Source organism: Helianthus annuus, chromosome 8 (genome assembly GCF_002127325.2).
Source record: "Helianthus annuus cultivar XRQ/B chromosome 8, HanXRQr2.0-SUNRISE, whole genome shotgun sequence".
Lineage (NCBI taxonomy): Eukaryota > Viridiplantae > Streptophyta > Magnoliopsida > Asterales > Asteraceae > Helianthus > Helianthus annuus.
In genome coordinates this window covers 2,920,603-3,062,075 of record NC_035440.2, presented here as the reverse complement: position 1 = coordinate 3,062,075, position 141,473 = coordinate 2,920,603, and the positions used below count along the sequence as shown (strand labels likewise).

The following is a 141,473-nucleotide window of genomic DNA, read 5'->3' as shown; positions in this document are numbered from 1 at the left end:
TGATTGATATAGTTGACGAAAATACGCGCGTTGACGCGTATAGTAGAAAATCCTTGTATTATAATACGGGCGATTATTGAAGTTGACGTTACTAACTTTTGTGAATGTTTTAATCGAAGGACACTCGCGTTTGAAGACGACAAGAGTCAAACGAATTGTGGATATGATGATGGAACAGTCCGAAGTATGACAAGAGGAGCATGCTCACCGAGGACTAAATCGCGTAATGACCGCGAACAAGGTTAATGGCAAGGAACGCCCACCGGGGCAAACATTACCAGGTGCACATTTTAAATAATCGCACAAATAGTAATATGCAACAAATAAGTAGAAATTGAAAGTTGCATATGTAGATTAAAAACTTGGAAAAACTCGAATAGAAAATGTATTCGGGATATTGTTTCCAAGAGAAACAAATAGAGGCATTACTTACATAGGGCGTGATGTGAAAACTATAAAAAGGTCATGTGTGTCATGTGTTAATCGCTTACTCTGGCCAAGTAAGTAGTGGCATATGATACCATGAACTTCTTATGGCGGACACATTTACATCCGATGTAATAAGGGCGGGGTGAATGGGACTAACTTAAAAGTACCCAAATGAATCAAATGAGCAAAATATTTGATAATAATGTAAACGCACAGCCGGGTGACGGAAGCGTATTACATTAGGATGATGAGCCCGAGTGAAGGGACAAAGAAACAAGTAAATGACGCAAGCATGTAAAATGATTTAGACAAGTATTGGGAGGGAGTGTACTTACACTCGAACCCAGAAAACGCAAGCGTGTAAAATGATTTAGACAAGTATTGGGAGGGAGTGTACTTACACTCGAACCCAGAAAACGCAAACATGAAAATGATTTAGACAAGTATTGGGAGGGAGTGTACTTACACTCGAACCCGGAAAATGCAAATATGTCCCTTAACGGGTCGTTTTTGTAAAGCGTCAAACTCAAGGACAAAGTTGGAATCTAAAAATGAAACGACGTCTTAATGCATACCGGGAGGGTTGCAATAATAACGACTTCGGTAAAACACCCGGTTAATGGGTATGAATTAAACACATGTGTAAACCAAGAGACATGAACGAGGGTTGAAAATTCAAAAGATTTGGATTATGAATTATGATTATAAAATTTCGTAAAAGAAATTTTGAATAAATATGTTCAACTATTTTAAAGTTGAACGGGTCGAATATAATCTTATGCCGGACGACATGAGTAAACGCAAGCAGGATAATGGTAGCGTTAAAAACAAAAGAATAATGAGCCCGGTAATGAGACATAATCAAATATGAATGTATGTAAACAGGATAATGATGAGCATAAGATAAACCGATGCATAAATGACGTGAGAAGTCATAAAGTCGGAAAATTTGTTCGAAAGAAAATAATGTAGCCTTAGACTACGGTCAAGGTTAAACGAAATCCAAAAGTAAAGATGAATAATTCTAAACATAAAAGGGGTGCCTTAACGCTATATGCGTATATAAACGTATACACATTGAATAAAGACTCGAATAAAAGATGATTTACGGGATCATCATAACCTACGGATATTAATTAGTGTAAAGGTCTACGGGGCCAAAATGACCCACGGGTCATGAATTGAAGCAAAGGGATCATAAGGGTCTCGCCTTAAAGAGGTGAAAACATAAGGAAATAGCCTACGAGGTTAAGTGAAGGAACCTCCGGGTCAATAGTGTAAGGTGAGGGAATTTATTACGATTCCCTGCATAAAGTAAGAACGGAAAACAATAAATTATGAGTTGTCAATTTACTTGAGATGGATAATTGACAAAAGTTAAAAGGAAGATGCTAGATAAAAATAAAAAAATAATAAAAAAAACTCCGATTTTTGTAAGAAATGACGTTTTTACAAATATGAATTCAGATAGACGAATATGTAGTAAGCATGAAAGATATAAGTCTTGGTACGGATAAGTGCAAGACGATACATTCGAAAAGAAAGGCTGGAATAAACCTAAACATGACGTGACGCGATCACGGTCAAGAGAAGTAATGTGAAGTAATCATATTATGACCCGAGTGATGGGTACAAAGTAACTGGACTGATAAGTCTAGTTAGTGAGATCGGTTAAGGTCGAAACTCAAATTAAGAAATTGTTTAACACGTTATTCATTACGAAGAGTAATGTAGAATAAACATAAGTTATAAACCTATATGACTAAGTGGCCAACGTTTGGCGACTCGGTCAAGTAAACAACAAAGGTATATAGATACAAGAGATAAAGTGACGGCCCATGAGACCTCACTAACAGAAAATATTGATCACTTATTTCGAGGGATCATAAAGCTGTAAGTTCACGAACAAATAAATAGTTGCTAAAAGTGAAAGATTTCACTAAGGACCTTTAAACGGGTCAAAACGACGGATTCATAAATAATTTGATAGTATATGAAAGCGATGGATATTGCTAAGTTAACTAGACTAGTTGAAATAACGAGGTTACGTTATTTCAAGATTGCCACATGTAGTATGAGATACGTAGACAATTAGTAACCAAAAGGATATTGCCATACTTTTCTGGTAATACTAACTATTGGTCAAAGTAAAAGTAACGTTTAAAAGATTTCCCGGATCAAATGCATTGAGTTTAAACTCGATGAATTAAGCAAGAAAAGGTTTCGAGGACGAAACCTCTTTAAGGGGGGTAGACTTGTAACACCCCGAAAACAGGTTTGGTAATTAAACCCCGTTAATACTAAAGATGGGGAAAGTACCGTTCGCGGTAAAAGTAAACCGGAAAATATTAGGAATCAAGTGAATAATCATAATATTAATTAAAAGTGAATAAGAGCTTTTAAGGAAATAAGTTTATAAAAGGCCCGAGTTAACGGGACTTAAAAAAATAAAACGGGTTATAATTTCCCCGAACCCACCAAGTAACTAGGAATATCAACCTAGTTAAATATGTGCCTTAAAACAAAGAAGGAAACTTGGGAAATAACCCTTATTATAAAGCTACAAACTAGAAGGGCTAAAAAGGGAAGAATTGAAACTTGATTTATTAAAATTAAACACAACACACACACTAGGTGTGTGTGTGCGTGTTCTGGTCGACCAGGAGAAAGCACAGGAGAGCTCAAACCCTAACTTCAACAAATTGATCAAATTGAAGTCCAAATCAAGAGCCAAACCAATGCATGAACACAAATTCGTGATCACCAAGTCAAGGGGATCGTGAGGTATGTTGAATTTCTAACATTCGTGAAGTTATAAAAATTTGATAATCATCCTAATCGCGAATTAGGCATGAATTAGAGAAGCTATGGCTAGATAAGTGATGTATACTTGCTTAGGAACGAAACCCTGAGTGAAAATCATACCTAACATGCTATGAATTGAATGATTGAATGAATTCCCACACTAGGCTAAGTGGGTATTAGTCATAAGGTGGAATTGATGATATGATTATGATTAGAATCATCATGCATGTTAAGTAATCGGGAAATACTTGAACAAATTTCAAGTTTGAGTATTTGATCATAAGTGATAGTGGTAAAATTTGATGTTAATATTGGTAAAAATAACTAGTTATGAACTAGTTTGTAAATGTGTAAAAGTATGCCCACTAGGTGTTTGTTAAAATGCCTAAACGAAGCTAAAATGTTGAAATTCCATGTGAAGTGTGCATTTGGATATGTCGATAGATCAATTGACTTTTAGGAAGTCAAACTAACCAATGATTTAATCGAGTGATAAAGTCAACGTAAGACCCGTTAGATGGAGTAGTAATAATTGATAATGACTAATCTAACCATCTTATGAATTATGATGATAGTTTGACGCTTAACGAGCTAGGTGGAAGCTTGATGAGTGAGCGGGTCAAACGAATCAAGTGAGAAGAAAGGCGTATTCGGGATGCGAGGTAAGCTAAGCTTACGCCTTTTTTACTTTTATTACAAAATGCTATTTGTGAGCATGGAATACGTTTTATATTAAGTAAATGAAACATGATGTTCCGGCGCGATATAATGCTAGTCGGAACAAGCGAAAATGGTAGAAACAATAAATTATGGTAGAAAGAGGTAAAAATGGTGAAATGGTAATCCAGACATGGGTTAACGAATAGATAAAGGGATTTAAAACGACACCATTTGGCATAAGTCATAATGGGTCAAAATAATCAAGAAATAGATTTATAAGTAAATCGACCGTACGGTGTAAACCGGTACAAGTTATGTAGACGAGATGATAATAAATCCATCTCGCAAAAGTAAATGGTCATATAGACCGAACGGGTCAAAAGGTGAAAATATCACCCTTTGACAATATCGGCTAATGTTTTGTCGAGTTGTATGATTACATGAATAAATATCGATTGAATGTTGTCATCGCTATTACTTAGCGGCTACTAAGGCAAGGTATCAAAATGGGTCAATATATTGATTCGAGCCAGGTATGTATAATTGGTCAAATCACCATTAGAACTTGAAGTTTAATGAGGGCTAAACAAGTTAAAATGGACATTGGGTTATCTTTTAAGTAAACCGAATGGTTTAAGTTATTGTAATTGTGTTTTAAAAACATGATGGCTATTTTAACAAGATCCTAGTTTAAAAAGTGGAATTTTGGTCAATTGCGACATGAAAAGTCCTTTGTTGTAAAGAAAGGGTTTAAGATGACCAAAACGCCCTCGTAAGAAAAATCGAGTAAATAAACCTTAAGAGTCGTTAAAAACAAGTTATATGATCAAGCAAATACGTTGAATAAGTATAAAGAATGAAAAGGGTAAATCTTGGGTCAAATGACTCAATATGGGTCTTTGCCGTAAAATGATAGTCCGAGGGATGAAACTCGGAATATATGTATCTCCATATTAAATCCACCACAAATATAGTTGTGGTGGAAGACTACTTGGTAAGAAATATGGTAATATAAAGTTAGATACAAATGAAAGCGATTTTAGGCTCGAAAGTGCTTAAATACCCATAACGGGTCAAAATAAGCATACGAGCGTAAACGGGTTTAAATTGTGTAATAAACCTGTAATTAGAGCCTAAAATGGTAGATAACATTAATTTCAGGAAGTGTAAGTGATATAAGGATCAAACAAATACGTTTGTTTGATAAAATGCATAAACGGGTTAAAATTCGGTAAAAGGTAACGAGTCGAAGGCTTAGAAGTCTCAAAATTTATTATGTTGGATGTTGAAATTTTAACTTCTTATGATGGAGAATTAAATCACGATGACGTAGGAGGAAACGTGAGGTTAAACGGATAAACGGTTCGAAAGTTACGGTGGTTTTCGGACCAAAACTGAAAAATAGAATAGCCGGGCGCAGTGTGACCCACGGTTCAGACCGTAGGCCACAGACTGGAGGGGCTATTTGGTTGTTTTGGGCTGCAGCGTGACCCACGGTTCAGACCGTAGGCCACGGTCTGGAGGGGCTGATTGGTTATTGTGGGCTGCAGCGTGACCCACGGTTCAGACCATAGGCCACGGTCTGGAGGGGCTTTTGGTTGTTATTTTAATTGTTTGACTTATATGACTTGTTTAATCGTGTTATTTGACTACCAAAGCTAACTTTTAAGTTGGTTTTGGTCATGGGTATATGTCAAGGGATTCCCGGATGAAGTTCAAGCATGGACAAGAACCGAACACACGATCGAACAAAGCTTCCGCGTTAATCTAATATGTTTTGTTTTAAGTGAACTATGTAAAACACTTGGTACTATATTTGAATAGTTTTGACATGTAAGAATGTTAACTTGGAAAAGTTTTTGGAAAGTCGTATCTTAGTATAAAATGCGTGTTTTATTATTATAATCTTGATTCATTGAGACAGGTGTTACATCTGGAGAGAAATCTAGTCTAGATTCCCATATGAAGAAACGTGGATGTCGTGGTAAAAAAAAACGATAGAAGCGGGGATACCATAATAGGGTATGGTTGACCAACGTAACACGAGTAAACTGTCAACCGAGCAAAGCAAATGTGAGTTCACTACTTTTTACTTAAAGCATGCGTTCCCCGTGGTTGGGAAACGGAACAAAACAACTTTTCCTGGTTTGGAATTGCTTACTATCTCCTTGTGCGGGATGCGGTATTTCTATCTCCTTGTGTGGGATACGGGTAACAACACTATCCCCTGTGAGGGATACAAACCTACTTTTCTCCCCTTGTGCGGGACTCTTAGTTAATTACTGTTTATACGGAAATGCAACGAGCAACACTAAACGAAACTCTATCACTTAAGTCCCTACTACTAAATACCGATTAGTCACCGGGGCCAGGCGAACGGGTTATTAGTTGATAGCGCTATTTAGGTCTTACCAGCCTCACACCGTGCCCGTGTATGGGATCGGGAGTGAACTAATAGACTCTGGCAGTCCGTTAATGATGATAGAACATTGACAAACGGGGCACTTTACGGAAACGTACGGTCACATGAGTATTCGGTATTGAAAAAAAAACAGTTTAGTCGCTTACTTATGGGGTAGCTCCCCATGGCATGTATAAACGAGTAAATTAACTAGTTAAAACAAGTTTTTGGAACTAAAACTGGAAAACTGCAAACACGTGAACTCGTCAACGTTATGCTGACACTCTACTGCATGCTTTGCAGGTTGCTCGATACAGCTTTGGAGGGACGTTGCAATCGGATGGAGTGTGTGGTTCGTAAGTAACATGTTAATAAACTTGCGGTTTCAATTATGATGCGTTTCCTCCTCCTTTCCGCTGTGAACTTAAACTATGTTTTGAAAAATTTAAATTAGGTCACTAATTATGCTAATGTTTTTAACAACAACTAATCCGTTCAAAATAATTAGTGGCTAAGATCCTGGTTGTCACACGCCTCGCGGTAATACTCCGTATGTGGATTTTGAGGGTGTGACATGTGGTCTTTATGCTGTTTATCATCTGGGTATCATGGTTGTTTCTTTTACCGAAATAAACGGAGAGGAAGTCTAGATCTTCCATGATATCATACATACGTGTACATACTGCATACAACCTCAATAAGTGATCAACAATCACATGTCCACAAATAAGTGATAATATATCACATTTATCCGGGAGTCATCAACACCTTTTTAGTTGTTAATTCACTAAGCATATAAGACTAACATAGAAATGAAGTTCAATATGAAAGGATTAGACATAATAAAACACCAAAGAATTTTGTGCATGTTTTCTTTTTCCAAGGGCCAAATTGAAGCTATCAGTCTTTTCTAAGTTGCACGAATTTAAAAATTTATAAATTTTGTGCATATATAAGTTTGCTCGATTGTTGAAAATACTGCTTGTTTTTTTGTTGTTGCAGAATATGTCAACGGCTTGATGCATTATATTTACTAGGACTGGCATATCGTGTATACCCGTACACGATAAGACACGACACGATAAGACACGATACACGAAATCCCATACACGAACACGACACGATAACTTATCGTGTCCTTTTTTCCAAACACGAACACGAACACGACACGATATACACGAAAATTACCTGTTAATACCTGTTAAGACGACTGTTCGACTGTTATACACGAAAATTACCTGTTAATACCTGTTAACATGAACAAAAACACGAACACGACATGCTATCTAAGAGTTACAAAGGGAGTTTAAGGGTTTTATTTTTTTTAATTGAATGAGGAATGAAAATAGAAAGGAATTAAGGAACCCACACGCATATGGCTGATGAGTTTTATTTAATTTAATTTCTTATCGTGTACTAACGGGTATTAACAGGTAAACAGGTATCTAACCTGTTAATACACGAAAATTAACAGGTAATCTCGTGTCTACCTGTTTGGTACACGATACCTGTTAAGGCCATACACGATACCTGTTAACTTCGTGTAGGTTCGTGTCGTGTATTCGTGTATTCGTGTAAAATTGCCAGCCCTAATATTTACTAATTTGTACCAGTGTTATGTTGTACAAGCAGTGTATGTACCTATCAATCTTTCTACTACATATTACATTCATCTTTGCATAAACTAGTATACTAAGCTCTTAACAAAACTTAATAAGGGTGGCGGTTTCAAATCATTTACTAATGGGCTGATTCGGGTTGTGTTTTATCTGACATTAGTTGAAAAAGGAATCAAACGAGTTGAAAATCACCTAAAGAAGTTTATTCGTAAAGCACACAACCTTGTATATCAATTTCACTATTATTTTTTTTAATTATAATTAACTTAACATATTATAATAATTGAAAATCACCTAAATCATTTTGTATTTAATTGACTTGTTTTGACCCGTTACCCAATCAAACCATCTTACCACTTACCACTTACCACCTCTAGGTAGAGATGCACAAACCGGGGTGTTTTTTTGTAGAACCTAAAACCGGGTAGGAACCGGGTCTCGATCTGGTCAACAAAGTCAAGAACTCGGTAGCGTAGGAACCCGTTCCGGGTACGTTCGGGTTTTTGACCGGTTTGGCCGTTTCTTTGGGTTTTGGCCGGAACTGGGTCCGGTGGTTCCGGGTTGGGTCCGGTTCGGTTTCTTTTGTTACACCCGGGTCTGGAATTGGTATGTATCGGCTGGTCGGGTAGGGTATGAACTGGTTCCAGGTCGGGTATTTCGGGTTGGGTCTGGAACTGGGTTTCGTGTGCATCTCTACCTCTAGGTGATGTTAATATGTCTTTTGATTAATTTTAGTTTCTTTACAATTTTCAGGTGGTCATCGGGATCGCACTGTGTTGATCAGTTCCGGTAAATTGTGCACATGTAAATGAGTTTAAGCACTAATATTTTGTTGGAGCTAGTAGTGGTGTATATCTTGAAACTTCTAGATTAAATGCGTTTTTTGCACTTTTAAGTTAAAAATGTTTTTTTTTTTGCAAGTCAAACGAATCTTTGAAGATGATGTGGCTTACATAGTATTATATTACACATATGTTTGCTTCAGTGGTGGGTGTTTGTAAGTGCACTTCCTGTCGGGTAACTGTGCTTTATCAGTTCTAGTCTACGGTCAACAGACTCTAAGCCAAGTCAAGAATTCGGAAGCTTTATCAGTTCCGAGTTTAGGATGTTAAACTCGGAATATGTTGATTATTATTGTTGTCTGTTTGTTATGTATCCCGGACAATATGTTTTGTTCGGGTTTAGTCCCTAGTCTATATATATGTGTTGTATAGGGTAGATTAGGGTAACCCTTTAGAGCTTGGTGCATCTCTCACAAATCCCAGCAATTCTCCATCAGTGTGTGAATTCTAGAGAGAGAGGGAGACTATGTGTTAGTGAGAGAAAGTCGGTTTAGATCTTTGTGATCTAAACCAGCTTGTAGATGATGTATACTCTTTTGGTTTGTAATCTGTGTTGACTGATTCATTAATAAAGAGATTCATCTTCTACATCTTTCTATCTTGTTCATATTTTGATGTTTCGCATCTTGAATCATGTGTAATGTTGATGTTCGTCGTCGATCCGGTGCTTTAACAGTGGTATCAGAGCATGGTTACCGATTCGAAATGGTCTACCCGCCTTCCGAATCACCATTTCTCTTGATTTGATGTTTGTTTATTCCAAACATCTTGAAGACGTGAAGATTCTGCATTAAACTTGAAGAAAATGAAGCTGTTCGTCGGCTGTGATGGTTTTTCTTGTTGCAGTTCTAGGGTTTTGATCTGAAAAAGGCAATGTCCGAATTTATGTAAGTGTTTTACCTGTCCGAGTTAGTCTATCAACATCAAGTCAGGGTTTTCCTTCAGTGTTTTCCTTCAAGGTTTTTCCATTCAGTGTTTTTGCTTCAAGATTATTGATGAACTAGTGTGAAGTCACACTTGTGAGATATCTTGAAGCAATTTCCTCTTTGAGAGGTCAGGCCTTTGTGGTCAGGGCTTTGGAGGTCAGGGTTTTCCTTTTTAAGAGGTTTGAGTTTACATTCAGGGTTTACATCTTCAAGGCTTACATTAGAAAGTCAGGCTTTACTTTGAAAGATCAGAGTTTACAAGTATTCAAAGTTTTTTTTTGTGTATTCAGAGTTTTGCAAAAATTCATCAGAGTTTAGCACCTTCTATTTCTATTACAGAGTTTATTTGTCCGAGTTTTTGAGTTCTTTTCAGGAATCCATTCAGAGTTTGCAAATTAAAATTCTATCAGACTTTTAAAGACAATCCTTTAGTTCCGAGTTTAGTGTGAAATTCCATTATTCCGAGTTTACCAAGTGTTTTAGTTCAGAGTTTAGAAATCATATAGGTCCGAGTTTATCCCAGTCTGAGTTTTTTTGATTTCCTGAAACTGAAAGTGTCCGAGTTTTCTTGTTTTCCTGAAACGAGTTTCCTAAAATTAAGTCTGAGTTTCTATTTTCTAAAATTGCGTCCGAGTTTAATTTTATTTTAAAAGGATCCGACTTTTTTGTTGTTTGTTCAGAGGTCCGAGTTTATTCAAAGCTTTCAGAGTTTACTAAGTCTTCATTAGTTCCGAGTTTGCTACTTTTATATCTTTTCCGAATTTCAAGGTCAGAGTTTTGGTTTTGAGTTACGTCGTCCGATTGTCTCTTGTTCCGGATTTAAGATAAAAACAATTCCGAGTTTCTACATGTGTTTCCGGGTTTAGTTGTTTCCAAACAATCTTTTTATCTCCGGGCAGTTCTCCGAGTTTAGTTCGTTAGACACTTTTGTTCTCGGTTCTTGCTGATCCTCAGAGTTTTTTTTAACTCCGGGTTTCTATGTGTCTCTGGAGGTTTGAAACAAGTAGTTCGATTGTTCCGAGATTAGTCTTTCGGATAGCAGTCCTCTGGTTTCTTCAGAGTTTCCTTTATTTCCTTGCTTGTTTCGAATTCCTTTGTATTCTAAGTACTGCTCAATGATTTGATCCGAGGTTTCAAGAGCTTTCGGGTTTTACGGGTTCCGAATTTGCTAAGAACTCCAGGTTACCTAGGGTACCGGATTTTTAGCTAAATTTAGAAGTTTGTGTTGTTCGAAAGTTTCGAGTTGTGCATGTTCTGTGTTTTTCTAGTTATTCGGGTTACCTGGGGTACCGGATAATTAACTAAGAGTCAGAATTATGTGTAGTTTGGAAACTTGAAATCAGTTTCGGATTATTGAAAAGTTCTAGATACTTATGTTGTCCGGATCAAGTGAGGAGGTGAAGATAATAAGACTTGGTTGAACTTTTGTATAGTTTACAAAGGAAAAGGGGGAGTAAAAATTTTTGAAATTCCTATTTTCTTTGTAAATCAAAAGCTTGTGGTGCTACATCGAAACAAGTTCATGTTTTACTATCTTTGAGATTAACTTAGTGTTAATCTTACTGGTGGCGAAGTGTTTATAACATGAAGCAAGTTAGAGCTAGTGTATGATTGAGTTTTGTCAAGTTTGTTCGAGATTTAATCAAGTGTTGACGTGATGAAGCAAATTGTTCGTTTGGCAACTAGTTGAAGGTCAAGCCTTTATTGTATGCCGGTTAGAGTAGAGAAGATTAGTCTTCTTGGTACCTCTCCCAAGTTGGTGACTGATCAGATTTTCGAAATATGGGGTTCTTACATTGAGGGGGAGATCAGAGACGAAAGTCATCGGGTAATTGGTGGATTTGTGAAGATACGAGATTGGATCTTGAAGATTCAAGATGAAATGATTTTAGACACTCAGTTGTAGACTTTGATCAAGATGGTAGATGTACATTTTCGGAGTTTGGTTTGTTATTAATTTATCGAACCAAACTTCATGTCTTTTCGGAATTTGAAGTGTTTGATGTTAGGCATTGGAAATCCGACGTTTCGTTCTTCTACTGGTTAAGTTTGAAGATTAATGTATCGAGCGATGCTCTTACATATGGTTGTAGGTCGGTTCGCGTTAACTTGATTCGGGAGTAGTTTGAGGGGGAGGATCTACAATGTTTGATGTTGGATTCTTCACGTTTCTCAAAGCGGCCTTAAGTGATCGTCAACAAGTCTTTTATTAGAAGGGTTGAAGATCGTTATGCTCTATCAGAAAGATCAAGTCTCAGCAAAAGTTTAAAGCAGGCATGATATCATCAGTCAAGGGTGAGTCTGTAAGTGTAGTATCCGGTGACTGAAGATATCAATGTCAAATAGAACTAATAGCAACAGTTAAGGGGGAGTCTGTAAGTGCAGTTCCTATCGGGTAACTGTGCTTTATCAGTTCTGGTCTATGGTCAACAGAGTCTAAGCCAAGTCAAGAATTCGGAAGCTTTATCAGTTCCGAGTTTATGATGTTAAACTCGGAATATGTTGATTATTATTGTTGTCCGAATTATTTGTTATGTATCCCGGACAATATGTTTTGTCCGGGTTTAGTCCCTAGTCTATATATATGTGTTGTATAGGGTAGATTAGGGTAACCCTTTAGAGCTTGGTGCATCTCTCACAAATCCCAGCAATTCTCCATCAGTGTGTGAATTCTAGAGAGAGAGGGAGACTATGTGTTAGTGAGAGAAAGTCGGTTTAGATCTTTGTGATCTAAACCAACTTGTAGATGATGTATACTCTTTTGGTTTGTAATCTGTGTTGACTGATTCATTAATAAAGAGATTCATCTTCTACATCTTTCTATCTTGTTCATATTTTGATGTTTCGCATCTTGAATCAAGTGCAATGTTGATGTTCGTCATCGATCCGGTGCTTTAACAGTGTTAGTTGAGCCACACCTAGTTTAAGTTTACTTTGTATCTACTACATCAATGTAATCCTCCATATTTCGTTATCTACTACATCAATGTAATAACTAACTGATATATTTCAGGGTGCGTTTAGTTCACGGAATGTTTTGGAATTGGAATTGGAATTTGTATAGGAATTGGATTTAGAAATAATACAATTTGGAATTTAAACATTCCAATAGGAATTGGAAATTGTTGCAATTGGAATCTATCACCCCGACCACCACCACCCCCGGTTTGAGTCGTAACGGTGTGGGTCAAACTGGTGTGGAATCGAAATAGACGTGTTGGTCGAAGCGGTTCGGGTTGAAACGATGTGTGTCAAAACATAACGCAGCCAAATGGTTTGTGACAAAACGGTGGGGTCGAAACGGTTCATATCGAAACTGTACGGGTCTTAACGGTGCACGTCGAAATGGCGGGTCGAAATGGTTGGGGTTGAAACAGTGCGGGTTGGAACGGGGCAGGTCGGGCACGATGGATGGTGACGGGGTGGTAGATGCGACAACGTCAACCGGTCGAATATTCCAATTAATTTATCTTGAATTCCTTTAGTTAAAGAAATTTGAAGGAATTCATTACCAATTTCAATTCCTTTATCAACCAAACACATAAAGATTGAAATTGAGATTCAAATTCCAACAAATTTTGTGAATCAAACAACTTAAGAATTGAAATTCAGATTCCAATTTCATTCAATTCAATTGAATTCTGGCGAAACAAATGTACCTTTATAGATTTCAAGCCTCATCTCACTGGCTTATGTAGCTGACACACTTTATAGACAAGAGATACATGTATTTGCTATTAAAATATAGTAATTGATGTTTTTGTATGATAGTCAATACAATAAAAGTAAAACAACATAGAAAAATAGAAGGAAAAAAAGAGTGTGTGAATAACCAAGCTCATTTTGGCCCGTATAAAAATGCCGTTTCAACTCTAACTCATTTTGACCTGTCTTGTATCCTCCTCTATAAATAACATACCTTTGTTGCTTACACACACGATATATAAAGGGGAGCAATATTGAACAAATTATAGAATCTAAAGCCTTATGAGATAATAAAGAAAAATTATTACAACTTTTTTTGTAGATTGCAGTAATGTTGGAGAAGCAAAAGCAAACCGAAAATGGTAACAAAACGTGGACCTAATAATGTTGAAGCCGAGACCAAGTAATAGTTGTTGACGATGCTAGAAAGAAAATATTGGAGTTTACCTACAACATTCATGCCCGGGTCAACCATTAATAATCCCATGAAATCTGAATTTCAGAGGACTTTGAATCATATATGATCTCAAATGTCTTTCTATCTTTATATTCTTCATCCCAACACTCTAAGTGATTGATTGGGCATTCGTTTAAATCACCTATTGTTAATGCACTTTGGGTGATAAGTGCATGCCTTCTATTTTGTAGGGTCTTTATTGGATATGTATTGAAACTTAGTCCAAGTTTTAACCTTGGACATTTTGTCCAAGTTTTAGGCTAGACTTTTGTCAGAGTTTTTGTTTAGGACAAAATTCAGGGTTTTGTGTAGTTTGTTTTGTCCGGGCTTCTAGTTTGTCTTTGAAGTCCGGGGTTTTCCTTGTATATATACCTTTATGTGGAATAGACAAGGTGGTGATTCTGTGTGAAATTCTGTGCACCTTTCTAACCCTAATCATTGTGTGTGCTTTGTCTGGCGGCTACTGTGTGTGTGTGACGTCATTCATCTTCCTCATCAAGAGTACTCAGTCTATTATTGATTTCTCTCACAAATATTTGCATTCTAGTGTTTCATCTACAGTGGTTGATCATCAGGTGGATTCCGCACACTTGTTGGTTGCATTAGCTGAGTGAGATCTTGGATTAGGAGGCCTTACAAGTGGTATTAGAGCAGTGTGCTCATACTACTGTAGGTGTTTCTTAGTTTGAAGGTTTTGTGAGATAAGTTCAAACTTTGATAGGGTTTAGTGAGTGTTTAGTGAGTTTTTGTGCTTTATTCTTGATTCTTCATTCATTTCTAGTGATTTGGTTATGGATTTTGAGTAGTTTGGTGATTTTTAGTGTTGATCTTCATCGGGGTTTTTACAGGGGTTTTGGTTCTTGTTCATACAGTGTTGAAGGTTGAAAAAGATTCCTAAGTTTGATCCTTGGAAGCATTGTCCATGGTTTTAAATTATGTGTTTGTGTTTCTAGGGTATTGTTGAACCAGTGTGAAGTCACATTGGGGAGATAGTCCAGAGATTGGTTACTGGATCCGAGTTTGAGAAACCCTTACTTGTTCCGAGTCTCAGTTTGAGTATTAAGTTTCTTTGTGAGTCCGAGTTTAAGTTTATAGGTCTGTTCATCCGAGTTTCCTTCACACATTGAGTCCGAGTGTTTCTTTATTCCATTAGGTCCGAGTTTTCATCTTTTTTAAGTCCGAATTTAAGTATATCCGAGTTTTCTTCACCACATTGTGTCCGAGTTTTTAAAGTTTAGGTCCGATTTTCTATACATCCATTAGGTCCGAATTTTAAACATCCCATCTTAGTCCGAATTTAAAAAAAAAATCCACTACTGTCCGAGTTTAAAGTTCATTTCCTTTGGTCTGAGTTTAAGCGCTAGGTAGTCTGAGTTTCAATTGGTCCGAGTTTTAAATTCTCTGTGTGTGTGAGTTTAAATCTCTTATCCGAGTTTTAGTATTTAAATCTATTCCGAGTTTATTGTGTTATACAATTCTACTTGTCCGATTCTTAAAACTTTAGAGTTGTGTCCGAGGTTTGTGTTTCATTTCAGGTTTTGATCCGGGTTTTAAACTCTGGTTAATGCCTCAGACATTTCACTTCGTGTTTTCTCTCCGAGTTTGGACTTAGAAAACCTTTCCAGTGACACAGTTTCTTGCTTTGAAACCTACTGTTGTTTTCTGTTAAACTCACTGTTTCTTTCACAACTACCAAGTAATGGCAAACAACAATCTGACTGCAGTGGTGCAGAACCTCGAGCACAATGCTGAGGTAGGGAGTAACGACAAACCTCCTTTATTGATAAACGAGCTTGATTTTCCTGAGTGGAAGGAGTGTTTCGAAAGGTATGTAAGAGCGAAAGACATCAAAATCTGGTTATGTATCATTAAAGGATGTGGAGCTACTCCAGTATGTACGTTAACGATTGATACTTATTTGGCACTCACTGACGACCAGAAGAAATTTCATGATTGTGAAGAGAAAACTATGTCAATGATTACGATGGCTATGACACAATCTATACTTCATACTTTCCGTAAGAGAAGTAGCTCGAAGGAGTTGTGGGATAGTATGACAGAGCGCTATGAAGGAAATGCAATGTACAAGAAACGACGACTCGAACGTTTGGACTCAATTCGTTGTGTTTAAAGTGTTAAGAAATGAATCATTTGATGACACAGTGAACCGATTTTATCATCTGTTGGGGGAACTTGATAGAAGTCAAGAGGGTATCTACACTGAATTTGAGAAGGTTGAGAAGTTTCTGAATTGCCTTTCCAAAGAATGGAATATGTACACCGCGTTGATTAGAGAAGGTGTTCTCTACGAAGATCAAGCATCTGTTTTTGAGAAGATCCTAGATCCTCAGTTATATAAAGCTTCAAAACCGACGGATAAAGGTAGTAATGGTGGAGCCGGTGTTGCCCTATATTCAGAGAATGAAGTTCCTGCAAGTGAACACGCCTTTATAAGCAACAATGTCAGTTCAAGTGGAACATCCAATTCCAATCAAGGAATGTACTCTTCTAGTGGAGCTCAGAAATCTCAAGGAACAAGCTTGAACATTCCAAAGGTAGATGCAAGCTCTTTGAAGTTGATTGAAGAAAACATGAGTCTATTGGCATCCTTCATGACTAACGAGAACTTCTGTCTTGGAAAGCTCGTTGAACCGTCAAGTCTCGATGAGGACTTTGACTAGATAGACCAAGACGAAATGGAAGAACTTGATCTACAACTCAATATGGCACTTTTAGTACGTAGAGCGAAGAAATTTCTGTTGAGAACGGGTAGGAAGTTCATAGGAGGTCAGACAAAGACTAGAATGGGAGTCGACATGTCAAAGGTAAAATGTTACAACTGCGGCATCTACGGGCATTTCGCACGTGATTGTCGAAAGCCGAAAATGGAAAGAACTGACAGAGAAAGCAACTCTCGAGGAAACAATTCAAGACCTCACAACAATGCATAAACTGCTACCTCTAACTCAAGTACTCGTTCAAGTGGTTCTGAAAATCTTACACCGTCGACAAACAATGCTATGGTGGCTCAACCTCTACAAAGTGTGACTGAGCCTTACGACTGGGGTTGTGCGTTGGAAGACATTTCAGGAGCTATTGTGTCACAAGTATTTATAGCTGAAATTGTGAATAAAGAAGTATGTGAAGAGGTTGTCGAAGAGACTAGCATTGAGGAACTTGCGGTTGTAGCTGAGGTTTTTGGGGAAGAGTTGGATTCGGGCAATGTTGCTGAGAATGAAGATAACCCGAATGAAGAATCTGTTGAGAAGTCTAACAAAACAGAAGATGAAGAAAAAGGAGAATGCTTTGAGTTCAACTTCTCCACAGCTGAAATGCAGCAATTTGCGGATGCAGAAGCTAAAAGGTTGGAAGAAAACTCCGGAGAAAACGAAGCGTGTGCATTCATGGCTGGCATTGAGGTAAAATCATCTTATGTAAATAAGCGATGTGCTAGATGTGTTGAGTTTGTCACCAAGATTGATAGATATGCACTTCATAACACAAACTTAATTGCAGATTTAGAAAAATCCAGAGAACTCATTGCTGTTTTGTCTAATTCGGATAAAGAACACCGAATTAAGATAAAAGCGCTGAAAAATGATATCTCTGAATTTGAGAGACTTGTGGCTCAGGGAACTGTTAAAAATCAGGAATTAAGGTCTGAACTTGAAATGAACCAAAATTGTGTTTTGGAAAAGAACAAAATCATTTTGGAAAAAGATAATCTGATTTTAGATTTGCAACGAAAAATTGAAATGTTCGGGGATTCACCTGAAGTGATGAATTTCTGTATTAACAGCCAACGTCTCAAAGAATCTGAGGAAGAAATGTTCGGCATCGGTTATAAGAAAATGCCTCCACCTGTAAACCATAATTATACATCGATGCCAAGCATTGATCCTGAATTGGCAAATTTTGTGCCAAAGACCCCTCTGATGGTTGAACCGCAAAGTGAGTCAGAATCTGAGCCGGATGAGGCTTCTGACTCAGAACAGTCGAAGGTGAGTGAAGTTACAAAGAAAAACGAGCTAAATTTTGATAACATTGAGAATTTGATAAGTAATAAAATTTTGGAAATTTTTAATCAAGTTCAAAATGTGAAGTCAAAACCAAAGTCACGTGGGAAAACCAAAAAGCATTTAAAAAATATCCCTAAAACTGACTTTGTTAAAGGGGAAGATTTTATCAAAGAAGAAGAGAAAATCAAAACAGGTTCAAACTCTCAGTTTGTCAACCAAATTTTGAAAAATCCCTCTAACGCCTCATCATCTTCGACCAGTCATGAGGAACGTCCAAAGAATGCTGCAAAAGTTCGCAAATGTTATAAGTGTCGTGGGAAAGGACACTTAGCAGCAGATTGTCCAGGACACGGGTAAATCTCTTGTTGATCCTGATCAAAAGAAACCTTTTGTTGAAAAACAACGAAATGAAGCAGTTAATGTTGAAAAGAAAAACGGTAAAAATCAGAAGGTTGAGAAAAACAAAGTGATTAAACAAGAAGTAAAACCAGTTGTCAAAACAAATGTAAAATCACAACAAAATCAGGATCATGGGGAGAAACAGGTTGTTATTAACCGTGGGGTAGGATTGAAAAGTTCATCTCAAAGACATGATACTCGTGAGATAACCCCTCACAGACGACAAAACAATGTTACTTTCCAAGCACTTGAGAATGACCAACGTTCTGGAGGTTCGAACAACAACTATGTTAGACCTCATGCACAGAACAGATTCGTTAATGATCGAAATGCGTCACCCCCCCCCCCCCGATTTCCAAATCAAAGACCGCATTCGGATTATCATCTACGATCATTCTCAAGACACGATGTGTTCCTAGATTTGGTAGGAATTTTGAGCCACCCAGGAATCAAAATTACAGTTACCAAAACGATGGAAGCCGAGGTTATGGAAACTCTGGTTATACCAACAGATCGTCAACTCCGTATAATCCACAATTTGCGGGGAGTCATTCCAACAATTTCCGAAATGGAAATGGAGGACACAAAGGCAGTGATGGTTATTTCAAAGAGTTTTCTTATGTTGATGAATCGGGACGACCCAAGACCATCATTGCTTGGGTCCCACACTCTAACTAAATTTTCATGTTGGGGAGTGTAGGAGCAGCTGAAGAGGGCTATCTATATTTGGTATATCGATAGTGGCTGTTCCAGACACATGACAAGAAATAAAGAGTTATTGAACAAATTTAAACAAATTCGTGGTGGCTATGTGAACTTTGCCGGTGAGAAGGGTGGATACATCACCGGTGAAGGTTCAGTGTCAGATGGAAAAATTATGTTGCATAAAGTGAACTACGTTGAAGAATTGAAGCATAACTTGATGTCGGTTTCTCAAATCTGTGATAACAAGTACACGATGTTGTTCACTGATAAAGCTTGCTTCGTTTTGCGTCCGGGATTTGTTGTTCCTGAAGATTGGATCGTTATGAGGGCTCCAAGGGTGAATAACACATATGTCATGGACATGCGCCCGTTGGTTAACTCGTCTGCTCCAGTGACATGTCTACTTTCGAAGGCGACTGAAGATCAATCGTATCTTTGGCATAGGAGAATGGGCCACGTGCATCTGCGAAAAATGAACCAATTAGTGAAAAACAACTTAGTGTTGGGGGTTCCTTTACGTAGTTTCAATATGCACAACAAATGTGAATCATGTGAAAAAGGAAAAATCAAACGAAAGCCTCACGAACCGAAAACAGTTAACTCAATCCAAAAACCACTTGAATTGCTTCACATGTATCTTTTCGGCCCAATCCGTGTTGCTAGCATTGGTGGGATGTCTTATTGCCTAGTTGTCACTGACGATTTCTCACGATATTCATGGGTATTTTTAGTAAAAACAAAGGACCAAACTGCTGGTATTCTAAGAGACTTGTTCAAACAACTTGAGAAAAATTATTCACTTCCTATTAAGAAAATCCGTAGTGACAACGACACTGAGTTTAAAAATCATTATATGGATGAGTTATGTCGGGAAATGGGTATAGTTCATCAGTTCAGCGCTCCATATGTTCCTCAACAGAACGGAGTTGCAGAATGGAAGAATCGTACCCTGATTGAGGCGGCCCGCACTATGCTTTCTGATTCTAAATTGCCAATTTTCTTCTGGGCCGAGGCGGTAAACACTGCATGTTATGTGTTAAATCATGTGCTTACGGTCAAAAAGGAAGATAAAACGTGTTATGAATTGCTTGAAAACAGGAAACCGAACTTATCTAGTTTTCAACCTTTTGGGATTAAGTGTGTTATTAAACGCACCAAAGATACTCCTAAAATGGGGGAAGTTCGTGAAGTTGGGTTCTTTTTTGGGATATGCCAATGGAACTCCAAACAAACAATGGAGATCATGTTTGATATAACTCCTTTGAGTTTTGATCATCCACCATCCGAATTCGGTCCCAAAAGCGGTTATGATTATGATAAATTATTTGATTCATTTGATCTTCCTGATGTTTCAGAAGAAGATTCGGAGGTTGTATACACACATCTTGTGAACAAAGATGAAGTGGGTGCGAGCTGGAGAGCAAGTATTCCTACTAATGTGTCTTCAAATGTTCCAGTCGCTGATTCTTCGAGTGTAAATGAAGTTGTTGCTCAAACTACAAGTGGTGATATGTACGTTGACTTTTCAGCATATCCAAATGTTAATGCGTCTTCTGGAAACAATCAAGCTTCTAGTAGTACTGCAAATGTAGAGGGGGAGATTCGATCGAATTTGGGAAACAATCTTCAAGCTCCGGCAATTCCAGTTCCAAGAACAAATATTCATCATCCTGTTGATAATATTATTGGGAATCTAAATGCGGGAGTGCAAACGCGAAGGAATAATTCAGAGATGCAGTATCTGTTCTCTGCTATCAAGAAAGAAGAAATCTACAATAGCCTACATGAATGTTTTATCTCTCAAATAGAGCCGAAGAACTATCAAATGGCTCTGAAGGATAATTCTTGGTGTGAGGCGATGCAAGAAGAGTTAGCTCAGTTCGACAAGTAAAAGGTGTGGAATTTGGTCGATCTTCCAAAGGGCCAACATGCAATCAACACGAAATGGGTTTTCAAGTGCAAGAAAGACGATAAGGGTGTCGTCGTCAGAAACAAAGCACGGTTGGTTGTTCAAGGCTTCAATCAAGAGGAAGGGATTGATTATACAGAAGTTTATGCACTGGTGGTAAGACTGGAAGCTATTCGTTTGTTTCTAGCCTTTGCTGCACACATGCGTTTCAAAGTCTATCAGTTGGATGTGAAAAGCGCGTTCCTTTACGGGAAATTGCATGAAACTGTGTATGTATCTCAACCACCGGGTTTCGAAGCTCCAGGGTCAGAAAACAAAGTCTATTTGTTGGACAAGGCTCTCTATGGTCTCCATCAGGCTCCTCGGGCATGGTATGAGACTTTGTCAAAGCATCTATTAGAGCATGGGTTCTCGCATGGTGCGATTGACTCCACACTGTTCATTTTGAAGAAAGGGGGAGATTTTCTGATCGTGCAAATTTACGTTGATGACATAATTTTTGGTTCTTCAAATGAAGAATTGTGTCGTGAGTTCGAAGCGGTGATGAAGTCAAAATTTGAAATGAGCGTGATGGGCGAGTTATCGTTCTTTCTAGGTCTTCAAGCGAGTCAAGAAAAAACCGGGATGTACGTGCATCAGACGAAGTATGTCCACGAGATTCTCAAAAGATTTGGATTGGAAGATAGCTTATCCTATGACACGCCTCTCCCGAAAAATCATAAGCTTTCACCCGATAAGGAGAAAGATCCTGAAGTGGACCCTACTCTATATCGAGCAATGATAGGTTCACTAATGTATCTTACTGCTTCACGACCAGATATTATGTTTTCTGTTTGTTTGTGTGCTAGGTTTCAATCAACTCCGAAGGAGTCTCACTTGAAAGTAGTCAGGCGTATCTTCAGATATCTGAAAGGCGTATCTTCAGATATCTTCAGATATCGAGCAATGATAGGTTCACTAATGTATCTTACTGCTTCACGACCAGATATTATGTTTTCTGTTTGTTTGTGTGGTATCCAGCTGAAGGTGGTCTGGATTTGATGGCGTATGCTGACGCAGACTTCGGAGGGTGCCCGATGAATAGAAAGTCAACCTCTGGCGGCGCACAACTTCTTGGGAATCGTCTGGTCTCTTGGCAATGCAAAAATCAAGTTGCCGTTTCTCTATCCACGTGCGAGGTCGAGTACATTGCTGCATTAAGCTGTTGTGCTCAGGTCTTGTGGATTCAGCAGCAAATGAGGGACTACAGTTTGAATTTTACTCGAACTCCTATTCTTGTCGATAACAACTCTGCCATTTCCATAACTAACAATCCAGTCAATCACTCACGCACTAAGCACATAGATGTTAGGCATCATTTTATTCGCGACTGTGCTGAGAAGGGTTTAATAGAAGTGGTTAGGGTAGACACCTTGGATAATCTTGCCGACCTGTTTACAAAGACATTCGATCGGGCTAGATTTGAAAATCTGGTCCGAATGATTGGCATGATCAACCCAGAGTAAAATGCTTTTCTAAACTCGCATAGAAACTTTATTTTATATTTTCTGTACAGTTCTTACCGCTTTCGAAAAATTGAAAAACTCCAAATATATTTTACTTAGTTGTAGGATAAATTTCAGAAAAATAAAAAACATATGAAAAATTTAAAATGAAGTCGTGTTGAGATATAAGGGAAATGATAGTACATCGGTTAGTCATATCTGGTGCAGGACTGTGGTCATATATAAAATTAACCGTTTAACTGTGACAGCTTCATTAGACGTTGCTTCGGTAGGTTTTACGCGCCAATAAGAACCTGTTTTTGGTATATAAACATAATGAACTGCGTAACTTGTGTGGTACATCTCTCGGATATATGGTCTTGGTACCGTAATTTCGTTTGATAGATTGCCGAGGTTCTGAGATACGTGGTCTTTATGCTGTTTATCATCTGGATATCATGGTTGCTTCTTTCACCGAAAATTACGCAAGTCTAGATCTTCCATGATACCATACATACGTGTAAATATCCTTAATACATGATGCACTCGACCTCAATAAGTGATAAACAATCACATGTCCCACAAAATTAAGCGGGAGTCAAGTTCGTCTCTTTGTCTGTACGATGGTACTAACCTGTTCACGGACTTGCTCCTGTGCCCTCATGCATCTGAAAATCAAGTTCCTCATCAATAAGTGATTCTATCACAAAGGGCTTGCTTTCTAGACAAAATAAGTGAGTATCTCACATCAGTTTATACGTGAAAACAGATGATAAAGGGTATACTCACCAGTAAGATGATCTCTCGTGCATACCTTGATACGGGAGTATATTCTGGGGTGGGTAAACATAGTTACTGTCAGTGTCAGCTATTAATACACTTAATCACATATCTCGAAAACAGTGTTCGAAAGCGTGCTAAAACTTAAGTGGACCATAATACCGATGAACGTCTTGAACTGTCAATATCATTCTAAAAGATTAAGTATAAATGCTATGGTTCTTGTGTTGGATACTGACAGAAAAACCGATATGATTCCTTTGCTCCGACTTCACAAAAAGATAATTAACGTAAATACATTCTTAGGTTTAACCTCCATTTCAGTCAAAAATTGAAAACAACAAAAAGATTTTGCTTTCTTGCTTCTATGTGCGAGTTATCTTTCTTATGAGTACTCTGAGGGTTGTGAAAATTATTTAATAAGATATTAAAATTTCAGTAAGATAAAATAAGTCTTTCTTATGGAAAATCGGTCGTGTAAGATACATCTAAGTGTGTGTGGGAAACTTCGTCAGTTTAATGGGTTCGATAAAATTTGTTCCAAGCGGTAATATTTTTCCGTCTCGAGATGTTCATGTTTCTAAAGTGAAAGATTTGTTCTTTGAAAGCTTCACAAACTTTCATTTATGTCAAGTTGTTAAGTTGGAACAAGTTTAAGGGTTCAGTCCGAAATTAAACGAATCTTGGTCCGATGTTTTTTTTATTATTTTTATTATCTGGTCCGACTTTTAATCAACCCACCTTAGTCCGACTTTCAATCAAACCCCTCTTAGTCCGACTTTTAAATCAAACCCAACCGTGGTCCGATTTTTAATACCCAACCGATTTTTAATACCCATCCGATCTTTAATACCCAACCAATTCTAAACAATCCCTCAAACCTTTTCTTCCCTCATTCAACAAAAATCAAGAACAGGCTCTCTAGTTACACCTCTTCTTTTACTCTTTTCTTCTTACAAAATCCTTGTTTTGTGATTAAAACATCAAGTCTTCTTCAAGGTATGTGTTTCAACAATGATGACTTCTACATTGTCTCAATTTAGGTAAAGATTCTTGATTTCTAGGGCTTGGATTTGAACTTAGTGTTCATGCTTCTTGTTAACTTCTTGCTTGAATCTTTCTTTCTTACTGATTTATGATGATATTTGATGCTTTTGAACATCTTGAAGTTAGGGTTTTGTGAAAAATTTTTGGGGGTTTTGTGTTTGGCTTCAAGAACTTGGTGTTCTTGAGGTTTGGGGTTTTGAATTTTGAAGAAAATTGAATAATAGCGTTGTTTTTGAGTCTTGATTGGTTGAAATCTTATGTGAATGTGTTCTCGAATATGTTTGGTTAGGTAAAATTGTTGTTTGTTTGTGTGATGTTTTAGTGAAATTTTGTGATGTTCTGGGCGGGGATTCTTGGGTTTAAGGAAGAAGATGAAAGGAATTTGAATTATAACTGTTTGATCTTCATAAATGTTGTTAGTTCTTGTTGTTTGCGTTGTTTGAAACTGCGAGTGTTCAAGTCTCAAAGTTTCGAGTTTTTACCAATTCTCAACTCCGAGTTTTTGAGTGTCTCAAAGTTCCGAGTTTTCTATAAGATCTCGACTCCGAGTTTTTGAGTCTCTCACAGTTCCAAGTTTTTACTAGAGGGTCCGAGTTTTGTTAAAGGTCCTTTGTTCCGAGTTTGTTGTTGAAACTGTCCATAATTTCACTTCTGAGTTTTGTTCAAAAGTTTCACTTCCGAGTTTTGTTAAAAAGTTTCCGTCCGAGTTTTGGTAAAAAATTTCCGTCCGAGTTTTGGTAAAAAATTTTCAATTCGGAGTTTTAGTTACAGCAACAATAGTCTTCAGTTCCGAATTTTCAACAGTCCGAGTTTTGAACTGTGTGTGTGATGTTCCGAGTTTTCAATTCCAAGCTTTCAACAGTTCGGTGTTAAAACTGTTCAAAAGTTAAACAGTTCAATAGTTTCCGAGTTTCAATTGGTCAAAAGTTTGACTGTTCAAAAGTTACAAAATTTTCACCACTGTTCCGAGTTTTCAGCATTCCTCCGAGGATTGGACTTTGTGTTAAATTGTTCCGAGTTTTTGCCAACTGTGTGTGTTTAGATTTACAGTTTTTGATATTCCGAGTTTTTACAGTTTTGATGTTCCGAGTTTTTGCCAACTGATTCCGAGTTTTACAGTCCTTCACTTCTGCGTTTTTATAGTTTTTTTCAGTTCTGATTTGTTTCATTGTTGCCGAGTTTTAAGTCCGGGTTTAGTGTTAACAAGTCTGATGTTGAGTTTTAGTCAAATTTCCGAGTTTTAGCTACAGTTTTTAACATCAACAGATGTTCACCGCTTTTCAGTCCGAGTTTTGGTCTCTGCTCAGTTGTTCAAAATTGCTTAGTCTATGTGATAGTGCTTTGCCAAAGATTAAACATTAAAGTTTACTATGTGTAAACTGCATGTTGTTATTTCCTATCTATTCTGCGATTATAACTGATGCATGTTTTTCGTTTTTGGTTTGTTTTCCAACAGAGATGGCTGAACCACCTCGTCCTGTTCGCGAGTTTCATCGTAATCACAATCAAATTGCATTGCTAAACGAAAACGTTCGTGGTGGAGCCAAATATTCTGATATCATACGTTTTCTTCGAAATTCCAGAATTGTTTTCCCGATTTCAGAAAATATTCACCAAGTGCAAGAGTATATTGAGGATTTTTGGCGTACGGCTCAGATTGTTGATGATTCTATCGAAGCTACAATTCATGGAAGCCCTATTGTCATCACTGAAGCAATTATTCGTGCGGCTTTGCGGTTTGGTGACTTAGATTATGGAAACACGTGTTATGTAAAGCAAATTCATGAACATGGGGTTAGATCTTTCGGTTACGTGGGTTCTTTTACCAGGAAGGAGATCACCAAGGGTTTGATTATTAGACAGTGGAAATACTTCTTTCATGTATTAATGCAGTGTCTGTCTGCACGTAAATCGGGAACGGATACGATGGCTCATGATCTTCTTTCTGCAATGATTGGGTTAACTTACAACCAACCTTACAATTTCTCACTGATGATTCTCCAAGCTTACAAACATCAGATTGGTCTGAAGGCAAATGATAAGCGATTGATGATTCTGTATCCTCGTTTTCTTTCGCTTATTATTCGACACTTGTTGCCGAATCTTTCATTCGACGCATCTCTACCTGCCTACGCTCAAGCGCCCATGCCTACTCGTATTTTCACTGATTGTGCCAGGGTTAACGAGTCCAAAAGGACTGATGCTCGTCCTGTTACGACTCCTTTGCGTGGTGCTATTGTTCAAGTGAACTACAATCCGGAACATGATCCAAATTGGTTAAACATTAGGAGTGGTGTTGATCAAATCTATGTTGGAGGAATGCAAGCAGTTGATGATAATGTTCACGAGCCCGTGGTTTTTCAACCTCAGGTTGATCTTCAACAACCACCGGTTAATCCTCAGGAACCTGAACCCATTGAAGAACCGGTTATTGCTTATTGCTGAACCAATTGTGATGCTTCTATTCAAGAAACTGTGTTTGTTCAGGCTCCAGTTTCTACGTCTTCGGCAACAAGAGTTGCTGTAGAAACTGATGAGGTGATCTTAGAGCTTGATGCGGCTCTAGAAGCGGGTCCGTCTTCCCGTGCAGTTGAGAAAGGGAAGCGTCCTATGGAAGAAGTTTCTGTGGATGACATGCTCACTGAAAAACAATATCTCTTGCTAGTTATGAAGGACCTTCAATATCGTATTACACCTTCTGAAAGGGAAAAACTTGAGTTATTTCGAGCGAAGGTTGCTTCTTTCGGTCCCTCTTCCGACTGGAGTATACGCTTAGCTAGTTGGAATGATAGAGCGAACGATTTGGATTCAATCGTTTTTAGCTCGTCTTCTTCTGATGAAGATGATGAAGACCGTCGTCGTCCTGATACTAATATTGTCCGTGTGCTAGTTCCCCTCAAGACGTATAAGCGACGACGTGTTACTGTTTCGGATCTTCAGTCTTCGAGTCCAATAGTTGCTTTAGTTACGGTTACGTCAAGCTCTGCTCCATCAGATTCCAGAGGTCTTCTAAATTTGGAATTATCTGTAGCTCTCCCGTCATTATCTTCTTCACTTCCATTCACTTCCTTTGTGGAAGCTACCAGCATGACTACTTCTATTCAACCGGTAACGCCAATGATGTCTTCTCCGATTCCTGCAGTGCCACTATTTGGGTCGTTATCTTCTCCAATGGGTACGGGTAATTTGTTTGCCTTATCAGGAAGTTCTTCTTTGCCACCGCGACCTAGTGCTTTCACCGATATGCAAGCGCCAGAGACGCGGCAAGCACATCCGAAGGTCGCTTTCGGTCCAAGTCCGCCAGTGCGATCGAAGAAAGGATCTCTGCGTCCTCCAGATCTACCATCTTCAGGTCCTAGGCCATCCGGTGCACAACCGTCTGGTTCAAGACCTCCTGCTTCTAGATCTTCTACAGTTTCTGCGTCAAGACCATCAAGTTCGGGTCAAGATCAGAATTTTCAAGAGTTTGTTCATGGCAAATTTCAGGATGCAACCAAGGTCATGGTACAACATAAGAATCTGATCGCGAAGCAGCAGAAAGAAATTGTTTTCTTGAAGAAAGGGGATGCAGTTCGAGATCAGCAGATGGCACAACTCTTTCGTCTAACCAAAGACTAGAGTGTTCAGTTGGGTAAGTTCATAACACAAGATGCCTCGACTTCAGCCCGACAACAGACTTTGGCTAGTACCACGGATCGGCTTCTCAGGATTGTGACGGATCTCGTGTCACTCCTTTCTACTCAGGGGGAGACTTTGGATTTTCAGGTTCAGGCTAAATGTAAGATAGATGAGCTAAAGAAAATCAGAGACGATCTTGACAAGGACAAGGATCCCAACGCAGCGAAGCAGGGGGAGCAGTCAAGGAGCGCACGTACTCCTAAAGCTGCAACCTCAGCTCAAGTTGAGGGGGAGTCCTCGGGTGCAGCTGCAGGGGGAGATAAAGGTTCTGTGGATGCTGATACAGGTGCCCTATCTGATTCTGAATTGGATCCTGCTGCTGATTTGGTTTTAGGAGCTGGTGAAGTGGTTGAGGAACTGGTTGAAGACTGGCGAACTGATGATGAACTGGCTGGTAAGTTCAATTTCATTGAGACTGCGCAAGGGAAAAGGATCGAGTACGAGTCCCTACCGGTTAACAGTGATGTTATTAGAGGCTTTGTGTTTGGTAGTGAAATGCCTGAAGAAATCTTTAATCCTATTCGAATTCCCGAGGAAGTTAGTTTGGCAGCTCATAAATGGTTTAAAAACCTTCCCGATGAAACTCAAAGGAAGAGGTATATAAACACAAAAGGTGAGTATTCGGGTCAGATTCGAAGTTGGGATTTTGATGAGCAACACTGCTTGGTAATGATCAAAAGGACCGATGGGGTACCGTATTTCAAGCCAAGGTCCAAGTTCCTTCAGACTCTTCCAGCTCGTGATCTCCATCACATTGCTCAGCTGGATCTCAACAACCATACGAATGTTGCTAGCATCAGAGGATTAATTCCTCATCTCGTTGCTGAGAGTCGAGAAAGTAAATGGAAGATGTTCAAGCCAGCAGTTGGTCGAGGAGTTAAGTACTTAAATAAGTTTATTGGGAAGGAAGAATGGAAGATGGTCTATCCTCCAGCGAGATGCCTCCATAAAATTCCTATGCGCAAGTTTGATCTTGATAAATTTGACAACATAGGTTATTGGTATCTTAATGGCAAGACTGGGGAAGCGGTGATTACCGAGAAGATAGTGACTGTTGAGATTGCAAAAATTCTGGATCCGATTTGGCTTGTCAACCTAAGGGAAGCACATCTGAAGAAGCTTCGACGCCTGCCTCTGAAATACCTTGAAGAAGATCGTGTGCTAGCTGATCAGTTCATCAAGGTAGTTCAATTCTGTGCGAAGAATAAGGTATGGGCAGGAAGCAAGTACTCGAAGAAAGGATGAAGATCTCAAAGATCAATGAAGACCATGTACTGATCAAGGGGGAGTTTGTTAATTCACTTTGGGTGATAAGTGCATGCCTTCTATTTTGTAGGGTCTTTATTGGATATGTATTGAAACTTAGGCCAAGTTTTAACCTTGGACATTTTGTCCAAGTTCTAGGCTAGACTTTTGTCAGAGTTTTTGTTTAGGACAAAAGTCAGGGTTTTGTGTAGTTTGTTTTGTCCGGGCTTCTAGTTTGTCTTTGAAGTCCAGGGTTTGCCTTGTATATATACCTTTATGTGGAATAGACAAGGTGGCGATTCTGTGTGAAATTCCGTGCACCTTTCTAACCCTAATGATTGTGTGTGCTTTGTCTGGCGGCTACTGTGTGTGTGTGACGTCATTCATCTTCCTCATCAAGAATACTCAGTGTATTCTTGATTTCTCTCACAAATCTTTGCATTCTAGTGTTTCATCTACAGTGGTTGATCATCAGGTGGATTCCGCACACATGTTGGTTGCATTAACTGAGTGAGATCTTGGATTAGGAGGCCTTACACCTATTTTACTTTTACTACGAACAAGTTCCACATTAAGACCAATGTTATGAGTCTGAAATAAAATATTTTTAGTGTATGTTGAATTGAACCATGGGATGTGCCTCAATGAACTAAAGGGTACATAACCCACCCTTTTGTAGTTATGTGGTTCCCTACAATCTTTATCTGGTTCCCTACAATCTTTATCAAACTTCTCAGATTGATCCGTGGACATCTCCTGCTTAATAACTATGATATACTTCTGGTAACAATAACGAGTACATAATGATAATAAAAATCCACCAAAGTCAGTGTACCAATTGTGTGGAAGGTGCAATATGACAAATTTCATAAAAATGCTTGATGGTTCCACATAAGGTCTTACGACACTCATAAAGCGATCTTTAATTGCATTTCCATGCCACGTTTACATTCCAGTTATGATGGTCTCTATTATTATATGTTAAAAAAAGATTGAAATTCAAAAACAAGATAAAGAGTTATACCTCAAGCATAGAAAGTAGTACCCTGTTATTCACTCCCTCCCAAAGTGAGACTTTCCACAACCATTTATAATTTGATAAATCTTCCACACTTTCAAGCGAGTCACAACAATTTGCATAGAGAATAGCTATGCTTGATGGGAGGTCCGGCAATTCTACAAGGTTCACACACTTGGACAATTTGAGGAGCTTGAGACACGACATCTGAGAGAGGCCTGAAGGTAATCTTGAAAACTTATTACGACTTAGGTATAGAAGTTGTAGGTTTAATAACTCAAAAATATTAGATGGGATGTCTCCATCTCCCAAATTGCACCCGCTAAGATCCAGCTTCATTAAAGAACGTGGAAATTGAGGTAGCTTCCGGCTCATCATCGGCCGGCCATGATGAAAAGATTGTAAACCCAAACAACCATGGAGATTCAGGTCTTTCAAACTTTTTAAGAGAAGAAAGCTGCCCTCTATCCTTTTCAGTTTTTGACAACCATATAAAATAAAAGAAACAAGGTTCGTACAAAATCGTCCAACTGACGTTGGGATTATTTCTATATCAGTCAAACTCAAATCAAGGGTTACCAAGCTATCCATGTTCGACTTGATATCCGGAAACTGTTGAAGTTGTATGCAATAACTGAGATCAAGAGTCTCCAATTTCTTCATCTCTTTGATGGGTGGAAACCTTTTAAGTTTTTTACAATATCCCATGTCCACGTAAACAAGCCTTTTGTGATATCCAATTGATGGATCAATCTCTTTTAAACTATAACAACGTGATAAAATCAATCTCTCAAGACATGGAAGGCCATCAAAATCTGGTGTCTTGATTAGGTTTCCAGAGTCCCCAAGATTAAGAATTTTTAAATTTGGTAGATGGTGTTCTAAGACAAGTAGCAAAAGTCAAATAAATGAGTAAGTATACAACAATTTCCTTTCACATTGGCATACTTCTTGCCCATGGATCATGATTTATTCACAAATTTAAACTAGCATATGATATAACATCTTTATATCTTATAATAACAACCTCATGCATAGTAAATTCCACTTTGCTTAAAACATATCATATCATTTTTACATCATATCATCTAAAACTGGAAGCAGCCTCTCTATTCCTACGCGGTAGAGGTAAGGCTGTCTACATCTACCCTCCCCAGACCCTAACTTAGCTTTGCTATTGGTGGGATGTATTGAGTATGATGATGATCATCATCTAAAACTCTCATCAATCTTCGCCCAAAAATCTAGGGGTCAGAATAGTATATTATAGACAATTGGTTATATTAAATATATTTACTTATCATCAAAAGTTTATATAAAGCATTTGGCATGCGTATAATGTCGACTATAAAGGAAATCGAAACTAAGTTAATTTGTCCCTAATCTATAGAGAAAGTATGATATGTTCATTTTGTGATTCATTTCACAGTTTTATTGCATTGATTTGTGAAACAACAATACTCATCTACCTTATACCCATGCCAGAGTTCTTTTTGTTGACTCCCCATCAACTCTAGATAACCAAGCTCTTTTGGCTTAAAATTTGATGGGAATGAAGATGCTGGATAGTCATACAAACGAATCCACCGAAGTTTCTTCATGCTTGAAACAACATCAGATAGACCCGGATGATCAATAGTCCTATGGAAATTAGCTAATACTTCAGTTTCCTGTGGTAATTAACCAAATTGTGTCAGTAGCGTTATACACAAGTGTCACGTGACGAAGATATATATGAAATATTTAATTGTAAAGTTAATTCAACCATTGGCGGTGCATCTGCCCCCATATCATAGAGGTATGCTATGTCTTCCTCCTTCCAAATCCTGCTATGCTTTTCCGGACTTTTAGAGTGTTCCCCTCTAACAATGTAGTGAGCCATTTCTTCTATCAAGTCATGCATCTCAAATCTTCCATATGAATCAACTTTTATGAGAGACTTTTGAACCAACATCTGATCGAAGGATGATGTTTCGACCAGTCAGTCTGATCCTTCGACCTGCAGCCTGTGTTTTGGTATAAATACCAACACTTTGTCATTTGCAACATAAGAGTGAGAGCACAAGTGTGTGCTAGAGAGAGAATGGAGGTCTGGGACCTCACCGGGAGAAATCACCACTTGGTTTCTCCCCGGATGTATACTTCTTTGGTATTAGTTCGGTTGTCATGTAACCGGGCCGACTTGTAATGTTTACTACCGGATTAATACAAAGTTTGTTATGTTTATCCTCTCTTATCTCTTCCATCTATGAACATAAACAGAAAATCACGGTTTCGGTCCCGAAACCTGGACCTACAATTGGTATCAGAGCCATGGTGCCCGATTTAGTAAAACTAACCGTTTACTAAGTCACATGTGCTCTAGATCTGTGATTTTTGTGGGTTTTTGTTCAAGATGTAAAAAAAAAAAAGGTGAAAATGAGAAAAACCCAGATCTGGACCCGGATATCCAGATCTGTGCTAAACCGGGTGTTGGGTTTTATGTTTTTCTCCTAAATCTTCAAGTTTCCATCATCAAAAACTGTATACAAAGTGTTTTCGGTCAGATCTGCAGATGAACAGTCCTCCGTGTTCTTGATGTTCTTGACAGCTTCAAATTTCGAAAGATGCTGTTTGTCCTCGAAAGATTGAACAGTTTTTCGAAGGATGAAACAAAATTCAAAATTCAAATTTTCATGCTTCGAAATGTGCGAAAGTTGGTCACCTACCACATCAACTTTTCTGACACCTGTCGTACTTTCTGTCCTTGTGTCAGGACCATCGAAGGATAACTTTCGACCTCGAAAGATCATCCTTCGATCAAGGAGATTCGAAAGATGAACAGGTGTGCTCGAAAGATCATCAGTTCTTCGAAGGATCAAAAAGACTTCGAAGGATCAATTCTGAAGTGTACGAAGGATCAGCCATGTCCAACTTCGAAAGGTGTTCGAAAGATCTGTGACATGTGCTCGAAAGATGCTCGAAAGATATGTGACATGTGCTCGAAAGACTTCGAAAGATCATCTTTCGAAGCTGTCTTGGTGTTTATCTTTCGTTTGATGCAGGTGTTTCGAAGGATCCAGATGTTATGGAATTTTATGAACTCAGACAGTGTGTTGGGGTTAATCATTTAATTCACTTGGAGTCGGGTCGGGTGTTCGCAAGCATTATTCATACCGGGCTTCAAAGTTTCAACATCAAAATTCGTACGGGATTTGGGAACACGCGGGGTGATGCAGCATGATGAACACAAGAGATGATGAAGACTTGATGTTTGAAAATGTGGGGTAGTCACGGTTACCGATGCAATGACAAATATGGTAACGCGACTATTATGGGCCAAACACAACAGTTCCGCTTGGTGGAGGGAATTGGTGAATATTTGACGACAGTTTCTTTGAAGTGGAAAGAATCTGTTAAGGTTTAGAGATTTTGCCAAAGAAATGGGGGGATAAAAATTTTTTTTCATTTGTTGAATTTCTTCGGTAAAATTCTAAACGCAATCTCAGGTGGTAGAGTTTATGATCTTCTGGTGATTCAAACGGTTCAGCGTGGAATGTTTTGCACAGACACTTGAAGATCAAGACTTGATGCAGTTGTTTAAGAATGGAACCTTTATCATATGCCGGTTGGAGTTTTGGAAGATCAGCGGAAGATCGGTCAATTGATCCTTTTGAGGAAATTGCACAACACTCAACACGGATACGCGTACTTTGAGGGGGAAATCTTATACAATGAGCATCAGGATACTACTTACCTGGATCATCGGTCAAGGGGGAATTCGTCAACACAGAGAAGATGATTACTTGACTGAAGATCGATGATTGCAGTTGCATTTTCAGCATTCGACAGCAACGGACAAGGGGGAATTTGTTGATGCAGATTTTGTGTCCGATGCTTGTCGAATAGATTAGTTTTATTTTATGCTGAATTTGTAATAGTTAGTGAAACGGTCAAGCGAACGTGTATAGACCCGCTCGTTTGAAGTGGTCAAACGAGAGGGTTGTTGGTTTGACTGTGTGTGTGTGTTGCTAGACAAAGTTGCTGTGTTGTTATTGGTGTCGAAGGATAAGGCATCGAAGGATTATGAATATCCTTCGATGAGCTCGAAAGATACCCATCGAAGGATGGACCTCGAAGGATATCGAAGGATATCATTCGAGGTATGTGAGTGTCTTTCGAAGACTGTCTGATCGAAGGATGATGTTTCGACCAGTCAGTCTGATCCTTCGACCTGCAGTGTTTGTTTTGGTATAAATACCAACACTTTGTCATTTGCAACATAAGAGTGAGAGCACAAGTGTGTGCTAGAGAGAGAATGGAGGTCTGAGACCTCACCGGGAGAAATCACCACTTGGTTTCTCCCCGGATGTATACTTCTTTGGTATTAGTTCGGTTGTCATGTAACCGGGCCGACTTGTAATGTTTACTACCGGATTAATACAAAGTTTGTTATGTTTATCCTCTCTTATCTCTTCCATCTTTGAACATTATCATGAAAATCACGGTTTCGGTCCCGAAACCTGGACCTACAATTGGTATCAGAGCCATGGTGCCCGATTTAGTAAAACTAACCGTTTACTAAGTCACATGTGCTCTAGATCTGTGATTTTTGTGGGTTTTTGTTCAAGATGTAAAAAAAAAAAGGTGAAAATGAGAAAAACCCAGATCTGGACCCGGATATCCAGATCTGTGCTAAACCGGGTGTTGGGTTTTATGTTTTTCTCCTAAATCTTCAAGTTTCCATCATCAAAAACTGTATACAAAGTGTTTTCGGTCAGATCTGCAGATGAACAGTCCTCCGTGTTCTTGATGTTCTTGACAGCTTCAAATTTCGAAAGATGCTGTTTGTCCTCGAAAGATTGAACAGTTTTTCGAAGGATGAAACAAAATTCAAAATTCAAATTTTCATGCTTCGAAATGTGCGAAAGTTGGTCACCTACCACATCAACTTTTCTGACACCTGTCGTACTTTCTGTCCTTGTGTCAGGACCATCGAAGGATAACTTTCGACCTCGAAAGATCATCCTTCGATCAAGGAGATTCGAAAGATGAACAGGTGTGCTCGAAAGATCATCAGTTCTTCGAAGGATCAAAAAGACTTCGAAGGATCAATTCTGAAGTGTACGAAGGATCAGCCATGTCCAACTTCGAAAGGTGTTCGAAAGATCTGTGACATGTGCTCGAAAGATGCTCGAAAGATATGTGACATGTGCTCGAAAGACTTCGAAAGATCATCTTTCGAAGCTGTCTTGGTGTTTATCTTTCGTTTGATGCAGGTGTTTCGAAGGATCCAGATGTTGTGGAATTTTATGAACTCAGACAGTGTGTTGGGGTTAATCATTTAATTCACTTGGAGTCGGGTCGGGTGTTCGCAAGCATTATTCATACCGGGCTTCAAAGTTTCAACATCAAAATTCGTACGGGATTTGGGAACACGCGGGGTGATGCAGCATGATGAACACAAGAGATGATGAAGACTTGATGTTTGAAAATGTGGGGTAGTCACGGTTACCGATGCAATGACAAATATGGTAACGCGACTATTATGGGCCAAACACAACAGTTCCGCTTGGTGGAGGGAATTGGTGAATATTTGACGACAGTTTCTTTGAAGTGGAAAGAATCTGTTAAGGTTTAGAGATTTTGCCAAAGAAATGGGGGGATAAAAATTTTTTTTCATTTGTTGAATTTCTTCGGTAAAATTCTAAACGCAATCTCAGGTGGTAGAGTTTATGATCTTCTGGTGATTCAAACGGTTCAGCGTGGAATGTTTTGCACAGACACTTGAAGATCAAGACTTGATGCAGTTGTTTAAGAATGGAACCTTTATCATATGCCGGTTGGAGTTTTGGAAGATCAGCGGAAGATCGGTCAATTGATCCTTTTGAGGAAATTGCACAACACTCAACACGGATACGCGTACTTTGAGGGGGAAATCTTATACAATGAGCATCAGGATGCTACTTACCTGGATCATCGGTCAAGGGGGAATTTGTCTACACAGAGAAGATGAATACTTGGCTGAAGATTGATTGCAATTGCATTTTCAGCATTCGACAGCAACGGACAAGGGGGAATTTGTTGATGCAGATTTTGTGTCCGATGCTTGTCGAATAGATTAGTTATTATTTTATGCTGAATTTGTAATAGTTAGTGAAACGGTCAAACGAACGTGTATAGACCCGCTCGTTTGAAGTGGTCAAACGAGAGGGTTGTTGGTTTGACTGTGTGTGTGTGTTGCTAGACAAAGTTGCTGTGTTGTTATTGGTGTCGAAGGATAAGGCATCGAAGGATTATGAATATCCTTCGATGAGCTCGAAAGATACCCATCGAAGGATGGACCTCGAAGGATATCGAAGGATATCATTCGAGGTATGTGAGTATCTTTCGAAGACTGTCTGATCGAAGGATGATGTTTCGACCAGTCAGTCTGATCCTTCGACCTGCAGCCTGTGTTTTGGTATAAATACCAACACTTTGTCATTTGCAACATAAGAGTGAGAGCACAAGTGTGTGCTAGAGAGAGAATGGAGGTCTGAGACCTCACCGGGAGAAATCACCACTTGGTTTCTCCCCGGATGTATACTTCTTTGGTATTAGTTCGGTTGTCATGTAACCGGGCCGACTTGTAATGTTTACTACCGGATTAATACAAAGTTTGTTATGTTTATCCTCTCTTATCTCTTCCATCTATGAACATAAACAGAAAATCACGGTTTCGGTCCCGAAACCTGGACCTACAAACACCTTCACCCCTATACGAGGGTGTAAATTACAAGCATCAAGCACCATCATTGCCTTGTCTACCGGCTCACTCCTAAAAAACAAGCAATATCTAAGAATAATTTTTGATGGTCGGGTTCAAGTCCATCATAACTTATTTTGAGTCTTTCGATGACTTTAACATTTGGGATGCATTTTAACTTGGTCAATGCACTCTTCCACTCATCCTTGTTTTTGTCATATAGAAAAGAACCTAGAATTTCAAGTGCTAGTGGGAGCCCACTAGCATAAGAAACTACATCTTTTGAAAGCATCTCGTAATCTTCTATAAGTTTATCTTTCCCATATGCATGTTTGTTGAAGAGCTCCATAGCCTCGTCATGTGATAACAAACTCACTTCATATATCGTGTCTGCATGGCGGGTTAGCAAATGCTTATCCCTGGTTGTGATTATTATCCTGCTCCCCTCACCAAACCAAGCATGCGATCTGAATAACGCCTCTAGTTGCTTGAGGTCATGAACATCGTCAAGAACAACTAATACGCTTTTATTACGTAACCTTCTTTTATTAATGCTTCTTCCTTCTATCTCACTCCCTACCTTCACATCTGCTTTCAAAAATAAGTGAGATAATTTTTTCTTGTCGCTTTTCCAAACCATGCTTGTTTGACTCCTCACGGAAGAAGGCAGTGTGTTGGCCCTGGATCTTCACAACTGATATTGATTACAAGAAACAAGAACAAGAATACAATTGAAAAAACTAACCAGGACTTCTATATATCTGAATGATTGTATGTGTACAGAGATTTTCAAAAACAATTGAAAACTACAAGCCTATTTATATTACTTGAATAGATGCGAGTGAAAGACATGTCTCTTCGCGAAACATCGCGTCTTCTTGATCTTGTGATGGTGGCGACGATTGGAATAGCGTCCCATGGGATGTGTCGCTCCATCAATTTTGTAGGTTATAATCTTTGCTTTTGCCGCGTCTAGTCCTCGCACTTGTATACTATTCTATTTACAATATAAACTATCTATTAACTATTTACCGAACAAACTTCGAACTTAAGGATGTGTAGGGATTATAACTTCATTCACCCCCCTAATCACGAACATCCTTGAGTTGTTGTAGATCTTGAAGTACGAACAGTTTTATCTTCTCAAATCTCTCGGTATTTAACACTTCACATGTATCTTCTTATTCACAAACCTTGCTCCTCACGAACATTGCTTCACACAAACATTTTGCTTCACACTTGTCTTGACCGCACTTGATTTGTATCACACGAACCTTTTCTTATGTAGTTGTCTCAACACGAACTCCAACGGTCTTATTGACTTGCCCACTATCATACCACATGACTTGCATCCATCTTGCATAGATTTTGGATAATCTAACTCACTTAGATTTCTCTTGCGGCTGTATCACACAATAATCCTTCTTCTGACCCAGTCACATACGCGGGTCTTCTCCTTGATTTATCTTCTTCACGGTTGTCTCTCACAACGGGTTCTTCATCATTGATTGCTTCCCTCACGGATTCTTCGCTTTGATCCGATCCACTCACTGGACTGTTTTGTTATACCTTTCACAGGTTATCTCCGCATCACACGGTTCTTCCCCTTGATCATATCACACGACCAAGTTTCACGTTTCTATTTCTCTTCAGCGTCAAGGCAGATCAGAAGTGTCGGTTCATCATCATCTTCTTCTATTTCGACCAATAGTGTCTCACTTTCTTTGGTTTCAATAGATCTCAAAACCCACGATTACCCGAATCGTGTAACAATCAAACAAACAAACAATCTAATTCGCACTAAACCCCGGAATCAAACAAACCTTAGATTCCTAACCAACCCTTCGGTTCAACCGATTACCCTAGAACCGAAATCAAAAATTCTGAATTGAACTTGCGAATTGAAAAACAAAATTGAAACCTGATTGCGAATTCCCTGCGATGCCTTGCGATTCCCACGCCTAGAGCCTGATGCTCTGATACCAATTTGTTGGCCCGACACGGATCTTGATCTCTAGAACGTGATAAACAAACTTGTATAACTTGAATAATAATCGAAATACAATCCGAATGTATGTATATGTACAACTGATTTCGAATGAGTGTTGATGTACAAATGAAATCTATTGACCCCTATTTATAGTTTTCAACGGGTGCGACTAATAGACGTCTCTTCGTGAATAGACGTGTCCCTTGAATATGTGGATGAGATTGATTGTGAAGGGGTACGTTGATTTGTAGCCACAAACTTGAACCGGTGCCACCCTTTCCTTTTTTCCTTTGGCCGATCGGTTTGTGGTGTAGGAGAGACACACCCCTTCGATTTTAGGAGGGTAGTTACAATGTTTCCTTTTGACAACTTCAGACCTTGTACTTTGTAACCGCCATCTAAATAACTATTAACTATATACACAATAACCCTTGTACTTAAGGATGTGTAGAGATTAAGGATTTCACAGTGAGCTTCAAATCGGTGAGAGATTTCCGCATAAGCAGCAGATGCGAGAGTAGTCTTACCACCACCCCCTACTCCCCATATTCCAATAATGTGTACACCACCTGGCTCGATTTTCAACTTTGATTTCAGATCTTGTAAGCGTGTCTCTATTCCAATGAGGTCTTTATTGACGTTTGTACTTAGTGTAGGCAACCTACAAGAAATTGTACCAACAATTTCTTTGATACATTTTGCTTCATGACTGCACGATGGATAATAGAAATAATTAGAATTTAGAACATGCTCCCCAGTGGCGGGTATACCTTAGAACAAGGGGTGGCGGGGACTACCCCTTGACGCTCCATCGGTAGTGTATTTTTTTTTTAAAAATTTGACGTTTTTTTTTTCGATTTTGCTGCTCCTATAGATAGTTTTTATGAAACGTTGCCTCGATAATTATTTTCTAGATCTGCCACTAATGCTCCCGCTCCCTTAATGAAGTGAGGGTCTCGTTAATTCAGGAAGTACCAGTAACCACTACCAGCTTCAGTCTTTCAATGTTTATATTTATAAAACAGCTCCCAATCATGCAAGTTTTTATATTTTTATAAACTTGGCTCCGTAAATTAAACACTTTTTAACACTTCCTTTTGAGTCTTATAAACTACTTAACGCTTTAAATCTACTTAAAAATGCTAAAACTATATTATTACCATAGTAGCTATTTTTTTCGTAAACCTAACTTATTTGACCCTTTTTATTGTTATTTATCAAATTTTGTCCATTTGACTTGTCAACTGTGAAAACAAAACTTAAATCGACTCATTGTAAAATGCAGATATCTCAAGCAAAAAAAAAAATGTAAAAAAAAGAGAGAAGATTACCTGTTTTGAAAGTCATTGATGACCCATCCAGAAAGTTTGCTTGCCTTTTCTAGAGCTTGTCTCCATGATTCAACTTTGAGCTTATTATTCCGCACAGAATGTTTGTCAAATGCTTCTCCATATTTCCTCTTAAGTTTCCTCACATCAGAGGGATCAACGTGATAAAATATGGGCTCAACGATTTGCCCTCTCGTGTCCATGCACTCCATAATATGTGCAAGCTCAGTCAAGCACCAAGATGAATCCGCATAGTTTTTAGAGAATACAATAACGGCGATCCGTGATTCTTGGATAGCCTTCAAGAGTGCTGGAGCGATTGACTCAACCCGAGCAAGTGTTTGGTCATCCTTGTTACAAGAAAAAACCCTTATAGGGACGACACTTATAGGGACAACAAAAGTCCTCTCTATAGATCACCCTATAGAGACGACATGTCGATCACCCTATAGAGACGACATATCGTCTCTATAGGGTTTTTGTGCCTTTTAAGATAGGCTAACTTATAGAGACCACATATCCTCTCTATAAGGTGAAAATATTTTTTTTTCTTTTGCTTTTTTTTTGGTTGAACTGGAAACTTTAAAAAACATTTTAACTTATAGAGACGACATGTTGTCTCTGTAACTTTAAATATTTTTCTTTTAATTTAATTTTATTAATGATCAACATGTATGAAAATTAAAATAAAACTCAAAAATAAAATTTAACTTATAGAGACAACAAGTCGTCTCAAAAAAGTTTGACTAGTCAAAAAATTATTTAAATTTAGGAGGCAAAATTTCCATCCATACTAAATGTGTTGTGGAAAAAAAGTCTAACCTATAGAAAGGACATATCGTCTCTATAGGGGAACATAATTTTGTTTTGTTTTTTTAGTTTTGGTTAATAAATAATTTATTCTTGTTTTTTAACTAAAAAATACATATTTAACCCTATAGAGACGACATGTTATCTCTAAAAGGTTTGAAATAAAAAATTTAAAAAATAAATAAACTAACCTATAGAAAGGACATATCATCTCTAAAATGTTTGAAATAAAAATTTTAAAAAATAAATAAACCAACCTATAGAAAGGACATATCGTCTCTATAGTGAAACATAAATTTGTTTTGGTTTTTAATTTTGGTTAACAAATAATTAAAATATAAAAACGGTTATTCGCATATAGAGATGACATGTCGTCCCTATAAATCCAATTAAGTTTATTAATTTATTCTTGTTTTTAACTAAAAATATATATCTAAATCTATAGAGACGACATGTCGTCTCTAAAACGTTTGAAATAAAAATTATAAAAATAAATAAACTAACCTATAGAAAGGACATATTGCCTCTAAAATGTTTGAAATAATAAATTAAAAAAATAAATAAACTAATCTATAGAAAGGACATATTGTCTCTAAAATGTTTCACAGGCAAAAAAAGAATTCATTTAGGAGGTAAAATTTGTGACAACCCTCACTAAACCAGGTATCCGTACGACTTAATTAATTATTAATTGTTGCTTAATTACTGTGCTTAACTGGAATTACTGATGAACTGCTACTTGACTGTTGATACTTGAACATAACTGCATCATACTTTGATTTCCGTCACTACATTATTTACTTACTAAGCTTTAGTGACAAACATGATGCACAAAAGCACAGTAGCATTTGAACGGATAACCTATTGAACATGCTGACAAAGCCAGCATCAGGCAGACACTGCCTCTAAGGCCTGTATGAGCCAGAAATATTTTACTACACCCATAGTGTGTGTAGGGATACAAGGGTTGTAGAACTGCGTCTCTAGAAATAAGATATGATGATTGAATGTGCCTAAAACGTACTCTAAGCACAAAACACAGCACTTTATTTAACATACTAGCTTCTAGCTAACTAATAAAGTGCCAAAACATGAGGAAATATTCCTGACACTTTGCAGAATAAGATGTGTCACTAAAAATATTATTTACGACACTTTAAAGCTTACTTAAGCTCTTTAACGGATTTCTATCCAACCGAACAACCGGACTATACCCGGAACATAAAAATATTGCCAAAAATATTATTGGTCTTTTTCTGAGCCAGTTAGGGTCCCTGATTTCCCTAACACCCGCGTTAAAGCGCAACATGTAACTAACTAAGTTAACCCCCAATCTAACTTAGTTAATCTAACTAAACTCTAACTATACACTTGAAATCGAACCAAGACCCCCCCTCCCCCTTTTAGATCGGCCAACTAGAGGGGAACACAAGAGTACACCTTTGATTATTTTATTTGTGTGTTGTCTAGTATCTAGATGACATGTAATCCAATGGACGATGATCAAGAGTTTGCCTATAAATACCTTGCTTAAACACAAGAAATCATAACTCACCACACATCACAACCACACACTCTCTCCCTCTCCCCTAGCTCACAGCCGAGAGCACCCCACCCCCTCCATCATTTGTCGGCTCTTGATCTCTTCATTCCAAGAACATACAAGTGATAAGGGTCACGCATTAGGAGTCTTGGAGCAAACGGAAGTGGAAGAACCTCGTTATCTTGCTTTTATCCACCACCTTTTCGCCTAGAATCTTCCCTAGCCCCGAGCTAGAGGTATAACACTTAAAACTCATTCTCGAACTCATCTAAGGTGGTTAATAAGATTTGTAACGGTTATAATGCGGAAACTTATCTTTTGAAGCTTTAAAGTTTACTAAAACATGAAGATTGATGGTTAAAAGCTTAATACTTGTGTAAAAGTTGTAGTATTTGAAAGTGGTGATTATTGAGGCCCGATCTACGTTGTGGTAGCTCGGATCATCGTTTAACCCGACTTTGTTAAGATCATAGATCTTGACATAAGCTTGTTTCTATCGGTACAAGGGTTAAAAGGTGAAACTTGTAGGTCCCTTTTCTCGGAGGATCGAGAACAAACCTAAACCTTGTTATACTAACCCACTAGCGAGTGCGGAATCCAAGCTAGTAGGCAAACCGGGATGAAGCAAGAACAAACACAAGAACACACAAAGTTCACCGATTAACACCACTGTATTAATACGTATGAAGGTTTACGGTTACAAGCACAATGTTTACAAAACCAAAGATGTAAACTCTCAAGTGTGTGTGTGTGTGTTTCCAGCAGAATGCTCTCAACTCTCTATGTGTGCATCTATCTAACACTAACACACTGCATGGGTATTTATACCCATACATAGCAGTTCTGGTCGAAGGACTCGATAGATGGTCCGAAGGATCATCTATCGATTACAGGGAGCTCGAACGATCAGCATGGACATCGAAGGATCATCCTTCGATGTCTAATGGTTGAACTATGGTCGAACCATATCTTTCGAGCACCTCGAAGGATCAGTTGTATCCTTCGAGGCTATCCTTCGATCCAGACAACATCATGTTGTCCAAGTCAAACTAGGAGGATAGTTGACTTGGTCAACTTACAGACTGACTTTGGACATCGTTTACATACAGACCGAATACAGACAAAGTACAGACACAAGTGCACCAACAAACTCCCCCTTGGCTGTAGCTTTGTCTTTATCTTCTATAGTTGCAGACTCGTCTTGAACTTCGACGGTCTTTGGTCCTTGAGTTACCAAAACTCTGATGTCCTTTCAAGTCTTCAATGTCGGAGGATCTTCAAAGTCTTCACGTCTTGAAAGCAGAGAGTGTATCAACAAACTACCCGTATCATGTAGGAAGTGTGTTGACAAACTCCCCCTTAACATAAGCTCCCCCTTGAGTTATGCTCGTGAATGGACTTTATTTTTATGAAGTGAGATCCTAGTGGTGTTGAGGATGGTCAGCGGCTACTCGATCATCTTCATCAGTTGAGTGTCTTCATTCCAAAGCTTGTCATCGACCATGTTCTCCTAGCCTTTAGAATCTGCACATGCAAGAAATCTAAACGCGTAATGAGAACAACTGCTTGGAACATAGTATAAGCAAATGACACACGAATGACCATGTCACAATCAAACACCGTCCGACAGTTTGAAAGTTTAATAAATTTTTCAATTTTAGTCTTTAACTTTCAAAACATGCAAATTTCGACCGTTTATGAAGATTTAGTCAATTCGGTTTTCGTTCAGGTTTCAGGTAACGAAGACTCGAGCTCCAACATCGTACGATCGACAATAAAGTAGAAAGAAAATCTTTTTGGCTTTTATAAAGTTTATATTAAAACACACCTAAAATCTTTTTGGTATTTTTGAAAGAAAAAGACAACAATTTAAAATCCTTTGAGTGTTATCAAACGACATCACCGCTAATGTCGTGCTGATATGCACCAAACGACGAAACTGTTTAAAAGAAAAACAATAAAAGTTAAGCAGTAAATAAATAAATATATACAAACATTCTTTTTGCGAGTTTCGAGGGTAAGAGAATCATATCAGTGTACGGTCATGCCAAAACACTCTTGTTGTTCAGTTAGTTAACATTAAGATAAGCATCCTATAACAATTATCGGTATTGTTGTCCACTTAAGCTCAACTTATCAGATGTAATCATGGCGAGGGGATACGTTAAAGTATGATTTATACTTACCGACCGGTGTTCATCCACATCACGACACATTCCCGTATCAAGGTATGCACGAGAGTTCATCTTACCGGTGAGTATACCGATTATCATCTGTTTGACCGTATAAATTGTGAGATACTCACTTATTTTGATTTGAAAACAAGCCCTTTGTGATATAATCACTTATTGATGAGGAACTTGATTTTCGTATGCATGAGGGCACAGGTGCAAGTCCGTGAACAGGTCAGTACTTCCGTACAGCAGAGAGACGAACTTGACACCCGGATAAATGTGATATTTTATCACTTATTTGATTTGGACATGTGATTGTTTATCACTTATTGAGGTCGAATGCAGTATGTAAATATGTACACGTATGTATAGTATCATGGAAGATCTAGACTTGCGTCCCCGTTATTTTTCGGTAAAAGATACAACCATGATACCCAGATGATAAGCAGCATAAAGACCGAATATCTCAGAACCTCGGCAATCTATCAAACGAAATTTCGGTACTAAGACCATATGCCAATGAATGGTTCCCACCTGGTCTTCAGTCGATTAGGATTTATATCACCCTGCACACTTTAAAATGATTGTGAGCCTACCGATACATCTTATATAGAGCTGCTTATCGTTTTGCATTTAAGGTTTAAAGAGGTTTGGATAGACCACTGATGTACTATCACTTTCTCTTTTGCTCGCCAGGAAACTCATTTTTGTTTTTCTATTGTTTTTGTGTTTTTGAAATTTTTCGATGTTTTTGGATTTTCAGATTTTTGAATTTACTCCCCCTAAAATCAATAAACTAAGATAAATTTAAAAACACACAAAGATATTTACAAAAATGATTTTCCGATGTTGGTTTACTCTTGCTTGACCTTAATGCCATTTACCAATAATAAGAAGTCAAATCTAGATTTGTCAAAAGCTTTGGTAAATAAGTCGGCACGTTGGTCATCGGTGTGGACCTTAACAACATCGATTAGCCTTTTCTCAAAGCAATCACGTATGAAGTGATATTTGATTTCGATGTGTTTGGTCTTTGAATGCTGCACAGGATTTTTAGTGATATCCAAAGCAGCAGAATTATCAACGTATATAGGAGTAGTTAGGAATTCAAAACCGTAGTCCCGCAATTGTTGTTGGATCCAAAGAACTTGTGAGCAACAACTTGAGGCAGCAATGTATTCAGCTTCGCATGTTGATGTAGCGACACACGTCTGCTTCTTGCACTGCCATGTGACTAGGCGATTTCCTAAAAACTGACATCCAGCCGTTGTGGATTTTCCGTCGATTTTACATCCGCCAAAATCAGAATCACTGAATGCGACTAAGTCAAAGTTATTATCCCTAGGATACCACAGACCGGTGTCAGGGTAAGCCTTCAAATAACGAAAAATCCTTTTGACAGCTGCAAGATGTGAGGCCTTCGGATTAACTTGATATCTGGCAAGTAGGCACGTTGGGTACATTATATCTGGCCTTGATGCTGTGAGGTACATAAGGGATCCGATCATCGCGCGATAGTATGAAGGGCTAACAGGTTCACCCTTCAAGTCAGGAGTAATTCCGTGATTAGTTGGCAGTGGGGTACCAATGGGCGTTGCATCTGACATCTGGAACCGGCTCAAGATGTCTCCAACATATTCAGTCTGATGGATGAATATCCCAGACTCCGTTTGTTGCACTTGTAGGCCCAAGAAGAAATTCATTTCCCCCATAGCACTCATCTCGAACTTATCCTGCATAATTCGCTCGAAATTCCTACACAAAGCATCATTAGTAGAACCAAAAATAATATCATCAACATATACCTGAACCAGAAGAAGATCTCCATCTTGTTCTTTGATGAAGAGAGTACAATCGATAAGACCTCTTCGAAAACCGTTCTCCAGCAGATATGTAGATAAGGTTGCATACCAAGCTCGTGGCGCTTGATGAAGACCATAGAGAGCTTTGTTGAGCAACCAAACCCGATCGGGATGAACAGGATCTTCAAAACCTGGAGGCTGTTCGACATATACCTCTTCTTCAACCACACCATGTAAGAATGCACTTTTGACGTCCATCTGGTAAACCTTGAATCCTTTGAATGAGGCATAAGCCAGAAAGATCCGAATAGCTTCCAGACGTGCAACTGGTGCATAGACTTCGTTGTAGTCGATTCCCTCTATCTGACGAAAACCTTGAACGACTAAACGAGCTTTATTCCGAATAACCACTCCACGGTCGTCTTTCTTGCATTTGAAGACCCATCGAGTGCCAATCTTCTTGTAATTATCTTTGTGTGTTTTTAAATTTATCTTAGTTTCTTGCTCTGATACCACTTGTAGGTCCCTTTTCTCGGAGGATCGAGAACAAACCTAAACCTTGTTATACTAACCCACTAGCGAGTGCGGAATCCAAGCTAGTAGGCAAACCGGGATGAAGCAAGAACAAACACAAGAACACACAAAGTTCACCGATTAACACCACTGTATTAATACGTATGAAGGTTTACGGTTACAAGCACAATGTTTACAAAACCAAAGATGTAAACTCTCAAGTGTGTGTGTGTGTGTTTCCAGCAGAATGCTCTCAACTCTCTATGTGTGCATCTATCTAACACTAACACACTGCATGGGTATTTATACCCATACATAGCAGTTCTGGTCGAAGGACTCGATAGATGGTCCGAAGGATCATCTATCGATTACAGGGAGCTCGAACGATCAGCATGGACATCGAAGGATCATCCTTCGATGTCTAATGGTTGAACTATGGTCGAACCATATCTTTCGAGCACCTCGAAGGATCAGTTGTATCCTTCGAGGCTATCCTTCGATCCAGACAACATCATGTTGTCCAAGTCAAACTAGGAGGATAGTTGACTTGGTCAACTTACAGACTGACTTTGGACATCGTTTACATACAGACCGAATACAGACAAAGTACAGACACAAGTGCACCAACAAAACTCTACCACACGAAAAACATGAACTTGTGTAAAAGTGTTTTTACTTGTGAAATAGTATTTAAAACTAGCGGATCTACGTATGTACAAGTGGTATTTTCGTAGAACCAAGTGTCAAGAAAATCATGTTTTATAAAAGTCGGATGACACACTAACAAATATGATTTTACAAACCACAAGTGTATAAACACTTGGGAAATGAAAAGTTTCGACAAAATAACAATCTTTGGGAAAGATGACGGGAAGTTGTAAAGGATGATTTATGCTAAAAACGAGGTTTTTACGGAATTAAGCTACTTTATATAAAGATCCACCAAATATAATGGGATTTACACTATAGTTATCGGAAAAACCACAAGTTCATGTGAACATGCGATTTACATACTTGTCGACTAGTTTGATGTGTCGGAAATTGTTTGATTGTATCAAGAAGTTGTTGAAGTGATTTTGTAAAAGAAAATGATACGCTTGAAAGCGTGGCCACCTCCAGTTACAGGGGAAACTCTGGCGAAATTTTTCTAAAGCCTAACACTTAGAATTATTTACAAGTGTTAGAATTATTTTTGATATGATTTACAAATATATTTCGCCACGACTTATTTACTAATATTCGGAGGTGGGATTTTCACAAAACTAAACGTTTATTCGATAAATATATTTTTCACCACACTGTTTATGATTATTTTGTGAAAATATATAAATATTATTTTTAGAGTAAAAATAATATTTACAAACGTTGGCGAACCCAAAATAATACAAACGCTTACACGACAAACATATAAGTTACACCGGTAATTATTATTACCACTTAATCGTTAAAATGTAACTTACGCATTATACGGAAATATTCATGAACGCGTATTTTGTCAACGTATTATTTTTGGAAGTATTATGTGAAGAGAAAATATAATATTTTTGAGAAAAATATTTATATTTTGGAATGAGAAGTAAAAATATATTAAGTGGGACTTAATGAGACGATACAAATACACATGTATTAAATCCCCCATCCTTGGGAAGAAGATTAAACTACCAAGTACATACAAGATATAAACACGAAATAGTTGTCTAACTATTTCTCGAAAATCTAAACTATAAAGCTAAGGCACGGCCATCCGTCTAATAGAATTAGCACATGTAGGTCGTTGCACAGCTGCCTGACATTCGGAGTACTTGGTATAGCGACGCACTGACTGTGAGTTCATGTCCCCCTTTTCTCTTAACTGTTTTCAGTTTTCTAAACTGCGGGGGTGAAATACATGTTACTTTGATTATGAATACTTTATACATGGTATGGTTAGCGTAAGGAGGTTTACTACTTAGATCATGTGAGTGGGTAGGCGGAAACTTGAGGCCATTAATCCTCATGGTAGGACCGAGGGACAGGAGCGGTAGATCTATCTGGGTGTAGCGAGCCCAGCCCCAGGTCCAGCATAACGGACCTCGGGGTGACTTAGTGCCCGATGCATAAATCCGCTAGGTTTGAGTCTTCCTACTTGCACTTCACACATATCAATGGCCTTGCAAACCCTTGGTGATCTCTTTTTTTCCTTATTTGCTACATACTAGGGTTTTTGATAAATACAAAGGTTTATTACTCACTTTCGCATGAACTCGCTCAACATTATTGTTGATTTTTCAACTTACATGTATTTCAGGGAATTAAAGGTCTGGCACGGTATGGCATGTTTTCCGCTGCATTAGTCACCGAGGTCATCCAGGGTTCGGGGAATGTGACGCTTTCCTGGACAAGTCACAGTCCTTGAATCATGTTTATGTTATGAATTTGTAATGCTTGGTGAACAAGTTTATGGTTGTTAGGGTGTTATCCCGTTAAGACAATGTTATGATATTTTTATTTTAATGGATGATCTTGCATATTTTTAATTCATATAGCTTGTTATGATTAAGCTATGGTATTAAGAAGTCACACCAAATTAACCACGCTTCCGCAAAGCCAGGGTGTGACAGCTTGGTATCAGAGCCCTGATCATAGCGAACTAGGATTCATTCTCGAGTCTAGACTATGATCACTAGGGCTCTCACGAAAACATTTTTACCGCATACCACTTAAGTCCAGATCCAAAACGTTTTTATAAACAAATGTTGAGCACATTTTATTTATTATTTTTAGGCTCAGTCTGGGAGGCTGAGGCTCGGTCTGGGAGACTGAGGCTCGGTCTGGGAGGCCGAGGCTCGATCTAATGGATCGAGGTAGTTGTCTAGTGGGACTAGGGAGTCAGTCTGGGAGGCTGGGAAAAGTTTGCTAGTGGGACTAGGGAGTCAGTCTGGGAGGCTGGGAAAAGTTTGCTAGTGGGACTAGGAAGTCAGTCTGGGAGGCTAGGAAAATTGGCTAGTGGGACTAGGAAGAGCAGTCTGGGAGGCTAGTGGGACTAGGAGGATTATGTGACTTTTATTTGGTAACTTATGTGATTACCTGATTTACTGATTATTTGTGCATAATTGTGTTTATGTTACTGACATCATGAGTCACCCGTGCCATGCGACATGTTTATGCGTAGGTGATTCGGACACCACCGGACCTTTACCCATAGTATCTGACGACATTATATCCTCAGAGCACGAGGTGCATACCTCCGATTACACCAGCACTGATGACGATGACTTTCAGCCCTTCGCTCTGCCCGATGGTGCTGATGAGCCTATAGATGACCCTCCTGCTGAGTACCTCCCCCTGGTAATGATTCCGGCTCCTATACCTCTTGCTTCGTATCCAGCACATGACTTACTTCTCGACGCCGAGGCTGACGGCGATGTTGATTTATTGGAGGACGAGCCTATTGAGGATGAGATTCCGGATGCAGCCCTTCTTCCCGCTCGCGATCTTCTGATGATCGCTGGTGCTCCTGCTGAGGACTCGCCCGCACATTCACCGGTCCCAGACTCCTTTGAGTCTGTAGCATCCGCACCTTCTCACGAGGTGAGCGCACGGCACTTTGCCCACGACTCGGATCCTGACCAGGCATCCTCTGCTGCACCTATCCCGAGCTTTGCATTTGAGCATGACAACATAGAGGATTCTGATCCCATCTTTCCTCCGGGATTTGACCCGGATCACCATATTGAGTTTATCCCGATGGACCAGCCCATGGAGGATCCCGCTGATCCAGTTGACCCTATTGATCCTGAGTTTGACTTTGATATGGCTTTTGATGACCCGGAGCCTGCCTTGGCCCCTGAGCAGGCAGCCGCTCTAGACCCCATACATGAGCATGACCTCGTACATGCTGGCGACCCTGTCGAGCCCATTATAGCTGACCCACCTGTTGGTGATGTTCCTTTGTTAGTAGGTGATCATGTTATTGCCGATGATCCTGTTGTTGATCCACCTTTTGTTGCTGATATACCTGTTGACCATCCTGTTGATCATATTGCACCAGTTGACCCTGTCGTTGCTCCTCCACTTGATCCCGTTCCACTTGAGCCTGAGCACGCACTGTTTGCAGACCACATGGATCCACCCGATGAACATGCTCAGCACGGTTGGATACCTGCTGATGAGGATGTTCCACCTTTGCCCCCTCAGATCCCTGTTACACGACATATTGATTTTTCATTTCAGGTTCCCAGTTTGTACCTCCAGCGAGGCCTGGAGAGGGCTCTTCAACCCACCCTTTTGGGCACGTACCGATGTCTATCCCCTTCATGCCCCAGATGTCATCTGTTCCACCATCTATTTCACCGTTTCATGTGGCACCGTTTGACCCTACTAGTGAGCCTTTGCTCTGGTCGACACCACCAGTCATGCCGCCTACTGATCCATACCATCCATTTCATGTGGGACACACTATAGAGGACGTTTTGATGTCCTTCGTTCATCAGCATGAGTCACACACGCAGCGTCTCCAGGAGCTTGAGAGAGCTCAGCTGCCACCATGTCCATGCCATGGTCAGACACCCTCTCCCTTTCAGTCATGTCGATCACTACCCCCAGATTATGCTGCCCGACTCTTTACACTGGAGCAGCAGATTGCTTCCGTCATTCGCACTCAGCAGGCTATGGAGGAGGACTGGCTTCATCTACGCCGCTTGCTTTACACTCACTTTCCCCCTCCTCCACCGCCATCCGCATAAAGCTCATCAGTGCTGTATAGGTAGACGTTGGTGAGAAGACAGCGATTGTTGACTGCACAGCATTTTGGAGACCACATGATGATACTGACTTTTGATGACATTTATTTGATATACTTGATGTATTTGACACTGACATGATATAGCTTTTTGGACAAGGGTGATGTAGCCCCTAGATGATTGATGATTGTATGACACAGTGATGTACTGATACACTTACTACATTGTGGTCTCGATATATATGGCAATCGCAGTATTCTCATCATATCTGATTCGCTTGATTACTTATTTATATTTTTGTGACATGGGATGTTGTGACATGGGATGTTGTGTGTATAATACTTGTGACATGGGATGTTGTGTGTATGATATTTATGACATAGGATGTTGTGTGTATAATAATCGTAACATGGGATGTTGTGTGTGATATATTGATAACACGAGATGTTATGTGCTATTACTATTACTATATACGTATGCTTACTATGGCCTGACCAACGTACACATCTTTAGAAGATGCCGCCAAGACGTCAAGAACCACCGATGCCTACCAACCAGGCCGAACTACAGCAAGTCATTACTGCTGCTATTGCTCAATATGCTGCCTCACAAGGAGGACCCAGCGGAACCAGTTCGAACAACACTGGCAACAACAACAATCCACCTCATGGGTGCACCTACAAACAGTTCTTAGACTGCAAGCCCGTAAACTTCGATGGCACAGGAGGTGCTGTCTCCTTCGTCCGCTGGGCTGAGAAAACTGAGTCCGTACTTCGCATGAGCAAATGCGCGCTGGATCAACAGGTCACTTATATCTCAGGGCTGTTTTTGGATAGAGCCCTATCCTGGTGGAATCTACAAGTCCAGACCCTTGGCGAAGCTGCTGCTTACGCGCTGACCTGGACTGAACTGAAAGAACTCATGCGCAAAAAGTACTGTTCTCGCGCTGAGATCCAGAGATTGGAGACCGAGTTCTGGCATCTAAAAATGGAAGGTTCAAAGATAGCTGAATACGTTCAAAGGTTCCACGACCTGTCACATGTGGTACCCTACATGGTCACACCTGAGTTCAAGAGAATTGAACGCTTCATTTGGGGATTAGCTCCTCAAATCATCAGCATGGTGACCTCCTCCAAACCTGCAACTATCACTGAAGCCATTGATTTGAGTGTGGCTCTCACCGAGGAGGCAATTCGGTTGAACAAGTTTGATGAAGTCGAGCCGAAGAAGAAAGAGACTCATGTGGAGTCGTCAGGTGGTAACAAGCGAAAGTTTTCAAACTTCAAGCAGGGCACCGGGGTGGTGGTTAAGAAAGGAGAGCAGAACGCGCCAGCTCAGGATACAGCTGGTGGTGGAAAGAAAGGTAAGGGATATATGGGTGCACAACCCAAGTGCAACTCATGCCAACGACATCACTCTGGTCGTTGCGGGCTAAGAGTTTGTGAATCATGTGGGAAGACTGGTCATACGATGGATTTTTGTTGGGCTAGTGCTGGCCGGGGAGGCCAAGGAGGATTTGGGAATAGAAATAACCGTGGTGGTACTGGGAACCGCTCCCAAGGAAACCATGGAGGTGATGGGAACCGTGTCAATCATGCAAACCAAGCGGGCGCCTTGAATCGAAATCAGGGAAACAATCAAGCTGGAAACGTTGGTGGAAATGGGCAGAGGCCCGGATGTTTTAACTGCGGTGATGTTGGGCATTACAAAAGAAATTGCCCGGAGTTGAACCAAGCCCGCGAAAGGGTTTTCAACATAGAAGCAAGGGAAGCGCGCCAGGATCCCAATGTTGTCACTGGTACGTTCCCTGTAAACCAACGCTATGCATCCGTTTTATTTGATACTGGCGCCGATTATAGCTTCGTATCATTAGAATTTAAGAATATGCTTGGTTTAGCCGCTAGTAGGTTAGATATTCCGTACTCGATTGAATTGGCGAATGGGAAGTTAGTAGAAGCTAACGAGGTAATTCGAGGTTGCGTAATCGAGCTGGGAGAGCGCGAATTCGCTCTAGATCTACTACCAGTCCAGTTGGGAAGCTTCGACGTGGTAGTAGGGATGGATTGGTTATCGAGTAACCAGGCCGAGATAGTTTGTCACGAGAAGATCATTCGTATCCCGACCGATGATGGTGAGACCATTGTTGTTCATGGGGAGAAGCGTGAGACGCCGTTAAGGATGATTAGCTGCCTAAAGCAAGAAAGTGTTTGCAGAAAGGATGTGTTGCTTTTCTGGCACACATTGTGGATAAGAAGGCTGCTGAGCCAAAGATCGAAGACATCCCTGTCATGAGGGAATATCCAGAGGTCTTTCCAGAAGACTTGCATGGGTTGCCGCCTCCAAGGCAAGTGAAGTTCCGCATTGACCTCGTTCCAGGCGCCGCGCCTGTGGCAAAGGCACCTTACAGACTAGCTCCGTCTGAGATGCAGGAACTGTCGACACAACTTCAAGAGTTGTTAGACAAGGGATTTATCCGACCGAGCTTCTCGCCTTGGGGAGCTCCAGTTTTGTTTGTCAAGAAGAAGGACGGTAGTTTCCGTATGTGTATCGACTACCGAGAGTTGAACAAGCTGACGATCAAGAATAGGTATCCTCTGCCAAGGATTGATGATCTGTTCGACCAGCTCCAAGGTTCAAGCTTTTATTCAAAGATCGAACTTCGATCCGGATACCATCAGCTGCGGATACAGGAGGAAAGTATCCCAAAGACAGCCTTCAGAACTCGATATGGACACTACGAGTTTCTCGTTATGCCGTTTGGGTTGACAAACGCACCTGCAGTGTTCATGGATTTGATGAATCGAGTTTGTAAGCCGTACTTGGATAAGTTCGTGATTGTATTCATCGATGATATTTTGATTTATTCAAAGACGAAGGCTGAGCACGAGCAGCATTTAAGAGCTATTCTGGAGCTGCTAAAGAAGGAACAGCTGTATGCCAAGTTCTCTAAGTGTGAGTTTTGGCTACGAGAGGTGCAATTCCTTGGGCACGTGGTAAATGGAGATGGAATCCACGTGGACCCAACCAAGATTGAGGCGATCAAGGATTGGGAAACGCCAAAGACGCCAACCGAGATTCGGCAATTCTTGGGTTTGGCTGGCTATTACCGAAGGTTCATCGAGAACTTTTCAAGGATCGCTCAACCATTAACGCTCCTCACGCAGAAGGATAAGAAGTTTGATTGGGGAATCAAACAGGAGGAAGCATTCCAGATATTGAAAGATAAGCTTTGTAACGCGCCAATCTTAGCTCTACCGGAAGGTACCGATGATTTTGTGGTATACTGCGACGCATCGCGTCAAGGATTGGGTTGTGTTTTGATGCAACGCCAAAAGGTTATTGCCTACGCATCGCGACAGCTGAAAGTGCACGAAAAGAACTATAACACGCATGATTTAGAGCTTGGTGCAGTGGTTTTTGCTTTGAAGATCTGGAGACACTACCTTTATGGTACGAAGTGTACGATCTTTACAGATCACAAGAGCCTCCAGCATATATTCAACCAGAAGGAGTTGAATATGAGGCAAAGACGATGGGTCGAGTTGTTGAACGACTACGACTGTGAGATAAAGTATCATCCAGGGAAGGCGAATGTGGTCGCCGATGCCTTAAGTCGTAAAGAAAGAATCAAGCCCATAAGGGTTAGAGCTTTGGAGATGATCATCCAAACCGATCTTTCCTCGCGCATTCGTGCAGCGCAGCAAGAAGCTCTCAAGGAAAGAAACATTGCAGAAGAGTATCTCCGTGGGATGGAGAAGATATTGGTACCAAACAGGGAAGGAACGTTGTGTTTTGAGAAAAGGATTTGGGTTCCTCTGTTTGGTGGTCTAAGGAAGGTTATTTTTGATGAAGCTCACAAGTCGCGGTACTCTATCCACCCTGGAGCGGATAAGATGTACCAGGATCTTAAAGATTATTATTGGTGGCCTAGGATGAAAGGCGATGTTGCTGTTTATGTGAGCAAGTGTTTAACATGCGCCAAGGTTAAGGCAGAATACTAGAAGCCTTCGGGACTTCTGCAACAACCAGAGATTCCCAAGTGGAAGTGGGAACAAATCTCCATGGATTTTATTACAAAATTGCCAAGAACGCCAAGAGGCCATGACACTATCTGGGTGATAGTGGATCGATTAACGAAGTCAGCACACTTCTTACCTATCCGCGAAAAGGATAATACGAGCAAGCTAGGTGAAATCTACATGAGAGAGATTGTTACACGCCATGGAGTACCTCTCTCGATCATCTCTGATAGAGACGGAAGGTTCGTATCGAGAATATGGCAATCCTTCCAGGAAGCTTTTGGCTCAAAGTTGAATCTGAGCACTGCTTTTCACCCGCAGACCGACGGTCAAAGCGAGCGGACGATTCAGACATTGGAGGACATGCTGAGAGCATGTGTTATGGATTTGGGCGGTAGCTGGGATAAGCATTTACCCCTGGTTGAGTTTTCATACAACAACAGCTACCACACCAGTATTGGTGCCGCGCCATTCGAGGCTTTATATGGGCGCAAGTGCCGATCCCCGCTCTGTTGGTCTGACGCTGGTGATAGACAGTTGGTTGGTCCTGAAATAGTCCAGGAAACCACCGACAAGATCGCACAAATCCGAGACCGCATCAGCGCGGCTCGTGACCGGCAGAAAGCCTACGCAGATCGAAGCAGGAAACCTCAAGAGTTTGAGGTTGGAGATATGGTTTTGTTGAAGGTATCACCCTGGAAGGGGGTGGCACGCTTTGGGAAGCATGGGAAGTTGAATCCGCGCTACATTGGTCCTTTCAGAATTTTGGAAAGAATTGGGACCATAGCATACAAGTTGGATCTACCTGCCGAACTGAATAATGTTCATGATACATTTCATGTATCCAATCTGAAGAGAAGTCCAACTCAAGATACCGTTGCCATTCCTACCGACGAAATTCATGTTGATGACGCGCTCCACTTCGTTGAAGAACCTGTTGAGGTCACGGATTGGAAAGTGAACAAGACCCGCCGGAGCAGTGTCAAGCTCGTCAAAGTTCGTTGGAATGCTAGACATGGTCCTGAATTCACCTGGGAGCGTGAGGACCGAATGAAAGAGAAATACCCCCACTTATTTCCTAAGCTCTGCTTGTAGCTTAAAATTTCGGGATGAAATTTTTCTAACGGGGGGAGAATGTGACAACCCTCACTAAACCAGGTATCCGTACGACTTAATTAATTATTAATTGTTGCTTAATTACTGTGCTTAACTGGAATTACTGATGAACTGCTACTTGACTGTTGATACTTGAACATAACTGCATCATACTTTGATTTCCGTCACTACATTATTTACTTACTAAGCTTTAGTGACAAACATGATGCACAAAAGCACAGTAGCATTTGAATGGATAACCTATTGAACATGCTGACAAAGCCAGCATCAGGCAGACACTGCCTCTAAGGCCTGTATGAGCCAGAAATATTTTACTACACCCATAGTGTGTGTAAGGATACAAAGGTTGTAGAACTGCGTCTCTAGAAATAAGATATGATGATTGGATGTGCCTAAAACGTACTCTAAGCACAAAACACAACACTTTATTTAACATACTAGCTTCTAGCTAACTAATAAAGTGCCAGAACATGAGGAAATATTCCTGACACTTTGCAGAATAAGATGTGTCACTAAAAATATTATTTACGACACTTTAAAGCTTACTTAAGCTCTTTAACGGATTTCTATCCAACAGAACAACCGGACTATACCCGGAACATAAAAATATTGCCAAAAATATTATTGGTCTTTTCCTAAGCCAGTTAGGGTCCCTGATTTCCCTAACACCCGCTTTAAAGCGCAACATGTAACTAACTAAGTTAACCCCTAATCTAACTTAGTTAATCTAACTAAACTCTAACTATACACTTGAAATCGAACCAAGACCCCCCCCCCCATTTAGATCGGCCAACTAGAGGGGAACACAAGAGTACACCTTTGATTATTTTATTTGTGTGTTGTCTAGTATCTAGATGACGTGTAATCCAATGGACGATGATCAAGAGTTTGCCTATAAATACCTTGCTTAAACACAAGAGATCATAACTCACCACACATCACAACCACACACTCTCTCCCTCTCCTCTAGCTCACGGCCGAGAGCACCCCACCCCCTCCATCATTTGTCGGCTCTTGATCTCTTCATTCCAAGCACATACAAGTGATAAGGGTCACGCATTAGGAGTCTTGGAGCAAACGGAAGTGGAAGAACCTCGTTATCTTGCTTTTATCCACCACCTTTTCGCCTAGAATCTTCCCTAGCCCCGAGCTAGAGGTATAACACTTAAAACTCATTCTCGAACTCATCTAAGGTGGTTAATAAGATTTGTAATGGTTATAATGCGGAAACTTATCTTTTGAAGCTTTAAAGTTTACTAAAACATGAAGATTGATGGTTAAAAGCTTAATACTTGTGTAAAAGTTGTAGTATTTGAAAGTGGTGATTATTGAGGCCCGATCTACGTTGTGGTAGCTCGGATCATCGTTTAACCCGACTTTGTTAAGATCATAGATCTTGACATAAGCTTGTTTCTATCGGTACAAGGGTTAAAAGGTGAAACTCTACCACACGAAAAACATGAACTTGTGTAAAAGTGTTTTTACTTGTGAAATAGTATTTAAAACTAGCGGATCTACGTATGTACAAGTGGTATTTTCGTAGAACCAAGTGTCAAGAAAATCATGTTTTATAAAAGTCGGATGACACACTAACAAATATGATTTTACAAACCACAAGTGTATAAACACTTGGGAAATGAAAAGTTTCGACAAAATAACAATCTTTGGGAAAGATGACGGGAAGTTGTAAAGGATGATTTATGCTAAAAACGAGGTTTTTACGGGATTAAGCTACTTTATATAAAGATCCACCAAATATAATGGGATTTACACTATAGTTATCGGAAAAACCACAAGTTCATGTGAACATGCGATTTACATACTCGTCGACTAGTTTGATGTGTCGGAAGTTGTTTGATTGTATCAAGAAGTTGTTGAAGTGATTTTGTAAAAGAAAATGATACGCTTGAAAGCGTGGCCACCTCCAGTTACAGGGGAAACTCTGGCGAAATTTTTCTAAAACCTAACACTTAGAATTATTTACAAGTGTTAGAATTATTTTTGATATGATTTACAAATATATTTCACCACGACTTATTTACTAATATTCGGAGGTGGGATTTTCACAAAACTAAACGTGATAAATATTTATTCGATAAATATATTTTTCACCACATTGTTTATGATTATTTTGTGAAAATATATAAATATTATTTTTAGAGTAAAAATAATATTTACAAACGTTGGCGAACCCAAAATAATACAAACGCTTACACGACAAACATATAAGTTACACCGGTAATTATTATTACCACTTAATCGTTAAAATGTAACTTACGCATTATACGGAAATATTCATGAACGCGTATTTTGTCAACGTATTATTTTTGGAAGTATTATGTGAAGAGAAAATATAATATTTTTGAGAAAAATATTTATATTTTGGAATGAGAAGTAAAAATATATTAAGTGGGACTTAATGAGACGATACAAATACACATGTATTAAATCCCCCATCCTTGGGAAGAAGATTAAACTACCAAGTACATACAAGATATAAACACGAAATAGTTGTCTAACTATTTCTCGAAAATCTAAACTATAAAGCTAAGGCACGGCCATGTAGGTCGTTGCACAGTTGCCTGACATTCGGAGTACTTGGTATAGCGACGCACTGACTGTGAGTTCATGTCCCCCTTTTCTCTTAACTGTTTTCAGTTTTCTAAACTGCGGGGGTGAAATACATGTTACTTTGAATATGAATACTTTATACATGGTATGGTTAGCGTAAGGAGGTTTACTACTTAGATCATGTGAGTGGGTAGGCGGAAACTTGAGGCCATTAATCCTCACGGTAGGACCGAGGGACAGAAGCGGTAGATCTATCTGGGTGTAGCGAGCCCAGCCCCAGGTCCAGCATAACGGACCTCGGGGTGACTTAGTGCCCGACGCATAAATCCGCTAGGTTTGAGTCTTCCTACTTGCACTTCACACATATCAATGGCCTTGCAAACCATTGGTGATCTCTTTTTTTCCTTATTTGCTACATACCAGGGTTTTTGATAAATACAAAGGTTTATTACTCACTTTCGCATGAACTCGCTCAACATTATTGTTGATTTTTCAACTTACATGTATTTCAGGGAATTAAAGGTCTGGCACGGTATGGCATGTTTTCCGCTGCATTAGTCACCGAGGTCATCCAGGGTTCGGGGAATGTGACTCTTTCCTGGACAAGTCACAGTCCTTGAATCATGTTTATGTTATGAATTTGTAATGCTTGGTGAACAAGTTTATGGTTGTTAGGGTGTTATCCCGTTAAGACAATGTTATGATATTTTTATTTTAATGGATGATCTTGCATATTTTTTAATTTATATAGCTTGTTATGATTAAGCTATGGTATTAAGAAGTCACACCAAATTAACCACGCTTCCGCAAAGCAAGGGTGTGACAAAATTTCCCACCAATTCATGGAAATTTGAAAAAGAAAATTAACTAACGTATAGAAAGGACATGTCCTCCCTATAAGTAAAAATAATTAAATTTAAAAAAAAACATTCACCTATAAAGACGACATGTGGTCCGTATATGCCAAATTCATTATTTCTTATTTTATTCATGATTTTTACCAAAAAAATAATATTCAATTATATAATTATCATTTTATTAAGTAATAAACAATTAGGTTCTATAATAAAATTAATTTTATTTGGTTTATTAGATGTATTTGAACTTATATATATATATATATACATATATATATATATATATCATTATATTTATGAATACTACATAAATATAATTTTAAATTAAATACATAAACTTGAAAAGAGCTACATACTAAACTATAAAAAACACGTAATATGAAACATGGTAAGATATTTAATTCCATAAAACGTGCAATCTGAATTCAGTGAACGCTCGTCTTCCTATTGATATGTGTATATGTTATGTATTCGTATATATGTGTATGTGTGTTAGTGTATGTATGCGCGTGTGTGTGTATCATGTGGGTGTGTATGTGTAGTATGTGTGTATATATGCGTGTACGTGTGTATGTATGTACGTACATGTGTGTGTATGTATGTATGTTTGTGTGTGGGTGTTTGTGTTAGGGGTACAAACGAGTCGTGTGACTCGCGAGCTGCACGAGATCAGCTCGAGATAAAGCTCGAAACGAGTCGAGTCTTGTCGAGCCTATGCCGAGCCTGAGCATAAAATAAAGCTCGTTTATTTATTGAGCCTGACAGGTGAAGCTCGTCAGGCCTGTTCTTGAGCCTTAGTGTAATAGTTTTTCTTTATAAATATTTAATTGATCTTGATAAACTACCAACGAGCCGAGCTCGAGCTCTCACAAGTTAATTGAGCTCAAGCTTTGTCCAGCTTGGGCTCATGTACGTGTGTACGTGTTTGTGCGTTTGTATATAGGGTTATTGGATTTTATCACCACTAACTGTTGGCTATTTGCCGCCGCCACCCCCAACTATCACTTTGACGTCCGTCACCCCAGCTTAACACTTAGTGTGTTTTGTCACCACGTCGTTAACTAATCACTAACTTTTGATTTTGGTACTATACTTTTGGGGGTGTCATAGGGATCTTAGGAATTTTTAGGGATCTTAGGACACCCTAAAAGTATAGTAACAAGATCAAAAGTTAGTGATTAGTTAACGACGTGGTGACAGAACACACTAAGTGTTAAGTTGGGGGTGACGGACGTCAAAGTGATAGTTGAGGGTGACAACTGGCAATAGCCAATAGGTGGGGGTGATAAAATGCAGCAACCCTTGTATATATGCATGTGTGTATGTGTTAGTGTGCATGTGCGTGTGCGTGTGTGTATATGTAATTATGTACATGTACGTGTGTGTATGTGTTATTGTACGCGTGTGTGTATGTGTATGTGTTATTGTATGCGTGTGTGTATGTGTGTGTGTATTGTGCACGTGTACGTGTGTGTATGTGTTAGTGTTGGTGTGCATGTGTGTGCATGTATGTGTATGTATTTATGTGTACATATGTGTGTGTTAGTATAGGCATGTGTATGTATGTGTTAGTGTATTCATGCGTGTGTCTGTGTATGTAATTGTATGTGTTAGTGTGCACGTGTACATGTGTCGCGTATGCGTATGTGTATGTGTATGCGTATCCGTATGTGTATGTGTATGTGTATGTGTATGTGTGCATCCCTTTTGACCACCTTTTGGTTGCACGAACCTGATCGTCACTATAAGCCCAATTAAGTTTTTTAATTATTTTTTAACTAAAAATATAAATTTAAACCTATTGAGACGATATGTCGTCTCTAAAATATTTAAAAGGTAAAAAAATCATTCGGAAGGCAAAGTTTCCCACCATTCCATAAAAAATTTTAAAAAATAAATAAACTAACCTATACATGGCCGGCCTTGAGAATTCGTGTACACTGCTTGAGCTCGAAAAAAGTGCCCTTCGAAGTATCAGGTCTTGGCTGGTGGTCCTCCCCGCCCACTCTCAGGGCCGCCCTAAAGCTATAGAAAGAAAATGTAGTCTCTAAAATATTTGAATGGTAAAAAAAATTCATTTAGGAGGCAAAATTTTCTACCATTCTACAAAAATTTTAAAAAAATAAATAAACTAACCTATAGAAAGAACATGTTGTCTCTACAGAGTGTGTGTATATATATATATATATATATATATTATCCATATTTATATGAAAGTCAATGCTTTTGAAAAATAAAAAAGCATGTCTAATAAAAACCCTAGCCACACACCTTATCCTCATTTCCCCCCAATTTCCCCCAAATTCCCACACAGTTCCTCTGTTCCTCTGACAAACCACCACCTCCTCTGCCGCCGTGTCACCACCTCCGCCGAACCACCACCTCCGCCGAGTGAGTGAGTAAGTTTTCTTTTCTGGTCTTTTTTGGCTCATTTCCTTAGATTTGAACTGGGTTTTTGTTGTTTGCAAATGGAACCTTTCTTAATTGTTTCTACTTAAGAAGCAAGAATAACTGTCTAAAAGTGTCTGCAAGAATAATGTTTGCATTCAGTTTGCAAGAATAATGTTCCCATTGTTCAATGTGGTAAAAGGAAAGGAAAAGGAGGTTTTCTTTTCCAAAAGGGTGGAGATAAAAAAACTAGTTAATTCTTTATTTTATAAAAAGGATAGGTAAAACAATCTTAAGTTTTTTGGTTTAGATTTTTTGGCTTTAATATGTTCGCATAATTACAGCTGAATGGAAATTATTTTGGTTGGTTTGGGTAAGATATTTTCACTCAGGGGGTCAAAATGGGTCGACAACTTCAAAGAAATGGATCCATGTGGGTTGGTGTCTTAAAGAAACGGGACAAGTTTCGGATCAGAACGGGTTCGGTTCAGTTAGGGGCACGTGGTGCAGGTTTAGCGAGTCGGGTCCAGAACAACTAATGACTTTAGTAGTAATACTTGCTGAGCGGTACGAGCCAACATTTGTGTTGATCGAATTTGCAGAACACGTAAAATATGAAATTAGGGTTTCGAATCTTTGAGAGAAAAGATATGATTGTATTCGAAATTGGTAATGAATATTGTTAATACATGAGATATATATACATGGCAGAATAATAGAGTAACTGCCAAAACTTATAATAACCAATAATAACATAATAATTATACCCTAATAATAAAACATATACTATCTAATATATATATATATATATATATATATTTTATCTAGCTTATATTCTAATACCCTCCCGTAAGCTAGATAACTGCAACATGAAGAAGTTCTTTGAAGTGGTAGAAATCTTTGGGTTGCAAAGCTTTGGTGAGAATGTCGGCCACTTGATCTTTTGTTGTGCAAAAACAAACTTCTATCTCATCATTCTTTATAAGATCTCTAATGAAGTGATACTTGACTCTTATATGCTTGCTCTTACCATGATAAACAAGATCTTTAGCCAAACATATGATAGATTTATTATCACAATAGACAGTAGGAGGACAGTCCATATTAAAACATAGATCATTTAGTATCCCCTTCATCCAAAGGGCTTGACAACCGGCCATAGACAAAGCGATGTACTCAGCTTCTTCTGTAGAAGAAAGTGCCACGACCTTTTGCTTCTTTGATTGCCAAGCTATAGCTCCAGATCCTAGATTAAAAATATATCCTGAAGTGCTCTTGCTGTCATCCACATTTCCTGCGTAGTAACTATCGCTAAAGCCGACTAATTTTCCTTTACTTCCTTTTGAGTATGTTATACCTTCATCTACTGTTCCTTTTATGTATCTTAATATTCGTTTTGCCGCTTCCCAGTGGCTTCTTTTGGGCCTCTCCATAAACCGACTGACTTTACTAACAGCAAACATAATATCTGGTCGCGTATTGGTTAAGTACATTAAACTTCCAACCAAACTTCGATATACATTTTCGTTTATTTCTTCTTCTGGATCTTCTTTGGATAATCGTTGACCATATTCCATGGGAGTAGAAATTGCATTACAATGTTTCATATTGAACTTATCTAATAAGTTATTTGCATATCTCTATTGTGATATGAAAATATTTCCATTTTCTTGTTGTACCTCCATACCCAAGAAGTAATGTAAATTTCCGAGATCGGTCATTTCAAATTCCCTTGTCATAGAGTGCTTTAACTGATCTATCATGTCTAGCGAGTCACTTGCAATGATTAAGTCGTCAACATATAGGAATATCACCATTCTCGAGTTCTTTGATATTTTTATAAATAATGTATGCTCGTATACACTCTTTTTAAAACCATTGGATCTGAAATACTCATCAATCCTGCTGTACCAAGCCCTAGGGGCCTGTTTTAATCCGTATAAAGCCTTTTTAAGAAGACAAACCTTTCGTTCTTCTCCTTTCTTAACATACCCCTCTGGTTGTTCTATGTAAACTTGCTGATTTAATTTTCCATTAAGGAATGTTGTTTTAACGTCCATCTGATGTAGATACCAACCGTGACGAGCAGCCAAAGCGAGAACAAGTCTTATTGTGTCAAACCTGATCACTGGGGCGAAAACTTCTTGATAGTCCCCTCCGTATTTATGGTTATAGCCTTTCACTACCAAACGAGCCTTATACTTGTCAACTCTTCCGTGTTCATTGTATTTTGGCTTGAATATCCATTTGACTCCAATTGCTTTTTGATCCTTTTTAGGTTCCACCAGTTCCCAAGTACCATTTTTATGTATAGAGTCTATTTCTTTATCCATTGCCTCCTGCCATTTGATATCTTTTACGGCTTCTGCATAAGTAGTCGGATCAGCATCTGTGTAGAGGACAAAGTTAGCGACATTATTTTACATTGTTTGACCCTGTTCGTATAATTGTTTCACTTGAGCATCAGTTAGTTGTGATGAATGCTGATATATATCTCTGATATCACGTGTCCTTAATTCTTCATTTTCTGATGTAGTTGAAGATGTGTCGTCTTCCATGGCATTATCCTGTTCATTGCTTATTTCATTATGTGGATGTATCTCCGGTTGAGTTTGACCTTGCGGAACGATATCTTGTGACATGTTTGCAGCGTTTGGTTCTTGAGTTGCATGCTCCATTTCTTGATCCAAATCATGTTCTTGATTTACTTGAATGATATTAGAATCCGCATTTGCTGTCACAGATTCCCAATCTTGGCTTTCATCAAATGTAACATCTCTACTAATGATAGTCTTATTTGTGATTGGATTATAAAGTCTATAAGCTTTACTATTTTCGCTATACCCGACAAAAATGGTTCTTTCTACTTTATCATCCAACTTCCCTCGTTGTTGCTTTGGTATATGAGCATAGGCTATACTCCCAAAGATTCTGAGATGGTCCACACTCGGTTTCGTTCCGCTCCATGCTTCTTGAGGAGTTATATCTTGAACGCTTTTTTTTGTGGTTCGATTTAATAAATATGTTGCACAGGCTACAGCTTCAGCCCAAAACGAGTGAGGCAGTTGTTTCATTTTTATCATGCTTCGGCTAAGCTCCATCAGCGTTCTGTTTTTACGCTCAGCAACCCCATTTTGCTGGGGTGTATAGCTTGTTGTTAGTCGATGATGGATTCCGCTTTCTTTGAGAAAGTTCTGAAAGTCATAGCTACAAAATTCTCCACCTCTGTCAGTTCGAAGCGATTTTATTTTGTACTCTATTTGATTTTCAACTAATCTTTTAAAGGTCTTGAACTGTGTAAAAGCCTCAGACTTTAGTTTCAAAAAATATACCCAAGTCCTCCTCGTGTAATCATCTATAAACGTGATGAAATACCTACAACCACCTATCGAATGTGTTCTCATGGGCCCACATATGTCTGAATGTACCAGCTGTAGAGGTTTTGTTGCATGCCATCTTGCTGTCTTGGGAAATGGCTTCCTTGTGTGCTTTCCAAATAGACATCCTTCGCATATATTACCTGAGAAGTTCGATATCTTTGGCAAACCCTTTTACAGTATTGCGTTTACTCATCATATGTAAGGTTTCGAAGTTAACATGACCGTATCTTCGGTGCCATAATACAGAGGCATCTTGTATCATCATGCTATAGGCCCTTGGTGTATCATCGTATTCTAAATTTAAAGGAAACATTTTGTTTCCGGTCATTTGAACTTTCCCTATACTCATGCCCTTTTGATCCTTTATAGTGCACTCATGGTTATGAAATTTGACTTCATATCCTTTCTGCACTAACTGGCTAACACTTAGAAGGTTATGTTTCAAACCTTCAACAAAAAATACATTCGGTACCTTTTTCTCTACTCCCTTGAATCTGATCGAAACATCTCCACATCCTAAAACTTCTAATTTTTTGTTATCCCCAGTCCTAACTTCCCTTCTCTCTGACTCGTCTAGTGTGACGAATAGACTTTTGTCACCAGTCATGTGGTTGCTACATCCGCTATCTAAATACCAGCAACCGTCCTTCATTGTTTCTTCTATGTTAAAGATCATAAACATAGTTTCCTCATCCTCCTCCTTTTCATGCATAAGTGCATTGCTGATCTTTTCAGTATCGTCTCTCCTTTGACAGAATTTCGCTATATGTCCTAACCGTTGACAGTTAAAACATCTAATCTGTCCATTGTATCTGCCTCTTCCTCTACCCCTTCCTCTTCCTGTATTCTTCTATGTTAAAGATCTAAGTGATCTTGAACGTTCCAGTCCTTGACTTTGAACTTGAAACGCTTGTTCCATTGGTGAATCATCATATTGCTTTAATCTTAATTCATGTGACTGCAGAATTCCTAATAGTTCTTCTGTTATAATAGTATTTAGATCTTTAGATTCTTCGATTGCGACTACAACTGATTCATATTTTCGAGTGAGACTTCTAAGTATTTTCTCTATTATTCGTTGTTGTTCTGGGACTTCCTCTTCATTTAGTCTTAACTGATTTACTATAACAGTGGTCCGATTGATATATTCTTCTATTGACTCACTATCTTTCATCCGTGATGCATCAAATTCACATCGTAAAGTTTGAAGCCTTACCGTTTTAACCCTGCGTTCTCCTCTATATGCCTTATGAAGAATGTTCCACGCTTCTTTGGATGTTTTACTTGTTGCCACACTTCGAACACAGTTTCGTTTACTGCCTGAAAATTTACATGTAACGCCTTCTTATCCTTCCTGACTTTCTCTCTATATACGTTCTGATCGTTTTCTGAAGCATTGGCAGGGATTTCACTATATCCATTTTCGATGATTGACCAGAGATCTTGTGATTCTAGTAAAACTTTCATTTGGATATGCCAATGATAGTAATTTTGCTCTAGTAATTTTGGAATTTGAGATTGAATTCCTCCATTTGATGTTGACATGATGACGGTGGTTTAATGAAATGAAGACAGAAGGAAAATAAATAAGAACAGATCGAAAGCGAAGAAATCTTATGTGTGAATCATTGTGGCTCTGATACCACTTTGTTGATTGAATTTGCAGAACACGTAAAATATGAAATTAGGGTTTCGAATCTTTGAGAGAAAAGATATGATTGTATCCGAAATTGGTAATGAATATTGTTAATACATGAGATATATATACATGGCAGAATAATAGAGTAACTGCCAAAACTTATAATAACCAATAATAACATAATAATTATACCCTAATAATAAAACTTATACTATCTAATATATAGATATTTTATCTAGCTTATATTCTAATAATTTGTTTGAAACCATCAGTGGTACTGGTCATTTGTTGAACAAGGTTGGCTTATCAATTGTTTTTTTATCAACACTTTGGCTCATTAGTTGTTTAACCCTCCGGTTGTGCGGCCTCCAGTTGTGCGGACTGCTCAGTTGTTTCCAACACTGATCAGCAGCTAGTTTGAAACTGAAACATAAACGGTTTATGGTCAAAGATCTTTAAACAAAATAAAGTGTATTGAAAACACTCAATGGCATATAATTTTTCGTATTACCAACAAAAGATAGTATTGTAATGATATATCAATAACATATTACCAAAACGAAGAAAATATATATTACAAACATCACCTTGTAGGCTATCTTTGCATCTTAGGTATCAAAATGATATTAGTTCATTAAGATTTTTTTAATAGTGATCTTTATTCAAAAGAAAATACATCATTTATGTTTATTGTTTAGCTACTGTACCTTGTTTGTTTTTTTTTTCAAGGAATGGCCGATGTTGCACGATCACACGGGGGGTGACGGTGGGAACGAACCTCCTAATCGAAATTCAAAACGGATCCGGACGGGTTGCGAGTCTTGTAAATTAATTGTTCGAACCTTTACTATAATTATATTATAGGTATTGATACAGTTCTTGTTTTTATTAAATGGACTTCCAAGCTATTTTTTTGGGCCCTATACTGGTTTGGGCCCTGTGCACAGGCTCATTCTGCACCTGGCCTTAGCCGGCGCTGATAAAACTAAAAAACAAAAGAAATTAGTATAATTGAACATTGACATAGATTTTGTTTCAATTTTGATTTTACTTTGACTTAATCTCACAATTAGAAAGGTTTTAGTGATTGGAATATTTCAAATAGGTAAGTATGTAATGTATCATTAACGTACCTAAATTAATTTAGTAACTTTGTTGTTTTATTTGTCAATGTAGCACAACCTAAGAAAACACGTGGAAAGGCGAACAACAAAAAGTTATATATTAAATTTAGAAACAACAAAAATCAGCCACTACCCGTTGAGATTAGTATAAGGGGGGGGGGGGGGTTCAGTATAAATTTGTTGGAGTTAATGCCCAAGATATTAGGATATTATACGGATGATATCGAATGAAATTGGAAGGGTTGCTCCTTTTTATCGCCGTACTTGGAAGCGTGTTCCAAATGAAACAAAGATATATATATATATATACCACAATTTATGTAAGTTTACGATCTAATAGTTATTTTAATTCAGATTCTTAATTTTTATATGTTTTTTTAATTATTACTTTTTGCAGCAATATTTTGATCTTGTTTTGCTTGAAGACACAAGTGAGTGGCCAGGTGTACAGCTCGGAATTCAGGCCGAGTGTCAAAGAAGTTACTCGGCGCGGAAATCGAAATATAAGTCACATTATGAGACATATGAAGATGTTGAAACTGCAAAGAATAATCCGTCGGACGACTTTGCATCTGAACCAGAAAGGTGGATTGAGATTATTGATCGGTTGTACCAAGATCCCCGATATATAAACCAATGTGAAAAAAAAACAGACAAAATAGAACAAAATTGCGCTATACAAGTTATCATGGAACTCAGTCATATGCGCAAAAAAGACACATGCGGGTAAGTTGTATCCAAATATGTATTAAGTGTCATATTGAAATCTTATTAATAGTATGTTTGATGTTTACAGTTGCCCGGGCACACGAATCATATTAAAGGTTTTAAATCATCGCATTGGAAAGAAGACACGGGATGGGTAAACGAGACCGCATCATTGGACCATGTAAGTAAAAAAACTTCAACGAAAAATGCATTAGTATGCTACTATTACATATTTCTACAGTATTTATTGGGTTTACTCTTTTAGCATCTAGTCTGATTGCGTTTGCTGTTTTAGTGTTTTTTCTATGCTAATATGTTAAATTTGTTGGATGATTACATGATTTTGCACTAGATGCTAACTTTTATGTAATAACTCTCATTAAAATCAATAATTAGAATGATAATTAGCCAATAAGAAAACTCTAATTGAGACACCCAAGTAATTTTGCACTAACCCTAACATTTTCAGAACAATCGGAATTAGGATCAGGGCCCCTAAAACTCAGGGGGGGTTAAACCCTAGTGGATAATTATCCATTAAAAACGTTGTCACAATTGAATTTTGATTTATAGTTGAGTGAGCAGAGCTAGCACCGAATTCAGCTAGTCTATGTAAATAGACTACACCCCTTACGGACCGTAAGGGGAATAGGCATACGGTCCGTAAGGGAGTCCCAAAAATCAGTATAAATAGCAGACATTGGCAGTAGCTTTTAGACGTTGAAGCGACATAAAACCTTCATCTGTACGTTGAGTTATAAGCAGAAACAGTCCATAAAACACATATTAATTCACGAAGTGCTGCCGCAAAACAGGGTAATCACTCGATCACTATTACGATTCATTTTCCGACGATCAATATATCCAATGGATGTTTAAGTGCCGCCCACATAGGGTTATACTTTGTCGTTCGTCGTTAAATCGATGGATGTTTAAGTATCGCACTTTGTCGTTCGTTGTAAGAATTTGATCTCGTGAGTTATCGTAACTGCTGTATTGATCACTAACCTGGTTTTTTGTGCATTATTATTTAAATTAGGTTAACAAGGCTAAACCATATTCTATCCGTATTAAATCTGCAATGTGAGTCATTCTCTTTTCTTACAGTTTTGAGTTATTCTTTTTATCAAGTGTTTTACAATACTCCAAATTATTTTCAGAATTATAATTACAGTGATTAAGTTTATGTAATCACCAAATTACAGCCAGTATGTGGGGTATTGTGCACATTACTACTGTTTTTATCACTATAGGTGGGCGAACCTAAAATTAAGTGATATACGTCATTCATTGGGGCAGCCAATGGTGATATGACCATAGTCACAGATCCGGTCGAGTGACAAATACTGTGGGTAGTTGGTAGATATCAGAAACATATGTAAAAACTCTTAATACTGTAAATTATAATAAACGAGTCATTTTAATAAATAGAATAATTCACTCAGTATTTCAGTATTTCCCGCTGACAAAATCTTTTTCAAACATGTTTCAGGTGATCTACTGTAATTCAGGAAAAGTGCTGAGGAGCATTTCAAGCTTAAGAAAGTGGCTCATTATAAAATAAGGAAATATGTTTTGTAAAAATAAAGATTTCTTCGTAAAATCTTGTTATTGTAAATTATCGGGGTTTTATCCCGAGTCGTGAAATAAAATAATCGGGAAAAGTTTTTAGCTTTAAAACGATCCTGCTGATAAAATTCCGCTGCTAAAATCACATAAATAAATATCACGGGATTTCTGTCCCGCGGCTCCTGAAACGGGTCAAACCGGGTCGGGGGGGCCGTGACAGAAATGAGGTGGTATCAGAGCCACTGAGTTAAGCTAATTAAGTATTTAGAAATACCTAATTTTTCCTGATTACTATTATGTGATTATGTGTTTTATTAAACTGACTATTTGTTAGTTACAATATGGGTAAGCAAAAGCTGCAAAATATATATCTTAAATTAGATAGGTCAGTTAACGAAGAGGGAAGTTCATCCCAAACCAAATCTTCAAAACTCCCTACAATTCCTGAAGAGGGAATATTTGTGCGAAAGGCACAATATGAGAATCCGCTTTCTCCTAGAAAAAGGAGTAGGATTATTGAGAAAAGTAAAGAGCAAATCCGAGAGAGGAAGATTAAAAAGGAAACCCAGGAATTAATTAATGAATTACCTTGGGAAGACAAGCTAGATGAGAAATGGGCAAATTTGTATATGCTAGCCACTGTAGCAGAACATGCAGATCTTTAAATACCCTAAGTCTAGTAATAGCAACTCTCAGTAAATAAATAAATCCGAGTGTGTCTTTCCTGTTATTTTGTACAAATAGTGTGCAATAAAATTTCAATGTTTATTTGTTAAACTTTGTTTCAAAGTTTTAACTTAGTATTTTGTGTATTTTGCATATATGCTTCACAGCATGAATGAGATATCTGAAGCCTTTCAGAGCCTCAATCTTCACCCGGTGAATGTAGAAGTTTCCAACACTTTTACTGGATACTTTCCTGATGTGGAACAACCTGTAGAATTCAAGGCTCCACCTTTGCCAAAGCCAAAACGAAAGAAAAGAAAGAATTATGTATGGGGTAGTCGTATACGTAGGAAAAAGCCAGCTCCGAAACTTCCTAAAATAAACAACCCTTTAGAAAAAGGAAAAGAAACTGTAATCCAGGAAAATTCTAATCAGGAAGAAATGGAAACTGAAGTCCAGAAAGAGTCTAGGCAAATGGAAATACAATTTGAGGAATATTCTAAGGAAATAGAAATGGTAGTTGGACAAGGTTCTAGACCAACCCAGATAGAAATTGGAGAAAGCTCCAATCGAAACCAGGAAAAAACTTTTCAAGAGGAAATAGATTTTCTATTGACAAACTGTGAGACTATTCGGTCTGTCAACACTAATATTTTTATCTCTCCTATTGAAAATCCACTCCCTATGAATCTTGAACCAGCAATCCCAGAACCAATAGTTCACTCCCAACCTGTAGGAATGGACGAATGGTGGACGAATGATTGGCAATTTCAAAATATTGTCAACGACCCTTATTCCTTTCTTCCACAATTCGATCCAGAACCGCTACCTAATCCACCAATGAGTAACGAAAATATGGCTAAACTTCGCCATTACGGTGAAGAATTGATGGATGCAGGAAATAGAATCAGGGAGATAGGGGGACAAATTGCCTGGAAGTATGATGAAAGGGAACTTCGTTTTTAGGACGACAAGTGACGAGAGATAGGAGGATGGTAAAATTATAGTTATGTAATAGTAAAAGAATAGTGAAATCAATTTGTAACATAACCACGAATAAGACTTTGTACGATATTTGTGTGTAATGATGCATACTATAACCGATATAAATCGAATCGAGAAATCGATAGTTTTGACTATACGTGTATTGTAAATTATCTTATTGTTTGTGTATAATTGTTATTTATCAAACACTAATAAAAAATTATATATATTATCAGGAGGCAAACATTGGTAATGAACCAGTAAATGAGGTTAATCAATCGGAGCAACATCCAGGGGATCAATAAATGACTAGACAAGATATTGAAAATATTGTTGCTCAAGGGATAGCCAATGCTATTCCAGCATTTGTTGCTGCTATAAAAAGTCCAGTCGAACCACAACATATCATTCCTAGTAAACGTACTTCTGAAGATAACTTCAGTAATAGTATAAACGGGGGCAATAATCATGATAATGAATCCCAACACACGCCGCTCCCTAAGAAACTGAAAGCTGCAACACCTGGTTGCACTTTTAAAAAATTCCTTGCTTGTAAACCCACTGAATTTGCAGGCAATGAAGGGGCAACTGCATCACTGCGTTGGTTAGAGAAAACCGAAGCAGTAATTGCAATAAGTGTGCCAAAGATGATCAGGTCATGTACGCATCAAATCTGTTTAAAGAAGGAGCACTCGAATGGTGGAACACTGTGTTACAAGCTAAAGGAAGAAATAGGGCTTATGCTATGACTTGGGAAGAATTTAAGAATCTTGTAGAAAGAAAATTCTGTCATGAGTATGAAAAGGAACAAATGGCAAATAAGTTCCTAAATCATCGGATGATAGGTGTGGATTGTCGTGGTTATACTTCGACATTCTTTGAATATGCTAGAGTGGTACCAACACTGGCTTCGCCAGAACCGGTACTCATTTCTCGCTATATTTGGGGATTAATTAGCGAAATCCGCAATATCGTTAAGGCTGCGAGACCTCACACTATTGACGATGTAGTAGAATTAGCTAACACCCTAACCGATGAACTGATACGCACAAGAGATGAAGACAGGAAGAAAGAACTAGCCCAGAAAATTACCCAAGGATTTAGGGTGGGTAATAGTAGTAATTTCAAGAAGAGAGGAGCAGGGCAATCTTCAACTTTGCCATTCTGCAAAATTTGCAAAAAGAAACATTCTGGAAGATGTAATAAAATTTGCAATTTTTGCAAAACGATAGGACATCGTGAAGAAAACTGCAGAAAGAAATCCATAATTTGTTACAATTGTGGAGAAGCCGGACATTTCAAGACAGAATGTCCTAAGTTAGTCAAACCAGTAGACAACAAACCCAAGGCGACCGAAGGAGCTACTAAGAAGAATGTCAGAGCATTCCAGCTAACCACTCAAGAAGTAGAGCTCATTCCGGATGTGATAGCCGGTACGTTTTTAGTTCACAACGTTTATGCAAAAGTATTGTTTGACTCTGGTGCAAACCAAAGTTTTATAAATACTTCATTCTGTCAAGCTGTTAAGTTACCCTTAACTACCGTTAGGCAAATTTTTACAGTCGAAACCGCAGATGGGAATTCAGTTAAAATCAATCAGGTTTTGCAAAAAGTAGAAATCAAAAAGTAGAAATAACTCTCATTAAAATCAATAATTAGAATGATAATTAGCCAATAAGAAAACCCTAATTGAGACACCCAAGTAATTCTGCACTAACCCTAACATTTTCAGAACAATCGGAATTAGGATCAGGGCCCCTAAAACTCAGGGGGGGTTAAACCCTAGTAGATAATTATCCATTAAAAACGTCGTCACAATTGAATTTTGATTTATAGTTGAGTCAGCAGAGCTAGCACCGAATTCAGCTAGTCTATGTAAATAGACTACACCCCTTATGGACCGTAAGGGGAATAGGCATACGGTCCGTAAGGGAGTCCCAAAAATCAGTATAAATAGCAGACATTGGCAGTAGCTTTTAGAAGTTGAAGCGACATAAAACCTTCATCTGTACGTTGAGTTATAAGCAGAAACAGTCCATAAAACACATATTAATTCACGAAGTGCTGCCGCAAAACAGGGTAATCACTCGATCGATATTACGATTCATTTTCCGACGATCAATATATCCAATGGATGTTTAAGTGCCGCCCACATAGGGTTATACTTTGTCGTTCGTCGTTAAATCGATGGATGTTTAAGTATCGCACTTTGTCGTTCGTTGTGAGAATTTGATCTCGTGAGTTATCGTAACTGCTGTATTGATCACTAACCTGGTTTTTTGTGCATTATTATTTAAATTAGGTTAACAAGGCTAAACCATATTCTATCCGTATTAAATCTGCAATGTGAGTCATTCTCTTTTCTTACAGTTTTGAGTTATTCTTTTTATCAAGTGTTTTACAATACTCCAAATTATTTTCAGAATTATAATTACAGTGATTAAGTTTATGTAATCACCAAATTACAGCCAGTATGTGGGGTATTGTGCACATTACTACTGTTTTTATCACTTTAGGTGGGCGAACCTAAAATTAAGTGATATACGTCATTCATTCGGGCAGCCAATGGTGATATGACCATAGTCACAGATCCGGTCGAGTGACAAATACTGTGGGTAGTTGGTAGATATCAGAAACATATGTAAAAACTCTTAATACTGTAAATTATAATAAACGAGTCATTTTAATAAATAGAATAATTCACTCAGTATTTCCCGCTGACAAAACCTTTTTCAAACATGTTTCAGGTGATCTACTGTAATTCAGGAAAAGTGCTGAGGAGCATTTCAAGCTTAAGAAAGTGGCTCATTATAAAATAAGGAAATATGTTTTGTAAAAATAAAGATTTCTTCGTAAAATCTTGTTATTGTAAATTATCGGGGTTTTATCCCGAGTTGTGAAATAAAATAATCGGGAAAAGTTTTTAGCTTTAAAACGATTCTGCTGATAAAATTCCGCTGCTAAAATCACATAAATAAATATCACGGGATTTCTGTCCCGCGCCTCCTGAAACGGGTCAAACCGGGTCGGGGGCCGTGACATTTTAGGTGATAATTTGATAGAAGTGATAAAGTTGTGTATTGTTTTGCAGTTGATTTTTTAGATTCGCTCTATTCGCATCTTCGTAAGAAGCCAGCTACATCTCAGCAAGTCGTTACTCCTGCTGTATTAAATGGTAGCCTACCACATATGAATGATAAGTTAGGACACGACAGACCAGCGGTTCGAGATGAGGTGCACCTAGGTCGGATTACGGTAGACCTGGGTATGGTACTGGTGGCGGTCGAGGCGATGGCGGTGTTTGGGGAAATAGAGGCGGTAGGGACTAGGAAGCTAACTCATTTGTTAACGATGAAATAGAAGTTGTTGAGGAAACCAAGTCTGAACAAGAAAATAACGGTATCCTCAACTTCTACTTCATCGTTACCAAATGAGTTAGCTTCCTAGTCCCTAGCGCCTATATTTCCCCAAACACCGCCACCGCCTTGACCGCCACCAGTACCATACCCAGGTCTACCGTAATCCGACCTAGGTGCACCCCATCACGAACCGCTGGTCTGTCTGCCGTGTCCTAACTTATCATTCATAGGTGGTAGGCTACCATTTGATACAGCAGGAGTAACGACTTGCTGAGATGCGGTTGTCTGGTTACGAAGATGCGAATAGAGCGAATCCGAAAAATCAACAGCGTTACAATACACAACTTCATCACTTCTATTAAATTATCAACAGTGTAATAATACTTCAAGATATGTGCATCTAATGTTATTATTCAAGTCCCTTGTGCATCTGATGTTTTTTATTGAAGTCCCTTGTGCATCTGATGTTTTTATTCAAGTCCCTTGCTTAGTATTTATAGTTCAACAGGTTGGTTATTCATTTTATAGTGGTAATGCTGCCGAAATTTAGTAAAAAATTGACATAGGTTTATTCTATATATTGTTTATTCAGGAAAAGATTCTAGCCGAAGCTCGAAGAATGGAACGTGATGTTGGTGATTTGTCACCAAATGATCAAATTGAATGTATGAAAAACGCTCTAGGGGAAAGGCGTGGTCATATAAAAGGTGTTGGACATGTGGTGAAAAGCCAACCCCGGAGGTGTCCTCGGGTAGACAACTCACCCCACGAGAATATTGGCAACAAAATGTTGGTAATGTAATTGAAGAAAATATTGCAAAACGAGTGGAAGAACAAGTACAAAGAAATGAACAAGAGTTTCATAGACGAGTTGAAGAACACGTTCAACGACAAGTTAACCAACAATTGGAACAATTGCAAGGAGAAATGCGGCAACAATTTAACCAACAATTGGAAAAAAATGCAAGTACTTTTAAAAGAAAGGAGCAAGTTATAAATAGACAATTTCGACTTCTACCTGGTAATCGTGGTGATAGTGATGGTAGGCGTGATTATAGGGGTGATAGTAATGGTAGTCGTGATGGTAGTGGTGATGATGAAGATGATGGTTAGCTACTTAGTTTAGTTTGTGTTATGTTGGTATGTGATTTAAATTACTTTGTTTTGTAATACATGTTTAATATATGATATTTAGTTGTGTAGTTTTGTTTAACATGTGTCAACAGGTTTAAATTTGTTTAATTATTGGTATTTTTTGTTTAAAAACTTGGAGAAACAAAAATTTTAATATTTTATTTTTTATTTTTTAAGACTTATAGAGAGGACATGTCGTCTCTATAGCTAAAAACAATATTTGACATTTTTCAAAGAAAATCTTATAGAGAAGACATGTTGTCTCTATAAGAGAAAATTTTAAATTATTTTATTTAAAAGAATATCCTATAGAAACTGTTGAAATATATATTCTGGTTCCTTTATTTTATTCAATTCTATCTGTATTAAGTTTGTTTTACTTCTTGTTTCATGTTTGGGCTCTTGGTCTCGCTCTATGTGGAGATGGGCTGCATATTGGGCTAGAGTTGTTGTTGCCCAAGCTTTTTATAATCTGCCTTGGTTGTTCGCTGGGAGATAACACAAAAAAACATCATTTTGTCCTTTCATTCATTGTTGTTGTACATCTCAGTTGGCTGTCCACGCATCCAAGTCAATTTCTAGAACATTCTGTCCGGTTGGTTCATTGTGTTCGAGATTGACAGATCGTCGCGGTGTTCCCGTTTGTCGATGTGCTTCTAATCGTGGTCGTTGTTTCTGAACATCAGCGTCTCAGTCATCGGAATTCTGACATCAACGTGTGCAAATCATCTTACTACTGATCTGCAATTGTCTAACGGTGTTTCTTGCCAATTTTGATATTTGTTCTTGTTCAAGACCTTTATATCTTCTTAAGAATTTTATAAGAGATTGTTTATTATAGATATCGTGTTGTTGACATGGTATCAGAGCACCTAGTTCTCTTGGGTTGATTTCTTCCACTGCAATCAAGGGGTTTCTGGTGGCTCCAGTTGATTCCGCTGCAGTCTTGGATATAGGAGTCTTGGTGGTTCTAGTTTGGTTCTGCCGACTTCGTACCTGGTGGTTCTCATTTCTTGTTTTTTTTCTGTACCGGCTGAAGTTTGAAACCCTAACTTTTAGGGTTTTTCGGTTGCGGCTTCTTGATTGTTATCAAACCAACAGAACAGTTTTTTTTCCTCTCATCATCTGATTAGATTCTTGTAACCCTAAGTGAAGGTTACAAGTCTAATTACTGGAGTTATACGCACCTGCTGTGAGATCGTTCTATCCTTATCTTATTTTTAAATTTTTTGCATCACTGAGTTAGTTTGTCTAGGCATATTGATACCGGGTTTAGCAAGACCGGCTTGATTTTTGGGATACAGAGAGGGTTCACTCTGTTGCATTTGTCGTGTCGTGTCTTGATTGTTTCTTGATTAATTTTGTGCTATTTTTTGTGCTATATCTGCTTATTATCTTATTGTGTTTTTGATTGATAACTATGACTGGAGATGATGTTGTAGTCACTACTGATACTATGAGTTCGACTAGTGCTACTTTGATTAGTAAGATTGATGCAGGTGACCCCTTATTTTTGCACCCTAGTGATTGTGCTAATCTGTCTATTGTTACTATTAAACTTAAGGGGACAGAAAATTATATAGTTTGGGCAAACTCTATGAATTTAGCTCTACAAGTTAAGAATAAAATTGGGTTTATTGATGGTTCTTGTCGTAGGTCTACTACTGATGAAGTACTAGGTAGACAGTGGGATAGATGTAACTCAATTGTTCTACTTGGATTCTAAATTCTGTGTCTGATGAGTTGTACCTTGGTCATGTGTATTCTAAGCTTGCTTATGAAGTATGGAAAGACTTAAAGGAAACTTATGATAAAGTTGATGGGTCTATTGTGTTTAATTTGTATCAAAAAATTAATTCATTTACACAAAGTGGCATGCCTGTTTCTGAATATTATCATAAATTGAATTGCATCTACTTGATCAGTTACTTGCTTTACCTTCATGTACATGTGATGCATCTAAACAATTTAATGATTTTAATCATCTTATTAAACTGATGCAATTTCTGATGGGTCTTGATAGTACATACGGTAAAAGATGATTTTTCCATTATTTCAAGAGAACAGTCACATCTTCATATAAAATTTTTTTCTGAAAGAATCCCTAATAGTACTGTTGGCTTTGCTGCTAAAATAAATCAAGGTTTTGATTCAAAGAAAAAAGGTATTAAATCCCCAAATCCAAATCTTAAATGTTCTCACTGTAACAAGACGGGTCATACTATTGAAAAATGTTTTGAGTTGGTTGGCTATCCTACTTGGATGAAATCAAAGAACAATGGGAATAAGGGTAGTAGGGTTAGTAATAATGTTATTACTGAGACGTCTAATACTGCTTCTCCATCTTCTACTATGAGTTCTTTGACTAGTGAACAGGTGGCTCAACTTCTTAGTCTTTTGAATGATAAGTCAAAAAATGATCCACAAAGCAGTGGTTTTGCTAGTAGGTCTAACAATTATGTATGCTTTAATAGCTTTGTTGATACGTCTTGCAAAACCTCATGTGATCCCAAACCTGTTAACTATTTTTCTAATTTTTTCAAGGATGGAAATAAGGTTGGGTGGATCATTGACTCTGGGGCTAATCAACATATGGTGATGACTGATGTTGGTTTTATTAATCAAATTATGTAACTGAATATAATATAAAAGTTAAACATCCAAATGGCACGGGTGCCTTGGTTACTAAAATCAGTGATATCAAGTTAAGTGATAAGGTCATTTTATATGATGTTTTTCTTGTTCCTAATTATTGTGTTAACCTTGTCTCTGTTCATAAGTTAGCCAAAGATTGCAAATTAACTGTGACATTTGATGAAAATAACTGTTATATTCAGGATTCTCAAACAAAGAAAATCCAGGTGACTGGTAATCAACTTGATGGTCTCTATTTCTGTGGTAGCTCATCTGTTAAGGTGTGTAATGCTAAATGTGATGTTAATCTGTGGCATGCTAGATTAGGCCATCCTGCTGAACCTGTTTTACATGTATTAAAAAACAAATTGGATGTTAAAAATACTAATCTTTTACCATGTGAAATCTGTCATATAGCCAAACAACATAGAGATCCCTTCCCTTTAAGTGATCACAAATCTAAAATGTTAGGAGAATTAGTCCATCTTGATGTTTGGGGTCCTTACAAGATTCCGAGTAAAGATGGGTTTAAGTTCTTTCTTACTATCGTTGACGACTATACCAGGGCTGTATGGGTGTATCTAATAAGAAACAAAAGTGAAGTTTTTTATCATATACAAGGATTTTTTAACTTGCTTAAAACTCAGTTTGATAAACATGTTAAAACCTTTAGAAGCGATAATGGAACCAAGTTTATTAATAATCAAATGAGTGATTTTTGTTATTCTAATGGGATTGTCCATCAAACTTCTTGTGTACATACACCTCAACAGAATGGTATAGTCGAAAGAAAACATTGGCACCTCTTAAATGTTGCTAGAGCTTTACTGTTTCAAGGTGGGTTTCCTCTTAAATTCTGGTCAGAATGTGTCTTAACTGCTACTTATCTTATTAACAGGACTCCATCGTCAGTATTGAAGGGAAGGTCTCCTTATGAATGTGTCTATGGTTTTGAACCTGTTTTGGGTCAACTTAGGGTTATAGCACTACAAAAAAATGCCATCTAGTGGCATGCAAAAAGTGCCACAGAAAAAAAAGAAAGTGTCACTAAAGAACCTTGTAAGAATTGGCGGCACACAAAAAAAGTGCCACAAGAAGCGCTGACGCTAAAGCCTTTTAGTGGCACTTTTTCAATGTGTCGCACAAAGTTTTTAGTCTTTTAGTGGCACTTTTTTATCTGCCAGTACAAACTTTGGAGCTTTTGGTGGCACATATTTTTTGCCACAAAAATCACATCAATTAAATGCTATTGACGTTTATCATATTAGTTTTGATTAATTACAATTATCATTTGTTTACATTAAAAAATAAAAACAAAATTGTAAAATGTAGAAATCATAAAGGGAAATTGGCCTGTAATAATCCCACCTAGACCTTATTGGCCAATAATAATCCCACCTCAGAATATTCCCCCCACCAGTCCCACCTTTCACCTATTTTTCCTACAATGGTCCCCCGTTAAAAAAACTTAACGGAGTTAAGCTTTTTTCCAAATTACAAACAGATTTTTTAGGGCTTTTGATTAGAACGACGATACGAGTCCATTGATGTAAAACTTGCCTCGAAACGATGCTCCAAACGATGAAAACGGCACTTCAATTCGGGTATTTAAATTTCCAATTAAACAAAATCAAGTCATCTGGAGCACCATTTCGAAGTAAGTTTTACATCAATGGACTCGTATCATCGTTCTGATCAAAAGCCCTAAAAATCTGTTTGTAATTTGGAAAAAAGCTTAACTCCGTTAAGTTTTTTTAACGGGGGACCATTGTAGGAAAAATAGGTGAAAGGTGGGACTGGTGGGGGGAATATTCTGAGGTGGGATTATTATTGGCCAATAAGGTCTAGGTGGGATTATTACAGGCCAATTCACCAATCATAAAATAATCACTTCAATTAAAAGTTCAATGAATCTTCCAAAGATTCCAAATGTCTAATAAGTGTCGATCTAAGTCTAATGATCAAACATATAATCCAAATAAACTAACAAGTGTATGAATAAAAACTCAAAACTTCATTGTGTTCATGAATCTCTGTCACAATCTTCATGCGAGTTAAATAATCATCGTGTTAATGTTTTCTTAGTAGTCATACTTCCACTTCATAGTTCCCAGCACTTACTACTTATTGTCGCTACATTAGCCGACTGACTATACTCAACCTGAAATTTCACAATTCATGTTAATATAATTAGATCTAATAACCAAGCTATCAAAGATGTAAGAGCAGTTAATAAAAGGCAATCTTACTTCTTTTGAAATCGCTTTAAGCTCTTCAGCCAAAAGATTGGGTGGTTTTTTCAATACCCCTGGTTGTCGGAATTGCCATCACCGAACAAGAGAGTTCATGATGAGAATGTTTACCCTTCAGTTTATAATGAGTCGAATTGAGTTATCTTCGGTCTTAGACAAGTCAATTGATGAACTAAAACATTGCTAAAAATATGGTGAATGGGTCAATAGGGTCAAAAGATGCCCAAAGTATATCTTTGGGGTATTGGATTTTAATAATCCCAAGTTTCACTGATTGGCCGGTAATAATCCTAACTTCAAAAATTGCCTACAACAGTCCCAACTTGTTAGATTTTGGCCACAAATGATCCTTGTCTAACAGGGTTATAACTCAGTTAGTTTTTTTGAAGTTTTAAGCGGCGGAGAAGGTCACTAGAGGTTGGAGATGACAAGTGGTGGTCTCCTTTGGTGGTTTCAGGGGTAAAGAAGGTCGTCGGAATAAGTTGCAGGTCACCGGAGTTGCGTAGATGGTGGAAATTTTAAGCTTTTGACAGGAGGTCGGAGATGATAGGTGGTGGTCTCGTTTGGTGGCTTCAGGGGTAAAACGGGTCGCCGGAATAAGTTGCAGGTCACCAGCCCAACAAGGTTATAACCTAGTTAGACAAGGATTATTGGTGGCCAAAATCTTACAAGTTGGGACTGTTGTAAGCAATTTTTGAAGTTGGGATTATTACCAGCCAATTAGTGAAACTTGGGATTATTAAAATCCAATACCCCTATATCTTTAAGCATGCAATCTCTATTTTTTGTACTGATGTAGTTTTTTAATCAATTAAAACCCACTAACTAAAAGTTACACCTCTAGATGGAGTAATAGAACACACGCATACCCATAAACATGTGCCCCCATATCTTGTTCGGTAAAAAAGCCATCTAGAGAAAATGCATAAGTGAATTAAAGTTAATACAACACACCTTCAAATTTGTAGCATATAAGATGAGTAACCTTGGTTGCAATCAGTGCTTTCGAAACTTGTGCCCCCATCAATTCAACCATGGTCTGAAATATAGCACATAACAAAAGTTTCATATGATGTAAATCCATTGTCTTGTATCATAAGGAAGTTGCAGTAAAAATAGCAGATTGAAAATAGACTAACCATAATGTCCTCTCGATCTTCACTTTGATATCCTGTCAAACATATAACTAGTGATGTTGCACCTGGAATCCCATTCAAATCTCTCACTGGTACGTAGATTACCTGATAAAAATACAAATGCACATACTTGGTCCCAAACCAGTAACTCGGTCCTGAATAGATTCATAATGTAACCTAAAACCAATTGGATTTGTGTACTGACCGAGGTTGTATCCACAGGCACTCTGACATCAAAACTGTGATCAACCCACAGACTAGAGACTAATATCTTTCCATCTTGTATGGCAGCAACACATAAGGGGTCATCCTACAAAAACAAAACAGAGATATATATTATAACTAATGATGTATGAATTTACAATTATAACTAGAATAATTGTAGTAGACATTTAAAATCAATTAAGCTAGAAGATATATGTATAAAAAATAGATGCAAGTATAAAATATATATATATTATCTTTGAAGGTTTGACCTTGATTCCTTCTAAAACCAATGCTTCCACCAACAACAGCTAGTTGTGGAGGTTAAGATCTAACAATATTTTATTTCTAAGAACCATTGCAATTCAGAAACTCCTTCTAGTCGGATGGTTCAATGCTCGAAACGAGTCATCAAACGGTTTTGATTTATCTAACAGCCATCAAACGAGTCATCAAAGCTTGATAATTCGAGCTTTGTTTCTAAACCCCAAGCTGGGCTTGTAGGTTTTATTTCAATCTGGAGCTCGACTCATTTAGTATAATTAATTATAATTATGATTATTATATATAATTAATTTAGTTATTTTTATATAATTTTATAAATTGTAATTATTATATTTAAATATATATTTGATATATAATAAAAACAAATAAACACTAGGCTCGTTTAGGCTCGTGAGCCGTCTTGATCTCCATAAGCAAAGCTTAGGTCAAGCTTGTTTACCAAACGAGATTGTTTTGGAGCCGAGCTCGATTAGCTAGCAAGTAGCTCGGTTCAGTTGCACACCTAGTCGTGTCAAGCCAACTAATGGGTCAAAACAGATTGTAAACCATTTAGTGATCTTCGTAAAGAATGAAAATAGTACTAAAACTTAAACTTAGGTTTAGTTTAAAACCTTATGCATCTGTCATAATAATATCATATACTTAGAAATTGATCATAGAGATCTAAAACAAAGCATTTGCTAAAACTACATACATGATATATGCATACTATATAAAATAACCTCATTAGCAAGTAATCCACACCTCGTACTTTTAGAAAAACAAGACATAATTGATAATTTATTAGTATTGTATATTAAGGAACATAAGTCATCTGATTTAGCTAAAAGCAAATCACAAATGCAAACAGATTGCAACTTTCCAACTTATAGCTAGCTATATCAGGTCAATTAGTCAACCAAAACTGGACTCCCTAAATTGTAGCAACATACTTGTATAGGGGATCATCAGTAATATACTTCTGTGGGATTTGTAGCAACATACCTGTATGAGGATCTTCAGCAACACACTTACATGGGCATCTGCACAACTTAAATTCTTTTGCCAATAATAAATCTAAATCAAATAAGAACATCAAGCTAGTAAAAATGGCAGGATAAATACAAAGAAAAAGAAATGTGATACATGTTCCATATCCTAAGATGCAAATCTAGTATTGGAGTATACCATGAACTCGAGCCCATAATATGCCAATTCACTATTACCTGATTACATTACAACATCCACGGTGGGTTCAAGTGTTAATGCACTTTAAGTGATAAGTGCATGTCTCCCATTCTATACGGTCTTTATTGTTCATTCGTTGAAAGATAGTCCCAACTTTATCCTAGGACATTTTGTCCAAGTTTTAGAAGATGTTTTTGTCTGAGTTTTGTATAGAACAAAGGTCAGAGTTTCTTTGTGTAGTCTTTTGTCTGAGTTTTGTTTAGGACAAAAGGTCTGAGCTTTGTGTAGTTTGTTTGTCCGGGCTTTCTAGTTTGTCTTGAAAGTCTGGGCTTTGCCTTGTATATATACCTTTATGTGGAATAGACAAGGTAGAGATTCTGTGTGAAATTCTGTGCACCTAACCCTAATCATTGTTTTTTGTCTGGCGGCTGCTTTGTGTGAGTGACGTCATTCATCTTCCTCATCAAGAATACTTAGTGTATTCTTGATTTCTCTCTCAAATCCTTGCATACTAGTGTTTCATCTGCAGTGGTTAATCATCAGGTGGATTCCGCACACCTGTTGGTAGCTTTAGCTGAGTGAGATCTTGGATTAGGAGGCCTTACAAGTGGTATCAGAGCAGTGTGCTCATACTACTGTAGGTGTTTCTTAGTTTGAAGGTTTTGGTGAGAAAAGTTCATACTTTGATAGGGTTTAGTGAGAGTTTAGTGAGTTTTTGTGTTTTATTCATGATTCTTCATTCATATCTAGTGATTTGATGATGGATTTTGAGTAGTTTGGTGATTTTTAGTGTTGTTCTTCATCTGGGTTTTACAGGGGTTTTGGTTCTTGTTCATACAGTGTTTGAAGGTGGAAAAATATTCCTGAGTTTGATCTTTGGAAGATTGTCCGTGGTTTAAATTCTGTGTTTGTGTCTCCGGGGTATTGTTGAACCAGTGTGAAGTCACATTGGGGAGATAGTCCGAAGATTGGTTCTTCTGTGTTTTAAACTCCAACTCTTGTCTGAATTTTTACCCTAGTTTACTTAGGTCCGAGTTTAGCTTCCCCCTGGTTTAGTCCGAACTTTACCTGATCCGAGGTTTCAGTTACTTGGGTCTAAGTTTTAGAGGGTCTGAGTTTAAGGATTGCTTAAAGTCCGAATTTTCTAATAACTATTATAGTCCGAATTTTCAAATAGATATTGAGTCCGAATTTATTTTAATTTTGTTTAGTCCAAGGTTGTTAATCGATCCTAGGTTCTTTAGATCCGAGGTTTTTTAATTTGTTTAGTCCGAGGTTCTTTAGATATGGAGTTTAAATTTTATTTTTTTTTTGTTTTGTTTAGTCCGAGGTTTATTATTATAGTGTTTTTAGGTATAGTCCGAATTTTATCTATTTTATTTAGTTTTTTATATAGTCCAATTATCTTAGTCTGAGTTTTAAAGTGATTAAAGTCCGATTTTTATAGAACCTTTTAGTTTGTCCGAATTTTAAGAAGTCTGAGGTTTTGTTTTCTTTATTTAGGAGTCCGAGGTTTTAAGAAGTCTGAGTTATCCGAATTTCATTATAGAGAGGTCTGAGTTGTTCGAGTTTCAAAATTAACTTCAATCGAGTAGTAGTGTCAGACTTTTAACTTGAGTAGTAGTGCGACTTTTATTATCTTGTGCGAGTTTTAAACAGTCAAGTCCGACTTTTAACTTGAGTAGTAGTGTCCGACTTTTAACTTGAGTAGTAGTCCGAATTTTATTATCTTGTGCGAATTTTAGTCTGACTTTTAACATGAGTAGTAGTGTCCGAATTTTGTCTTCCTTATAGAGTCCGAATCTTATAGCTTGTTAGTAGAGTCCGTCTTTTATATGCTTATTTAGGTAGTCCGACTTTTAACTTGATTAGTAGAGTCCGAAGTTTAATTTTTGGTAATTAGTCCAAATTTTAACCTTTAGATAGTCTGAGTTTAAACTTCTAACAGTGTAGCGTCCGAGTTTTTCTACTTGTGTTTTATTTCAGGTTTTGTGATCCGGGTTTCACACTCTGATTAAAGCTCAGACACTTCACTCCGTGTTTTCTCTCCGAGTTTGGACTTAGAAAATCTTTTCAGTAACACAGTTCTTGCTTGGAAACCTACTGTTGTTTTCTGAAATGGCAAACAACAATCTGACTGCAATGGTGCAAAACCTCAAACACAATGCTGAGGTAGGAAGTAACGACAAACCTCCCTTGTTGATAAACGAGCTTGATTTTCCTGAGTGGAAGGAGCGTTTCGAAAGGTATGTACGAGCGAAAGACATCAAAATCTGGTTGTGTATTGTTAAAGGATGTGGAGCTACTCCAGTACGTACGTTGACGATTAATACGTATCTGGCACTCACTGACGACCAGAAGAGATTTTTTGACTGTGAAGAGAAAGCTATATCAATGATAACAATGGCCATGACACAATCCATACTTCATACGTTCCGTAAGAGAAATAGCTCGAAGGGGTTGTGGGATAGCATGATCAAGCGACATGAAGGAAATACAATTTACAAGAAACGACGACTCGAACGGTTGAAGACTCAATTCGTTGTGTTTAAAGCGTTAAAGAATGAATCATTTGATGACACTGTGAACCGATTTTATCATCTGTTGAGCGAACTTGATAGAAGTCAGGAGGGTATCTACACTGAATTTGAGAAGGTTGAGAAGTTTCTGAATTGTCTTCCCAGAGAATGGAATATGTATACCGCATTGATAGAGAGGGTGTTCTCTATGAGGAGCTCTCTTTGGAAGAATCTGTTCAAAAGCTGAAGGGTTATGCCTGGAATATGGAGAATCAAGCATCTTATTTCGAGAAGCTCCAAGATCCTCAGTTATATAAGGCTTTGAAACCAATGGAGAAGGGTAGTAATGGTGGAGTCGGTGTTTCTTTGTATTCGGAGAATGAAGGTCCTGCAAGTGAACACGCCTTTATAAGCAACAATGACAGTTCAGGTGGAACAACCAATTCCAATCAAGGGATGTACTCTTCTAGTGGAACTCAGAAATCTCAAGGAACAAGCTTAAACATTCCTAAAATAGATGCAAGCTGTTTGAAGTTGATTAAAGAAAACATGACAGCCTACGAGAACTTCTGTCTCGGAAAACTCATTGAACCATCAAGTCTCGATGAGGACTTTAATCAGATAGATCAAGACGAAATGGAAGAACTTCACCTACAACTCAACATGGCACTCCTAGTCCGTAGAGCGAAGAAGTTTCTGTTGAGAACGGGTAGGAAGTTCATAGGAGGTCAGACAAAGACTCGAATGGGAGTCGACATGTCCAAAGTAAAATGTTACAACTGCGGTATCTATGGGCATTTCGCACGTGATTGTCGAAAGCCGAAAATGGAAAGATCTGATAGAGACAACAACTCTCGATGAAATAATTCAAGACCTCACAACAATGCATCAACTGCTACCTCTAACTCAAGTGCTCGTTCAAGTGGGTCTGAAAATCCTACACCTTCGAAAAACAATGCTATGGTGGCTCAACCTCTACAGAGTGTGACTGAGCCTTATGACTGGGGTTGTGCTTTGGAAGACATCTCAGGAGCAATTGTGTCACAAGCATTTATAGCTGAAATTGTGAACGAAGAAGTGTATGAAGAGGTTGTCAAAGAGACTAGTATTGAGGAGCTTGCGGTTGTAGCTGAAGTTTTTGAGGAAGAGTTGGATTCGGGGAATGTTGCTGAAAATGAAGATCCCTCGAATGTAGAGTCTGTTGAGAAGTCTAGCAAGACAGAAGATGGAGAAAAGGGAGAACGCTTTGAATTCAACATCTCCACAGCTTAAATGCAGCAATGTGCGGATGCAGAAGCTAAAAGGTTGGAAGAAAACTCCGTAGAAAACGAGGCTTGTGCATTCATGGCTGGCATTGAGGAGCAGCTGAAGAGGGCTATCTATATTTGGTATATCGATAGTGGCTGTTCCAGACACATGACAGGAAATAAAGAGTTATTGAACAATTTTAAACAAATTCGTGGTGGTTATGTGAATTTTGTCGGTGAAAAGGGTGGATACATCACCGGTGAAGGCTCAGTGTCAAATGGAAAAATCACGCTGCATAAAGTGAACTACGTTGAAGAATTAAAGCATAACTTGATGTCGGTTTCTCAAATCTGTGATAACAAGTACACGATGCTGTTCACTGATAAAGCTTGCTTCGTTTTGCGTCCGGGATTTCCTGTTCCTGAAGATTGGATCGTTATGAGGGCTCCAAGGGTGAATAACACATATGTCATGGGCATGCGCCCGTTAGTTAACTCGTCTGCTCCAGCGATATGTCTACTTTCGAAGGCGACTGAAGATCAATCGTATCTCTGGCATAGGAGAATGGGCCACATGCATCTGCGAAAAATGAACCACTTAGTGAAAAACAACTTGGTGTTGGGGGTTCCTTTACGTAGTTTCAATATGCACAACAAATGTGAATCATGTGAAAAAGGAAAAATCAAACGAAAACCTCATAAACCGAAAACAGTTAACTCAATCCAAAAACTACTTGAATTGCTTCACATGGATCTTTTCGGCCCGATCCATGTTGCTAGCATTGGTGGGATGTCTTATTGCTTAGTTGTCACGGACGATTTCTCAAGTTACTCATGGGTATTTTTCTTAAAAACAAAGGATCAAACTGCTGGTATTTTAAGAGACTTATTCAAACAACTTGAGAAAAATTATTCACTTCCTATTAAGAAAATCCGAAGTGACAACGGCACTGAGTTTAAAAATCAATATATGGATGAGTTATGTCGGGAAATGGGAATAGTTAATCAGTTCAGCGCTCCATATGTTCCTCAACAGAACAGAGTTGCAGAACGGAAGAATTGTACCCTGATTGAGGGGGCCTGCACTATGCTTTCTGAATCAAAATTGCCAATTTTCTTCTGGGTCGAGGCGGTAAACACTGCATGTTATGTGTTAAATCATGTGCTTACGGTCAAAAGAGAAGATAAAACATGTTATGAATTGCTTGAAAACCGGAAACCGAACTTATCTGGTTTTCAACCTTTTAGGATTAAGTGTGTTATCAAACGCACCAAAGATACTCCTAAAATGGGGGAAGTTGGTGAAGTTGGGTTCTTTTTGGGATATTCCAATGGAACTCCAAACAAACGCATTTATTACATAAAGAAGCGAACAGTGGAGATCGTGTTTGATATAACTCCTTTGAGTTTTGATCCTCCACCATCCGAATTCTGTCCCAAAAGTGGTTATGATTATGATAAATTATTTGATTCGCTTGGTCTTCCTGATGTTTCAGAAGAAGATTCGAAGGTTGTATACACACATCTTGTGAACAAAGATGAAGTGGATGCGAGCCGGAGAGCTAGTATTCCGACTAATGTGTCTTCGCATGTTCCAGTCATTGATTCTTCGACCGTAAATGATGTTGTTGCTGAGCAGATCCCCAATGCAGCTGCACAAACTACAAGTGGAGATCTATACGTTGACTTTTCAGCATATCCAAATGTTAATGCGTCTTCTGGTAATGATCAAGCTTCTAGTAGTAATGCAAATGCTGAGTCGAATTTGGGAAACAATCTTCAAGCTCCGGCAATCCCAGTTCCAAGAACAAATATTCATCATCCTGTTGATAATATTATTGGGAATCCAAATGCGGGAGTGCAAACGCGAAGGAGTATTTCAGAGATGCAATGTCTGTTCTCTGCTATCAAGAAAGAAGAAATCTAAAATCTTAGCCTGCATGAATGTTTTATCGCTCAAATAGAGCCGAAGAACTATCAAATGGCTCTGAAGAATAATTCTTGGTGTGAGGCGATGCAAGAAGTGTTAGCACAGTTCGACAAGTTAAAGGTGTGGAATTTGGTCGATCTTCCAAAAGGCCAACATGCAATCAACACGAAATGGGTTTTCAAGTGCAAGAAAGACGATAAGGGTGTCGTTGTCAGAAACAAAGCACGGTTGGTTGTTCAAGGCTTCAATCAAGAGGAAGGGATTGATTATACCGAAGTTTATGCACCGGTGGCAAGACTGGAAGCTATTCGTTTGTTTCTAGCCTTTGATGCACACATGCGTATCAAAGTCTATCAGTTGGATGTGAAAAGCGCCTTCCTTTACGGGAAATTGCATGAAACTGTGTATGTGTCCCAACCACCGGGTTTCGAAGCTCCAGGGTTAGACAACAAGGTCTATTTGTTGGACAAGGCTCTCTACGGTCTCCATCAGGCCCCTCGAGCATGGTACGAGACGTTTTCGAAGCATCTATTGGAGCACGGGTTCTCGCGTGGTGCGATTGACTCCACACTGTTCATTTTGAAGAAAGGGGGAGATTTTCTAATCGTGCAAATTTACGTTGATGACATAATTTTTGGTTCTTCAAACGAAGAATTGTGTCGTGAGTTCGAAGCGGTGATGAAGTCAAAATTTGAAATGAGGGCGATGGGCGAGTTATCCTTCTTTTTAGGTCTTCAAGTGAGTCAAGAGAAAACCGAGACGTACGTGCATCAGACAAAGTATGTCCAGGAGATTCTCAAAAGATTTGGATTGGAAGATAGCTTACCCTATGACACGCCTCTCCCGACAAATCTCAAGCTTTCACCCGATAATGTGAAAGATCCTGAAGTGGATCCGACTCTATATCAAGCAATGATAGGTTCATTGATGTATCTTACTGCTTCACGACCAGATATTATGTTCTCTATTTGTTTGTGTGCTAGGTATAATCAACTCCGAAGGAGTCTCATTTGAAAGCAGTCAAGCATATTTTCAGATATCTGAAAGGGACGCCTAGGCTTGGATTGTGGTATCCAGCTGAAGGTGGTCTGGATTTGATGGCGTATGCTGACGCAGATTTCGAAGGGTGTCGGATGAATAGAAAGTCAACCTCTGGCGGCGCACAACTTCTTGAGAATCGTCTTGTCTCTTGGCAATGCAAAAAGCAAGTTGTCATTTCTCTATCCACATGCGAGGCCGAGTACATTGCTGCTTCAAGCTGTTGTGCTCAGGTTTTGTGGATTCAGCAGCAAATGAGGGACTACGGTTTGAATTTTACTCGAACTCCTATCCTTATCGATAACAACTCTGCCATTTCCATAACAAACAATCCAGTTAATCACTCACGCACTAAGCACATAGATGTTAGGCATCATTTTATTCGCGATTGTGCTGAGAAGGGTTTAATAGAAGTGGTTAGGGTAGACACCTTGGATAATCTTGCCGACCTGTTTACGAAAACATTCGATCGGGCTAGATTTGAAAATCTGGTCCGAATGATTGGCATGATAAACCTAGAGTAAAATGCTTTCTAAACTCGCATAGAAACTTTATTTTATCTTTTCTGTACAGTTCTTACCGCTTTCGAAAAATTGAAAAACTCCAAAAATATTTTACTTAGTTGTAGGATAAATTTCAGAAAAAATACAAAAACATTTGAAAAATTTAAAATGAAGTCGTGTTGAGATATAAGGGAAATGATAGTACATCGGTTAGTCGTATCTAATGCAGGACTATGGTTATATAATCAATTAACCGTTAACTGTGACAGCTTCTTTATACGTTGCTTCGGTAGGTTTTACGCGTTAATAAGAACCTGTCTTTGGTATATAAACATAATGAACTGCGTAACTTGTGTGGCACATCTCTCGGATATATGGTCTTGGTACTGTAATTTCGTTTGATAGATTGCCAAGGTTCTAAGATACGTAGTCTTTATGTTGTTTATCATCTGGGTATCATGGTTGTTTCTTTTACCGGAAAATAACGGGGACGCAAGTCTAGATCTTCCATGATACCATACATACGTGTAAATATCACTAATTCATGATGCATTCGACCCAAATAAGTGATAAACAATCACATGTCCCACAAAATTATGCGGGAGTCAAGTTCCTCCTCAATAAGTGATTCTATCACAAAGGACTTGCTCCTGTGCCCTTTGCATCTGAAATTCAAGTTCCTCCTCAATAAGTGATTCTATCACAAAGGACTTATTTTCAATACCAAATAAGTGAGTATCTCACATTAGCTTATATGTCAAAACAGATGATAAATGGTATACTCACCAGTAAGATGATCTCTCGTGCATACCTTGATACGGGAGTATATTCTGAGGTGGGTAAACATAGTTACTGTCAGCTATTAATACACTTAATTCCATATCTCGAAAACAGTGTTCGAAACCGTGCTAAAACTTAAGTGGACCACAATACCGTTGAACGTCTTGAACTGTCAACATCATTCTAAAAGATTAAAGCTAAATGCTATGGTTCCTGTGTTGGATACTGACAGGTAAAATCGATATGATTCCTTTGCTCCGACTTCACAAAAAAGATAATTAGTGTAAATACGTTCGTAGGTTTAATCTCCATTTCAGTCAAAAATTGAAAAACCACAAAAAGATTTTGCTTTCTTGTTTCTATGTGCGAGTTATCTTATTAAGAATACTCTAGGGTTGTGAAAATTATTTTAATAAGATATTACATATCAAGTTCGGTAAGTTAAAATAAGTTTTCTCATGAAAAAACGGTCGTGTAAGATTCATCTAAGTGTGTGTGAGAAACTTCCTCAGGTAAGGAAGTCGATAAAAAAAAAATTTGGTTCCAAGGTGTGATATATTTCCAAAAGTATAAGTTTTGAAGTAACTTGTTCTAAATGATCGTGTTTTGAAATACAAATTATTAAATGTTGGTTGTTTAATACTTAAATTGTTGATTCTGGGGTATTGGAATTTAATTTATTTTTTGGGATCCAGGATTGGGCCAATGTCTTCGGGGTCAAGTTTCTTAATCCGGTGTTAAGTGTTCCAGGTCTGGATCGTTCATCTCAAGATGGAAGATTTGGAGAAGCTGTGTGTGTCTGGATCGTTCATCACAAGATGGAAGATTTGAAGAGGATATGTGCGTCTGGTTCGTTCATCTCAAGATGGAAGATTTGAAGAAGCTTCGTCGCCTACCTCTGAAATACCTTGAAGAAGATTGTGTGCTAGCTGATCAGTTCATCAAGGTAGTTCAGTTCTGTGTGAAGAACAAGGTCTGGGCAGGAAGCAGCTTCTCGAAGAGAGTCTGAAGATATCAAGACCAATGAAGACCATGCACTGATCAAGGGGGAGTTTGTTAATGCACTTTAAGTGATAAGTGCATGTCTCCCATTCTATAGGGTCTTTATTGTTCATTCGTTGAAAGATAGTCCCAACTTTATCCTAGGACATTTTGTCCAAGTTTTAGAAGGTGTTTTTGTCTGAGTTTTATATAGAACAAAGGTCAGAGTTTCTTTGTGTAGTCTTTTGTCTGAGTTTTGTTTAGGACAAAAGGTCTGAGCTTTGTGTAGTTTGTTTCTCCGGACTTTCTAGTTTATCTTGAAAGTCCGGGCTTTTCCTTGTATATATACCTTTATGTGGAATAGACAAGGTAGCGATTCTGTGTGAAATTCTGTGCACCTAACCCAAATCATTGTTTTTTGTCTGGATGCTGCTTTGTGTGAGTGACGTCATTCATCTTCCTCATCAAGAATACTCAGTGTATTCTTGATTTCTCTCTCAAATCCTTGCATAGTAGTGTTTCATCTGCAGTGGTTAATAATCAGGTGGATTCCGCACACCTGTTGGTGGCTTTAGCTGAGTGAGATCTTGGATTAGGAGGCCTTACATCAAGAAAACTTACAACGGCATACATTATCAAGCAAAATATTATTACTAATTGTTCTCTGTGACCAAAAAAACTAGGGGTGGCAAAATGGGTGGGTTGGGCGGGTTTGGGTAATGGGTTAAGATAGGTGGGTTTGGGTAATGGGTTAGGATGGGTTTAGATCAAGATGGGTTTTTGTCAAGATGGATTTGGGCATGATAGGCTAAAAATATAAATAAATAAAAAAATCATAAAACATTTAAAAAATCAAAAACTTTTAAAAAAATCAAAAAAAAATTCATTGGATATATGTTAGTGAACACGTTCAATGTTAAACTAACGAACATGAACAAGGTTCCGTTAGGTTTGGTTTGGTTCGTTTACATCCCTACATGTATATTTGTGTGTCGTGTAATTGCTTAAAATATATACCATACCTGCAAACCAAGCTCCAAATTATCCGAACCAATAACATAAGGATGCAACTGAGTCAACTCTTCAACATGCTTCATCGCCTCTTCCTCTGAAACCTCCCTTTCCCCACTTGTTGAACCGTAAGAGGATACGAAAAGATCTCGAATTGATAACGATGAACTGCCCATATCCCGTGTACAATCAAGATAAACAAAGCCACAACAGTATAACCAGATCTATTCGCAGTCGCTACATTCTTGATCTTTGCCTGGTCTACCACCTTCCCGGACTTCGATACCCCATCACTCGAATTCTAAGACCTATTTCTCATTCTACTTCACTTCGGCAATTGATCGAACACCTGGTGTGCAACCAAAAAACACCATAGACAAACACTAAATTCAGGCAATAATTAAAGGGATAAGATCATAAATCCTAAAATATTTGCCTACACCAAGATATTAGACCGATCACTAAGTCAGCTTCTAAATGAGTTCTGTGAAGACGAAAATAGCAACACACTTGTGAGTTATTGCATCATACTATCAAGACATTATTACATATGTGTAATGTGGTATTTTGTAGTGTTATTGTTGCAAGTTACATTGCTAACAAACCTAACAAGACCTTCATTATTCAATATGACATAAAACCTTAATCGAGCGCAACGGCACCGATTTGACAAGAAAATTATAAAATTTGGGACACACAGATTCGAACATCTGGTATAGAGAAGATGCATCTGTCACCGTGAGAGGAAGACACCAGTCTGAGAGAGAGTCTTCAATGTGAGAGTCGTCGTTTATCGTCCCCAAAACCGCTATTGGTTTTGCCTAAATCTAAAAATCGCCAAAGTCTCAGAGAAAAAATGATTGGAAAACAAATTAAACCAACTCAAAAACAAGAAAAGGAAGGAGAAACCAATTTATTATGGAAGAGCGGGGAATGAAAACAATTGTAGAGGGAAATGAATTTTAGGGAGAAAAAGATGATTATGAGAGGGAGTCGAAAATTTTAAGTGAAAAATGGTTTAAACGAGTATGAAAATTTAATTAACATTAGCTTTCTTTTCTTTTTTATATATTAAAATAATAAATATTTTGATGTACGTACAACATTGTAAAAAAATTAAATCTCAAAAAATTATAATATTAATAAGATTAAATAAACTTATATAATTTATCAGTGTTATTTAAAAAAGGAAAAACAAATTATATGTATAAGATTATATTATACAAATAAATTATGTAATAAACCCTATAGTAAATTTTAGTGAGTTTTTATTAGGGTAAAAATTGAATAAACGTTTCAAAATTTTAGTGGCATACATAAAGTACCACTAAAAATCTACACTAGTGGCATAAAACCTAAATGCCACTAAAACTATGCTTTAACAATTTATGGCATACCCAAAGTGCCATTAAAAGGCTAAACTAGTGGCACAAAAGCTAAATGCCACTGAAAGTGTGTGCCACTGTATGGCATTTTTTTTGTAGTGTAAACAATTCAGATAAGTTTAAAAGTCATGCTGAAAAAAGTGTGCTAATAGGTTATTCAAATGAAAAGAAAGGTTATAAACTTTGGAGTCTTGATCATAAGGTGATGTATTTCTCTAGGGATGTTAGGTTTTATGAAACTATTTTTCCTTTTAAAGAGAAAATAACTTTACTTGATCATGATCTTACTCCGAATGTTAATACTCTTAATTTCTTTGATTTGTATGACTCTGTTAGTACTCCTTGTCCCAAAGTTGGCCCTACTCCCAATGATGAAATCATAAATAATCCTATTTCTGATCATGGGTCACAGCAGTCCAATGTTGAATCTAGTGATACTTTAGGAAAGGCCGATTTACAGCAACCAAGTGTCACTGGTGAACATATGGACAGGGTTGAGCATGATAATGAAGTTGAGGATACTTCTAATAACTCTGAGAGAGATAATGTTGGTCAAACTAATACAGTTCCTAGGGGGTCTTCCAGAAATACCAAATTTCCTTCTAAACTTGATGACTATATTGTTGATGGTAAGGTTAAATATGGTCTTGAAAAAGTTCTAAACTATGCTAATTTGGACCCATGTAATCTCTATTTTGCTTCTATGCTGAATAAAATATCCGAGCCTAAAAACTTTTTTGAGGCTAAGTCTGATAAGAATTGGGTTGAGGCTATGAATGATGAATTAGAAGCGTTACACAGAAATGACACTAGGGAAATCGTTGATTTGCCTCCTCATAGGAAAGCTATAGGCTGTAAATGGATATACAAAATTAAGTATAAAGCCTCAGGCGAGATAGAAAGGTATAAGGCTAGGCTTGTAGCAAAGGGCTTCAGTCAAAAGGAGGGGATAGATTTTTTTGAGACATTTTCTCGTGTTCTGAAAATGGTCACTGTCAGATGTGTCCTAACTGTTAATGGTTGGGATTTATATCAACTTGATATAAATAATGCCTTTTTATATGGAAATTTGAATGAAGAAGTCTATGTGACTCTTCCTGGTGGTTATGGTTTCAACCATGAAAATAAGGTTTGTAAACTTAAGAAATCTCTTTATGGTCTTAAACAAGCTCCTCGAATGTGGAATGAGAAGCTTGTTAATGTGTTACTTGAACTTGGTTTCGAACAAAGTAAGTGTGACCATTCCATGTTTGTTAAAACAAGTAAAACGGTGTTTATTATTTTACTTGTTTATGTGGATGATATTATCATAACTCGTAGTTATTCAACTGAAGTGGATAAAATAAAATCTCTCCTTAAATCTAAGTTTTTAATTAAATATTTGGGAATGTTAAAATATTTTCTTGGGATTGAAGTGTTAAAAACCAAAGATGGTTTGTGTTTGTCTCAAAGAAAATATTGTCTTGACTTGCTTGATGAGTTTGGTTTGACTGGGTGTAAACCCGTGAACAGTCCTATTGAAGCAAATCATGTTTTAACGCATTTATGTGAACAAGATAGTCAAGTGTTACTGGATATCTCTGTCTATCAAAAGTTAGTGGGAAAATTAATATACCTTTCACACACAAGGCCTGATATTGCCTATTATGTGCACTATCTAAGTCAATATATGCATAGTCCCACTAATGCTCATTTTAAAATTGCTTTGAGACTCTTAAGGTATCTTAAGGGATCTCCTGGAAACGGTATACTGTTTAAGAAGCTTTAGATCTTAAAGCCTTTGTGGATTCTGACTGGGGTAAATGTGTTAACTCTAGAAAGTCTGTCACTGGTTTTTGTATTTTCTTAGGAAACTCTCTTATTTCATGGAAAAGCAAAAAGCAATCCACTATATCCAGATCTTCTGCTTCTGCTGAGGCAGAATATCATGCGATGTGTGCTGCGACATGTGAAATTCTTTGGCTTCTTAACATTCTAAAAGAACTTAAAGTTGATATTAAACTTCATGTCTCCTTATTTTGTGACAATACAGCAGCTATATCCATTGCTGCTAACCCTGTTTTTCACGAGCGTACCAAACATTTTGAGATTGATCTCTTCTTTTTAAGAGAAAAGATTTCAAAAGGGTTATTAAGACTGTTGGTGTTACTTCTGAAAATCAAACCACAGATGTCTTTACAAAAGGATTGCCTGTTCAAGCACATGAAAAGGTTTGTAAACATTTGGGTTTTAACTGTTTTGCATATTGAATGAGGGGGGGGGGTGTTGAAATATATATTCTGGCTCCTTTATTTTATTCAATTCTATATGTATTAAGTTTGTTTACTTCTTGTTTCATGTTTGGGCTCTTGGTCTCGCTCTATGTTGAGATGGGTTGCATATTGGGCTAGGGTTGTTGCTGCCCAAGCTTTTTATAATCTGCCTTGGTTGTTCGCTGGGAGATAACACAAAAAAAAACATCACTTTGTCCTTTCATTAATTGCTGCTGTACATCTCAGTTGGCTGTCCACACATCCGAGTCAATTTCTAGAACATTCTGTCCGGTTGGTTCATTGTGTTCGAGATCGACAGATCATCGCGGTGTTCCCGTTTGTCGCTGTGCTTCTGATCGTGGTCGTTGTTTCTGAACATCAGCGTCTCAGTCATCGGAATTCTGACACCAACGTGTGCAGATCATCTTACTGCTGATGTGCAATTATCTAACGGTGTTTCTTGCCGATTTTGATATTTGTTCTTGTTCAAGACCTTTATATCTTCTTAAGAATTTTATAAGAGATTGTTTATTATAGATATCATGTTGTTGACAGAAACGACAAGTCGTTTCTATTGGTGAAAAAGTGAAATTATTTTATCTATACTAAAATGTTATAGAGACAACAAGTCGTCTCTATAGGTGAAAATCCGGTTTTTTTTATAAAGAAAAACTAGAGAAAGGATAAGTCGTCTCTATATGGCTTATATGATTTTATTTTTATTTTTTAAAGATTGTCTCTATAGGTGAAAATGTTTTTTTATTTTTTTATAAAGAAAAACCTATAGAGACAACAAGTCGTCTCTATAGGGCTTAAATGTTTTTTTTATATTTTTAAATGAAAACCTATAGAGACGACATATCCTCTCTATAAGGTTAAAAAATATTAAATAAACATTTCTTTTATTTAGTAAATATTAAGTTTGATTTTTAATTTTTTTTTTTTGTGCACAAACTTGTAGGGACGACATGTCGTCTCTACAAAGTATTCTATAGTAACGACACCTATAGAGACGACTTTTGTAACCTATAGGGACGAGGCTATAGAGACAAATTTTATAGAGACGATATGTCGTCTCTATAGGTGAAAAAGGCCTATAGAGAGAACATGTCCTCTCTATAAGGTTTTTTTCTTGTACGTATGTGTGAATTCCTTGTTGTTCAAGAGCCATGTAGAGATGATCCACAAAGCTCTTGCGGGTGTCTTCACCTCTAAAACTCAGAAATACGTCATAATTCAAGTATTCAGAAATAGAGGCAGGAATGAAGCGAGATGAGGACGATGAAGAGGCTATTGATTTTTATATTGAAGTTGTTGGGAATTATTGTAAAAGCAAGCAGTGGAAATCACCAGAAAAGATGTGGTTTTGAGTAGCTGAGATGTGTCATTGAGAATCATACACATGCATATATATATATATATATATATATATATATATATATATATATATATATATATATATATATATATATATATAGAGAGAGAGAGAGAGAGAGAGAGAGAGTATAATGTACTTCAGGGCTTAACCTACATTAACATACATGACAAAAAATATAACGTGCGTTATTATCATAGAACGTGCGTGATTATAGTCCCATGCGTGATTATGTGGTCCCATGCGTAATTATGTGGTCCCATGCGTGATTATACCCCTGATCCAACGGTTACCATTGTCTCCTACGTAATGTATGATAAGGCTTTTTGTATGTTAACCTTACTCTATATATATATATATATATATATATATATATATATATATATATATATATATATATATATATATATATATATATATATATATATATATAGGGTTAGGTTAACATACAAAAAGCCTTATCATACTTCACGTACGCGACAAGCAGAACCATCAGATTAGGGCCATAATCACGCATGGGAGCAGTTATTTGGTGATAATCACGCATGGGAGGTGATAATCACGCATGGAGGTGATAATCACGCACGTTATAATGTACAAAAAAATAATCACGCACGTTATGTTTTTTGGTCGCGTAGGTAAATGTAGGTTACGCATTTTTGTACATTATATTTTCTCTCTATATACATATATTAAATATTTGAGGTTTGAGATATTTCCTCCTCCAAAATAGAAAAGTCATACAGAGTAAACTTCATAACACTTGAAACAATGCAAAAGTCAGCTCCAAGAAAAGTCATACAAAGGAAACTTCATAACACTTAGACCAATGGGTATGGGGTTCGGCACCGGGTCGTCCCCCCATTTCGGTCCGTCGCACACGGCCCCCTTAGGGGCGTCACGTCACTTTCGTCGGAATAGAGACGGAGGAGACGGGGCACAAGTGGGTTTTTTTATTATTTTTTATTAAAGTGTGGTGGGCCCCTTCATTGTTTCTCTCTCTCTCTCCTTGAATATATATTATTTTTTTATTAAAGTGGGTAGTCCCACACACCCTTGGGTAGTCCCCAAGAGGATGCTCCTCCTCCCGTGATTACGTGGCGCGCCTACGTGGCGGGTAGTCTCCAAAGAGACTGTCCTCCCCATACCCACCGGTCTTATAAACAATGCAAAAGTCAGCAATTTTGTTGATCCTGAGGGGTGGCGTCCACATCACAATTATTGTCTACCAACTACTTTATCATGTGGCTGAAAACAGAGATAACTCAGGCTCAAAGGATTAATTACCTCTATATAGTTCCCCTAATTAAATACTTGTAATACATTTTAAAATAACTGTGGGTAAAAACTCTATATTAAGAATATGTAAAATAAGTATAACTCTTAAAAGAAACATATATAAAAGTTTAATCATAGTTAATTACTGTTTTCGTCCTTGTGGTTTGTCAAAAATCACTATTTCAGTCCATTAGTATAAAAATTGCGATTTCAGTCCCTGTGGTTTCACTTTCGTAACCATTTCAGTCCACCTCGTAACAATATCAGTCCCTGTACTTAACAGAATAATGGATTCAAATGGTTACGAAAGTGAAACCACGGGGACTGAAATGGTTATGAAAGTGAAACGACAGGGACTGAAATCACAAATTTTAAACTAATGGATTGAAATAGTGATTTTTGACAAACCACAGGGACGAAAACAGTAATTAACTCTATTAAGAATTACATTCAATTATTTATAATATACACAAATTTATTAATTAAAGAATTAATAAATCTAGGACATGATAATTATCACTGATAATTAAACCTTAATCACATTCAATTATTTGTAATTATCCACTGCTTAATTGCCTCTTTGAGCCTTGCACGACAAGTTGGCTTCAATCCAAAATTCCCAACAGGGGATTACACTATTACAACTTTGATGAAACAAATTAATTAGTATAAAAGTAAGCTCTGGAAATCAGATCCAAAAAGGCATATAGAAGCAATTTTATAAAATAAATGCTGAAGACATCAGGTTTTGAGCATAATTTATCAATCGTAATCAAAAGACAACGTTGGATTAATTCAAGTGCGTAGGTGAGCATAACTGTGCCGAGTATACACAGAGGGCCGGGTTGATAACTTGCGGGGTGTTATTAGACATAGTTCAATATTGTATTATATTAGAGGGTTTAGAGTGTAATATTATCTTTTATATATATACTCTTGTACATGTATCAATCTTTAATTACAGATGAAATCTTTGTTTATGTAGGATTCCACCATAAGGTGTGCCTTCTTAATGAACCAAAGGGGACATAACCCACCTGTCTGTATTCATAAGATTCCAGGTGATGGTCTGGACAATTGATTTTCAAGCTCTGAGTCATCTATCACAAAGTCACATAACAGGAGACTAGTTGTGTGAATTTTGTGAAGTGAACAATATTTTGGATTGATTGCACCATGGTCCTGCAATATTTACATTCAAGGAGGTTTTTTTACATAACACAACAGTTTGTACTCTACTGTTGTTTTCATATAGAAATTAGTCATCATATCAAAGACGCCATCGTATTGGGTCATTTATGATCTTAAACGTATTTCTATATTCATATTCTTCCTCCAAACACTCTGAGCAATCTAGTGTATCATTTGCTCTTTCCCTTGAATCACCTGAATTACTTCTCCTAGGAACACGTTCAACTTTACAATTACGCTTGCCTTGTATCTCAAATGAAATATTTGTGTGTGCAGAATTCCACCATGGGGTGTGCCTTAATGAACCAAAGGGCACATAACCTATTTGTGCATATTCATAAGAATCTAGATTTATATCAAACTCGTCATGGTGATGATCAGTTTGGGGATCCATTGACATCTCCTGCTTAATAACTATGACACATTCGTCCTTCCACAAATAATTTTCAGCACTTACTAAAAATCCGGTAAATTCACTATTCCAATTGGGTGGAAGTTGCAGTGTGATGAATGTTGTTGTATTACAGAACATTTCAGGCTGTCTACCCGGAAGTGTGAGACTCATAAAGCGATTTTCAACTGCATTTCCCTGCAACAGTTCCTTTGAATTATTATTACCATAATAATTTTTAATCCATATAAAGATTGAAAACGAAGAACAATAGAGTTAAACCTGAAGCATGGAATGTAGCACCCTCTCACGTCTAGGTAACTTATTACTGTTCCAAAGTGAGACCTTCCACAACCATTTATAATTTGATATATATCCTAGGCTTTCGAGTGAGCTACATATATTTGCTTTGAGAATAGCTATGCTTGATGGAAGATCCGGCAATTCTACATGGCTTTCACAGCATGACAAATTGAGGACCTTGAGATTGGGGGTCCGGGAGAGGCTAAAATGTAACCGTGAAAAATAGTTTCCACGTAGGTCTAGTACTTGTAGGTTTACTAACTCACAAATACTAGATGGGAAATCTTCATCTCCCAATTTGCAGAAACTAAGATTCAACTTTCTTAAAAAACATGGAAATTGAGCAAACTTCAGGTTCACCGAGCTGTCTTGCTGAAAAGATTGTAACCTTATGCGATTCATGACAGTTTTAAAGGATGTTGAATCTTGACTCTGAAGTTGACTGCAACAGAAAAAATTTATATCTTCCAAACATTATAAGAGATGGAAGTTGCAAGCTATTCTTTTTAGCTTGTGACACCGATGTAAGTCAAGAGAAACAAGGTTGGTACAAAATTTTCCAACTGATGTTGGGATTACTTCAATGACAGTATGATCCAATTGAAGGCTTACCAAGCTATCCATGTTCGATTGGATATCTGGAAACTTTTGAAGTTGACAGCATGCATGAAGAGAGCTTAAGAGTCTCCAAGTTTTTCATGTGTATGATAGGTGGAAACTTTTTAAGTTTTAAACATCCTTTCATATTCACCAAAACAAGCCTCTCATGATATCCAACTGACGGATGAATCTCTTCTAATTTTTCACAACCCTGTAAATTAAATCTTTCAAGACATGGAAGACCATTAAAATCCGGTGTCTTCATTAGGTACCTTGAATGACGAAGATCAAGAATCTTCAGATTTGGTAGTTGCTGTTAATAGACATGTACACAAAAGGCAAATAAGTAGGTATGATTATAAACATTGTCATTCGCGTATGTTTTTGCTCATGGATCAATTAGGCCGGAGCTTTACGCCGTTTAGTTTAAATTATACACAAATTTGTACTAGTTATATAAAAATTTATGTAATATAAATAGTATTCATTTCACTATTCTAATTTCATTAGTTTAGGGTCTACTTATCCGAGTTACCCTAATAATTAATTGATTAAACTTGTGGAAAAACAACGATTACCTTACACCCTTTCCAGAGTTGTTTTTGCTGGCCCCTTATCAACACTAGACAACCAAGCTTTGTTGGCTGGAAATTTGATGGGAATGATGATGCTGGATACCTATCCCAATAAATCCACCGAAGTTTCTTCATGTTTGCAACAACATGAGGAAGACGTGGATGTTCGACATAACTTGACAAAACTAATACTTCATTTTCCTGTGTTAGTTAATCAAGGGAACCAAATTGTGTCAATATCGGGAATGCATTTTAACTTGATCAAAGCACTCGACCACTCATCTTTATCTTTGTCATATAGAAAAGAACCTAGAACTTCAAGTGCTAATGGGAGCCCACCAGCATAAGAAACTACATCTTCTGAAAGTTTCTCATAATCTTCTACAGGTTTTTCTTTCCGATATGCATGTCTGCTAAAGAGCTTGATAGCCTCATCATGTGATAACAAACTTACTTCATAGATCGCGTCTATCTTGCGTGTTAGCAAATGCTCATCCCTGGTAGTGATTATTATCTGACTCCCCTCACCAAACCAATCATGTGATCCGGCTAACGCCTCTAGTTGCTCAAGGTCATCAACATCATCAAGAACAACTAAAACTCTTTTACGACATAACCTTCTTTCTATCATGCTTCTTCCTTCTATCTCACTCTCTACCACCACATTAGTTTTCAGAACACTTGATAACAAAAAAGTTCTTGCAGCTTTTTCAGGCCATGCTTGCTTGATTCATCACGAATCTTCTCAAGAAGACAGTGAGCTTCAAATTGGTGAGAGATTTCTGTATACGCAGCAGATGCGAGGGTAGTTTTACCACCACCACCTCCAACCCCCCATATTCCAACCATGCGCACACCACCAGACCCAATTTCCAACTTTGATTTCAAATCTTGCAAACGAGTCACGATGTGGGAATCAAGTGAGAAGAGGACGACGGAGACGCCGTTGATCTGTGGAATTTGTTTGAAATTCGTATAAAAAAGGAGTGGAAATCAGATACACAAAGATATATGTGGTTTTAAATAGCTGATCAATATATTAGCCCACTACTTTATCATAAAGATATGTGGGTCAACACAAGATTTCAATATTTCACATTGGATCCCTTTATCTATTTGTATTTTCAGACTTTTAATATATTATTAACTGTTTTCGTAACAAAAAATGAATGATTTTACTGTTTATAATATTCTAAAGGAATGGACAAAAAAAACTGTTTTGCAAGTTAACCCGTCTTGACCTGTTTTGACCAGTTACCTATACATTGTCCATCTTGCCACCTCTAATTCGTTATGTGTAGCATAATAATAGGCATGAAAATGGACTCACAAGACACAAATTTTAGTAGACATATTCAGCAATTAGCCTATTTTGTGCCTACATTGAAGGATCTATAATGTCAAAGAAGCAAAATCAAACTTAAAAATCTATTAAACTAAAGCATATAAACGTGGGGCATATTACTGAAATTGAATAAAATTTGTTGATGCTAGAAACAAAATATTTAAAAGCCGTTGATAAAAGAAATAAACGAAAGTGCATAATCCCCTAACAAGCACGAGAAGGGGAACCCTTGTTGCCATTGTGTCTTTGTTTGGGTAAAATGAGAGAAAGGAAGGGACAAGCAAGGTATTTATATCCGGTTTAAATAAGGGTGTGTTTGGGTGTATATCGCGTATAAGGGGTGTTGTTTGTTAATCAGATAATTACCATGCACAACATTCATCTAGTTCAGGATTACCATTCTTCTGATTAAATCTAGTGTTTGAATGACACGCATGATTTTACGATTTAGCACAAAATAATCATCAAACATGTCAAGATGAGAAGAAGATACCTCATTCAATTTGTTATGTTTCTTCAAGTGAACGACGATCAAACTGTGAAGCCTGTGATTTCAGCTTCTTCTCATACCCTGCAACCTAGCAATCATGTAGTAGAAGAATAAAAGAGGTAAATGGTATAACATTTAACAATCATATGAAATGAAATGTAAAAGATCCATTTATTAATAAAATATCATTCTTGCGCGATACTGAATCTATATTTAAGGAACCAAAAAGTAAACTGCAGATGTGTGTGTGGGCTGGTGATCCAGAAACCTCAAGAACCGTGCCACCATATCAACAAATGACACATTGATGTTGTTCTCAAAATAAGTTATTAATCCCAACACCTCTTAGTAAAAACTCATCATGGTCTGCATGATTAGACCTACTTTGTTCATTGAGGTATTTCATCAAACAGTTGGTGTGCATGAAACGACAAAACTCTAACTGATCACTATATACAAATAGATTAAGAAGATGTGTTTGGACAGTTGATGCAAATTAAGCAAGTTGAGAGAGAAAAGAAACACATACCAATGTATACAAATAGATTAAGAAGGTGTGCTCGAATTTCACACAGGTTTCTTCTGGTTCTGGTGGGATCACGGATGATGCTGGTTACAAATAGTGCACAGTAGCAGTTCAAAAGGTCGCAGCTTTAAAAATATACTTTGGGTGTAGGGTAGTAAATGAATCGAACATTCATGAACTTGTTCGGCCGGAAGTTCGTTTATGTTCATTTATTTAATAAACGAACAAACATGAACACATTTTGTCATTCTTTTAGGTTCCTTTATTTAAATTTGTTTATGTTCCTTTGTTTATGTTTGTTATTAAATAAACGGACGAACATGGACATACATTTTGTTAATTCATTTATGTTCGTTTATTTATATTTATATATTTCGTTCGTTTATGTTGGTGTTCGTGTTCATGTTCGGTTAAAGATAAATGAGCAGTTCATTTATAGGCCTATTTGGGTGATTTCGATTCACTTGAGCTGTTAATAACTCATTGGAGATGTAATATAAACCCAAACGGGTCCATCTGTAACTCTGTAAGCAAACGGGCCAAAATTACCAACTTTCTAAATCACTTGCTAAATTGAAGTAATATTTTAATGCCATCTACATATTGCATTCTTGTTTGCATAAAGTAGTTTACTAAGCTCTTAACAAAACTTATTAAGGGTGACAGTTTCAAACCATTTACTAGTGGGTTGATTCGGGTTGTGTTTTATCTCTGAAACAGGCCAAATAAATGAATTTAGATGAAAAAGGAATCAAACGAGTTGAAAATCACCTAAAGAAATTTATTCTTAAAGCACCCAACCTTGTATATCAATTTTACTATTGTTTTTTTAAATTATAATTAACATATTAATTGAAAATCACCTAAATCGTTTTGTATTAAAGTGACTTGTTTTAACCCGTTACCTAATCAAACCATATTACCAGTTACCACCTCTAGGTAGAGATGCACAACTCGGTTTTTTTGTAGAACCTAAAACCGGGTAGGAATCGGGTCCGGGTTTGGTCAACAAAGTCAAGAACCGGGTAGGGTAGGAACCCGTTCTAGGTACGTTCGGGTTTTGGCCGGTCCCGGTCCGGGTTTTGACCGAGTAAAAGTGGAACCGGGTCTGGTTCGGTTCCTTTTGTTACAACTGGGTCCCGAGTCTGGAACTGGTATGTACCAGCATCAGGAAATTGTTTACACAGGCTAGTGGAATCTTCCCACATGGACGCATCAGGTGGAAGGCCATCCGACTTAACCAAATATTGGGGAACAGAATGACCCGCTTTGGAGAGAACACGAGTATCCAAATATCTTGAACGGGTGAAGTATCATGGTGACGGTCGAGTCAACCAAACGGAGTGGAGTGACCTGTGATGCGGGAACGCCAATACATTTTCGAAGGAGGGAGACGTGGAGCACGGGTGGATTTTGGCGCTCTCCGGTAAATTCAGTTTATAAGCCACAGAGCCCGCCTTGGATACCAACTTGATAGGGACCGAAATATCGACGGCTGAGTTTATGATGGCGCTGCAAACGGATGGAGCCTTGTCTATATGGTTGTAATTTAATATATACCCAATCCCCTGGTTGAAAGTGCACATCTCGACTTTGTTTATCGGCCTGAGACTTCATAGTGTTTTGAGCTTTCAAAAGGTTGGTCTTAAGAAGTTGGAGCACGGTGTCTCGTTCCAGCAAGGGGGCTTCTAAAAGCGCCTTTCCAGTGGAGTCTTTTAGGTATCGGCTGATGATGGGAGGGGTCCGACCATAGAGGGCTTCGAAGGGGGTCATCCGAGCGGAGGATTGGAAGGAAGTGTTGCACCAACATTCGGCCAGGGAAGAAATTTGAACCAGTCTCAAGGATGGTCAGCGGCATAACATCGGAGGTACAACTCAAGACGTGTTTTTTTATCAATATTATTGTAACAATTCTGTTTTTGTATGATAGTCAATACCCTATAATTGAAAAAAAAAATACATCAAGATAGAAAAAAAAAGTGTGTGTAAAAGCAACCCAATTTTGGCCCGTATAAAAATGTCGTTCCAACTCTTTACTTATTTTGACCCGTCTTGTATCCTCCTCTGCAAATAACATACCTTTGTTGCTTACACATATGATAGTAGCACAAAAGGGGAGCAACAACTAACAAAAACGATATATGAAACCTGGTAGTATAGGATGTGAAGTTTTATAGGATAACAAAGAAAAATGTATTACAACTTTTTTGGTAGACTACAATAATGTTGCTAAAGCAAACTGGAAATAGTAACAAAATGTGGGCTCAATAATGTTGAAACTGAGATCTACTAATAGTTGTTGATGACCCTTGAAACAAAATCTAGGAAGATATACTAGCAACACTAATGCCCAGGTCAACTATTAATGACGCCATAGAATCCGAATATTAGAGGACTGTGAATCATACATGATCTCAAATGCCTTTCTCAGCTTTATATAATCTTCATCATATTCTTCATCCCAACATTCTGAGTAATCGATAGGGTTTTCGTTTAAATCAACTATTTTATTTTTACTACGAACAAGTTCCACATTAAGACCACAGTGACGAGTGTGAAATGATATATTTTTAGTGTATGTAGGATTGAACCATGGGATGTGCCGCAATGAATTAAAGGGTACATAACCCACCCTTTCATACTTACATTGTTCCCAATCTTCATCCGACTCTTCAGAGTAATCATATGTGGGCGTCTCCCGCTTAATATCTATGTCATGACAGAACCTATACTTATTATAATCACGTAAGAATAATAAAAGTCCACTAAAGTCACTGTACCAGTTGCTTGGAAGTTGCAATGTAACTAATCTCGTAAAAATACGTGACGATGATTTAACCATGGGAAGTAAGAGACTCATAAAGCGACCTTTAGCTGCATTTCCCTGCCACGTTTTCATTCCAATTATGATGAACACTATTATTATATTGTAAATTAAAAAATGATTGAACTTCAAAAACAAGATAAAAGTTATACCTCAAGCATAGAATGTAGTACCCTCTCACCACCAATCAACTTATAGCAACCCCAAAGTGAGACTTTCCACAACCATTTATAGTCTGATAAATCTCTTACAATTTCAAGTGAGGGACAATCATCTGCTTGGAGAATAGCTATGCTTGATGGGAGGTCTGGCAATTCTACAAGGTTCCAGCAGTTTGACAGATCGAGAAACTTGAGATCTGGGAGTCGTCCATATAACGGAGGGATTATTTTAATACGAGTACAACTCAAATCAAGGGTTACCAAGCTATCCATGTTTGACTGGATATCCGGAAACTGTTGAAGTTTATAGCAACAAGAGAGATCAAGAGTCTCCAATTTTTTCATGTGTATGATGGGTGGAAACCTTTTAAGTCTTGCACAGCAGCTCATATCCACGAAAACAAGCCTTTTGTGATATCCAATTGATGGATGAATCTCTACTAAACTATTACACCATGATGATATCAATCTCTCAAGACATGGAAGGCCTTCAAAATCTGGTGTCGTGATTAGGTTTCCACAGTGTTCAAGATTAAGAAATTTCAAATTTGGTAGACTCTGTTTCAAGAAAAGTAGGAAAAGTCAAATAATAAATAATGAAGTATACAACAATTTCCTTTCACATTGGCATACTTGTTGCCCATGGACCATTGATCGATCATTAGGCTGGATAGGAGTTGTTAATTTATTACCTCTGCGCAATATCATCAAAATTAAGTTTCTTTAAAGCATTTGGCATTCGTGTAATGTTGACTATACAGGAAACTACTGAAACTAAGCTAATTTGTCTTTAATCTACAGAGACACCTCTGTTTGTAGATGTGTAACAAACTCAAAACAACAACTAACCTTGTTCGACTGGATATCCGGAAACTCTTGAAGTTGAATGCAAGTAGAGAGATTAAGTGTCTCCAACATTTGCATCTGTATGATGGGTGGAAACCTTTTAAGTGCTCTACAGTCACTCATGTCCACATAAACAAGCCTTTTGTGATATCCAATTGATGGATGAATCTCTTCTAAACTCACACAACCCTTTAAAATCAATCTTTCAAGACATGGAAGGCCTTCAAAATCTGGTGTCGTGATTAGGTTTTTTGAAAAATGGAGATCAAGAGTTTTTAAATTTGGTAGACTCTGTTTCAAGAAAAGAAAAGAAGGAAAAGTCAAATAATAAATAATTAAGTATACAACAATTTCCTTTCACATTGGCATACTTCTTGCCCATGGATCATTGATCATTAGACTGGAGCTCTTGATTTATACCCAAATTTTACCATCTTAATATCTTATAATAACAGCCTCTTTAATTTTCATCATACCGTCCATAATTTTCATCAATCTTTGCCCAAAAATCTACCTTCAGAATATTACATTTCAGACACTTTGTTAATTTACACAAAATTTTTACCATGTTAATATCTTATAATAATATCTTATAATTGCTTAAAACGTCATGTCGTTTTTAGATCATATGGTCTAAAATTTTCAAGGATCTAGGCCCAAAAATCAACGATCAGAATATTACATAACAGACAATTTGTTATATATAATTCATTTATTTTTGGCCATATCATCAAAGTTTCTTTAAAGCATTCAATCTAAATTAAGCTAATCGACCTCTAATTTATAGAGAAAGTATGATATGTATTTTTCTTAATTAAATATTTAAGAGTTAATTGCTCGAATGGTCCCTGTGGTTTCACATTTTTTCACGTTTAGTCCCCACCTTTTGAAAATAGCATGTATGCTCCCTATTGTTTGTCATTTTGTTACTCGGATAGTCCCCCAACATTTACTTTGGACTATCCGTGTAACAAAATGACAAACCATAGGGAGCATACATGCTATTTCCAAACTAACTGACATCTACTCAGGGACTATCCGAGTAACAAAATGATAAACCATAGGGAGCATACCTACTATTTTCAAAAGGTGGGGACTAAACGTGAAAAAACTTGAAACCACAGGGACCACCGAGCAATTAACTCTATTTAAATACACCTCTACTTATAAATGTGTCAAATACCTATGTTCATTTTATAATTCATTTCACAGTTTTGTTGCAATGATTTGTGAAACAACAATATTTATCTACCTTATACCCATGCCACAGTTCTTTTTGTTTGCTGCATTGTAACCCTAGATAACGAAGCTCTCTTGGCTGAAAATTTGATGGGAATGAAGATACCAGATAATAATCCAAACTAATCCATCGAAGTTTCTTCATGTTTGCAACAACATCAGATAGATCCGGAGCTCCAAAATAATCATGGAAAGCTACTACTTCAGTTTCCTGTGTTAATTAATCAAGGTAACCAAATTGTGTCAGTAACATTACACACAAGTGTCATTTGATGCACATATATATATGAAATATTTTATTGCAAAGTTAATTTAACCATTGGCACTGCATCTGCCCCCATATCACACAGGTATGCTATATCTTCCCTCTTCCAAATCCTGCTTTGCTTTTCAGGATGATTAGGGTGTTCCCCTCTAACAATGTAGTGAGCCATTTCTTCTACCAAGTCATGCATATCAACTCTTTTATCACCAAATTGATTATTTGAAACTTTTATGAGAGACTTTTGAATCAACACCTTCACCCCTATACAAGGGTGTAAATTACAAGCATCAAGCACCATCATTGCCTCATCCATGCTTCGTCTCCTAAAAAAACAAGCAATATCTAAGAATAATTTTTGATGGTCGGGTTCAAGTCCATCATAACTTATTTTGAGTCTTTCGGTGACTTTAACATTTGGGATGCATTTTAACTTGGCCAATGCACTCTTCCACTCATCCTTGTTTTTGTCATATAGAAAAGAACCTAGAATTTCAAGTGCTAATGGGAGCCCACTAGCATAAGAAACTACATCTTTTGAAAGCATCTTGTAATCTTCTATAGGTTTATCTTTCCGATATGCATATTTGTTGAAGAGCTCCATAGCCTCGTCATCTGATAACAAACTCACTTCATATATCGTGTCTGCATGGCGGGTTAGCAAATGCTCATCCCTCGTTGTAATTATTATCCTGCTCCCCTTACCAAACCAAGCATGTGATACGGCAAGAGCCTCTAGTTGCTTAACGTCATCAACGTCGTCAAGAACAACTAATACGCTTTTATTACGTAAGCTTCTTTCTATCATGCTTCTTCCTTCTATCTCACTCCCTATCTTCACATCTGCTTTCAAAATAAGTGAGAGAAATTTTTCTTGTAGCTTTTCCAAACCATGCTTGTTTGACTCCTCACGGATATTTTGAAGAAGGCAGTGAGCTTCAAATCGGTGAGAGATTTCCGCATAAGCGGCAGATGCGAGAGTAGTCTTACCACCACCCCCAACTCCCCATATTCCAATAATGCCTACACCACCTGACTCCATTTTCAACTTTGATTTCAGATCCTGTAAGCGTGTCTCTATTCCAATGAGGTCTTTATTGACGTTTGTAGTTAGTGTAGGCAGCCTACTAGAAATTGTACCAACAATTTCTTTGATACATTTTGCTTCATGACTGCACGGCGGATAAAAACAAATATTTAGAATGTAGAACATTAATTCAGGAAGTACCAGTAACCACTACCAGCTTCATTCTTTCAATTTTTATATTTATCAAACAGCTGCCAATCAAATGCAAGTTTTTATATTTTTAAAAACTTGGCTCTGTAAATTAAACACTTTTTAACACTTCCTTTTGAGTCTTATAAACTATTAACGCGTTAAATCTACTTACAAATGTTAAAAACTAAGTTATTATGATAGTAACTATTTTTTGGTAAATCTGGTTACTCCCAACTTATTTGACCCGTTTTATTGTTATTTATCAAATTTTGCCCATTTGAGTTGTCAACGGTGAAAACAAAACTTAAATCAATTCATTGTTATTTTTCAAATAGAGTAAATTACTGTTTTGGCCTCCGTGGTTTAGTTAGTTTAACCACTTTAGACCAAAAAAGAATCCTTTAACATATCAGACCCTGAGGTTGCATTTTATAACGGTTTTGGCCCCTGACACTAACTTTGTTACTTTTTGCAGTTAAGTATAAGGGTAATTAGGTCATTAAATCTACTCGTTATAGAATACAAATATCTTAAGCATAAAAATGTTTTAAACAAAATAAAAAAAGAGAAAATTACCTGTTTTCATCGATGACCCATCCAGAAAGATTGCCAGCCTTTTCCAGAGCTTTTCTCCATGATTCAACTTTTTGCTTATTTTCCCCCACCGAATGTTTGCCAAATGCTTCTCCATATTTCCTCTTAAGCTTTCTCAAATCAGAGGGATCTACGTGATAAAATATGGGCATCACGATTTGCCCTCTTGTGTCCAAGCACTCCATAATATGTGCAAGCTCATCCAAGCACCAAGATGAATCAGCATAGTTTTTAGAGAATACAATAACGGCGATCCGTGATTCTTGGATAGCCTTCAAGAGGGCTGGACCGATTGACTCGCCCCGAGCAAGTGTTTTGTCATCCTTGTACGTGTGGATCCCTTGTTGTTCAAGAGCAGCGTAGAGATGATCCACAAAGCTCTTTCGAGTGTCTTCGCCTCTAAAACTCAAAAATACGTCATAATTCCATGATTGAGAAATAGAGGCAGGAGGAACTGAGTGCGAAGAGGAGGATGAAGATGCCATTGATTTGTAGATGGAATTTGTTTAAAATGAGTATAAAGGCAAGCAGTGGAGATTACCAAAAAGAGAGATGTGGTTTTGAGCAGCTGAGATGTGTCAATGGGCATCACATTATATATAATATATATTTGAGAAATTTCACACTCCAGGAAAAGTCATAGAGGAAATTTCATGAAAGTTTCGCATCGGATTCCTTCATCTTTCTTTGAAATTCTTTAATCAAAGTTTAAAAAAAGTAGGAATTAAAGTATTTCTCAGTGGAGTCCACATTGCACTAATTTCCTACCGACTATATTGTCCCCTACCCACTATGTTTAAAGCAAGTTTTTTTTATATTTGTGCCTGGAACTGGTGTTGTAAAAATCGCGACTAGGCGGCGACTAGTCGGTGATTAATCGTTAGTCGGTCAGTAAGTAACTAAGTAACTGAGTAATTTTTTGTCAATCAGTCCACTAATCGCTAGTCGGGCGTAGGCGGACCTAGTCAGGCTTAGTCGGACCTAGTCTGCCAGCCAAAACTCGGCGATTCCGACAGAAAACCTGTATATTCCGGCCAAAACCTTTAAATTCCGACCAATTTCCAACCAAACCATATGAATTCTAACGATTAACCTTATATACTTAAAAAATGAGTTGAGTAAAAGTTAAAACCTAGCTACTTAAAATATTTATTTTACTTTTTTTAGTTGATTTCTAATACTTATTTTGCTACGATATTTGCTAGACATTTTAATCATTTTTTTTAACTTATATTCTCAAATTTGCTATAGATTTTGCTACGGATTTTATTTTACTTTTTTTAGTTAATTTCTAAATACTTATTTTCATGGTCTTGCTATCGATTTTGCTACATTCATTTTTTTATATTTATTTCCTCAGTTTTGCTACGGATTTGCTACTAATTTTTCTACGGTTTTCATTGCGACGGAATATCCGTAGTGAAATTATTGCAAAATGTGTATGTAGCTAGTGCGTAGCTAATCCGTACCTAATTCATAGCAAAATTTGCGACCAATTTTTCCGGTAGCAAAACTTCGTAGCAATTGCCTCCTTTTGTAGTAGTGAGTCCCAACCTCACCGGCCAACTAGCGACTAGTGAGTTCTCTAACCTTGCTGCTAACTAACTTATATATATGATTGGTGCTCAAAAAAAATTATGGTGAAATATAATATTTAGTTAATAATATGAAACCAGTTGTTAGAATCAATAAAATCAAAATATCTATATATATCAATAAAATCAAAATATCTATATATCTAGGAAACCAGATGTTAGAATCAATATAATAATCAAAAGATATGAGACCTGATTTCGATACTGGCTTTAGAAACATGAAATCTCAACATGTATATTTGGTGTGCAAGGGTCAAGGAGGGTTTCAAAGTGTGGACAATGATAGATTATTAAATGTGTTATTGATTTAATAATTAATTGTAAGTATCATGACCTCGTTAATTGAATAGTGGGTAACCCGCGCGTTACTGAGAAGTCGACAATAAGGGGCAGGAGCATAATTCAAACCATAAAACAATATAAAAAACATATATAAGTCAATATCATGATCTAGTGTTCTATGTTCTCGTCCCCAATCTGCCCTCCTCTAGTCGCCAATGCCGTAGCAGTCGGGATATTGCCGTTAATGGCCCTCCTCACAAAAAAATTGACCTTCGGGACTGCGAGCTTATTATTGCATTTGAACTGTTGGCGTTGGATATTCGGCTGCCCACACACCTCCAAGTCGCTCCTCACCTGTTTAACAGAAAAATAAACAAACTTCCCTCTACTTTTCCACTTCCATCCAGTGCTACCAGAGTTGGACCCGTCAAAAATAATGTGCTTATTTAAGTTAATCCCAGCCTAGATTACTGTGCGTGTGATTTCTACTTTCTAGTAGTAGATTGTTTTCCTCGAACTGTCACATTCTGCTCCAAACCACGCTACAAAATCACAAAAAAAAAAACGTGTCAAAAAATCACAAGGCAAGATGATATTCATGGGTGCTCGCATAGATAAAATACAAAAACAATTCAAATTCCATATTTGAGTTAATGGACATTATAAAATGCATGAGCACTAAAGAACCCGCAATTATAAACATATAAAACAACTTTACACAAATTTGGGAAACAATTTTCTGAACTCCAACATAAAAATCATGAGAAAAGGTATTACCAATAAGTAATTGTGGTTATTTTTTTATCTATGGTGTGTCAAATGAGAACAAAGGTACTCGGCTACAAATGAAAGAAGGAAAAAGACGTCAAACGGGTCAACGGTTGATAACAATGTCTTATAGTTCCATAACAGCAAATATAGCCTACCAGTTTAAAGATACTTCCATTTCCAACAGCCTTTAAAGAATCAATGTTCATTTCAGCAACTTTCTTAGCCTTTTTTTTCTTGGACCTGACAAAGTCAACAAATGTTGTTAGTTTTAGAATCTGTCATGAAAAGTTAATAAAGATAGAATTGGTCTACAATATACGATTCAAAACAACATATAAATAACCGGAAAATGACTTACGACCCATTGAATTCGACCCGTTTAACATCAGAAAGTCGTTGGGGAATCCACTGGGGGTCATACTCACTGACAGATGGTTTCGTTACAGCTGGGGTTTTCCTTTTCTTACGATGGTTGACTGGTGGTAGTGTTTGTTTTTCATCAGGACCTGGGTTTTACGAATGTTAATATGTGGCATAGAAATAAATTTCGTGTAATTTGTTTTGCAGTGTGGTTGTTGTTGTTCATGTACCGGGATGTGTTGGATTCGGTTAATTAGTTGTTCCCACCACCCCAACTATGGTTGAAAACGTCCAACAACTACCTGTAACAAGGTTAAAAAGACTCCATATTGAGAATAGATGAAATTTCAACCCATTTACTTAAGAATCGGTCAAGGTCAAATGGGTCGAAAGTAACAACAGAGCATTTTTAGTGCATACAACCTACTGAATCGTTGTATTAGTAAGTTACTTTTTGGAAGTAAGTTCTTAACTAAAACCATTTATTTATGAACGGTTCAGTTCGGGTTATGCTTTATCTGTAAGATGTCCAACGGGTCAAAAGTAACCCAAGGCGTATTTATAACACACTCCCTACAAGATCTTTTTATTTAGGAAATTAAAATTACTACAATAGTAATATATTTTCTCAATATTTACTCAAACTATTAATAAAATTAAGTTAATAAATTTAGACAAATGGTTAGGATAAACCAAACCTGACCCTAGACCTCTCTCGACCCAGATAAAAAAATCACCCGTTTTGACCCAAATGCCCAACCCACCAGACCCGCCCAACATACATACCACATCGGCCTTGGTTCTTCATAGGGTTGACGGCTCCATTTGTCCTCCAGTCAATGGATGGCGGTGGATCAGTGGTCTTCGCATGCGTGAACGGGGTCTGTCGCCTTTTGCCTTTTAGCATCCTGAAGTGCAAGATTTTTTAAACAAAACCAGCCTTGAACTCATGGTTAGTCATATCAGTAAACTCGTTGAGTTTCAGCTTCTACGGTTTGCCCATCGGGTTCACTCGGTTAACAGTTGTCGTTTCACGTTACAAAGTCAAACCAAAATTGAAAATGATAAATAGTCCAAAATTGATAGAGTAAGTCGAGATAACAGTTCTCGTTTCTCGTTTCACGTTACCTAAATTATAGCTTGCGTCATACATAATCGGATAAATCAAACTTTTGTGCTGCGAAACAAACAGAAATGATGTTGGAAACGGAACCCCTAAAACATATAGTTAAATTAAATGGTGTACAGGTAAAAGGGTAGCCAAACACAAATTTTCAAGTAAATTCATAAGAAGATAGTTAAATTAAATGGTGTAGAGGTAAACGGGTAGCTAGCTGGAGTATAATTAACAAGACCGAGTCTCCTGCAAAAAGCCTCTTCCCACTAACAAAGAGACTCCGGCTAGTTGTGAGCAAGTGATGCTTAGGTTACCCTGAAAGTTGAAGAACTATTTGTTTCTTTGAGCAAAAACATCATCTTTAAATAACCAAGAGATCGCACCCAAAGGGTGATTTAGCAGTCGATTGATATTTTGTTAAGTTCAGTTACAGTATTTGCTAAATATTTTTTTATTACATATGCTATAGATGGTGCACTGTGCTAACGAAAAAAAAACAAGTTCGACATACCACAATAAATATGGCAAAACGTCCATACATGGTCATGTAAATCCCTGGCCACAAGCTCTTGTGTAGGTGGTTGGTTGCCTATTGATATTCTATTAAACAATAAAGAGTTAATTACTGTTTTCGTCCCTGTGGTTTGTCAAAAATCACTATTTCAGTCCATTAGTTTAAAAATTGCGATTTCAGTCCCTGTAGTTTTACTTTCGTAACCATTTCCGTCCATGTGGTTTCACTTCCGTAACCATTTTAATCCATTTATTCTGTAAGTACATGGACTAAAATGGTTACGAGATGGACTGAAATGGTTACGAGGTGGACTGAAATGGTTACGAAAGTGAAACCACAGAGACTGAAATCGTAATTTTTAAACTAATGAACTGAAATAGAGATTTTTGACAAACCACAGGGACGAAAATAGTAATTAACTCAACAATAAATAAAACCTGGTTGTCATCACATAGAAAAAAAAAAATCCAACTTTTCGTCACTCTCTTCCAACCCTCCTCCCATTAGAAGTCACATATTCAACCCCATTTATGAATAGTTCAATTCAGGCTATTTTTGAATCTCTATGAATAAAAAAAGAAATAGCTTAAAAGCACATCACGAATAATTTTTTATATAAGGCGAAAAAAGGGGAATATATGCATTTTGAACACCACCTCTTAGTTCTTTGTTCAAGTGTGTTTGAGAGAGGGAGGGAGGGAGGGAGGGGGAAGCCTACTCACCACACGCCCCAATGAGCGCATTTGAAGCCCTCTTAATTTCATGAATCAGATGAAGCCATATCAGTGATTTAAGTGATTCCGAGAGACGATTGAGCAGATTCATCAATGATATTACTTCAATCCTTTGCACTGCAGTTGTGATCCAGTAAAAAAAAATAGATATAAAGTAGGACAAAGAATGAGACTTCAATTCATACAAAAAGTAGGTATGTGATACTCACAGGCTGATCTCGATCATTTTGACCGTCAGCAGAGAACAAGATTTTGAGTGCGGTTTCCCTACAGACGACACTTTTCACACCCAAGACATTTCAGTCGTGTTTACACAATCTGGTATTGGTCACAGAAAAAACAAAGTAAATTTAAGAAAAACAAACTGATTTCAAAACACCAGAATCATATAAAGAAATCTAAACCCTAACAACCAAACGGACATTGTTAGGCAAGGGGCAGATCTTAACCAAACAAACAAGATTACCGATGTCACTCTGATTGCATCGAATGGATTAGGATCAAATACAAAGGATTCTAATTGTAAGAAGTGTAAGAAGCATTTATAGAGTGACAAGTGTCCAATAACCTAAAAAAACCCACTACACAAAAAAAACCCCACTACAAAAAAAAAAAAAAAAAAAAAAACCTTAAACATCCACCACCACCAAAAACCTAAACGCTAGTCATTATGATCAAATTGAACGATTTAGGTTTTTTGGGGGTTTTTTTGGGGGGTGGGGGTGGGGGGGTGGTTAGGTTTTTTGGGGGTTTTTTTGGTGAGGTATAGTTTTTTTTTTTGAAAGCAATCCAAACGCTAGTCATTATGATCAAATTGAACGATTTACCTACTGGATCTCTCTTGGATTTCGACATCTCACGCTTTATCAAAAAGCCCACCTGAGGCGATTTCTGGGCAACAAATTGACCCTAAGGCACACGCCTCATGTATTTCCTATATGTTTGTGCAGCAGGTTATTGTACAATATGCTTTTCAAGTTGTACATTTATGTAATTTCCATATTAAACATATATAAATCTTATGTAGAATATAAAATATGCCTCAAGTACTTCTTAACTATTCCCATGTCTATGTTTTTTATGTAGAAGACTCCTTAATTATTCCCATGTCTAGCGCGTAATCAGTGTACACATTATATTGAATCAGTGATTCCATCTCCAATGGCAAATCCCTGTATGACAGCTCATGAAGTAAATACACCAACACATTATTAAAAAAAAACACAAGTTCGTAAAGAAAACATTAAGAAAAAAGAGAGATACCTTGGGGTTTATGTGGATTCCTTTCTTAGCTTTGTTTTCTTCATTGAAACCCTAATGTCGGTTGTCATTCACAATATTAATACCATCCAAATACATAAAATAGAAGGTTTCTTTTATAAAAAAAAAGTAAGCAGCTAGATAATTCATGTATCAAAATATACCATAAGTAGTCAAATTGGCTACAAATCCTCAGTAGAATCCTGTAGACCGTCGGTATTATGATCGTCTAAGGTTCCAAACTTCTGCTTGAATGAATCTTGCCTCTGTAACAACATCCCATGCTCCTATATCCAACAACAACTACATATTTCAAAACAAACAAATAATCGGTTGTTACGATCTGAAGGTGTTGATTGAAATAATTACCTGTCGAGCAACAGGCCAAGCGAACAAGAATTTCTTGTCGTTCAAGACTCAAGAGCTTTTTTCATATCAAAATTTGAAGTTCCCATTGGCATGTTTTCGCAAACAGTTAGCAGTCAACACCTAAACAAAGAAAATCAAGACAAATGGGTTTTTGAATTCAAGTGAAACAATGATTATAGAGAGTTTACCTCGTTCTTCAAAGAAGTGAGAGACCGCAGCCGACACGGTCAACGGCTTGACCGGAGTATAATGATTTTGTTTGAGAAAAGGCATTCGATCAGATTCATATAACACAAAAACGTAAACTCTGGAATACGTTTGATCTTCCCTAACCGCTAACTTCGATTGATGAATAACTGATGAAACCGAGTTAAATTAGAAAATCACTTTCAAGCTCCGTCGGTGTTCAATCCAGCGTTGTAGCCATTCACCACCACAACCAAGTCACCACTCAACACCACCAATACCAACCAGTTGCAACTTCTTTCTAGTGCACCTGGTTATTTTCAAATTTTTTTTAGTAGTTATTAAAAAAAAGGTCTTTGATGGTACCTCGATAAGGCAGTCCATTAGCATGGCTCTCATCTTCTCATTGATGTTAGATTGGTGTGTTAACATGTAGTTTGGTGAAACCACGTTATAACTCTGCAAATTAATGAACAAAACTTAATGTAGATAATGTGGATCTGTCTAATTATGCAGTATAAATACATATTCGAAAATTTAACCTCATTTTTCGGTAATTAACGTAATCTTTGACTTAGAATAAAGCCTTGACAACTTTGACCAACAAAGCTAGCCCAACATGAAGCCAAAATAACCATCAGCCCAATGTGCAAACAAGAGAAAAAAGGAAATTAGAAAATTAATATAAATAAAATAGTTTGGATTATAAATTGCGACATAATTTAACAATGCTTCAAAACATGATTAATATATTTACCGAACACCAAATTATGAGAAGGATGAAAACAAACATCCATAACAGAAACACGATGACCTCTCAGTACAGCTATTGGATAAGGTGGTGGTATCATGCTCATTTGATCACAATTCTTTCATTCGGACATTATATCAAACACCTTGTGGGCACAATTTTGATAATGCTTAATTAATCTAACATACTATTAAAAAAATGACTCGTTTTTTCTCATGGAGTTTACAGTAAATGTCAATGTTGAGTCTAGAACTAATCAAGCTGACATTTAAATAAAAGGGTGTCAAATTGTAGAAATTGTTGATATGAGAAAACGGGAGATAGATTCTTACTTGTTTTTTTCCTTAGGTGACTGTCAGTAAGGGCAGAGTAAATCGTGGATCGTCGGTGGTGGTGGCAGGACTCTATTCCAGTGTTGAAGCCTGAAGAAACACTGAACTAATTAAGAGACTAATCAGCTTGGTTTATGCTTCTACCATAATGGTTAATCTTCTTAATGAATATTTGAGCTTCAACTGGATGGTTCAATCCTGCAAAACAGAACACCGTCACTCGTTAAGAGGGGAATGTGGGGGTTTCCCTCTTAACCAGGCTCCGGCGTGAGAATAAGCGATTGCTTTTAGAGGATAATTAAGTATTTAGAGTGAGAGTAGAGGGAATCGAATGTTTAACCTGCGGAATGAGGTCTCTATTTATAGCCGGAGAGGTGTAAGAGGATATGGGCTGATGGGCCTTGGGCCGGAAATGGACAACATAGCGGATATGCTCTTTGCCTCGCTGGTGTCGACCGTTTAGTGGCTTCTAGAAGTTCTTCGGTGCTGGCGCACCTTGATTGGAGCCACGTGTCATTGTTGTCGGCCCCGCTGTCTTTCTGCCATCAGCAGACAAGTGGAGATCGTGGGACAGTTGTCTCCGTCCCCTGATTGGTGCCACGTAGGCGTCCTTATGTACTTATTGTCAGGCGATCGTGGCGCACGATTGACCAGACCCTGCTGGACGTTCATTGGCTCTTTTCACTGCCACTTGTACCTTGTGTACCACTGGAGGTAGCCTCGCGCTCCCCTCCTGTGTGGTTCTTGTTGGGCATCTAACTAACCCGCGCGGGGTTAGTATGCCCCTGTGTTCCATTTTTTATGCAAAGTGCTGATAGCTGAGCCTCTTGAGGGCTACGCCTCGCGCGGCACAGATCGGGAAGTGGTGTAGGTCGCGCGAGGCTCTCAGTAAGAGGCTTATTAAAATAAGGAGTATGGTCTCGAGCGCAACCCCAACGGAGGTTTGCGCGGCTTTTTGGGACCATACCCCTTCAGGTCCCCCCAGTCCAGTGCTGCACCATGCGCAACGCAAGTGGTTGGAGCTCTGGACTTAGAAAAATAAAAGTAGAAGGGGGAATGCTCTCTTGATCTTGGTTGGTGTGGCGCGTGCGAAACTGCTGTTTCCAACTGCGCAGCTTACCAAGGTAGGTTCCAAGTGGTTCATTAGTTATCTGATCGGGCGCGCAGTGTTGCTAAGGCGATGTCAGCTTGCGCGGCTCATGTAACTTTTGCCTGAAGTTACTTGTAATTTATGGCGGGAAACTTCGAAATTTGAACTCTGGCAAGTTGGTGGGATAAGTCGCTGAGTGCGACGTCTGAGTTGACCCCTGGCACGGATGTCATCATGCCGACTGCGACGGTTGCACTTCGTGTCAGGAGAGTGAGGCCCACGCGCGCGTAGTAACCGTCACCCCTACTTTTCCGCGTGATGTGGCAGCCTCTCATTGGTTAGCCTAGCGGCGAAAGCGGCACGTTTACCCATCGCATTAAATGCGATGGGTAGATATCCGAAGAGATGTGAGAAGTTCTCACTTCTCTTCGTTGCTTTCCCATTTTCTCTCGTTTTATCTCTTTGAATCTTCAAGATTTTCTTCACATCTTCAAGATTTTCTTCAAATCTTCAAGATTTTTTTTTTCAAAACTTCAAGCTTTTCTGAAATTTACAACTTGCATTACCATGACTGAGGAGCACCAGGAAGCTGTTTCTTCCGAGGAGGGTCTTGTGCCCGTTCTCAAGTGGGATCCTGGGCTATTCGAACAGATTGTTCGAAGTTTCCGGTTTCCACCGGAGTGGGATGCTCGGTACCCGGCTCAGGGCCAGACTGCAGCCGATGCACCCCCGGGGTACATTACATTGTATGAAGACTTTTTTCTTCAAGGTAACTTTAGGTTACCGGCGACGAACTTCATAGGGAGTATATTACACTATTACAATTTTCATCTTTCTCAAATGAGCCCTCCTGGGATGGTTAGGGTTCGTCACTTCGAGTTTTTATGCCGATCTCATGGCATCGAGCCAACTGTTGAGAAGTTCCGTGCCTTCTACCAACTGCAACGGACGATGGGTTTCTTTTCCTTTGCCAGCCGTGGTGCTGCAAAGAAGATCTTGTTAAACCCTCCCAAGAGCTTTCATGATTGGAAACCCAAGTTTTTCTTTATCAGAGAGGAGGTGCTTCCGATTGCCATGCATTTCAGGGACTGGACTGAACCTGTGTTGAAGAAGGATCTTCCAATCCCCAAGCAAGCGCTATGGTACCAACAATTAACCCCTACTCCGAATCGTGTATTCGGGGAAAATGTGTTGGTGGCTGCGCGGATGAGCGACCAGTGGTCACCAGACAGCAAAGAGGTGCCTGTCTTGAAGATTGGCGATCAAGGTCAGTGTTTTCTTCTTTTTCTTTATTTCATGTTTGTTTCTCACGTAATGTATTTTGGCGTGTAGAGGCGCGGCTATATCAAGCGGCTTTCGCCACTTTTGCTGGAGCTATGGGTGCGCGCCCGCTGCGCGAGGACGAAGAGAGTTGGTATGAGCAAATTAGGGGCAATTTTATGCATCCTGTTGCTGATTCCTTTACCACGCCGCCTACCGCGACCGAAGGTGCGCAATTCCCTAAACCTCGTCCTTTGCGCTCTGTGACTTCTGCTGGGAAAGAGGTTGTCTATCTTTCCAGCGAGGAGTCTGTAGGGTCTTCCAACGGCGAGCTAAGTCCGTAGTCTAACATCTTTGCAGGTGTGTTGCGCGACCTGGGGATTGACCCGGAAGAGAAGAAAAAGAAACCCCTGAGGAAGATAAAAACCGTTAACTTGGATCCGGAGGTGACCAGCAAGGGGGCTGGTAGTAGTCGCGCAACCGCTGCCGCTATTAAAGGTACTCTTCGCCTTCGACAGAGTGTCTTAAACGATTATCTGATAATAAGTGACTCACTTGAGGGCTTGTCGCGCACAGCTGACATAAAGACTGGAGCGGGTAGCTCAAGGAGCTCTGGGAGCGCGGGTTCTCGTAACCCTGATGCTGGCGCGACCCCTTCAGTGCATGAAGAAGAGGAAGTTGAAGAAGAAGAGGATGTTGCTACCCAGTTGGTCAGCAGAAAGAGAGTGAGGAGCGAGACCACAGCTGGTGTGGCTTCTGCGCCGAGTGTTGGTGCGATTCCCTTAGTTGGGAAAACGAGCAACCTGCGCTCGCTATACAAGTTCTCTCCTGGTATGCTCTTGATTTCTCTCCCTTTACTTATGTTCCTTGCTTAATTTACTTGTATCACTTTTTGCAGAGATCAAGAAGAAGACCCCTGAGAAGGGTGTCAAGTTTACTAAGCCAGAGCCGAAGAGGCCGAAAATTACTATCAAGTCCTCTCAGGCTGCTGGTGTTGATACTGCCAAGGAGAAAAATATTGCTGAGCAGGATGCTGCGAAGGCTGTCGAGGCGCAGCGAAAGGCTGAGGAACGTCAGAAGAGGGAGGAAGAGAGAAAGAAAAAAGCTGAGGATAAGAAGAAGAAGGCTGAGGAGGAGAGAAGGAAGAAGGCTGAGGAAGAGAAGAGAGCCGAAGAGGCGAAGAAGAAAATGGCCTTCGAGGTGGAGAGAGAGCAGGAACAGAAGAAGGCTATGGACAAGCCTGTCAATGTTCAGGAGGTTGAAGTTGTTAGGGGTTCTGGGAGGAGGCAAGAGCCTAAAGTCGCTAGACCAACCCACCCCGCGCATGCTGAGACCCATGATCGTTCAAAGATCGTTACTTCCAAGGGGTCGGGTCGGTATACTTCAAGTGGCGCGAGCTCTGGTGGGGCTGGGGGCTATAACCCAAATGTCATTGGGGCGAAGGACACCGTTGGCGATATATATTACAAGAGCTATACCGAAGAAGAACGCGGTGCTGCTCCTCACCAGGCTCCCTGGAGTTTGAAGCAAAAAGACACATTTCAGGAATTTGGGCCCTGCCGTGATTGGTTCTTAAACTCGTTTACCCCTGGTGAGGTTAACCGGCAGAGGGCGAAGACCCATGAGGTGTTGTATCGAACCTATGTGATTGGGGAGGCGAATACACGCGCCGCTAATCATCAGATAGTTCGAGAGTGGCGAACGATGGTTAGGGAGCGGGCAGATTGGGAGGGTTATCGTGAGCGGATGCTGAAGCGTATCACTGATTTTGAGAAGTCCAAGGTCGCCTTTGATGAGGAGAGGGCTAAGTTTGATGCGGACAAGAAGGCAGAGGAATGGGGGCGCGAGGGCCTTAAAAATAAACTTCAAGCTGCTGAACAGCAACTGGCTAAGGAGAAGGCTGAGTTTAAGCGTATTTGTGAGAAGGATAATGAGCGCGCCTTCGCAGCTCGGAACAAGATTGTCGAGCTTGAAGCTAAAATTGTTGAGCTAACTTCGAGGGTTGAAGATGCGCAGGCTGAGAAGGTTGCCAAGCAGCAGATAGAGGTTAGTTTATCACTTTACTTTTCCTTGCTACGTTGTTTACAAAATAACCTAAGTCTTTTGTCGCTTTTCAGGTTGAGTTGGCTGAAACAAAGGTGCAATTGTCCAGCAAGGATAAAGATCTCCAGGCTAAGGACGTTGAGATTGCTGAGCTTAAACGCCGGCTGAATGAGCAGATTGATAAATGCGAGTCCTTGGAGATCGACCTGGAGGCGGAGAAAGTTAAAGGCTGCCACTGCTGAAGAGGCGCGTGCTGTCAGCACCGCCGCCCTTAATGTAGCGCAGACCAACTACTCGGAGGCCCAAGGAATCGTTGATACACTTGTGTCTGAGGCTGAATGGATGCGCGGTCGCGGAGTAGTGTTGGTAAGTTTGTACTTGTTTTTTGTAAGTTTAATTTCACGAGGAGTTGTCCCTTATATCCTGTTTTTGTTATAGGTTGCCAACTCTATCCTCAACGCTGGGGAGCTAGATCGCGTTGTTGCTGCACTGATGGACGCTGCGCGCGCAGTAGGTTACCGAGGAGGGTATCTGGAATGTGCTCAACACGTTGAGGAGGTGTTCGGATAGGAGTTTGATGTGAGCCATTGCTTGGTTACTGACCAGGCTAACGTCGAATTGACGCGTGCTAAGAGTGCTTATGACAACCTTTCCTTGCCTGTGATAGACTTGGTAGTGGAAGCTTAAAAGAAGGATGACTGGTGTCAGCGTCTTAAGGCCATTCTCGATCCACCGGTGACTGTTGAGTTATCAGATGAAGAGGAAACAGCTGGTGATGATGGTGGAAATGATGACGATGATGATGACGACGGTGGTAACAATGATGATGGCGAAGGTGATGGTGATTAACATGCACTCGATTAGGTTTTGTCTATTAGGCTTTGTGCCTTGTAATTTTTGCTTTCCTTGAATGTACAACGTTGCGTTGCCGCGCTTGTTTATATGGAATGAATTTTGTCTATTCTTTCCGTTACAATTATTGCACTGTTGTTAGAAACTTAGGTTAAATTAGCTCGAATAAATGGAAGTCTCTTCAAGTAAAATGGAACCGCCCGGACTCGCGCTTCGTTCGCGGAGGACCTTGGAGGCGGTTCTTGTTTGATAATCTTTAAGTTGCTGGAGTGTTTTCGCGCTAATCAGAAGTTTAACATGCATTTGTAACGAAAGAAGTAATAGAAAACATGTCATATGCTTTCATTAATTCAGAAACGGGCGCTTAAGCCAACATACATTAATTGCAAACGGCGTATAGCTGACATAGAAACGTAAAAAAGCGCATGGCCGAAGTAAGTTACATATAGCATTTGCGCAGTTGTTGCGCATTCCATGTTCGCGGTAGGATGTAGCCATCTAGGGTGCGCAACTTGTAAGCCCCTTTGCCTAGCACTTCGTGGATCAGATATGGGCCTTCCCATTTGGGTGCTAACTTTCCTGGACGTTCCGCATTTGACGCTTCATTGTCTCGGAAGACGTATTCTCCTGGAGTGAAGGTACAAATGCGGACTCTTGTGTTGTAGTATCTTTCCAGTTGGGTCTTGTACTTGGCTTCTCTGATTCATGCGATTTCGCGCCTTTATTCTAACAAGTCCAAGTCAAGACGTCTCTCCGCTTCATTGTCGATTGCGTTGACCGTTGTCAAGCGCGGGGAGGGTAGGCCAACTTCTGCCGGGATAACCGCCTCTGAGCCATAGACTAAGCTAAAAGAGGTCTCGCCGGTACTCGTTTTTGGCATGGTTCGATGAGCCCACAAGATGCTCGGGAGCTCATCTACCCAGCCTCTTCGCCTTGTGCCTAGTCTGGCCTTTATCCCCTCGACGATGCACTTGTTCACGCTTTCCACTTGTCCGTTGCCATGAGGATGCGCAACGGATGTGAAAGTGTGTTCGATTTTCATTTCCTTCATCCAATTCTGGAGATCTTCCGACGCAAAGTTGGTGCCATTATCGGTTACAATCTTGAGCGGGAGACCAAATCTGCATATGATGTGTTCCCAAATGAACTTGCGCACCATCATAGCTGTGGTCGATGCGAGAGCTTTGGCCTCCACCCATTTGGTGAAATAATCGACGGCCACTATTATGAATTTGACGGCGCCAGGAGCATCTGGGAAGGGTCCCACCATGTCGATTCCCCACTGCTGGAAGGGCCATGCAGTAGATACAGGGATAAGGTCGTTCTTGGGGTGCAGTGTCTAACAGGAGTCGCGTTTGCGGATCTCCTTTAGGGCATCGACATGCATCCCTGGCCAGTAGTATCCGGCGCTCATGATCTTCGCGACAACCATCCGTGGTCCTGAATGGATGCCGCAGATCCCTTCGTGGATCTCCCTGATCAAGTAGTTCGCATCTTGGGGGTCCACACAGCGCAGTAGTGGTCCCAAGAAGGATTTTCGGTACAAAATACCGCCGTTCATTTCATAGTGCAAGGCCTTGTTTTGAATCTTCCTTGCCTCCGCTTTGTTTTCAGGGAGTACCCCTTCTTGCAAATACTGGATTATTGGGGTCATCCAGGATGGTTGCCCCATTTCGATCACGTTTACTTGTCGCAACAACACTGATGGATTCTTGAGTACCTCTATCCTTACATCTTTGGCAAGATGTTGGAAAGAAGTCGAAGCAAGCTTGCTCAAGGCATCAGCTGGTTTGTTTTCGGAGCGATTGATGTGGATAACTTTGTGAGACTTGAATTGTTGAATCAATTCTTTTGCTTGCTCCAGATACAAAGCCATGACTTCCCCTTTCGCATCGTATATGCCATTGACTTGGCTGGCTATCAGGAGTGAGTCGACATGTGCTCTCAAACTTTTGGCTCCCATTTTGATGGCGAGGCGTAAGCCTGCCAGAAATGCTTCATACTCCGCCTCGTTGTTGGTGTTTTTGAAGTCCAACTTGATGGCGTAAGTAAACTCATGATTCTCGGGGCTCACAAGGCGCAATCCTGCTCCCGCGTCGTCTTCGTTTGATGCCCCATCAGTATAAAGCATCCAAGTCTCATCAGTCGCGTCTTTCCCAGGAGTCTCTACCAGCTCACATTCTTTGACTTTATCGGCCGGCACTTCTATGATGAAGTCGGCTAGGACTTGGCCTTTAATGGCTGGGCGCGGCCTGTACAAGATATTATGGCCCCCCAGCTCAATGGCCCATTTTGCCAACCGACCTGATGTCTCAGGCTTTTGCAATATTGTGCCGATGTGGAAGTTGGTGAGCACGGTTATCACATGGCCTGTGAAATATCTGCGCAGCCTTCGGGACGCGTGTAGCAGCGCGAGAACTAATTTTTCCATCGTGGAATATCTTGTTTCTGGGTCGGTGAGTACCCTGCTGACATAATAAATTAGAGTTTGGACTCCGTTCCTCTCCACTAATAGTACCGATCCTACTGCCCTGTCTGAAGAGGACAAGTACAGAACTAGTGGTTCTTTTTCGAATGGTGCAGTCAGGGTAGGGAGTTCAATCAGACACGCTTTCATTTGTTGAAAAGCTGTCTCGGCTTCGGGTGTCCACTTGAACTCCTGCTTCTTCACACAATTGCGCAACGTGCTAATGAAGGGATACGACTTCGCGGCGTGATTGGAGAGGAAACGATTAAGCGCGGCCAGTCGGCCGGCCAGTCGCTGCATCTCTTTGATGGTTCGCGGTGAGGGCATTCGCTCTATGGCTTGTACTTTCTCTGGATTCACTTTGAAACCGCCGTTTGTGACAATGAAGCCTAGAAACTTCTCTTCTTCCATGCCAAAAGAGCACTTGGCTGGATTCAGTTTCATATTTACGCTGCGCAATGAGTTGAACGTTTTTTCGATGTCTTTCAACATTTGGTCCTCTTCGGGACTTTTTACCACTAGATCATCGATGTAAACTTCAATATGCTTTCCGATGTCTCCTGCGAAGGTCTTGTCCATCAAGCGTTGGTATGTTGCGCCAGCATTTTTCAAGCCAAAAGGCATCTTTGTGTAGCAAAAGATTCCAAGATCAGTTCTAAAAGCTGTCTTGTCTTCATCTTCGAGTTTCATCTGAACTTGATGATAACCTTTGTAGCAATCCAAAAAGCATTTCCATCTATATGGCGCCAGAGAATCTATCTTTTTGTCGATCTCAGGCAAGGAATAGCAGTCTTTTGGGCATGCCTTGTTGAGATCGGTATAGTCTACGCACATCCGCCATCCGTCGTTTGACTTTTCAACCATCACTGGGTTCGCAACCCAACTCTGATATCGTACCTCTCGCAAGATCCCAGCTTTGAGCAACTCGCATACTTGCTCGTTCATTGCTTTCGTTTTGTCTGCTCCTAAGCTGCGCCTTCTTTGCACCTTTGGTTCAACAGAGGGGTAAGTGTTTAAGCTATGTTCGGTTATGTTGCGTGGGACACCGGTCATGTCTGCCGGGGTCCAGGAAAATATGTCCATATTCCGGAACAATAATTGCTTTAAACGCGTTCGGATGTCTGACGAAATGGCGTGGCCAATTGTCACTGTTTGCTCTGGGTATTTGCGGTTTAAAACCCATTTTTCGGGCTCGGTCGTGGAAACCTTCGCCGCTTTCGTTGGGCGCACTTCTTCAGTTGACATCACTTCCTTTTTGGCATAGATGATTGCTACTCCTGTTTTGGTTGGGAACCCTATCGCAGAATGGGGCGTTGAAGTCACCATGTTCAGCTCGCCTTGGGTCTCCCTCCCAATTAACACATCATGCCTTGATTTCACTGGCATCACCATGAAATTCACATTTGTTGTTCTTGAGTGTTTCCCGTCAGAAAACGTGACGGGGAAACTGATCTGTCCGAGTGGAAAAACCATCTCGTTGCAAAATCTGGACAAGGGATAATCGACTGGCTCGAGTCTCGCCTTGTCCTCTTCATCAAATTGGTTGAAACACTGTTCGTAAATGATGTCTGCTGTACTTCCTGGATCAATGAATATGTACTCCGTTTCATAATGGCCGATGATACCGGTAATGACGACGGGTCGTGTGGCACGAGGACCGCCGCGCACTATCGGGAAAATGACCTGTTGCTCTTGCCACGAAGGCTCGTAGGGATGCTTGCCTTTCTCTTTCCCGCTATATCTAGGTCTGTTAACCATGTGAGTCTCTAGGCGTCGGACTTTCTTGTGGTTCCCTTCATCGTGGCGCTGGAGCTGACGAGTTTCCTTGCGCACGTTCTTCACCAGATGGCTTAGTTTACCGCTTTTAAGCGCTCTCTCGATTTCTTGGCGCAAACTATAACAGTCATCGGTCAAGTGCCCTGAGTCTTTATGAAAATCGCAGTACAAGTTGGGGTCTTGCCCCTTCTTGTTTGTCATAGGCCTGGGAGCCTTGAAATCGTGATTCTCCGTCATCAATACCTTTTTTGGTGTTTTTGTGAGCGGAGTCCAGTGCTTGTCACGATTGTCATCTTTGACCGCTTTCTTGTAACCGATTCGGTCAATTGTTTCACGCGCGTCTTCCCTGTAGCACGGCCTGTCGTCGTGGCCTCTTGATCTCCCAGACTTCCAGTCGTTACTCTTGTATTTGTTGCGTTTGTTGTTGTCGCGCGTGTTTACTCTGGAGAATCGATCTTCAGAATAATAACTTTTGCTACCAGCGAGCGATTCTTCGGTTTGCGCGACGATTTTTGCCGCCTCCATGAGTTTATCCCACTCCTTTGGCATTCCATCTTTGCCTGTGATACTCCTGATGAGACTATCGCAGCGGATGGCCTTCTTGAAGTGACAACGCATGAGTTGTTCACTGGCGCCGCCTATCTCTAAACATTCCTTGTTAAAACGGGTGATGAAGTCCTCCAGACCTTCACCATCTCTTCGCCAAATATCTTCTACTTCAGCGGTGTCGCGCTGGTAGCGACGTTGTTGGCTGAAGTAGCTCAAAAACTGCGTCTTGAAATCTACCCATGATTTAATCTTCCCAGGCGGAAGGCTGTCAAACCAGGCGCGAGCCGCCCCGGTAAGGGTTTGAATAAACAAGTGGCACCACATGGGCATGTTCCAACCTCCCATGCAGCCTACACTTGTGAATGTTCTGACGTGATCGTCGGGATCAGTCAATCCGTTGAATTTTTCGACAGTCGGAGGTAACTTTTCTCGTGAAAGCGGCGCGAGTGCGATTTTTGGGATAAACTTGGAATGTTCCGCAGCTTCCGCTGGTCTGTGAACGGGGCCTCGCTGGTGTCGACCGTTTAGTGGCTTCTAGAAGTTCTTCGGTGCTGGCGCACCTTGATTGGAGCCACGTGTCATTGTTGTCGGCCCCGCTGTCTTTCTGCCATCAGCAGACAAGTGGAGATCGTGGGACAGTTGTCTCCGTCCCCTGATTGGTGCCACGTAGGCGTCCTTATGTACTTATTGTCAGGCGATCGTGGCGCACGATTGACCAGACCCTGCTGGACGTTCATTGGCTCTTTTCACTGCCACTTGTACCTTGTGTACCACTGGAGGTAGCCTCGCGCTCCCCTCCTGTGTGGTTCTTGTTGGGCATCTAACTAACCCGTGCGGGGTTAGTATGCCCCTGTGTTCCATTTTTTATGCTAAGTGCTGATAGCTGAGCCTCTTGAGGGCTACGCCTCGCGCGGCACAGATCGGGAAGTGGTGTAGGTCGCGCGAGGCTCTCAGTAAGAGGTTTATTAAAATAAGGAGTATGGTCTCGAGCGCAACCCCAACGGAGGTTTGCGCGGCTTTTTGGGACCATACCCCTTCAAAGCCCCAATCCGCCGTTGGTTGTTCACTGCTGTGGAAACCTGGACCTGAAGGGGGATTTGAGTGGAAACCTGGACCTGAAGGGGGATTTGGGAGAGTGATTAAAAGAGGGTTATGCAGGCTCTTCAGTCGCTGATGAAGGTGAAGGGCAAGCATCTTCGCTTTCCTTGGTAACGAATCGCAGCTTTCACATGCTATTATATAACGGTGTGTGTGGGTATGAAGGTGAGACGCTTCATTTGCAGGCCAGCAAATCCCATTCAATTCAATAGGTGAAAACCCTAATTTACCCCTAAGGTGTCTTAAAATTTTGGAGAACTTGCAACTTAAATGGCTTTAAGCATCTTGTACATGTTGCTTTAAAATTGATACGTGTGGCAAAATTACCATCTTGTACATCACTTCTCCTTTTTATAATAGTATAGATATAGATATAGATATAGATTATAGATTATAGATATAGATATAGATTATAGATGTAGATATAGATTATAGATTAGATAATTATCTATCATCCTAAATGAGTTAGATTTGGATGTCTTTAAGATAATTGTGTGGACAATCCAGTTACTCTATAAATATACCGTGTCAAGGCCGTTTCAGAAAATGTTCTAAAATCTTTAGGCCCTGTGTGAACAGAAAATACGGATTTAATATATGAAATGAATTAATGTCATTTGAATCAACACCAATCATTTAGTGCAACTTTACAAAATTAGGCAACTAATGTATTTAATAAGTAGATAAGAAAAACAAAACTGAGAACACCGAGATTAGAACCCGTGTCTTCTTATTATGAAAGTGATTTTCACACCACCAAACCAAGTGCTTCAAGATGGTATTTTTCCGATTCATTACGTATATATTCTAACTTACAGTGTAAAACTAATACAAAAAAATGGGGCCCCAATGGGTTTGGGCCCTGAGCCGTTGCCCATCCCGCACACCCTTTGAGTCGGCCCTGTACCGCGTATTGGGAAGGGATTTGTAAGAATCAAGTTTTTAAGTAGTTTTCTTGATCTGATAATATTATGGGAATTAGCTATAATTTTATGTTTGTTTGATATATTCAATTGGGACTTGATATCGAGTATGAACAAAGGGTTTGATAATAATTGCCAAGACGGGCAGGATCAGAATAGGAACTCGTAGGTCTCCAAATCATTGGCGGTGGATGTTGCGGTGTTTGTGAAGTTAAGACTGAGGCGGAGGGACGGACATGTCAAAAGTCAGCGTATAAGGGTCCTATTAGGCACAATCGTCGAGGGTCCTATTAGGCGATCGTCAGTGGTGGGAATGAGGACCAATTTGGGGGGTTGTCAGAAAAAGGAGCGGGTGATCGTGGTGAAATGGGTCGAAGCAGTGAGGGTGTGTTTCATATAGGAGCATTCACAATTGAACCTTTTTTTCCATTCGTATAATTTAACCAAAATACACATTTATCCATAAAAAATTTTCGGTTTTAAAAAATCCTCATATATGATTCCCCATATATATTCTTTCATTAAGTAATACCTTTTCCCACTAACAACCATATTATGTCGTATAATGTGGGACATAAAAAGCGAGATAACAAACCTGAATTCCCAAATATCATTTAAAGTATTGTGTCAAATAAATATAGGTAAAGGATCAAATAAAAACAAAATTAACGTACGAAACATACGAATTGAGGGAAAAAGCAAAAAGTGGCGGTGTCATTTTGGTAATTATCAGCAACTTCAAAAGCAACTTCAAATTACTGGAAAAAAGCAAAAAGTGGCGGTGGCAATCTGGTAATTATCAGCAACTTCAAAATTACTCTAGTAGAGTAATTTTGAGCATCTGTAGAGTAATTTTGAAACACATGTACCCGAAATATGGTGAAAGACCCGAAATATCTGACTCGAAACACATGTATCCGAAATATGGCACAGAAGAACAGGACCCGAAACATTGTGTTGTGATACCCGAAATATATCACAGGGACCCGAAACATTGAGCATCTTGTGATACCCGAAATATATCACAGAAACATGTAGGGTAATTATCAAATTACTCTAGTAGAGTAATTTTGACTTTCTGTAGAGTAATTTGGAAAATGTCTTGTAGAGTAATTTTGTTAGCATTTAGTTATGTGGTTTAGCTTTTAGTTTGGGGGGGGGGGGGAGTTTTTTTTTTTTTTTTTTTTTTTTTTTTTGCGGGGGGGGGGGGGAGGGGGGTTAGTGTAATTTTGATAATTACCCTACACGACCAAAATTACTCTACATGCACATTTACAAAATTACTCTACAGAAGCTCAAAATTACTCTACTTGAGTAATTTTAAAGTTGCTGATAATTACCAAAATGACACCGGCATTTTTTTTACTTTTCTTTCAATTCGTACGTTTCGTATGTTTATTTTATTTTTACGTGAACTTAACTCAATAAATATAACCCATCATATCATTATGCATTAATGGTAAGTGGACACGTATCAAATATGTCCTAACACAAAAGTTTTTTAAGTGACATCCAAGCTAACAACTTGATATTTATTATAATTTTCATCAAAACAAAAGCAAGTGCAAAAACATTAGAAATTCAACAAATAATTTGAAAACTTAAAAATCAGACATAATTGTGATCTTTTCGGTTTTAATTAGCTAACGTAGAGATGGATCTTAACGGCAAACATGAAGAGACATATGAAGCCAAAGAAAAGCAATGTATGTATCAAGACAGCTGCTCCACTCGTCTGAAAGTTGCCAAACTCAACACAACGCCTTTGTCCTGGGAGCTGAAACAGTAACCCTGGTGTGAACAACACGAAGAGTACCACTGAAACAAAAACCGGGCCCCAATCCAACATTGTATGTTATAAAGCAAAAACACTATATTAGTTTTGTTTGTATGTGTTTTTTGAGTGGTTTGAATTGATGTTATATATAAACGAGATAAAGAGGGGCATAGACTTTGGTGAGAAGCAAAGAGGATTGAGGGTGTGTGGGAGGGAACCTAGTGAACCAAGTCACTTGAGATTCACTGCCAAAGTTCATGCATGTGATAAGATCTTGTTTTCACAATTTTATTACCAAAAGCTATACACAAACTTAACATGTATACGTCGATATATTGTTGTATTATTCGAAAGAAAACGAGTCGAAAATCAGAAATAAAAAGTATGATACCACATGTATAATTTGTTTGTTTTGATATCTAAATTATTATCCTAAAATTCCCACATTTACTATTGTTTTTAATCAATTTGGTTTTAAAACCAGGAGTAAAATGCTAAAATGACCCCTCAGTTTAAGCCATTTTAGTCTAAAAATGGAAACTTTTGTATTTGGGTCTTTGAGGTTTCATTTTTTGTTGTCATTTTCATCCAATTGGCAAACTGGTTTAGAACTTTCTGTTAACTTATCATTTTTTTGTCGTTTTCCTCGTTTGTTTAAATGAAGGATATAATCGTCATTTTATGTCATAATATATTTTAATTAAATGAGGAAAACGATAAAAAAAAAAGAAGTTCACAGAAAATTTTAACCCAGTTTGCCAATTGGACGAACATGGCAACAACAATGAAACTGCAGGGACCAGATACAGACAATTTTATTTTTAGACTGAAGTGATAAAAATAACCTAAACTCAGAGACCAAAAGATGGTGGCATATGCATTCTATTTACATTGCAAGAAAAACTCATGTTTTCCTAAAAAGGATATTGTGTTTTCCTCCTCGTAGTGTTCCAAATTGATATTTAACCTCTAGTATATATTAAAATTCACGTTTCATCCAAACAATGATAATTTTCTTTAGAGTTAAATTTTATTTTAGTCCATGTGGTTTGGGTTATTTTGCCAGATTAGTCCAAAGGTTTCATTTTTCGCCTGTGGGTCCAAAAAGGTTTCACCGTTGCCATTTTAGTCCACTGTGTTAACTTCATCCATTTTTTATGTTAATGAGAAAGGCAATTCGGTCATTTTATATGGTCGAATTGCCCTTCTAGTTAACAGAATTACATATAAAATGACCGAATTGTCCTTCTCGTTAACAGAAAAAATACATGAAGTTAACCTAGTGGACTAAAATGGCAACCATGAAACCTTTTTGGACCCACAGGTGAAAAATGAAACCATTAGACTAAACCGGTAAAATGACCCAAACCACAGGGACTAAAATGGCATTTAACTCTTTTCTTTATTTAAATTCAGGTTTAGTTACTAGAGGGTCCGTTTTTTTCTTTTCTTAAAACCCAACTTGTTTACATAGCGAATCTTGACATTTTTTTATGTAGGGAGGGTCTCGGAACCCTTTTGACCCTCCTTTGGTTCTGCTCCCTTGGTTCCGCTATCATCCGAAAGGAACTATAGTGACCCAAAACGATGAGAACCAAACCCAACATAGATTGTTCTGGTCTAGTCCAGTCTTATTTGGATTTTCCTGTAATTAGATATAAATATTAATTAAAGTTATTGCAAATATAGAAGTATGAGAGCATGGTGGTTTTCTCAAGTGGGAAGGTTGACCCTATAATCAGTGGGTTATATGTTTGGATCGGTGATTCGGTTCTGGTCGGGTCAAACAACCCTCAACTTTCATTTATATAAAAACTAGTGACAAACTTTATTAAAAGCCTGCTTCAAGTTTAAAAACAAGTATAAATTTTTTTATTTAAAGTGGTTTTCGGTGCATTTATCGAAAGAAGATATGTGCTTCAAATTTGACTATATGGAAACAATATTTTTTTATTATTTATTCATTCGAATTTTTCATCTACTTTTGTATTTTTTTTTTTTTCTAGATTCAAGGCCTAATTCAAGGCCTAACCACGAAATAGGAAATATTAGATTACATAGAGTTGACGAATGAGATGCGTTCATTAACAATTCACAACTGGAAAAATGGCAAAAAAGAAAGCATTCACTCCTTTTTTATATTTTGTATCTATCGTATTTTTGCCCTGGTGGATTTCTCTCTTATTTCAAAAAAGTCTGGAATCGTGGGTTACTAATTGGTGGAATACTAGGCAATCCGAAACTTTTTTGAATGATATTAAAGAAAAGAGTATTCTAGAAAAATTCATAGAATTAGAAGAACTCCTCTTCTTAGAGGAAATGATCAAGGAATACTCACTCGGAGACACATCTACAAAACCTTCGCATAGGAATTCACAAAGAAACAATCTAATTAATCAAGATACACAACAAGAGTCGTCTTCATACGATTTTGCACTTCTCGACAAATATAGTATGTTTCATTATTCTAAGTAGTTATTCTATTTAAATAATGAATATGAATATAATAGCCTCGTTCTTCATGTTTTTTAATAACTCAATACGACAATATGTATGTAATTTTTTTACAAGAAAATTGGTAGGGTCCGGGAACTTTTAGGCAAAATAATTGGTGAGGACCTGCTACTATACTTATAAAATTTCGGACGAAAAATAAAAAAATCAACAGTACTAACCGAAACAACGGCGGGCCAGTGCACCCCCAAGCCCCTTATGTAAATGTTTCCCTGGTTTTCTTTCCTTGCTAGTTTTCTAGTAATATTTGCCTTCAAAAAATGTAAATGCAAATGTAGAAGGTGGATATTGGATAAACAGTTGTTTATGAAAGTTTGCTGTAATGTAATGTTATTACAAGTATGGTTCAATCATTATCCACTTATGGTCATTTATACTTTATTAGTTTGATGGGCCGGATAAGGTTGGCCCGCATGTCCTATGATTATGCTTGGCGTTGGATCAAACAATTGTGGACCATGTGTAATTGTAGGTAAAGGTGTAGGGCTGCAAACGAACTGAACTTTCAGCGAACAGTTCATGAACCGTTCGGCGGGAAGTTCGTTTGTGTTCGTTCGTTTAATAAATGAACGAACACAAACAAAAAATTTCGTTCGTTTAGTTAAATGAACGAACATGAACAAAGGCCATGTTCGTTCATTTGTGTTCGTGAACGTTCGGTAACGTGTTCGTTTACGTTCGTTTGTGTTCGTTTGTTTATGTTCGTTAGTATATATATATATATATATACACTTTATTTTATTTTATTACCCAACTTATATTATATTATATTATATGGCCCAACTTATATTTTATCGTTTGTTTATGTCATATGTGTTGAGCTTACTTGATGATGGTTGGATGAATTCAAGTTTATTTTAGTTATAGACGATCTCAAGGTTATTTTGGTGGATTAAATGGAGACTCGAAGTTTAAGATGAAGTTTTGAGACACTACTTTGTGTTAGTTATGTTTATAAAAATTATATATTAAGTTACTCAAGTTTGGATAATTAGCTTGGTATATTTTGGGTGGATCTACTTAGTGTTTTTTTTTTGTTATGATCATCTTCGAAAGTAAATATATGTTTGTTTGTGTTTGTTTATGTTCATTAACGTTCGTTTGTGTTCTTTTGCGTCTGTGTGCGTTCATGAACGTTCGTTTGTGTTCGGTACCTAAATTAACAAACGAACACAAACGAACACGAACAAGTTCATTTCCTTAACAAACGAACACGAACAAAAAATCTCATTCAGTAAGTGTTCGTGAACTGTTCGTGAACACATGAAATCCTTAACAAACGAACATGAACAAGGCCATGTTCGTGTTCGTTCGGTTCGTTTGCAGCCCTATAAAGGTGCACAAAAAAACTCGAACCTGGACTCGAATTCGAAAAAAAAAAAACTTGAACCCGGGTATTAGAAAAACTGGATTTTTTAAACCCGAACCTACCCGTAGGGTAGGGACCGAGTATGCATATTATGTTTAATACCCGAACCCGGATTTTTCATACCTGGTTTATACCCAGGTTTTCTTAATACCCGGACCCGTTGTGTACAAAAACTTTTTTGAACGTTTAGAGCTTGTGTGAGGCCTTTTGGGCAGATTTCAAGACATACAATATGTCTAAATAAAGGTTTCCATTATATTTCTATGTTTTATGCCAAAAAATGAATCGAAAAACCTGATCTATACCTGAACCCGAACCATACCGACCAATACCCGAACCCTACCCGACTAATACCCGAACGCTGCCCGGACCCAGAAATAGGGTATTCTAATACCCGGGTATTGAAAACCCGAACCCGGGTACACAAGGTATAGATTTTCTGACCAATACACGGACCCAAACCCGGCCCGGATATAGTCAATACCCGAAAAGTTAAAACCTGATTATACCCATACCTGAGTATATACCCAAACCCAGGTATTAAAAAAACCCGGTTGGTGCACCCAGCACCTCTAATTGTAGGGTAATCTATTCGCATCACTATCTACATCATATACGATATTTTAACTATCTAAAAAGATCACATAATTCAAATTAAGGAAAACATTAAAATATGAAAAGATAAATAAACAAAACTTGTACCCAAACTTAAATAAAAAATAACAAATATAAACATCACGAGTCCAATTCTATTTTTTCTATTGTAAGTTTTCGATCTAGAATTACTTTTAACATCAGATCGGTCACATGTTTCTGCAAATCCGTAAACGTCTTCAAGTCCCGCTCATAACGCTTTTCCTTGATAGCCTCTCGTTGGTTGCTTCGCTAACAATCGTATAGCTTCTTCTCCTTGTTTCCTTTACATTTGCACCGTCTCAGTTATAAAATCTTCCTTCTTTGTTGTGTATGTTGCGCCATCATCAACTTAACTACCTTTACTCGACGACTTGGCTTGTTTCCTTCCCTTTTCAATTCGGCAATGTAGGTGTTGAGTCTTTGTCGCAACTTAGAGCTTTTCTTGCTTGCACCAACCTTTGATCCTTTGGATTCCATGGAGTAATATTGTTTGTGTGTATATAGAATTTTGGTAGAAATGTTTAAATTTTGGTGAAGTGAAATGGTAAAGAGTATGGTATATATAAATGGTTAAAGTTTAAGTAAACTTTTTTTTATTTCCAACGGCTATAAAGTCGTGAATGGTCAACATGGCAACTGCTTTCTTCGGTGATTAGTACCCGACGGCACAACCCGCCAAACTTACCCGAGTGGGTCGTCAGTGGCGGAGCTAGCCCATTAATTTAGGGGTATCCCAAAAAAAATTACCGTGCAATCAAAGGACCAGAAAACTCACAAATCAAATGTCAACTCCGGTTAACAATCAGTAAGGACGACTTCAGGCGGCGCCAGGACGATTCCAGCGATCAAAAGGGACGTGAATTCCGAATCAGCGAACAGCAGGGACGATTCCAACGATCATCAGGCCAGCAAGGACGGTTTCAGGCTTTTAGCACTCAGTGGACAACAAGAAGCACTTCAGAGTTCAGGCAACAGGGACGATGTCGATTTCAGAAGTTGTATTTTGTTCGACATTTGGTTTCCAAATTGTTTCCAATAATCAAAAGGTGTATTTT

At 38.5% G+C, this 141,473-nt stretch overlaps 4 protein-coding genes, 1 long non-coding RNA gene and 2 pseudogenes across 15 annotated transcripts; 1 reads left to right on the top strand and 6 right to left on the bottom strand.

Moving 5' to 3' along the window:
- Window positions 1-20,138: 20,138 nt before the first annotated feature.
- LOC118481325 (uncharacterized mitochondrial protein AtMg00810-like) lies at window positions 20,139-24,721 on the top strand. The gene is made up of 5 exons (XM_035976773.1): window positions 20,139-20,271; window positions 21,394-21,629; window positions 21,725-21,791; window positions 21,897-22,090; window positions 24,608-24,721. The coding sequence occupies exons 1-5, from the start codon at window positions 20,139-20,141 to the stop codon at window positions 24,719-24,721; spliced, it is 744 nt and encodes a 247-aa protein (XP_035832666.1).
- Window positions 24,722-29,581: 4,860 nt separating this feature from the next.
- Window positions 29,582-32,082, bottom strand: LOC110869411 (TMV resistance protein N-like). The gene is made up of 5 exons (XM_022118668.2): window positions 31,894-32,082; window positions 31,605-31,798; window positions 30,135-30,891; window positions 29,780-29,890; window positions 29,582-29,701 (listed from the first exon to the last, which is right to left on the bottom strand). The coding sequence occupies exons 1-5, from the start codon at window positions 32,080-32,082 to the stop codon at window positions 29,582-29,584; spliced, it is 1,371 nt and encodes a 456-aa protein (XP_021974360.2).
- Window positions 32,083-36,858: 4,776 nt separating this feature from the next.
- LOC118481147 lies at window positions 36,859-99,868 on the bottom strand (annotated as a pseudogene).
- A 2,974-nt stretch (window positions 99,869-102,842) lies between these two features.
- On the bottom strand, window positions 102,843-105,313 carry LOC110871762 (annotated as a pseudogene).
- Window positions 105,314-108,788: 3,475 nt separating this feature from the next.
- Window positions 108,789-114,457, bottom strand: LOC110871763 (disease resistance protein RUN1). Of its 2 annotated transcripts, XM_022120492.2 has the most exons (7): window positions 113,776-114,457; window positions 112,036-113,152; window positions 111,732-111,929; window positions 110,483-110,770; window positions 109,625-110,191; window positions 109,429-109,532; window positions 108,789-109,357 (listed from the first exon to the last, which is right to left on the bottom strand). In XM_022120492.2, coding segments are annotated over exons 1-7 (2,778 nt in total). In that variant the 5' UTR covers window positions 114,279-114,457; the 3' UTR covers window positions 108,789-109,356. The 2 variants fall into 2 exon arrangements, with proteins under 2 accessions (XP_021976184.2, XP_021976183.1); XM_022120491.2 differs by having other exon boundaries at window positions 108,789-109,532.
- A 1,724-nt stretch (window positions 114,458-116,181) lies between these two features.
- Window positions 116,182-122,158, bottom strand: LOC110871765. Of its 10 annotated transcripts, none has more exons than XR_004864574.1 (15): window positions 122,065-122,158; window positions 121,524-121,590; window positions 120,984-121,440; window positions 120,796-120,915; window positions 120,591-120,713; window positions 120,430-120,480; window positions 119,376-119,484; window positions 119,155-119,283; window positions 118,430-118,518; window positions 117,930-118,233; window positions 117,588-117,709; window positions 117,032-117,103; window positions 116,800-116,947; window positions 116,597-116,681; window positions 116,182-116,212 (listed from the first exon to the last, which is right to left on the bottom strand). It is a non-coding gene; the product is annotated as an uncharacterized LOC110871765 (long non-coding RNA). The 10 variants fall into 10 exon arrangements; XR_002553920.2 differs by having other exon boundaries at window positions 117,930-117,978; XR_004864576.1 differs by having other exon boundaries at window positions 117,588-118,233; window positions 120,984-121,151; window positions 121,348-121,440.
- Window positions 122,159-135,687: 13,529 nt separating this feature from the next.
- Window positions 135,688-136,206, bottom strand: LOC110870748. Its single transcript, XM_022119904.2, has one exon. The coding sequence runs from the start codon at window positions 135,969-135,971 to the stop codon at window positions 135,762-135,764; it is 210 nt and encodes a 69-aa protein (XP_021975596.1). The 5' UTR covers window positions 135,972-136,206; the 3' UTR covers window positions 135,688-135,761.
- Window positions 136,207-141,473: the final 5,267 nt, after the last annotated feature.

Bases quoted from the DNA above. Each gene is read 5' to 3' on its own strand.
- LOC118481325 (XM_035976773.1), top strand. From the start codon at position 20,139: ATGGGGGAAGTTCGTGAAGTTGGGTTCTTTTTTGGGATATGCCAATGG. The intron at 21,630-21,724 runs GTGGACCCTACT...TTTGTGTGCTAG, and splicing joins ATAAGGAGAAAGATCCTGAA to GTTTCAATCAACTCCGAAGG. The intron at 21,792-21,896 runs GTATCTTCAGAT...TGTGGTATCCAG, and splicing joins TCTTCAGATATCTGAAAGGC to CTGAAGGTGGTCTGGATTTG.
- LOC110869411 (XM_022118668.2), bottom strand. From the start codon at position 32,082: ATGTTGGTTCAAAAGTCTCTCATAAAAGTTGATTCATATGGAAGATTT. The intron at 30,892-31,604 runs GTATAAGGTAGA...ACGTTGTTATAG, and splicing joins CAAAAAGAACTCTGGCATGG to TTTAAAAGAGATTGATCCAT. The intron at 29,702-29,779 runs GTGGGTTATGTA...ATTTTATTTCAG, and splicing joins AACCACATAACTACAAAAGG to ACTCATAACATTGGTCTTAA.
- LOC110871763 (XM_022120491.2), bottom strand. From the start codon at position 114,278: ATGGCATCTTCATCCTCCTCTTCGCACTCAGTTCCTCCTGCCTCTATT. The intron at 113,153-113,775 runs GTAATTTTCTCT...TCCGCCGTGCAG, and splicing joins TGGGTCATCGATGAAAACAG to TCATGAAGCAAAATGTATCA. The intron at 109,533-109,624 runs GTATAACTTTTA...AAAACGTGGCAG, and splicing joins TACTACATTCTATGCTTGAG to GGAAATGCAGCTAAAGGTCG.
- LOC110870748 (XM_022119904.2), bottom strand. From the start codon at position 135,971: ATGTTGGATTGGGGCCCGGTTTTTGTTTCAGTGGTACTCTTCGTGTTG.